The sequence below is a fragment of the Dermacentor silvarum genome, chromosome 1 (genome assembly GCF_013339745.2).
Source record: "Dermacentor silvarum isolate Dsil-2018 chromosome 1, BIME_Dsil_1.4, whole genome shotgun sequence".
NCBI classification, from domain to species: Eukaryota; Metazoa; Arthropoda; class Arachnida; order Ixodida; family Ixodidae; genus Dermacentor; species Dermacentor silvarum.
The window spans coordinates 289,718-429,716 of NC_051154.1; the positions used below are offsets into that span (position 1 = coordinate 289,718).

At 47.2% G+C, this 139,999-nt stretch overlaps 2 protein-coding genes across 2 annotated transcripts; both read right to left on the reverse strand.

Annotated features, from left to right (window-relative positions):
• Positions 1 to 14,512: 14,512 nt before the first annotated feature.
• Positions 14,513 to 103,037, reverse strand: LOC119456076 (RCC1 domain-containing protein 1). Its single transcript, XM_049664563.1, has 7 exons — positions 102,916 to 103,037; positions 101,428 to 101,446; positions 96,932 to 96,986; positions 93,366 to 93,424; positions 41,012 to 41,218; positions 14,746 to 15,168; positions 14,513 to 14,692 (listed from the first exon to the last, which is right to left on the reverse strand). The coding sequence occupies exons 4-7, from the start codon at positions 93,382 to 93,384 to the stop codon at positions 14,529 to 14,531; spliced, it is 813 nt and encodes a 270-aa protein (XP_049520520.1). The 5' UTR covers positions 93,385 to 93,424; positions 96,932 to 96,986; positions 101,428 to 101,446; positions 102,916 to 103,037; the 3' UTR covers positions 14,513 to 14,528.
• On the reverse strand, positions 79,938 to 81,509 carry LOC125944230 (uncharacterized). Its single transcript, XM_049664556.1, has one exon. It carries the CDS (start codon positions 81,499 to 81,501, stop codon positions 80,515 to 80,517), a length of 987 nt encoding a protein of 328 aa, XP_049520513.1. The 5' UTR covers positions 81,502 to 81,509; the 3' UTR covers positions 79,938 to 80,514.
• Positions 103,038 to 139,999: the final 36,962 nt, after the last annotated feature.

Here is a 139,999-nt window from a genome sequence, read left to right on the forward strand (position 1 = left end):
GATGTCAATGACCGTAAAATTCATTGCTTTAGCTAGAGTCCAAATTTCCCTGTTTACTGCAAGAACTGCCCTTTCAATTTTATAACCCTGCCTTTCAACCTCTGGCACCGTGCACACCGCGATTTGTACTTCTTTTGAAACATTCCGCAGGTCGGTGACCCCTTTGGCTATTTGCTTTGTGATTCCTGCTGCTCGTCCGTTCAGTACGTCAATCACTCCGCCCATTATCACCACTAGGTGTCTCTCCTCCATTGTGTCCCACATGCGTTCCTTGGCCTTCGCGATCACCTCTCTAATCGGCTTTCCCGGAAGCGCGCTAACCTGGACTCGTTCGTCTGCCCCTACCCTCTCTGCTATCGCGGTTCTACTTTACGCATGTTGGAATCCCCAACAAAGACAACTCGACGCTTTCCTTCCCCCTAACCGCCGAAAGCTGCCCCCGAAGTCACAATGCCCTCCCCTCCTTTCTTATTCTTGCCCTTGGCTTGTTTTCTTCCCCGGCCGCGTCAGTGGTATCCCCTTCGTGACTATCACTGACGTTTGCGCCACTGCTTACCGGCGTGGCGGGTTCGGCTGTCTCTACACTCGCATCGGAGCCAGCTCCGTTCGCGGTGCTCGCCTCGATGCGTTCATCATTGCTTTGCAGAATGGTGGCGCTCAGCTGGATTTCTGCGTTAGCTAGCTTTTCTTCTGCCTCCTTCCTCTGCTTCTGCTCGATTTGAAGTTCCTTTTCTAGCTTTCCAACCCGCTTAGCTAACTTATCCTTGTCTTGCTCTAGGCGGTCTAGCCGCGACCCTAGCACACACATCCTACAGATAAAATCTGCACCATTCGCTTCGCGTGCTGATTTAAACCGCGTTTCTTCCAGCGCGTAGGAACGCTCGCACTCAGAACAACGCACGCGTGGGTTCCCCCTAGTACCAACCATCATCTCGTACTAACAAGGCGTAGATGTGGAAAAGAAAAAAAGAAAAAAAAATTATTTTACCTACTTTTATCTAAGCGAGAAGACCAAGAAAGTGAGAAAGCATTAAAATAACTTATAAAGATTGTTTGGCTAAGCTAACCCTCCTAAAAAAACCAAAAAGTGAAATATAAAATAACAAAACTTATCTCTTTGGCACGCTGCTCCTGCTGCGCTGAAATGGCACCTCGACTCGACACGTCCGCTCCTGTCGGCTTCACTCGTGAGAGTGAAGCCGACGGGAGCCAGTTCGATCGCAGCGCCGCCACAGTATTTTTCCACGTCGGGCACCTCACTGAAAAGCATGCGCCGCCCCAGCCGCTCGTCCCACTCGACCATATTCTAGTACACTCTAGTTAGGCTTCTGCCTCGCTCTTCTGCCTCGTGTCTTCCCCCTCCACATCCTGCCCCATGGTTCCGCTGCACCCTTCTCCTCCGCTTTCCTCGCGTTTTCTTCACTATATCGCCGTCTTTCATTCCCCGCTGCGCTCCGCGTTCGCTCTTCATCCTTCGGTGTGCTCGTTCGCTGGGTTACGATGGATGCCGACGCTCGTCGCAGGAACGGGCTCCTTTCCTGTGTTGAGCGTCGGAACGAGCACAGCAAAAGATGACAGAGCGAACGCGGAGCGGGAGATTAAAGACGCGAGCCGCGAACGGCGGAGACCAATGAGAGCGGCCCCTTCAGTGACGTGCGCGCGGGAAACTGTCATGCAGACCCGCCATACCGCGCGATGCGTACTTGTATCTGGTCTCAGCCGGACCGCTAGTTTCGTACTATAGTCTGCTCGCGCTAGCTCGGGCTTGTTTGATTTGGTCTCGCTCGCGCTTGTTTCGATTGTCATGGTTTGCGATTGTTTTGTAATCTGATTGTATGCGCGACGCGAATTGTGCAGTACTTTCTGGAAGCCAAGCGGTACCAGCGATTACACTGGAACCTTGATCAGATATACGACGACTGCCGACTCTGCGACACGTCTCTCTCACATTCTTTGCCACAATATATAGCGAAATTAAAACACGTATAGAGCTCTGCTCAAATTTAACATTAGAGAGTATCGTAATCGTCGCTGAATTGTTTGTACACATCTCCTTAATCTTTTATTGCGATAGCAATTATATGGACACTTCAACCGGATTTCTGCCGTCGCCGTGAGGTTCCGTATAAAGTCCAAGGGCGATAAAATCGTCGTCGCGCGCCGTATATCTGAGCGAAAGCGGGCGGGAGATGCGCGCTATCACGGAGAGCGAACGCACGGCGGAAAGCAAACGCGACCTTCGCGCGAAAGGCCATGGGGGTATGGGAGGGTGGCGGGGCGACGCTGTGCTCCGGCACCACAGGCGTATCTTGCAACCGGGCGCAAGGGGAACTTGCCACTCAGTCTCCCACGCGCAAGCAAGAAAGCGGGCAGGCAGTGCGGGAGGGATCGGGGGGGGGGGGGGGGCGCACTTCTACTCTGCCAACAACCGCGCCCGTACTTTGCCCAGCTGTGTCGCTCGCCCGCACCGTCTCTTATCTCCACACGGCTCTGACCTTTGTATGCGCTGTGCATTCGCCGCTCAGTTTCCGTTGAAGCGATAGACCGCACGAACCTTCATCCGCTGCGGCGGGTGCGCTTGCTGCCAGCGTTTTGACAGTCGTTGTCTGCGGTCATTCAGTGTGATCTACTCATGTTTGCTAGTGCGCGCTGACACCACGTATGCTTGTTAATTCAGTTAATAATAGTCGAGCCACATTTTCCAACGCACGCTACACATGCAATGCTGCCCGGATCGGCAGTGCAGCGCTACAGGTGTGTCCCTTCGCACGCGCTGCCCACGGGAAGCACTTCTCATCAACACCACCGTTTCACACGCGCCTTCTCGTGGTCATCGAGTCTCTCTTCATGTCGGTCTACTTACGGCGCAGCACACCTGCTTACTTAATCAGCTCATGCTTACTACAATTCATATTGCTACCAAAGCCGCTCACCTTACTTTGTATGACATTGCTGTGTTGCTATCGCATTCATTGCTTCGTCCTTAGGGCAAAACTGTGGCGAAACTGTGACATTTTTTTTTTTTCTGCCTCAGAACTTCTCTATCTACCTTGTACCGCTACCTATGCCTGTAACGGATCCGGCCATATCAATCTCTACCCTGCATTTTTTCCACCAATACTCTAAACGTCTCTTGCTTACCTCGACTGCTGACCGGTTGACACATCTGTCCACTTTAAACCCAAGCGCTTCTGGAAGGTGTACGTTACCTGCTGTTCACACTGGGTGAATCCCAAGCTTCACATTCCATTAGGCTGCGTTGAGTGGTCTCCGGATCTTTGCTGCAGCATACACATGCCTCATCTAGTTCAGAATATTTGCTCCGGTATGTTTTTGTCCTTAGGCAACCGGCTCGAACCTCAGATAGCAAATGAGGCACTGCCCTTAGTGTTATCGTACAGATTTTCCCTTCTAATTTCTTTCTTCTCATTCTTGTAAATTTACATGGTCCTTTTTGTTGCCATTCTTTGCATCCAATGGGTTTCTCTCACTCTCTTTCTGGTGACTCCTGGTTGTCTATTTACAGTTTCAATTACCCTGTTCTTGGTTGCCAACTTTCTTGACCTCTTCCTCCATTCTGTGTCCATGCTTTTCAATCTGTTTCTCTCACTTTCTTTCTGGCGACTCCTGGTTGTCTATTTACAGTTTCAATTACCCTGTTCTTGGTTGCCAACTTTCTTGACCTCTTCCTCCATTCTGTGTCCATGCTTTTCAAGTGCAGATACTTGTACCCTTTAGCTGCCCATTTCTTTTCATCCATGTTACTAAGTCTTTGTTTTTAACTAATTTTTCTCTGTTTCTCGGACTTCAAAAGAGGCCCAACCCATGTCACCCTGCACAAGCGGCCTTTTTGTGGTTTACCATGGGCTCCCAAAGCCAACCGGCCTACTGATCTTTGGTCAACTTCAAACCCCAACAACTTATCCGATTTGAAGGAAGTAATAGCATTTGCGAATGTTAGCTCTGGCAGCATTACTTCTTTCCATATTCCACACGCCACCTCATACTTATGTGGCCCCACAGTGCTCTGCGTTTCATTATTGCTGCATTCCGCTCCCTCTTTATTTTCAAATTATCTTGGTGGGTGCTTAAGTATTTCCTTCGTTTATGTATATGCAGAGAGATATATATTGCTTGACTATGGGTATGACTTGATGTTGACTTGACTCCAGGTAATTACTTGTCTCTTCATTAATTTATCTGTGCTAAGCTTGAGGCCTAGATTTGTCGCTGCGTTGCCACAGATACTAACAAGTGCCTGTAAATCACTTGCATTGTCCGCTAGTAGCACTATGTCGTCCGCATACATCAGTCCAGGACCTTCTGTTGCACCGATTTGTAAATTACGCATTTAAGATAAATCAAACTCTAATTCGCTGCTTACCAGTCATATTTCTATGTCCTTAACATAAAAAGTGAGGAACAATGGAGACAGAGAACATCCTTGCTTCAGTTCTTGGTGAATTCCCACCACTTCATTACTTTTTTTACCTTCCCATACAACTTGTACTCGGATGTCTCTATATATATCCCTGGAGCAGCTACACGAAATCGTCATCTATGCCTTCATGCTTAAGAATATCCAATAACAATTACCTGTCTACGTTGTCATAGGCTCCTTTATTATGTAGAAATGCTATCGATAAAGAACTATTCTGAGCTACTGAAATCTCTATGCACTGAGTAAGTACAAACATATTATCCTCTAAGCGTCTGTCTGGCCTAAACCCATTCTGTAGTTCTCCCAGTAGTAGAGGTTCGAATGTGCAACATTTTACACGAGAGACACAGACGAGGAACACACACAACAGCGCTCTGTCGTGTGTGTTCCTCATTTGTGTCTCTCGTTTAAAATGTTGCGCATTCCAACCTCTAGTATGCTATACCAACACGCCCAGTCTTCAACCTTGGCAAGTTTCGTCTCCCAGTACATCATTTTTATCCACCCACTTCGACAGTTCTAATTTTATGGCTTGCGTTGCCATTCTATATATATCACCGACATTACTGTAACTAGCCTGTACGAGCTCATCTTATCCTTATCACTTTTTCCTTTGTAGAGGATGTTCATCTTGCTGTTACACCATCCAACCGGAATTTTCTTCGTTCTAATTTATTTATTTATTCATACACATACCTCACAGGCTCCAACTGGAGTATTGTGTGAGGGGGGTAAGAGAAACAACATGTAGCGAAAACAAGAGAACATAGCTAACAACAAAGCAAACAACTGACAGAAGATGCCGTTTAACATCAAGCAAACAAAGAACAACAACAACACTCTGGACGATCATAAACGCGCATGGCTCATCAAACTCCTTGCAAAGAACTGCAAACGCATGTATACCTATAAACTGCAAGAAAGATGCGAAGATAACGACAGTTAATTCACATGGTACAAATGAAACATGTGCGCATGACTACGGAATCATTTTTTAAAATGTTTCGCTAAATGATTCAAGATTATTAATTTCAACAATGTGGCTTGGAAGTTCGTTCCAAGGTGCTATTGCCAGAGGTAATGCAGATTTATTAAATGCATTTGTGTAGCCAAACACACATGTGAAACTGTGTGCATTATATAAGCGGCAAGATGTGCGAAATGGTTGGCAAAGGGGTAATGTAGTTGCGTCTTGACTGTGAGTGATTTTGTGCAGTAAGCAATGCAGAGCCATCGTCCTTCTTGATTAAAGAGATGGGAGTGATAGTGATTTCTTTATAGCAGTAACGCTAGAATGCCTACTGTCATCATTTGTGATGAAATGTGCAGCACTGTTTTGAACAGAATCGTGAAAATTTATTAAATATTCCTGATGTGGCGACCAGATGGCAGATACGAATTCGAGCTGAAGATGAACAAAGGTTCTGTAAGCTATTTCACGAGTGGCTGAAGGGGTTTCACGTAGGTTTCGTTTTTGGTAACCACGTGCGCTAGATGATTTTGCTGCAACGTGTTTAATATGCGCCTTCCATGATAAGTTGGTTGTAATCATAGGTCGGCGCACTCACTCATGTGTGCACTCACTCAAACTCACTCGCACTCATTTCAAAGGCTTGAGTGCGAGTGAGTGTGAGTGCAGGTGAGTGCGAGTGCAAGTGAGTGTGAGTGGAGGTGAGTGTGAGTGGAAGTGAGTGCGAGTGGCAGTGAGTGCGAGTGGCAGTGAGTGCGAGTGAGTGTGAGTGGAAGCGAGTGCGAGTCAGTGTGAGTGGAAGCGAGTGCGAGTCAGTGTGAGTGGAGGCGAGTGAGAGTGAGTGCCAGTAAGTATGAGTGAGTGCCAGTGAGTGTGAGTAGAGGTTAGTGCCAGTGAGTGTGAGTGGAGGTGAGTGCCAGTGAGTGTAAGTGGAGGTGAGAGCCAGTTAGTGTGAGTGGAGGTGAGAGCCAGTATGAATGTGAGTGGAAGTGAGTGTGAACGTGGTGAGTGCCTATGAGTGTGAATGGAGCTGAGTGTGAACGTGACTGAGTGCTGTGAATGTGGTGAGTGCTTCTGGGTGTACAGAGGTGAGTGTGAGTGCAGGTGAGTGTGAACATGAGTGAGTGCTTGTAAGTGGAAGAGAGTGTGAACGTGGTGAGTGCTTGAACGATAATCAGAGGTGATATCAGTTCACCTTGCTTGCAGAAAAATGGAGGCACGTTGTGTGTACAAGCTCACTAGCGATGATGACTTATTGCGCTAGCACATTGTGCACACCAAGATACAAACCACTCACTAAGGTCGTAATATTCCAAGGTTCAGGCATGAGTGAGACAATGTATAGTGAAATGAACGGATATATTATATTGCGATAGCAATATAATATATAACGAACGTGGGTTTTGTTCGGCACAAATTGTCGCGTCGGGGCTCGGGGAGGCGCCGCCGTAGCCGCAGTTACGTAGGCTCTCCTGCTTCGGCTGGCTTGCCGAACCAATGCTTTCAAATTTTATTCTCTCTCTCTCTGTATGGAGGGAGAGGGCGCAAAGTTCATTGTGTACGACTGTGTGCTGCGCTGACCTGCAGACCTTTGTCGACAAAGTTTCAGTCAAAGGTGTCTGTTGTCTAGACAGGGGGGACAGTATTGCAAAAGGGTTGGGTGGGGGGGGGGGGAGGAGTACGAGGTGAGACGGCGCGCAAGCTGGTATGCGAAAGCTTGCAGTGAACACAAGCATCGCGCCAGCGTCAATACACGTCACAACCTAGAGCAGTGCTTTTTCGAATATGCATCCGTGTCGCCGACAGCGACAGAAGCAAACACAAAGAAGTGAAAGGGGGGGGGGGGGGTGAAAGCGCCGCTGAGGTAATAAAAAATCACAAGGCATAAGCGACGTGGGGTGTATGCCGCCGCCGTAGTTCCGCACGACGGATACCAACGGCATAGAGCCGCAGTTATGCGAAGAATCGAGACAAAATTCGCAGCAATTCAGTCTATAAGGGCAGAATTGTGGTAGGCATGTTGCTTCTAAATGTACCGCACTTGTAATCAGCCAAGCCATTTTAAAAATACTGCGTTATTGTTAAATTTGAGGCTCTGATTTACTAATGTTTGAATGTGGGCTGGTTGGTTCTTTGGCATATTTTGACAAAAAGACAGCGCGTTGATGAAACAGCGCTCTATTTTGGGAAAAACACATAATTCTATTCACATTCCATTCCGGGCAAAAGGAGCTTAATTACATTACCTTCCTCCAAGCGTTGACGCCATTCCATTCCCATTGAATTTCGGGGTCGCGAAATTGTGGAATTATTCCGGAGTCATTCAAATTCAGGAGTGGTAACTCCGCAACAGTGCTTTGAACGCTCACCCCTTCTCCCCGTCTGCCGACGCGACAAGTTGGCGCCGGGTGCTTGCAGGAGTGCATATGAGACGGTTGTGCCCATTTATGGTCCGATCTTGCGCCTGCGTTCCTGGGGCGGTATTCTCTAAGAGTCCAATTAGTGGACTGTCCATTTCGGCTATCGGTGATTGGCTGCTGCTTCACGTGCAGGAAGGTGCCAGCCAGTCTCCTTCCTGCACGTGAAGCAGCAGCCAATCAGCGACAGCCGAAATGGACAGTCCACTAATTGGACTATTACAGAATACCACCTCTGGTTGGACCAGACCGTGTCTCATGTTCTAGACCGTCGTGCGAATCTCCACATGGCTCCCATTGGTCGAGTTAGTGCAGCTGCTCTTTTCGACGCTAGCGCCAAGGCGCCCTTAAGTTACGGCCCTTACAGGCGGGCGGTACTGTATAAAAATGGCGGTGCACATGGTTGTTTACGTCGTCATGGCAACAGAAACGGAAGCCGCGTGGCACCTCCTCCTCTCTATAGCAACTCCTTTTAACAGCGAAGCTGTTTAAGCCAGCCGTAATTTGTGGTGTGTAGCAAGAGCCTACCAAGAAAGAAAACAAAATAAACTTTCTTGTCGAGACGGGATTCGAGCCCATATACCCCCGGTCCCAAAGCGAGCGTCGTAACCACTAGGCTATAGACCATTTTTTCATGGGCGCCGCCATTGCGTAGGCAGTGGAGCCATCTATGGGCAGTTGGCATGCTGGCTTGGGCGAACGCCCGTGTTGTATGCTGTGGTATACGCTCGGTGGCAGTTTCTGGTGGATTTTTTTTGCACTCGCGCGGTCTATTTAGGATGAAGTGGCGTCTTCTACGTGGGGAATGGTCCTGTGAGGTGTAGTGAAGGAATTTAAGTCTGAAGTTATTAAGCGGCTCGAGTAACTGCTGGCGTTAGGGCGGACGGAGCACCCAGCGCGAGGTGCGCGCGTTTGTTTGAGCTTACAATCAGCCTCGGATATCAGTTAGGTATTTCTGAAAATTCGTTTCACAAATGTTACTTCACTGCAGCATTCTCAGCACTGTAATTACAAGCTCTGGTTTAGCTGCAACTAGTAGTTACGAAACATTTGACGATCCTAACAGCGTGAGTACCATTCTGCTGGAGAATAAGTCGTGCTGTTTACTTTGAAAAGCGTTCAAGTTGTTATGTGTAGATACACTGGGCGACTGCCTTGTTTACTGGGCAAGGTTTCCGCCTACAAATAAAATAGTTCAGTAAATAATAACCGCATACCGTACAGTGTAAATCACACTTTTCGAGTGGTCGAATGACCAGCTGCAGACTGCGCGAGCGCCCGAGGCAGTACTAAATGCTTTGTTATAGATCTGTTTGTTCTATACAGCGTATGGTCCAAGTGGTCCAAACATGCGGCACGACCATGCAGAGTCTTATTGCATCGTTATCCCGTCTTCTGTTGTGTTTTGCCACAAAAGGAGGACATATGAACTTTTTTTTTTTTCAATCTCCTAAGTTCAGTCATTTACGACGCATTCACCCACGTTACGAAAATTGTGTCCTTACAAATAGCTGTTGGATCTTTTTACGCGATCCCCTTTGTATATTGTGCCTTACAGGGCAAAAAGACAATGCCGATCCAAGCACGAAGCAACTGTGTGTATAATGTTTGCCAACCGCAGTGCTCGCTGTGTTGAGCAAAGCCTTCGGCCTCTTGCAGGAGCCTAGCGTAGACATTGTGATTTGAAGTCTACTAGACCTAAAATGCATGAGAACGATGCCGGTGGCTGATGCAAATGTTTTACAACAACTCTTCGTCGAGTGAAAACCGATACCTCCAACATAGTTCACAACACATGCACACACCGCGGCTGATGATGCGCGTCGCCTTTTTGCACATCCCAGAGAAATTTCCAGATACTGTGGCTACTGCTGCACCTAAAGGCTACACAGTGGTTGTCGGATGACCTCGTAAGAACTGACATCCCGTAAATTGCACTCAGAACTAGCTAAAACACCTCCGAATCGTTCCGCAGCGCGCAACCGGCAACACATTCAAGCCGCGCCGGCTCGCACAAGCCAGAGAGGAGGAAAGGCTCGTCGCGCGCCCTTTCCTCCTTGCCCGATGAAAAGGTCTATACAGCCACTTTTTTTTTCTTTCATGGTATTTATTACTTTATCATGTAATCCAATAAAACATTCACCAATTGTGCATAGTCACAGAATGGCGGGCACAATGATTCACACACAGAAAAACAGAAGAGGCACTGTTCCGCTTTAAAAGGGTGGTAAGGCTAAAAACCTCACCAAAATGGGGTACCGGTTGAACAGTCCGGTAACAGTCCGGTTGAACATCAAGTCCATCATAAATATGTTTTAGATGCACAGTCATCTGGATGAAATGTACCCTTGTAGGTACAACCGGTTCGGCGTTGCGGTCCATCATTCGCGCCTTCCACAAACTGTGCATTCCCATGAGAAAGAACATGTCGAAAGGTACATTGTCATCAGAGGTCGCCAGCAGGTATCGCACTGTATGGGGGTTGATTTCAAAGTCTTTCTTTAGAGTCCGTTGGAGGATATCCCAAAATAGAATGGCATCTTTGCAGCCAATAAAACAGTGTTCAATTGTCTCTGGCACGTCACAAAGACGAAGATCGTATAGTGGTTAGTACCTTGCGTTGAGGCTATACAGCCACGACTGCAGAGCATGCATTTATGCGAATCATATCATTGCGTTCGAGCGTCGTCGTCTTCGTGCACAGTTGACGCATTCATACGCTCGCGCTCTGCGAGGTGAAGAGGTTTTGAGCGCTATGAGAGCGAGAGAGAGATGCATTCACGGAGTGGGTCTCTTGGAACGCGGTGTCGATGTTGCAAGCTGTGCTATGCAAAGTGCAGTGATGGCCGTAAGTCTGAGACACGCGAAAAGAAATTATCATCATCATCAGTAATACAATGAAAAGTTCGCACACACTTCCGGAAAATGCTGGGCTACGAACGCCCGGCTTAGCTGTTTCAAGCGTTGCGTGGCCGAGTGCAAGGTTTTTTCATTCTCATTTTCTTCCAATGTGCTCACGTGACATTTGGGCAACCGCTGCCAATGTCCTACTGTTAGTGCTTAAGGCAATTTTTCTACCAGCATACACTTGAAAAGAGTGCCCACTGCCGCATCTTTTTTTCTGTATGTTTTTATTATACCGACTTGGCCGGCTTGCTACCCGCTCCCCCCAGGTCGCGTGCACAGGTTGTGTGTGTTATTTTTTTTTTGCCTGTGCTCGACGCGTTTTTCTTATGCACGTGCGCTACACCACGCAATAGTTTTTTTCCATTCAAAACACAAAGAATACACGGCGCGCCACACGCGAGCACACATATAATACCAATGCGTCCTCAAAAGCATAAAGACGCATTGACATTGTTTGTTCCAGACTCAGTGCTGTGAAGACAGAACCCCTGGCGGGATATAAAGAGAGAGTGCCCTGCACTGTAGATAAGAACTCAGCTTCTTAACTTTTTTTGCAGTTGCTGTCATGCACCAGTCGCTCTGTTTCTCCATGTTCTCTCGCCCGTAGCGACGTATTAAACCAGTTTTTTTACGTCGTCTTGTCTGCCTACTGTTCCCTCCTCGATGATCAGCGAGGGGCAAGCTCCGAGCGAACACTGTTCTAAGTTGGTGGCCGCTCGAAGTTATGAAGAAGTTATTTAAAGATAAAGCATTAGTAACGGAACGACTAAGTTCATTCCATTCTCTAATTGTTTTAAGGAAATATGAACATTTATAGCAATTTGAGTTAAAGGTGTATTCTTTAGGTGTTGGAGAGTGCTTCTGGAGTGCTGACTTGGAAGGATTTGAAGAACTTAGTACGGATACGTCAATGTTTATGTCACCATGAATAAATCGAAACGAACACTTTTATCAGGCTAGTTTTGCTCTACTTTGCAGTGTTAATAAACCAGTTCTCTTTAATAATTCAGTCAATGAATCCGTTAACTTGTATTTATTAAAACAGAACCTTATTGCCTTCCTCTGCACCCTTTACATTCTTGCAATGAGTTCTTTTGTGTACGGAAACCAAACAATATTGGTGTGCTCCAGCACTGGTCAAACAAGCATTTTGTAGGCCAGCAAATTTGTATCTGGGGGCGCAAGATGAAGGTGTCTTCTCAGAAAGAAGAGTCGCTTTAGTGCTCAGCATGTACATTGATTTCCACTTGAGGTTATTTTGCTAACATGGCTTTCCCATCGGAGAGCGTGTGTTAAAGTGACACCTAAATATTTACGCTGAAATGCACAAGTGAGAGGTGCGTCATTAATAATGTAAGTAAACTCAGATATCTGTTTCTTTCTATTTACTGTTAGCGTTACAGTATTTAGGGCATTTAGAGTCATCTGCCACTCCTGACACCATGAAAAGGCAGAATTTTGTATATGGTGATTATCACTACGATTAATTTCGCAGTACTAAATACAATAGTCAGCGAATAGACGGATGTTACCATGTAATCGGGAAGGCAAATTTTTTATGTATATTAAAAATAAAACTGGGCCCAAAAAACACTGCCTTGGTGCACTCCCGATGCAACATGTGCTAAATTGGAAGCTTCGTTATGAATATACACAAATTGTGAGCGGTATAGATTGGATTCATGAGTGCACTCACTCACACTCGCACTCATTTCAACGGGGGTGAGTGCCAGTGAGTGCGAGTGCAGGTGAGTGCCAGTGAGTGCCAGTGAGTGTGAGTGGAGGTGAGTGCGAGTGTGTGCAGGTGAGTGCCAGTGAGTGAGTGCCAGTGAGTGTGAGTGGAGGTGAGTGCGAGTGGGTACCAGTGAGTGTGAGTGCAGGTGAGTGCGAGTGGGAGTGAGTGCTATGAGTGTGAGTGAAGGTGAGTGTGAACGTGAGTGAGTGCAGGGCCTGGAAAAAATTATGGTGAGCGAGTGTGAATGAGTATTCTCCCACACTGCCGACCTATGGCTGTAATATGGATACCGAGATATTTGTACAAGGGGGTGACAGTGAGAGAACTGTTTTTAAGTGAGTAAGTGTAAAGAGGGTCTGTTTTCTGTCAGTTAATGGTCATTAATTTGCATTTTTCTGTATTTAGCGACATTTGGCATAGCGTGCACCAGTTTGTAATTTCACCTAGACCTTTTTGAAGAGCGAAGTGGTCGTTGGGTGTCTTAATTTTGCGATAAACTCCACAATCGTCGCAAATAATCTGATTGCTGATGTTATGTTGGACGGGAAAAACAATAGCGGACCCAGCACGCTACCTTGAGGTACACCAGATGACACATTGGCCAAGGAAGATAAATGATTGTCAGTAAACGTAAACTGTTTGCAATCACTTGCTCTATGGCATTTGTCAGCAGTGCCTTGCTCTTGGGACTGAGGTTCTTGATTAGCTGTATTGGGATTTCATCGGGTCCTGCTGCCGTATTATTAGGGACATTTTCTTCTGCTTTTTTCCAATAAAAGCCTTTTATGCTAAATTTTGTCAATTACTCACAGCGAACCCTGATCATGAGAAAGAAATTTACAGAAGAATAAATTTGGGTTGGAGTGAATAAGCAAGCATTGCCAAATCCTTACCACTGTCGTTGAAAAGAAAAGTGTAGAATCATTGCATTCTACCGGTGCTAACATATGGGGCAGTAACCTGAAGGTTAACAAAGAAGCTCGAGAACAAGTTAAGGACCGCACAAAAAGCGATGGAACGGAAAATGTTAGGCCTAACATTAAGGGACAGGAAGAGAACGGTGTGGATCAGAGAACAAACTGGGATAGCCGATATTCTAATGGACATTAGGAGAAAAAAAAATGGAGCTGGGCAGGCCATGTAATGCATAGAACAGATAACCAGTGGACCATTAGAGTTACAGAATAGGTACCAAGAGAAGGGAAGTGCGGTCGAGGACGGCAGAAAACTAGGTGGGGTGATGAAGTTAGGAAATTTGCAGGCGCAAGTTGAAATCAGCTAGACAAGACAATTAGAGATCACAGGGAGAGGCCTTCGTCCTGCAGTGGACATAGAGATAGGCTGATGATGATGATGATGCTAAATTTTGATATCTCGGGCTTCTCTGTTGTTGTTGGATCTGTTCGAGTCTGAACTAGTTTCTTTCATGCTGAAGCTTTCTCTGATAACGTCTGTGATGTACCGCACCGCATCATCTCCTTCGTAGATGTTACCATCTTCATCCCTTATATAGCCATTTCCGAATTTTTAGTTGGAGCTTCGAGTGCTCTTATATGGTTCCAACCCCCAATGATCCGCGCCATATACAGAGACAGACTTAAACCATGACCAAAAAAGTCGTCGGCGTGGCAGACTCGTTCAGACACCTGTCTCTGTTCTTACACCGTGATCTAAACTACAATTGTAAGAGGTGCCCAGTGCAGCCCGGTTCTAAAGCAAACCACATTTCTGACAAAATTTCGCAATAAACTCTAGAGGGATATAGGAGAAGCATACTTTGCCAATTAGGCAAGCCACACATGCTTAAGCCCGTAGCCTTTCAGGATAAAGAAATTAACTTTCTGCATGGTAACGCTTTGTTGGCAGTGGAAGTGATGATTATCAAGTGCGCGTGCATAAAGCCGCAGTTGGTGTTTCAATTAAACCCAATTTATAGAAGAGGTGCATCGTCCTGTGTGTTCATGTTATGCATCTTTTTGTTTCATCGTTTTTGCGCTAAATGACATGAGGCTAGGGAACTGAAAGAATGAAATAAACATGCGCACTATTTTAATAACTTTATTGATGGCGCAAGAGCACCAGGGTGGCCCAAGGTGAACAGTCCACAGCGACTGCGTCCTCCGCTGCGACCTCCACAGGCTTGGCGCTTTGCGTCATCCCATCTGCGCTGGGCCCCAACTGTCCATAAATGTTGCTGCCCCAGGCCCAGGCTGAGCCGTTGCCTGCAAAAACAGTCAAGCTATGCGCATGGCCCAAAAGTTGATCAAAGCCCTACCTGCTAGAGCAGCTGTGTGGCGCGAGCCGAGGCTGACAGCGCGCACCTCCAGCAGTGTATCCAGAAGAAATGGCACCGTGGACAGCGGCGTTTCCCGTGGATCGGCGGCCAGCTGGCCGTCATGGTTCCAGCCCCAGAGATAGAGGTCACCAGCCTCGCTGAGTGCGGCGGAGTGCCAGCCACCCGCAGTGGCTCCTACCAGGGCCACGCCTGCCAAGGGCTCGAGCAGTCGCGGCGAATGCTCAGACTCGAGGCTACCGTGGCCCAGCTGGCCGCGGCCGCCGTGTCCCCAGCTCAGCAGCTGGCCATTTACAGTGAGTGCCAGCTGGTGGCCATGACCGCAGCTCACGTGACACACCCGGCCTGCCACCGGCACTTGGCTCAACCTGCAGTCATCCAGTTGCAGCTCCTGCATGGAGCCATCTGCGGGCCGTAAAACTAGAAGGGTATCTCGGTTTGTCTGGGTTTGAACGCGAAGTCAACCCGAAGTCAACGGGAGCAGATCGCTTTTACAAAGGGATTTTTGTTTTTCAAGAAACTTCTTCCACCTTGCGGACCACTTATTTTACAGGTGATACCACAGCGGATTAGACCACGACAGAGAGACGTTCAACCGATTTATTGGCAAAAAGCTAGCACACACATATTGTACAGGAGGGAGTCTTAAAGGGCTCCTCACCAGGTCTAGCCATTTTGAGCTGACAAGCGCAATGCATACAATGCGAAGTATTACATCGCTATGCGCCGCAGAAAGAGCTGAAATTTCAAACTGAACGGCGTTTGCCCTTCTCCTCGCGGACGCCGCGCTCCAAGCCGGAGAGACCTATGTACACGTGTCTGTGCTGTGAAGTCGCTCATAGTGACACTTCGAGAATTATTCAAGGCAACATCTGTTATACGTGTAATCTGTTGCTTCAGTAGACGAATTAAAGTTTAGAGAAATAATAAAACACACAAAGCGAATGTCTGCTTGTTTTAGTTTTACTTCACAGTGCAGCAAGAGAGATGCACTTCTGTTTCGTCTGCTTGTTCCCACATAGTACAGTCGCGCGTGCTGACAACGAAACAATGTCATTTTCTACCGTGTTCCAGCACGCGATCATGCTCTGTGATCCGATTGCGTCTACCTCAGTGTTCGTGCAGAAGACTTATACCGCTAGTCGGGTGTTCTCGTGCACAGCACGCAAAATCATGAGCTGCGCGAAACAAGGCAAATGCAACAGCTTGTGCTCAAGGTGGTCACCGGAAGTGCGCCACACAGCAAAAAAGCGCGCAAGAGAGAGAGAGGACAAAAAAAGGCAGAGCCCGTGACGTATGCGTTATGGGATTCTCCGGCTCCGACATGGGAGAACGCAGGGAAGGAATTTCGCTTGCGGAAACTAGACGGCACAAGTGATGAGAATGTCTCTCTTGGCAGTGGCGCTCGCCTCCTGAAATCATGGGTTCGCGGCACTGAAACACGGATTTAGGCACCCCCCTCCCTTCCAACACCCCCTCAGGAGCATCTCAACACCCCCCAAAAAATTATTCCAGACCAACCCACCCCCCTAATTTTGAGGCCCAATTTTGATGTTCAGCGCGCAGACCACAGCGCGCAGACGACTGTGCTACACTCAGCGACCTGCAGGGAGCAGATAAACCTTGACGACGCGGTAAACGCAAGACACGCCCATGTGTTTTCTTCTATGCAACTGCTGGCGCTCTGAGTTGCGTGCCGTACTATAGTGCCACCTGTAGGTAGTGGGTCGAAGGCAAGAGTGGGTTGAGCCCAAGAGAGGAAAGAAGACCGCGCGCCCCTTCTCTGCTCGAGCCAGCCCCGACGGTCGCGTCTTCCAAGAGCCAGCTGCTCTACGTCTATTAAACCTTCTGGGCTACTCCTCGAGGCTCGTGACAAACTGGTGGAGGTGCTGGGTAAGCGTCTTCACGGATGTTGCAGACCCCTCCAAGGTTACGCGCTACGAATCCAGTGCCTGTCGACACTCCCGTGCATCGGGCCAGCCGCAGGATCAGGGGACTGTCTCCAGAAGTCGTCAACGCTACAGTTCCCACCACATCAACAGGTATGACCAGCGCTTCCCTTCAAACCACCCCAACCGGTACGGGAAGCACGATGTCGAACCGGTACACACTTGAGAGCCCACGGATCCCGAAGACGTTTCACGGCACAGTGTTCGAAGACGTCGAAGACTGGGTGGTCGAATACGAGCGCGTGGCCTCCGTGAACGAATGGAACGAAACGGAAAAACTCCGACACGTCTACTTCTACCTGGAGGATGGCGCGCATACGTGGTTTCAGAACCGCGAGGAGCAACTGACGTCGTGGCGCGAGTTTCGTCGGCAGCTCTTGGAGACCTACACCAGTGCTGATCGCCACGAACGAGCGGAACGAGCGATTCAAGCCCGCGTCCAGTTGCCAAACGAAACTGTGACCACGTACGTTGAAGACATGACGCGCCTCTTCCGACGAGCGGATCCAAGGATGACAGAGGAGAAGAAGTTACGTCATCTGATGCGCGGGGTCAAGGAGCAACTCTTCGCTGGCCTCGTACGGAGCTCTCCTAAGACGGTCGCGGAGTTCTTGTCCGAGGCCGTGACCATGGAAAAAATGCTTCTGCACCGCTCGAACCTATATGAGCGGCAAACGAACAGCATGTCTACTGCTGACATTTTCGCGGCCATAGGCAGCAACGGTGACTCTCTGCGAGAACTCATCCGCTCTGTAGTGCGTGAAGAGTTGCAAAAGGCCGCTGTAACACCGCAACCTACGGTAAGCTCCATAGCAAGCATTATAAAGGACGAACTGCACCAGGCCCTTCGTGACACCTTGCCTCCTGCTAACGCCGCGCCAGTACCTGCTGAATACCCCCGTGCGACCTACGCGGAAGCCCTGAAGCGCCCTGCTTCCTCTCCGCCGCTGTTCGTTCGTGCTGTTCCTACGGTGTCAGTTCAGTCGGCACAGCCGATACCGTACTACGACGCTGGGTACACCACGCCGCCCGTTGTTCATGCCGCTCCATTTGCCCACCATTCGGAGCGAGCGGTTCACCACGTCGACGACAGACGCCCGCCCCCTCGGAAGTCGGATGTTTGGCGCACACCCGATCATCGGCCTCTGTGCTTCCACTGCGGTGAAGCTGACCACCTGTACCGCCAGTGCCCATACCGGCGCCTTGGGATTCGCGGCTTTTCCGCATACTCGCCGCCGCCCCGATACGGCCAGCGACCCCGGGACATTGAGGACTACCTCTCTCAGCAGCGCTTGCCACCGCCTGCCAGGCGGCAGTCGCGATCGCCGTCTCCGAGACGATTTTCACCTCCGTCCCAGCGGTATTCTCCCGAGCAGTCGACCAGTCCCCGCCGGGAAAACTAACTGAGGCGATCTTTGGGGGCGAGGTCGCTGACGGTCGAAGCGCTGAAGACCTCCGACGGACGCAGTTACGGAAACCTACCGATCCGACATCACCTGCAGCTGAACGGGACGACCGGCTTTCGCTCGATATACCAGTGACTATTGACGGTTATGCCGTTAGTGCTTTAGTGGACACCGGCGCAGACTACACGATTCTAAGCGGGAAAATAGCAACGCAGCTGAAGAAAGTTATCACGCCCTGGCATAACTCGCAGATTCGGACGGCTGGCGGCCACGTCGTCACTCCACTGGGCGCCTGCACGACTAGAGTTGAGATTCAAGGATCAACATTCGTAGCGAGCTACCTTGTCTTACGCGAATGCTCCCGCGACGTTATTCTTGGGGTTGACTTCCTGCAGGAGTACGGCGCGATTATCAATCTGCAAGAGCGTCGTATCACTTTCTCTTCCGAACGAGCAGTCGACGTGCAAGACGGCCAACGGCGCGACGACGTACTCCGTGTTTCGGCAGACAGTGTAACGCTTCCTCCACGAGCCAGTGTCCTCGTCGACGTCACATGCTGTGGCTTACGCGATGGCGAAGCGGTGGCCGAAAGCAACTTGGAACACCTACTGAAGCAAGCTGTTTGCGTGGCTCGAAGTGTTATACAGATTCGTGCTGGTCATTCGCAATTGCTTGTCACCAACTTTAGCTACGAGCACCGACACCTGTTCCGCGGCACTTCATTAGCGTTTGCAGACGCAGTAGCAAACGTTAACAACTGTTTCACGTCAGAAGTAGTGGAGACAGCAGACACGTCTCTGGGCCATCTCGACATCAATTCTGAACTGTCCACCGATAGCCAGACAGCACTGCGCAAACTCTTGCTTGAATTCAGGACATGCTTCGCACATGATGAGGTGAGATGCTTCAGGTTTGGCATGAAGGCAGTAACGTCGACGCAGGTCGACATCTTTATTAATGTTGGTAAGGCATACGAAACAATACAAAGGCTAGCGCGCGCAAGCGCGGCTCAAGAGAACAGTGCTACATGGCAGCGGGGCCATAGGTCGGCGCACTCACTCATTTCAAAGGCGTGAGTGCGAGTGAGTGCCAGTGAGTGTGAGTGCAGGTGAGTGCGAGTGCGAGTGAGTGCCAGTGAGTGTGAGTGCAGGTGAGTGCGAGTGCGAGTGAGTGCCAGTGCGAGTGAGTGCCAGTGAGTGTGAGTGCAGGTGAGTGCGAGTGCGAGTGAGTGCCTGTGAGTGGAGGTGAGTGCCAGTGAGTGTGAGTGCAGGTGAGTGCGAGTGCAAGTGAGTGCTAGTGAGTGTGAGTGCAGGTGAGTGCGAGTGAGTGCCTGTGAGTGTAGGTGAGTGCGAGTGCAGGTGAGTGCGAGTGAGTGTCAGTGAGTGTGAGTGGAGGTGAGTGCGAGTGCGAGTGAGTGCCAGTGAGTGCGAGTGCGCGTGAGTGCCAGTGAGTGTGAGTGCGCGTGAGTGCCAGTGACTGTGAGTGCGCGTGAGTGCCAGTGAGTGTGAGTGGGTGTGAGTGAGTGTGAGTGAGTGGAGGTGAGTGCCAGTGAGTGTGAGTGGAGGTGAGAGCCAATGAGTGTGAGTGGAAGTGAGTGTGAACGTGGTGAGTGCCTGAGTGTGAACGTGACTGAGTGCTGTGTGAGTGGAGCTGAGTGTGAATGTGACTGAGTGCTGTGAGTGTGAACGGGGTGAGTGCTTCTGGGTGTGTAGAGGTGAGTGTGAACGTGAGTGTGAGTGCAGGTGAGTGTGAACATGAGTGATTGGTTGTGAGTGGAAGTGAGTGTGAACGTGGTGAATGCTTGAACGATAAGCAGAGGTGATATCGGTTCACCTCGCTTGCGGAAAAATGTAGGCACGTTGTGTCGACAAGCTCACTCGCGGTGATGACTTATCGCACTAGCAGATTGTGCACGCCAAGATAGAAACCACTCACTAAGGTCGTAATAATCCAAGGATCAGGCATGAGTGAGACAATGTATAATGAGATGAGCGGATATATTATATATATATGGACACTCCAAGCGAACTTCTGCCATGGTCGTGGACGTCGTTGTGAGGTTCCGTGTAAAGTCCAAACACGGTAAAATCGTCGCAGCGTGCCGGCGGTCCGCTGCGTGTGCGAGTGCAAGCTTGTGAGGGTCAGCGGACACTTGCCGCTCAATCTCACGCGCGCGAAGGAAAAGGCGGGGCGGAAGCGCGCTGCTACTGCTGTGCGTCAGGCAAGGGGGGGGGGGGGGGGGGGCGTCTTGCTCCGGCGGCGGCCACGTGGGTGTTGTATCTCGAAAATGATCTGCGACATGGATAAGGGCGTGCGCGTGCGCCTCCTCTTCAAAGCGATTTGCGACGTGAACAATGTTCAACTAGAGCTGGTAACTTGGTATGCGCCGTGTTTTCGACGTTTAGTTCGCTTTGAAGCGAGAGGCGGCACGAAGGTCAATTCGCTCGCGGCTATAGCTGCGCCTCCTTACTCCAGCGTTCTGACAGCGAGTTTCCGCGGTCATCGAGTGAGATGCGTTCATGTTTACCTGTTCGCGCGTGACACTGTGCTTGTCTATTTAGTTAGTAGGCAAATGTTTACAAGTTTATACGGCCCATTAAACTACTATCCTTGCTTTGTAAAGCTCTCTACTAATTTGCTATCGCAATCGAAGCTTCACCTTTCGGGCGAAACTGCGACATTTTCTTTAATACACCAGGGAATATGTATGGGCTGGAGCGCTGATGGCAGACATATCCAAATCATGACCGGCAAATTTTGCCATGACTTCCACTGAGTGAGGGTGTTTAATACCGTGTGATTTGCTACAGCTTCGCTGGTCATCCGCCTTCAGAGGGTGGAATGGCTCCTCATTTTCTTCCTGCTTCCCTCTTAAACGTACACGTACAGGCTCCTTATATAAACAGGCACAGCGGATGAGGGACTAGTCAAGTTAGCACAGAGTAACAGACACGCACGCTCGCATACATGGAGAAAAAGCGAAGATGCAATTATAGATACCGCTTTGTTCTCCCTTTTGTGTTTGTTTCAGCGTTAAGTGGTTGACTAAGTAGTATACGGATAGTCAATCTCTCCCTCTATTTCCCGCTCTCTTGGCTCAATCCGACCGAAGGGGAGCTTAGTGAGCATGGGCGGCAAGCATGCACACGTCTAATGTCAATGACAGAGAGATGGACAGAGAGAGTTTGGGGCTGACGTCAATGTTTATGTCACCATGAATAAATTGAAACGAAAACTTTAGTCGTGCTAGTTTTGCTCTACTCTGCAGTGTTAATAAACCACCTCTCTTTATTAATTTAGTCAATGAATCCGTTAATTTGTATTTATTAAAACATAACCTTATTGCCTTCATCTGCACCCCTTCCATTCTTGCAATGAGTTATTTTGTGTACGGAAACCAAACAATATTGACGTGCTCCAGCACTATTCGAACAAGCATTTTGTAGGCCAGCAAATTTTATCTGGGGGCGAAAGACGAAGGTGTCTTCTCAGAAAGAAGAGTCGCTTTGGTGCTCAGCATGTACATTGATTTCCACTTGAGGTTATTTTGCTAACATGGCTTTCCCATCGGAGAGCGTGTGTTAAAGTGACACCTAAATATTTACGCTGAAATGCACAAGTGAGAGGTGTGTCATTAATAATGTAAGTAAACTCAGATATCTGTTTCTTTCTATTTACTGTTAGCGTTACAGTTTTTAGGGCATTTAGAGTCATCTGCCACTCCTGACACCAAGAAAAGGCAGAATTTTGTATATGGTGATTATCACTGTGATTAATTTCGCGGTACGAAATACAATAGTCAGCGAATAGACGGATGTTACCATGTAGTTGGGAAGGCAAATCTTTTATGTATATTAAAAATAAACCTGGGTCCAAAACACTGCCTTGGCGCACTCCCGATGCAACAGGTGCTAAATTGGAAGCTTCGTTATGAATATACACAAATTGTGAGCGGTATAGATCGGCAGTGACTCATGAGTGCACTCACTCACACTCGCACTCATTTCAAAGGGGTGAGTGCGAGTGAGTGCCAGTGAGTGTGAGTGCGAGTGAGTACCAGTGATTTTGAGTGCAGGTGAGTGCGAGTGCGAGTGAGTGCCAGTGAGTGTGAGTGCAGGTGAGTGCGAGTGCGAGTGAGTACCAGTGAGTGTGAGCGCAGGTGAGTGCGAGTGCGAGTGAGTGCCTGTGAGTGTGAGTGGAGATGAGTGCGAGTGAGTGTCTGTTTGTGGAGGTGAGTGCGAGTGCGAGTGAGCGCCAGTGTGTGTGAGTGGAAGTGAGTGCAAGTGCGAGTGAGTGCTGTGAGTGTGAGTGGAGGTGAGTGTGAACGTGAGTGAGTGCGGGGCCTGGAAAAAATTATGGTGAGTGAGTGTGAGTGAGTGTTCTCCCACACTGCCGACCTATGGGCGGGGCAGACACTCGCTCAGCTCTCCTCTCCAAGCCAGTCCAAGCTAAAGGCGGGAAGAACAGGGGAGATGGATGGATGGATGGATGGATGAGGCTGAATCCTTTATATTGGGCGGTGGCATACGCCACCTAGCCATCACTATTAACATATTTTGTACTTTGTGGTGGGTGAAACTTCACCCCTGCCTTGATTTTAGCCACCAATCAGATAACCTCGGTTTGGTTATTTCTACCCGCTTAAATTCTACTTTGCCTTCACTGTCCTAAACCGCAATGCTTTGCACTGTAGGGTTAAGCCCTTTACAGAAAAGTTTGAGGTGTTCAGCCGTTTCCTCTTCTCCACATGCACCACACAACGTGTCTATACCTTGGTACTTGACTCAGTACATCTTAGTCCGCAATACTCCCGTCCTGGCTTCAAACAACAAAGAGCTTCCCCTAGAATTATCATAGATATCTTCTTTCGCAATTTCGTGCTTGAAAGTTCTGTATGTTCCCAGTGCTGATTTCGTCTGCATCCCTGTTTTCCACAGACCCCTCTCTGTTTCTTTAACCTTTTTCTTAACCGCTGTTTCCTGGTTTGCACCCCTCCTGCAGTCCAAATATTTGATTGACAATCTTCTGGTCAGCTTCCTCCATTTTGTGTCAACATTCCTTATGTACAAATAACTGAAAACTCTCCTTGCCCACCGCTTTTCTGCCGTTTCTCTCAATCACTCCTCAAATTCTATCTTGCTGCTGGCTTCCCTGCCCTCAAATGACGTCCATCCCATGTCACCCTGTACCCCCTGATTTGGTGTATTTCCGTGTGCTCCCAGAGCAAGTCTACCTACCCCTCGCTGCTTAACTTCCAACCTTGCTCGAACCTCTGATCTCATGCACAGGACCGTATTACCAAAAGTCAAACTAGGGACCATCACCCCTTTTCAAATCCCTCTCACCACTTCGTACCTATTCTAATTCCACAGTGCCCTATTTTTCATCACAGCCGCATTTCTGCTACCTTTTGCCGTTAGATATTTTTCATGTTCCGTTAGGTACTCAGCCCCATTAATTGTTTATCCACACTCCAAGATATTTGTACTTATCCACCACCTCCAGCGTAACCTCCTGTATCCTATGCTCGCTGCCCTGATTATCATTAAAAATCGTGACTGCCGATTTTTCTTTACTAAACTTCAAACCTAAGCTATCTCCCTCTTTACCACAGATGTCCATTAATCTCTACAAGTCTTCCTTGCTGTCAGCCATAAGTATGATGTCATCCGCGTACATCATTCCTGGTAATGACTGTTTAATCCATTCTCCTTGCTTGAAAAAGGAAAGGTTGAAGCTAAGCCCGCTCCTCTCTAATTATTTCTCTAATCCTTGTAAATATAGCATGAACAACAGAGGTGACAGAGGGCAGCCCTGCCTAAGCCCCTGCTGTATCTCTATAGGCCCAGATACCTTGTTTTCCCATTTTATAAGCACCTTGTTAGTTTTATAGATATCTTTTAAAAGATTACTTACTCCATCTTCCACATCTAGAGTGTCCAGTATGTCCCACAAATCCTTTTGGATTACACTGTCATAGGCTCCCTTGATATCCAGAAAAGTGAGCCATAGGGGCCTGTGTTCCTTTTCTGCTATTTCAATACACTGTGTCAATGAGAACAGATTATCTTCTAACCTTCTTTGTTTCCGGAACCCATTTTGTAGTTCCCCCAGCACCTCCTCGCTCTCCACCCATGCCTGCAGTCTGTCCAGATAGGTGCTGCCATCTGTCGGGCGGCTGGCGAAGTGGTTGTGGAAGTCTCGGAGGTACCTCACAATAGTCACGGTTAATGGACATCTAGAGGCATGGTATACCTATGTTCTGCCATACACACTCTGTCACACTGGAGCTGCCTCTATTCGCTGCTATCAACAAAAGTACGTACCTTGCGTCGATACCGGTGTCACTTTTTGTCACTATATCATTTTTGTTCTTAGTTACATTTTAATTGTGTTGTTTAACTCTTTCAGTACCGCGCCCATTGGGCATCGTTAGCGCTCTATCGATGGTTTGAAACGCCGCTTTAAAGACCTTCCGCACTGCTCACGGACACTGCGCATAGGACGTGAAAGAGGAGGAACTATGTTTTTGTTTTCTAAGCAGTTCACTTTTTTCCCGCCAAGCGACGATTTTTAAACGCGCTCCGAAGTTTCGCGATCGTCAAAGCAGAACGCAAAAATGTCCGGCTCCAGAAACTGCGCGCGCGCTTCGGGAGATCGCAGATATCATGATTCCGCTGCCTCTGTGGCTGATCTTATCGATACATCGAATAGCAGCGACAGAGGACGCTGACTTTTTGTCGGACTTTGAGTCTGAAAGCGACGACGACGCAAACCAGCCCGGAACATCGGCGGCCGCAGCCCGGCACGCCCAACTGTAGTGCTTGCAGTTAAATTTTTGTAGCGGAATACCTGTTCCGCTCCACCTAGCGGGTTTCCGCTGAATTATTACGTAAATACCTGTTCAATTAAAAATCAGCGGCAATACATTTTGTATATCTCATAATTTTTTAAACATTTTTTCTTAGTAGCTACCAAGCGTGTCTTTACAAACTTTGTTCAATTTTATCGCACAATCTTGATTTTAACAATTTATACCTTTTTTATGACATACATCTCATTATTAAAAATTTTATGCATGAAAAGTGCATTCATTTTGCTTTCTGTTTATGTATTACATTAAATATTGAATGCAGTAGTTCCTTCAGAAAAAGACATCTGCCGTAACATACAAAAAACACCTATTTTCCCCATGGTAGAGAAAGAGTTAAGGTATATGGCTGGTCAATTGTGCTTAGTTTTTTTCTTCTTTTTCTATTTTGTGCAAAATTATATTGTACTTAGTTTTGAAAAAGTCTGCACTTTGTTCTATCAATACTTGCAGATTAAGGACTTGCTTGACTTTGTTCTGCATAGAAAAAGGACTAAACTTTGTGCAATCAAATGAAAACTCTAAACGCTGTCCCTTATTATGTTCTTGCAATTTTCAAACGTGACAACAGAATGCCATGGGTGTTTAAATATAGTATTGAAATTATAATCCCGCAAAACGAGGCACACATTTTGTCCTTCTTTACAGCGTTCGTTTGTGCCCGCCTGTCTGTGCTCGCCTGTCTTCACCTTCATTGTAGTATTGTTTGCGCAACAACATCAGCTCGACATTCACCAACAAGGATGAACTCCCTTGTAACATGTGGTTTAATAAGCCTGCTTAAAAGGTGAATTAGTCTACGTCTGATAATTAGCATCTTTTCCGTCACCATTTGTTGAAAAAAGAAAGCGTTCAGACTTAAATAAAACAATGTGGTAACAAGAGCACTAGACCCTTGAACCTCTTCCCCCCCTCTTCACTGAAAAAATATCTAACCAATAACTTCATATCCACACCCCATGCGTTCTGGTAACACCCCCTTAAAATCGAAATTCTGGATAAACCCCTGCACTGAAATATTTCTATCTCAACTATTAATTCTTTTAATAGTTTAAAAGCTTTTAATTCATACTTTCGGTTTATTTCTGCAAATCCTGACCCCCGTATTTATGGCCTCTGCATGCAAGAGGCGATGTTTCCATCCTTAGTGCGTGAAAGTTGTAAATAATTAGAAGAGCTTCTTTTTTTTTTTTTCAGCGGCTACCCCATCCGTGTTCCCTCACTTCAATATTTTTTTAAATTTCCGCTGAGAACACCATGCACAGACACAATATCATCATTTGGCAGCAGTGGTCATGGCTGGAAGCTACGAACTTCAGGGAGAACATTTCTGCTTACTTTTGCAGTTTTCGTCGTCCATACCTACAAGCCGAGCACGGTCACTTCAGCCCACGTGTTGTGTCTACATCCACTGCATTGCATTCGTCATCAATCTTCGTGCATCACCGGACAAGCTGGCTGCATGGTCTACCAGAGTTTAAAGCCTCCACTGCGCACCTGCCTCGTCGTGACATCACGCTTTTGTCGGGATAAGGACGGCAGAATCGACTTGGCATCATTTGGCAGCAGTGGTCATGGCTTGAAGCTACGAACTTCAGGGAGAACTTTCTGCTTACTTTTGCAGTGTTTGTCGTCCATACCTACAAGCCGAGCACGGTCACTTCAGCCCACGTGTTGTGTCTACATCCACTGCATTGCATTCGTCATCAATCTTCGTGCATCACCGGACAAGCTGGTTGTGTGGTCTACCAGAGTTGAAAGCCTCCACTGCGCACCTGCCTCGTCGTGACATCGCGCTTTTGTTGGGATAAGAAGGACGGCGGAATCGACTTGGCATCATTTGGCAGCAGTGGTCACGGCTGGAAGCTCCAAACTTCAGGGAGAACATTTCTGCTTACTTTTACAGGTTAATGCCACTCCAGGTTACGCATTTGTTAAACTTACCATTTCCTCCGTGACTGCTGCTGCTCCAAGTGCTCATTTTATATTTTGTGCTTGCCACTATGCCGACTTGTGCAGAGCTAGCTGATCTAGCCGACTTGTGCAAAGCTAGCTGATAATTGATCAGCTAGAAACCTTGTTCAAGGGTCGATGTGACGAGGTAGTCGCTGATCTTGTGAAAAAGTGTTCAGTGAAGCTATCAACAGAACCAAACATAGTTGAACTGAAAGGGAAGCCCTGATAAAAAGTGTCGACATGCTCAACTCAATTGTTGAAGATGCTCGAGCTCAAAATAGTACTTTGACCTCGGCTAACAAAGAATTAAAGGCCGAGAATGAAGCATTGGCCAAACGCCTGTCAGAACTTGAGCAGCACTCAAGAATAAACAACGTGGAAATTAAGGGAGTCGCATGTACACAGGGCGAGAGCTATCTTGCGATCATGAAAGCTGTAGGTGAAAAAATATGCTGTCCTATTTCTGAAGACGACATCGATGTTGTACATTGCGTCCCAACGAGGTCAGGAGTGGGCAACAAGAACATCATTGCCCGGTTTTGCTCAAGGACAAAGAAGCAGGATTTTATTGCTAAGGGCCGAAAGGCTCGCCTAAATTATAAAGATCTTGGTTACGCAGGGCCGAATCATGTTCCCATTTATATCAATGATCACCTGACCCGAGAAAACAAAGTGCTGTTTGCGAAGGCTCAGTCGCTGAAAAGGGACAAAGGTTGGCAATTCCTATGGACCGAGAATTGCCAAATTAAGGCTAGAAAGATGTGCGACAGTCGCGTCTTTCGTATCTTGTCCGAGGGTGATTTATTGGTCTTCCGGTAAATATTGAAGGGTCAGGGAACTAACCTATTTTGTTGCATTCGAAAATGTCATCTTATTTTTCAACTGAGCAACTCAAATCTTTTTTTATGAATCCATGCCTATCTGCAATTCACTTTAATGCGCGAAGCCTAAAAAAACATTATGACGAAATCTACAATTTTTTAGCATCTTTAGACCATACATTTTCTCTTATCTGCATTTCTGAAACTTGGCTTTCACAAGCAGATGATAACTTATTTGGTTTTCCCTCCTATGCTTCTGAATACTGCTATCGTTCTCACCAGAGTTACGGAGGTGTTGCTGTTTTTGTATCTCCTGATGTACGTTACAAGCGCAGACACGACATATCATTTTCAGTGCCGCATTGTGAAGCTGTGTGGATTGAACTAGAGCATGTGAACCAGACAATTATCGGTTGCGTGTACCGCTCACCTTCATCTTAAATATCTGCTTTTTGCGATGACTTGAATACTGTACTTGGTAACTTGTCGTCAGAAAGGAAAAATATTGTGCTTCTCGGAGACATTAACATTAACCTTTTAGATGACTGCAGCGCTGCAACTACTGCCTACACTAATTGCCTTCATGGATATGGCTTCGAATCCCTGGTTTCCCTCCCAACTAGATATACTTTAGGGGCTTCCGCCACGTTAATAGTTCATATATTCTCCAACCTTATGTGTCCTCCAGCTTGCGGTATACTTGAAAATAACATCACTGATCACTTCCCTGTCTTTTTTAAACTTCCTTATCAATTATATAAACCTTGTCATGAATTCTACAGAGCTGTGATTAACAAAGATGTCTTCATCGCTCGCGTTAGTGAGGTAAATTAGTGTTCTGTGACTTCACAGTCAAGCACAGAATCAGCTCTTAATGAATTTTCGGAGATAATAAAAAAATGTATTACTAATTCTACCAGCTTTTTGAAATGCAGAAGACATGTCCCAGCATTACAGAATCCTTGGTTAACCAATGGTCTACTAACTAGCCTACGTAAAAAAGATAACCTTTACCGAAAAGTTAAACAACGCCCGTTTAACATTCGACTCAAAACTCGCTATAAAATATACTTATTGTAACATCCTAAACAGGCTGCTCAAGGTTGCCAAAAGAAATTATTACGAATTCAGAACAGCAGAAGCCGGCACCGATACCAAAAGACCGTGGAAAATAATAAATTCCTTCTTCAACCGATCTAGTCAGGATAAACCAATAAGTAAGCTTCATTCATCAGACGCCACGTATATGCAACCAGTAGACATCGCCAATGCATTTAATGAGTTTTTCTGTGACCGTACTTTCCACCATACCAATGATACTCAATTAGCATTTCAGCACTGCTTACAATCACTTTACTTATTTCCAACTGGCCCAGATGAAATAATCAATGTCATTCATCATTTGAAGCTAACAGGAGCAGGTCTGGACGAAATCAGTTCAATTAACATTAAATTAGTAGCTCATCTTATCGCCCGCCCGCTGTCTCATGTTACAAATTTAGTATTTAAAAGTGGAGTATTTCCACGTGAACTGAAAAAAGCAAAAATTATTCCAGTATTTAAAAGGGTGACCGCTCCTGCATTTCTAATTATCGCCCTATAGCAATTCTTCCTTTTTATAGCAAAGTTATCGAAATATGTACTGAAAAGCGCCTAACTAAATACTCCTCAAAATTTAACGTTCTTTCACCAAATCAATTTGGCTTCAGGGTAGGTTCCTCGACTGACTATGCTATACTTTCTTTCACAGATAAAATAAAATGAGCCATAGATGCCGGTTTCTACGCAGGATCAGTTTTTATTGATCTATCCGAAGCATTTGACTCGATAAGCCAAGTCATCTTACTTGCTAAACTACGGGCAGTAGGCATCGATGGCCCTGCACTAGAACTTATAAAAAGTTACCTAACAGATTGACAACAGACCGTGTATTTTAATTCTTCACTTTCTTCGCAGGGTCTTCGCAGCGCTAACTGTGCAGTTCCTCATCGTCTTCATGTGTATACACCCATCCTCATAATCATCATCATTTTGTCGGGTTGGTGTTCGTGGGCTGTCTCGTGCTGTGTGTCAATATAAGAGATCTGCCTTCGTCCCGGGCGTCGTCTCACAATATATATATACACATGGGTAGGTATCGGAAAGCTGGTAGGGCCCAGCTCCCCCCCCCCCAGAAAAATGAAAACTTTCCGCCTATGCCCGCGCCGACGTGGACAGCGAGTGTTGCTGAAAAATCAAAGCCCCTTTCTTAAAGAAAGATGGTTGAATGCGAAGCTTTCGCCCATGCAAACAGAATCAAAGTCCAAAGCCAATTAACGACCATGCAACGAACCCAAGAAATGCTGAGCGACCCGATGCGATGCATATGTGATTTGGTTGCTTATTTAGGATTGTACTTTTTGAACGTTGAAGTTGAATGAAGATACATTTCGTCAAGTTGCATAGCCTTTATTTTAGACCATGTAGCCGTTGATTACGCGCACGCACTTTCACGGACTGCATGCCATTGCTGATACATGGGATCGGCCTTACGGGCACGATCGCGCTTACGTTCGCGTACGGCAGCCTCTTCTGCCGTGCGCTGCACTCGTGGCCTACCCATGGTGACGGCCGGGAATGCATTGCGTGACGCGTGTAATGCAATGCAGATATACATATACAGTTCCTCTGGGTAGCGTGGCGTTGCAGTTCCCATTGTTCTTTCTTATCGGTGCAACTGCAAATGTAAACTGTAGTGTTCTACGATTGCGTGCGCAAATTGTTCTATTGTGTGCGCATATGCTCAGATAGTTCCAGTGTGTAAGCTGGCTTTCCTGCAGTGCGTTTTCGGTGCTCACGGACGAATCAGTCAAACATAGAAAGCTTCGCTTTAAAAAACTCTGCCGTCTTTCGGCTATGATAACGTGGTCGACGTCTGGGTCACAATTTTGTAGCGATGCATTCCACTTAATTCTATATGCTGTGCCATTATCAACCACCGTTCACGGCTGGCTGATACCATTGATAATGCAGGCGGAGCGCCGCTCTTACCACTGATGAAGCGCAAAAAAGGCATCGCTACGAATTGTGGGGATGCGCGACTCTCACGCGTCTTCTGTAATCCGGCTTCACCGCGTGGCTAAGCGCCGGCGGCGGTCATGGTGGTTGCGGCGCATTGCGAGAGATGGCGCAAGTGTCGCGATGTTAACACCACCGAACGGCGGGGTGACTTGGGAGAAAAAGGTCGAAGGCGCTTCTGAGCTCTTTGGCTTGGGATCGGCGACGAACACGTGTTGCACGAACACTTCGCGCATGCGCCGGCCCGATTCGCGGGACCGTCTCGCGAGGCTAAGAGCAGGACACCGGTATAGACGAACATGGATCGTTCGAACGCGCCACCGTTCGCGTCACCGTACACGTGAACGACTAGACGATGGTGTCACAGCATGGGGCGAACATATTCGCTCGCTATCGGGTCGCGGTGAGTCGGACTTCCTTGATTTGTGGTGCACCCATGTGAACATTCTATTGGTAGTAATTCGGCTAGTGTGTATTAGTGTATGAAAGGTGCAATAAATGCCCTTGTGATTGTTTACACTACTGTGTTGTTCCTTTGTCCCAAGAACACCTGTGAGACCCCACATCTGGCTGCCCAACATGGACCTCTTGGGACATCGGACGATAATTTTGAGTTTTGCTCGGTTCGAGACAACCTTTGTTTGAACCCAAGCGTATTCCTAGCGTGGATTTTGATTGCTAGCGTCGGCGGCGTGCTTTCTTGAGCAAGGCGACTGTTGCTGTAGTGTGTTTGAACTTTTCAACATGCTAAGTCTTTTTGTGAGTGTTTTGTTGAAGTACACTCGTCGGTACGAGAGCCACATGGTCTGCATCCTGGGAGAGCGAGGCCTAGCGCCTGCAGAGCATTGGCAAGCCTGAAGCGAGTGAGTACGGAAGCCTCGTGGGTGGTCCAAATTTCTTATGTAAATAGCTTCTTCTATCTCTTTGACTTCGGAAGTCGCGGCTCAGGGAGCCGGGTGGCTGCGGGCCACGGGTGCCGCTACGGGCTGACTGGTATTGCGGCCTGGCACCAGGCGCTCCGACACCGTCTGGGACGGTGGGCGCCGTCAACTCGGATGCTGTGTGCACCGAGCAGGGTAGGACCACCTCACAGAGCTAACGTCTCCTCGCAGCTGCATGTTGTGCCCATTTTGGGTGATGTTTTTTTTTTTTTTGATGCTGGTTGTTGTCAAAGTAGCGACGCATTAGGCCTAAGGCTTTACAAAGCCGCCTGTCGCACGTTGAGGGACGCAACCTGGTGGACCGTGGTGTTGAGGTGTCGCACATTGCTTCCCTCATTAGTTCGCCTTGCACGAATTGAAATTACTCGTTCGACTCAAGAAAGTAAGCTTTGTTCACGTGAACTTAGCATCTGAAATGCCGCCTGAAATTTTGCTAGCCGAATTGAACATTGTACCACGTGGGCGATGCGTATGTCGAATTCCTCTCCCTTGCACTACTTTAGTGTTTGTCGAGTGCGTTGAGTGTACGCAGCGTGAGCGGAGTCATCCCTGGTTTGCTGTCACCTGCACATTGTCAGCGCTGCTGCCCCGGACTACAATCGAGCTACCCCAGGCGATGCAGATGCCTGTGGCCAGTTCAGCGCAGCGATTTCGGCGGCCACCTGTGTCCGGCTCGCAACCCTCGGCGGCTGGGAAAAGAGCCGGCAGTCACCAACGGCTACAGCGGCTCTCGCCGGCAGGGCGCGTCGGCGCGGGCAACGCTTGCTCGTGCCGACTTCTGCGTCGCCGTTTACGGAGTCCTGGGCTGGAGTTGTGCCATCGAATCTGCAGATGTGGTGCTGTGACCAACGGACGCCAGCGGTGAACCCCAGAGACAATGTCGGCTCGCACGTTGTGGATAACATGTGGACATTTCCTCGGCGCGGCCACCGTCAACATGTACTAACTTTTGTTCGCGACGCGCGCGTTGATAGACCGTGTGACATGTGTCGCCAGAGTACGTGTAGTGATTTAAGGTTGGGGGGATGTGGGGATGCGCGACTCTCACGCGTCTCCTGTAATCCGGCTTCACCGCGTGGCTAAGCGCCGGCGGCGGTCGTGGTGGTTGCGGCGCATTGCAAGAGATGGCGCGAGTGTCACGATGCTAATGCCACTGAACGGCGGGGCGACTTGGGAGAAAAAGGTCGAAGGCGATTTCGAGCTCTTTGGCTTGGGATCGGCAACTAACACGCACGAACGCGTCGCGCGTGCGCCGGCCCGCTTCGCGGGACCGTCTCGCGAGGCTAAGAGCAGTACATTGGTATGGATGAATACGGATTGTTCGAACGCTCCACCATTCGTGTCACCGTACACGTGAACGACTAGGCGATGGTGTCACAGCATGGGGCGAACATATTCGCTCGCTATCGGGTCGCGGTGAGTCGGACCTCGCTCACCCAGCGGGCTATTCTGCCCTTTCGCAGTGCGAGCTCCAAGAGATACGTTAATGCCTGATTATCAGTGAAAAGCTTGAAGTGTTTGCCTTCCAGGTAGCTTCTGAAGTATCTTAGGGCCATTACAACCGCTAGTGCTTCCTTTTCCGTTGTCGTGTAGTTTTCTTGTGGTTTCGTGAAGGTACAAGAATAGTATCCGATGACCTTGAGTTCCCGGCCAGGCTGTTCGTTTTCATCTCATTGATAAAGAATGTCTCCAGCAGCGTAGTGAGATGCGTCCGTGTAAAACTCAAACGGCAAATCAAAGTCTGTGAGTGTCAGCACAGGATCGGAGGAAATGGCATCTACAAGTTCCAGATAGCTATTCTCACATTCTTCGGACCATACGAACGACATGCCTTTGTATCAGTGCAGCAAGACATTTAGTTTTTCTCGCATAGTCTTTTATAAATGCGCGGAAGTGGCCTGCGAGCCCAAGGAACACTCTTAAAGAATGAATGTCATAGGGTTTGGCCATCTTCTTGATGCGCTGAACGCTCTCCTCTTTAGTGCCCTTGGTTGTTCCATCAAATACTCTTCCAAGGAATACCACTTTCTTGCAGAAGAATTCACTTTTTTTAATGTTGATCTTCAGTCTAGCAGTGCTGAGGGCTTCGAGGACCTTTCCCAGATGCTCTTCATGATCTTCCCTTGTTTTCGAGTATACAATTATGTCGTCCACATACACATTACACAATTTCCCGATGAAGTTTTTTAGCACATCGTTCATCATCTTTTGAAACCATGATCCGGAGTTTTTCCATCCAAACGGCAGCCTATTGTACTCGTATATGTCGAAAGGGGTAACAAATGCTGTAAATTCTTGTTATCCTCTCTTGGTGGTACCTGCCAATATCCCTTACACAGGTCAATGCGGCAAAACCATTGACATCCTCCAGTCTCCGTCAATTATTTCATAAATTCTCGGCATTGGATATGGGAAGAGATCTGTTTGCTTGTTTACTAGTCTATAATCTGTGCAGAAGCGAAATGACCCATCTTCTTTTGGAACAATCGTAATAGGCGAGGCAAAACACGAAGTAGAAGGCCTGATTATTCCCGCCTCCAGCATTCCCTGAAGCTCCTGCTTTAACCATACCTTTTTTTTTTTTTTTCATGGCTGAGGCTACATGGCTTTCTCTTGACTATAGTGCTGTCGCGTAAGAGGAAAGGCACCTCAAGGGCTGTTGTGGCTTCTGGATATGAGCCAATGCACAAAAGCTCTGAAAACTTCAAAGGCACATCCTCTGCGGAAGACAGTTTACGATCAGTATTTTGGGCGATATGAAGTTGATGACAGCCTCTTGCTATGGTGACTAAATCATTCCAGAGGATATTAATCTTCATGCGTTTCATATCAGGTCTTGACAAGATAAAATCAAAATTGACTCTGGGCACCACCAATGCTTGAATCTTAGATTTTTCACCTTCAAACTTCAGATAAGCTGACGTCCATCTATTATATTCTCGACAAGAACCATCGTAGCCGCAGATTTGAATTGTCTTCCCATGCACAATGTTGTCAGCATCAATTAGGCTCTTGAATAAACTTACAGAAGCACCAGTATCAATTAAAACTGACAAAGTGCGGCCATCCACTAGCATCTGGACACTCAAAATGCCTGTCTTCGTGAGAAATACCGTTTCCTCAACAGTGCCTTTCTCTTCATCCAAGTCCTGAGCCTTGGGCATCACGCAGCAGTGTTGGTTATAATCAGTGCTAGTCTTTTCTGCCCCCAATGATGTGGCTGTGTTCTTGTCACGGTAATCGCCTCTGCTGACCGACATTTCCTTATCAGGTGCACGGTATTCAGGATATGTAGCATATGTCAGTGATAGTAGCAATTCGTCCATAGTAGTAAGCGACCTCACTTGAATCTATCTTTGATAATGTCTAGTCATACCATGTACAACAAGAGCGATGACAGAAGAATCTGCCAATGTCGGGTCAGCAGTACGAAGCAGCCGCCACTTTTCAAAAACGTACTCTTTGATATTAGTGCCTCTCTGCCTGTAGACAATCGCACTACTCCAGAACTCTACAGGATTCATCTGAAAATCCCTCGAGAAGCTTTTCCTCCATTCCGTCCAAGAAGTGTTTGCATGCGATGTTATTTGCAAGTCAAACCACTTCCGTGTGTTCCCACAGAGAAAAGGTCTCATATTACGTATGCGGTCTTCATCTGTTGCCCATTGGTTTTTGTTACAGGCATATTCGTAGAAATCTAGCCAAAAAGCTACGCCTGATGAAGTGCCATCAAACAAGTCTGGTTTCACAAAAAGGTCTTCGCGCTTCCCTCTCATATTAGCAGCTGAAATAACATGTGCAAACAGCTGCTGATGCTCTGCCATCTGCATCATCTGCATTTCTTGTAGTGCGCGAATGATGCATTCTGTCTTAGAATCAGTGAAATTAGCTGGCGTCTGCATTTCACGCGCCGGTGGGGCTCTTCCTAAACAAGCATCCAAATCATCAAGATTCATGCTGACAGTCACACTACCTTGAGTGACGAGGTCATCTACAGAGGCTCCGGTTACACGGGAAATCGTCTCCAGAAGACTCGGAGCGGTGGTGTCCTCCAGCAGCCCGACGTATCTCTCACCATCCGGTTGGAAGCCCATGATGACGGGTCGCCCCTCACGGCGCGTGATGTCGAACTTGATCTTCATTTGCAGGTTCCAGACCTCGACTGCACCAATGTAAAGTTTCTACGTAGACATAGTGACTCTGTCTGTTTATTGTGGCATTGTTAAGCAGGCTTCTCTTCTTCGTCGTCCTCTTCTACCTTCCTGCGCAGTGGCCACTGGCGATGTGGATCGCTACATGCTTTATTACAGCGAAGCTGCATATATGGCTACCCCAGCAAATTTTCTGCGTCTGTGCGTGTACACCGTCACGTTGAAAAAAATTTTTTTTTTTTTTCGTCCCCAGAGGTAGTGTAATTTTGAGTTTCTGCATAACAGAATGTTTTCTCGTATGTTCAAATTACAATCCGATGCTATCATGTCTGCAGGTAGTGTGTAAGTCATACTTAACAAATTTTGTAACGCCAAGTTGAGAAATTGAATTCGTTCAATTAACACACTTGTGCCAGGCGGAGGGTCCACTAGCGCACTCCGGCACATCTGAGTGAGTGCGTGATGAACGTGTGCACACGATGTATCTGTCATTTCATTTCATTTATTAGTACCCTAAAGGCCCGGAGGCATTACAAAGCGGAGTGATACATGATAACAGAGTAATACACATGAGAAAAAAAAAAAAAGACGAAAGAAGACCGATACCAAATGTAAGTACCTTATTAAACAATGATAGCTAGTAGGGCATACACAGAAAAGTATAAATACATGTTAAAATAACAGCAAAGGTTATAATCATCTATGGCACAGTGTTAGCTACAAGTGTGCGAAAACTAACAGGGTCTTAAATGCAGGTGATTGATTCGGGAAGAGTATTCCATTCCTTAGAAGTATGCGGTATGAAGGAGTAGAGGTATGTTTTCGTATGGCACAGCACAATACCGACCTTGTTGACATGGTTGATGCGTGAAGACGTGTAGCATGGTGGGGGCATTAGGTGAGAACGTAGCTGTGGAGTATGATAATATATTTTGTGGAATAAGTACAGGCGGGAATGCTTACGGCGAGAAGCAAGTGGAGGGAGTTCGAGTGTGTTTTTCATTTCAGTGATGCTAGCGGTGCGATGATAGTTGGCAGTGATAAATCTAGCGGCGTTATTCTGGACAAGTTCAAGTGCAGTAATGAGAGTGTCAGAAGAAGGATCCCATATGGAAGACTCGTATTCAAGTTTAGTTCTGACCAGTGTTTTGTAGAGAAGTAGTTTGAGGGAGGAAGAAGCAGAGAAGTTTCGACAGAGGTAACCTAGCATGTGGTTAGCATTGTTAATTATGATAGTGGTGTGGAGAGTCCAGTTTAGGGTTGATGTTATGTTCACGCCAAAATAACGGTAGGAAGCAACAGACTGCAAAATAACATTATTGAGGAAATAGCAGGGGAAAGTGGATGAGGCTCGAGTTACATGCATAACTTTGCAGTTGTTATGATTTAGTTGCATAAGCCATGTGTCACACCAATTACATATGGCGTCAAGGTCAGTTTGAAGGGCATTAGTGTCATTATCATTGGTAATTTCACGGAATATGATGCGGAGTTTGTGACAGATTTTATCGAATGCCTTTGAGTAATCCATAAAAATACAGTCAGCCATGCAAGTACGATCCAAAATCAAGTGAAGTTTGTGAGTGAAGGAGAGTAGCTGGGTTTCACAAGAGAGTAACTTGCGAAGGCCATGTTGGGAACAAGAAAAAAATTAGATGGATTCGAGAAATGAGGTAAATTCAGAAGACAGGGTATGTTCAAATATTTTACAGGGAATGCTGGTTAGGGAGATGGGGCGATAACTGATAGGCGAATTCTGATTACCAGACTTGTGGAATGAAATGACCTTCTCGAGCTTCCAGTCAGCGGGAATGTGGTGGGTGCCAAGAGAATGCTGAAAAAATTGCGGAAGTATAATTGATGAATACAGGGAAGTGCTCTTTAGAATTTTTGAATTAATGAGGCCGGCGCCAGGCGAGCCAGACATTTTTAGTTAATCTATAACCTTAGCAACACCGCGTGGTTGGATGATTATTGGGTCCATAGGAAGGCATGCGCTTGGTTTGACAGTAGGGAGTGATGGATTAGGAATAAGAAGGAAGTTGTTGCAGAAAATTTCATTAAGAACGGAGGAACACTCGTCATCTGATATAGTAACACAGGTATCGTTAACAAGGCTAATAGTATTGTGAATGGAAGGGTTAATCACTCGCAAAAATTTGGGGGGATTGTTAGTTAACATGGTAGACAATGTTTCTTGAAGAAATTTACTTCTAGCCAGAGTTAGTGCTGATACGTATGTACTGTTAGCAGTATAGTAGGCTTGCCATCGTATGTTAGAGGAAGAAGACTTCGAGGCACGGTATGCCCGCTTTTTTCTATTGATGAGTCCTTGATGAGTGGGCGCTCTGTCCGTTGCATCGGTCACGCTGACTGTGCTGCAACCGTAATCGACATCACGGCGAAGACTGTTAACAAAATTACAGTGACGTTCACTTCGTTAACACAGGTTACGCGCAAGCATATGCACGCCGCGAATGTACACCGCGGCGTCAAAGCACTTACGGAAAGGGCACGAGCAAGGTGATGGATGCTACATTGATCTCGACCATTGATCTCGACGGTGCGACGCCTTGTGGTGGTTGCGCTTGTGTAATGTTGACAACAGCTTCGCTGTACATCCACTTTCACATGGTGGAATGGAGGCGGAATTTTTTTTTTTTCTTGGACGATACATTATCGGGGATACTCAGGAGTGGGCAATAAGAACATCATTGCCCGGTTTTGCTCAAGGACAAAGAAGCAGGATTTTATTGCTAAGGGCCGAAAGGCTCGCCTAAATTATAAAGATCTTGGTTACGCAGGGCCGAATCATGTTCCCATTTATATCAATGATCACCTGACCCGAGAAAACAAAGTGCTGTTTGCGAAGGCTCAGTCGCTGAAAAGGGACAAAGGTTGGCAATTCCTATGGACCGAGAATTGCCAAATTAAGGCTAGAAAGATGTGCGACAGTCGCGTCTTTCATATCCTGTCCGAGGGTGATTTATTGGTCTTCCGGTAAATATTGAAGGGTCAGGGAACTAACCTATTTTGTTGCATTCGAAAATGTCATCTTATTTTTCAACTGAGCAACTCAAATCTTTTTTTATGAATCCATGCCTATCTGCAATTCACTTTAATGCGCGAAGCCTAAAAAAACAAAAAACGCGCAAGCATATGCACGCCGCGAATGTACACCGCGGCGTCAAAGCACTTACGGAAAGGGCACGAGCAAAGTGATGGATGCTACATTGATCTCGTCCATTGATCTCGACGGTGCGACGCCTTGTGGTGGTTGCGCTTGTGTAATGTTGACAACAGCTTCGCTGTACATCCACTTTCACATGGTGGAATGGAGGCGGAATTTTTTTTTTTTTCTTGGACGATACATTATCGGGAATACTTTCACTTCCGCGTCATTTCGCGCGACTAGCACAGGGCGCGTCGACGGACCATAGCATTCCTGGCACAGTGCCAAGAATGCCGTCGCTCGTGGATGCCAATGCGTCTGACGATAGTGATGCGAAATCCTGCGAAAGTGAACGTGCCCCGAAGGTGGTCGTACAGCGTAAGCTGTTATGAGCTCATTCCAAAAGCCGTTTCGGGTTGCGATGATGCCGCCGCCGGCGTCCGCCGCGTAACCGCTATCGCCGGAAATGCGAAAAAAGTACCCGATTCCCGCCGGGATCGAACACATGCCCGCTGCGTGGGAGCCTGATACTCTACCACTGAGCCACGCAAGCGCTTGCTATCGGGCCGCGAGAAATACCCTATAAGGCAAACGCAGGGGGAGACGACTAGAGCCTCCGCCAGTATGGTGGCGCCATCGAGGTAGGATGCCTGCAAACGCAGCGTCCGCAGGTGCAGATGACGATATGCGATTCAGACGAGGCGCGCAATCAACGCACTCCCGAGCCTCCGCCAGTATGGTGGCGCCATCTAGTTTAAGGTGCCTGCAAGCGCGGCGCGCCCGGCATGTAAGTTGCAGTTAGAGTGTACTTGGCAACCGTATTCTAGTACACTCTAGTTGCAGTTTTGATCGGGTTCAGCAGACTGCTGTGCAGAGAGCATTACAAGCCGCAGCTCGCCGTCGACGCTGGGTGGACAGTTCAGATCGTTCTCCTCAAAATGAGGCGAACAGACTGCCGCGAAGACCCTGTTGTGCAGGGTGACAAAATTGGAGCTACTCTTGAGCCGCTCCACCAGCTTACGCTGTGACTGTGCTGCGTGTGCCGCGCAGGCCTGTGACTTTTTTAGCCACTCGTGGAATAAAGTCACTTGTTTTCTGGTGAATTCGGATATTTCTGACTCCCGATTATTCAGACCTTCAGTCGGTCCCCGTCAAGCCCGAATTATCGGTCGGCGACGTATCCATAACGTGAAGTTCGATTTATGAAGCCGCTTTAGTCATCATGCGCGCTATGCACATTGTTGCAGCTCGAGGTGGCATTCGGGAGAGGAATCCACCAAGCCCATCGATGAATACGTCCGGTAGTAGGAATGAAAGAAAAAGGGTTTAATTTACATTATATACACTGGCCCCTGGTACGGAAGGAAGCCTGTTATTTCATTTTCGTAAGAAACTTAGAGTGCAGTAAAGACGAGGCACAGTTTCTTACGAGAAGTCATCACTGTCTCTCCTTGAAAAATATGTGTAATTTTCGATACGGCATTTACTCACGCACTGCCGAAACATTTGCTATTACATTTTTGAGGGTAAATTTTGTACAAGAACAACATGCATGAAGCCGATTGAAAGAAGCTCTCACTGCAGTGTTTTGAAATAAGCATGGACTGCCCACTCTTTTCTAGAAAGGTTTCTTGGCGTCCAACAAAAGCATAAAAGGCCCATGTAATACTGTTTCACTGTAAACACAAAAGTGCCTTTCAAACCTCATCAACTATCTGGAAGGAAGCCAAACTTGATATGTACCAAGAGTTTGCAGTAGTTGTTACACGAGTGGAATGATTTGAGCAGATTAATGTGCATTAACACTCACGCATTGCTACAGAGTTTCAGTGGGCACCTAAGAGTGGTGATGGAAGTCGGGAGAATGTCGGACGTGTGAGAATGTCTTTACGTCATGTGAAAAAGACCCTGCATCACAACTTACTGTGGTGCAGCAGCAATGCACGAGTGGGACCAAGGGCGGCCGCTTGGAGCGGGCCTAGTGCCAGGAGTGGCCTGTGGCCTCGTCCGAGAAGCGCCTCCTTCTCGCAAAGCACCAACCAGTGTCCGCGTAAGCCCAGGACCGCTTGGGTAGCCCCTCTGCCCACCTGCTTGGGGCCACCAAGGCCACGGAGCTCAGCAACGCCAGCCCCTGCAACAAGCACATAGCTCAGTCTCCGAGACGGGAAGCCCACAAAGAATGCCTTCAATGTGTGCCACCACGTTGCATAGAACCAAGCTGTCTGGGTGGCTACACTTTTAGGCACACCTTAAGCTAGGGTGCCCCTATTCCAAAGACACTGTATTCCTTCGTTGCATTCACATGACGCCACTGCCACAACCAATTTAACCACGACTTTGTCTCCTCACCTGCATAAAATGCTCCGTCTATGCAAATGAAAAACTGTCGACCCAGTGTAACCACAGTATGAAGCACAATCCCGAGTGTACAACAAACTGTATGATCTTTTACAGCATGTCAACTGCCATGTGCTGTTGAAACAGGTTACGAACATCAGAGATGCTGGCCAAGAGGCACCACAAGCCAGTTTAGCGCCATGCCACCAAAAGCTGATTGCACCAGACCAGACTGGAACTCTAGTCCAGCCATGAGCCTCATGTGGCGTGGTAAGGTGTTGGAAAATTAATGGTGAGGAAACACATTTTGCCAATACAATATTCCGTAAAATGTTGTAATGCAAGAACATACCATGGCACCGTCTGCTGCCGGCACCTGAATCGGCACCAGCCAAGCGATTGAGTTCGATCACATGCTGGAGCATTTGCTTCAGAGATATTTTTCCATGATATTGCCGCTAAATATCACACAGTTGTAGAAATTTTACATAAGAGCACTTGTTTTTTGTTATTTTAACATTTTACATGCTGTACGTATATATCCAGTGTTTGTCCTTGCCGATTTGGGCCAAATTTTGCTCTACGCACTATTGCACAAGTGAAAGCACCGTAGCTTCTACGTAAGTGTGCTTGTGCAGAGGGTAGAGATGAGATGTTTTGCTGGGATTTCTCAGTCGTCTCGTCTTATCTTATTTCGCTGTACATTTGTAGCATTTTGTTCTTTCCAGCCCTCGAGGAGCTTTGTCTCACTCAAGTCTAGCAACTTTTGTTCTGATATTGCCCTTCACCAGCTGCTGTTGATCGAAAGATGGCTTACTGAGATAGGGGTGTCACCCAAAACAAGTTTAGAGAATTCTTCATACTGATCTCTTTGAAGAATTTCAAGGAGGTCACTGCTGGCCATACATTTGGCAACAACAAATTGCGAGTATTCTAACCGTCTTTAGGGTTCTTACTACGTGTCACGTAGAAACATGAGAAAGCATCTTTGTGTTGGACAAACAATTTAAGAGATTCATTGGTGTGCCTTCTTTTTGAAAGAGGATGATCTGCCAGCTGAGGGAATGACTTTGAAGACAAAGGTTTTTTTTTTATTTTGGCAACGAGGCCAACTGCCGAGCCCAGCAAAGAGATGCTACAAGACCTAAATGAATCGCAGACGCCGACTGTACATGCTTACTGCACCCAAATATAATATACCGTATTTTCCGGTGTATAAGACAGCTTTTTCCCAAAATTTTCGCCGGTGCGTCTCATATACATACATTTCTTTTTGGCAAATTGTGCATTTATGTTGATTAGGCTTTTTTTTTTTTCAGCCTTCACAATGGTACATTATGAATGATGCGTCCTAAATGCGATACTGAACAGTCATCCTGCCAAAAGTAGTGTGCCATAACAAAAAAAATTTTAAAAATAGGAAAGCGGAAAAAGAAAAACAAACGCCGCATTGCGAGTTTTCAGATCACGGAGGCAGCGAGGGTATTGGATGCTACAAGCAGTAGGTTAAAATGGCAAAATATGACAGCAGCGTTGCTTGCAAGCATATTGTCACCTGTAGTAGTGGGCATAGGGCAAGCGCAGAGGCGCAAGAAGAAAGCAGTGCGCGTGCTAACCGCCCCGCTCGATAGTTGCCTCTCGCCGCCGTTTTCGCCAGAGCCCAGCCGCTCTTAATAAACGTTGTCAGCCCCTTTTGAAGACGCGTGGCAAAGTGGTGGAGGTGCTGGGTATTTCTCACTCATGCCACAGACTCCTCCTGGGAGCAGAAGCACCAGCCCTGTGTTAGTCCATACTCCCGTCCATCGGACCAGCCGCAGGATCCGGGGACTGCCCCCTGAAGACACCGTAGTGCTTCAGACTACCCCAACCGGTATGGAACGTGCAATGACGAACCGGTATACACTTCAGAACCCGCTGGTGCCGAAGTCGTTCCATGGCGACGTCTTCGAAGACGTCGAAGACTGGATGACCGACTTCGAGCGCGTTGCCGAATACAACGAATGGGACGACGCGACTAAACGTAGGAATGTCTACTTTTGCCTAGAGGACGGCGCGCGTACATGGCTTCAAAACCGTGAGGAGCAACTGACATCGTGGCGCGAGTTCCGCCGTCATCTACTGGACACTTACGCCAGTCCTGATCGCCGCGAACGAGCCGAACGAGCAATTCAGGTCCGTGTCCAGCTTCCCAACGAAAGCGTTACCGCGTTCGTCGAAGATATGACGCGCCTCTTCAGACGAGCAGACCCTGATGACCGAGGACAAGAAGTTGACCGAGAATGACCGAGGACAAGAAGTTGCGTCACCTGATGCGAGGGGTGAAGGAGCAGCTCTTCGCTGGTCTGGTGCGCAATCCTCCGAAGACTGTCGCTGAATTTCTATCCGAGGCGGTCAGTATGGAGAAGATGCTTCAGCAGCGCTCTAACTTTTACGAGCGGCAAGTGAACGCGACTACAGACATGTCCACGGCCATCGGAAGCCACAATGACAACCTTCGAGACCTCATTCGCACCATTGTGCGCGAAGAGATACTGAAGGTTTGCGGCACCCCACAAGCCACGGTGAGCTCCACTGCGAGTGTAATAAGAGATGAAGTGAACCAAGCGCTCCGGTCCACCGTTCCTTTTTCTAACACCGCGCCTGCGCCTTCCGTACACCACCGTGCGACCTACGCAGAAGTCTTGCGACAGCCTGCTTCGTCCCCACCGCTGTTTGTTCAGGCCGCTCATCCGGTTGCACTCCCACCAGCCCAACCGGTGCCATACATCTAGGAACGACGCACACCTCCACCGTTTCCCCATGCCGCTTCTCCGGTTGTGCTTCCGCAAGAGCGACCAGTGCATTACGCCGATGATCGACCCATGTCCCCTCGGAAGTCAGACGTTTGGCGCACTCCGGATCGCCGTCCTCTGTGTTTCCACTGTGGTGAGGCAGATCATTTGTACCGCCAGTGCCCATACCGACGCCTCGGGTTGCGGGGCTTTTCCGCCTATTCGCCGCCACCCCGACTGGGCCAACGACCTCGGGACATTGAGGATTATCTGGCTCAGCAACGCACGCCACCGCCTACCGGGCGGCAGTCTCGCTCGCCGTCGCCAAGGCGATTTTCACCATCGCCCCAGCGGTATTCGAGCGGACGGTCGCCAAGTCCCCACCGGGAAAACTAACTACGGCGACCTTTGGGGGCGAGGCCGCTGGCAGTCGACGCGCTGAAGACCTCCGATCGATGCGAGTAAACAAGGGTACCGGTTTGACATCAACTGCAGCTGAACGGAATGACTGGCTTTCGCTCGACATACCGGTGGTGATCGACGGTTACGCGGTTAGCGCTTTAGTGGATACCGGAGCGGACTATTCTATATTAAGCGGGAAGATGGCGACGTTTCTGAAGAAAGTAGTTACCCCTTGGCATGGCTCGCAGATTCGTACGGCTGGTGGTCACGTCGTTGCTCCTCTGGGATCCTGCACGACAAGAGTTCGAATTCGAGGATCGACATTCGTGGCGAGTTGCCTTGTCCTACGCGAATGCTCCCGCGACGTCATTCTCGGAGTTGACTTCCTGCAGGAATACGGCGCTGTTATTGACTTACGGGGCGGTGTAGTCACCTTCTCAGCTGACCAAGCAATCGACACAAACGACGACAAACGACGTGACGACGCGCTACGTGTTTCCGCCGAAAGTGTTACGCTTCCTCCACGAGCCAGTGTTCTAGTCGAAGTGATGTGCGGTGGAATGCGCGAAGGTGGAGTGGTCGCAGAAAGTAACTTAGCGCATTTACTGACACAAGGTGTTTGTGTGGCCAGGAGTGTGCTACAGCTTCGTGATGGCCGATCTAAGTTGCTAGTCACCAACTTTAGTAACGAGCATCGACACCTTTGCCACGCGTCTTCAAAAGGGGCTGACGACGTTTATTGAGAGCGGCTGGGCTCTGGTGAAAACGGCGGCGAGAGGCAACTATCGAGCGGGGCGGTTAGCACTCGCACTTCTTTCTTCTTGCGCCTCTGCGCTTGCCCTATGCCCACTACTACAGGTGACATTATACATACATTCTAAGTTCGCTTTCCTGTTCTTTTCTATTACTTCTCTGTATCAGTTCACCGTGGTCAAGTCACACCAGCTCATTGCAATGGGTATGGTCACAGCATCATCATCAGCCTATTTGTACCTCCATGCATTGTTGTTCCGCCCGATTCGGCAGGTTCCAGCCAGTCGTCATTTACAACGTTGTTAGCTATACGAAGGATAGTAGTTTTGATGGCCGTATAAAGTTGTAAGCATATGCAGGCTAACTCAATTAACAGGCACGGTGTCAAGCGCACACAAGAAAACATGAACACATCTCACTCGATGATCGTGGAAATTCGCTGTCAAAACGGGGTAGTGAAGCAGCAGCGAGCAAATTGACCTTCGTCCGGCCGCTCACATCAAGTCGCGAAAACACAGTGCAGGGGGGAAGGGCTCTGCCCCCGCCGGAGATGGCTTTCAAGATACAGCCGCCCGGGCGGGAGCGCGCGGCGTAGTACACCCCCCCCCCCCCCCCCCCCTTGCGGCGCCTTGTGGCCCGGCGGGCTCGCGCCCTGACACACGGGCACTCTAAAGTCCTTTAGGTAAGGGGACATCTACTGGAAAGGTGTTCAAGCGCAGTGACACACGACAAAGGAGTATCTGCCTCCCGGCAATGTTCCGTTGCGGGAAAGAAGATCGGGCATCTACTTTTCGAGCGGAAAGGTGTACCTATGGGTGTACTCTCGCATACAGCGTGCACAACTCATCAATAGAAGAAAACATGTTACATAACTACGGTGCCCCGTAAGTATTTCTTTTACCTTGGAAAATGTTTTAATATTTAACGGTAATGCGATTTGTCGAACGGTGAAGATTTACTCTAGCTATACTCTCAAACGCTCGCACCACCGTCGCTAGCGCCGCCATGTTCAATTCCAAATATACCATGGAGGAAAGAAACAAAACAGGAGAGGCCCTGACGTCCCGTTTTTGAAGTGCAGCCACAGAACACTACACTCTAGAACACCTATACAAACTGTGCAGCCATGTTGGTGTACCATCTCCCTTTGCACCTCCAATCAGGGGTTCTGCAGCTCGCCGGAGCAGATGAGCGCGAACTTTGCGATGAGCGCGAACGCGGGCAGTAGTAGCTATAGCTACTACTGGCCTCGCTATTTACTCATTTCTTATGCAAGAGTTATTGCAGCAATAGCCATGTTTTATTAATCGGTGAATCCTCTCTGAAATTACCAACATATAACTTCTCATGATATAATAGTTATTGCTTAACGTGTGATTTTTTATATATCTATTCATTTCAATGTAGAAAAATATATATTTGTTCACCTTTTTTATGTTTGTTTACCTATTGGCTGGAATCGCTTTTCTTTCGAATGTCTGAATTTGAAACCAGCTTCGCTCACGGTGAACCTTAAGTACATCGTGCGCGAAGTTTGTATTGAAGAGATAGCGTACAGCAAGAATTGTTCGTGTAGGCTATCTCTGAAACGAAATTGGCCAACAATATTGCGGCGTTAAGACCGTCTCTGCTCCTTCTCTTGTTTCCCTTACACCTTCTCACTGCACTCTGTTCATGATAAAGTATTGTCGAGGCTAAAAAATTCATGAATAAATACATATGCATATGGCTCTAAACTACTACTGACCGTGAGTGAAAAGCGCGTAGTGGTGAGCGAAGCGGTCACTGCACGCAAGTATTTCACTTGACTTCGCGAGTAATTTACTTTTTTCGTTACTCTTATTCTTGCAAGCATGGTGCTATTACCACGTGCCCATCTTTTTTTAGGTTCTTTCCTTGCGCGGACTCATGTAGCGCGTTTCTACACATGCACAGTTACCGTAATACCGTTCCCGAACTTTATAGCACCGAAGCTAGGCCGCGCTGATGAGTTTGATACGTTAGTTTGTGCATTATCTTACTGCCCAAGCACAAAGAAACGCTCAAAGATGGGTAAGCTCCATGCAGTACCACACTGTTGAAGTTAAATAGAGTTTAAGTGCTTTGCGTGGAAAATGAAGGCAAAAAACTACAGCACGTAGCAGACGACCCTCGCTTCTCGCGCGCTTCACGAGCGCGAAAAGCCCACGGGTCCGTAGTAAGTGGTTCGTGAGGAAAGGGATAGGTTGACGCTATCTTCTGCAGCCCTTGAGGGAGCACGGCTCAGCGCAGCAGCGGCGTGGCGCGGCAGTTCACAGAAAAAATGCCGCAGTTTCACCCGAAAGGCGAAGCATCAATTGCGATAGCAAATTAGTAGAGAGCTACACGGAGTAAGGATAGTAGTTTTATCAGCTGTATAAACTTGGACATGCAGCAGCACCAGCAACGCGAAGAACTGTTGTCGACGCCGTCGGCGTTTTGCCCGCGTTCGCACCGAACGCGCGCGGCGTTTTTATATAAATACGTATTTAGTGCCGCAGCTAAACGTCACCTCCCCTCCCTCGCTCCCACCCGTCCGTCCACCCACCCACCCACCCACCCACCTACCTATAATTGCTATCGCAATAAACGGCCCTCACCGGAGCGGGCGCTTTGGGCACTCTCCCATATTCTATAGATCTCCATATTCTCTCCCATATTCTATAGATGGTCTATATTTTATAGATCATCTGTCTTTCTGTGCGCAAAGTTTACTATCTGTGACTGCGCAACATGTTTATTTGTCTTGTTTGACGCATTATATACAGTGACGTTTGCTTAAATACATAGATTTATTGGAGACTTAGACGTATATTTGAATATTTTGTTGCGAGGTTTTGTGTATACAAGCAGTGAACTTTGTTTCCAGCGTCTCTTTTTTTGCCCTTTAGCGAGTTGTATCTTCGCATTTGTATATTCCATTCTATCTTCGCATTTTTAATGTATATTTTGCAGAACTCCTAGTTTTTATTTGTGCTCACTGTTGCGAGTGTAATCTCGGTGTAATTACAATACACGACCGGTAACAGCTGCTCCTGCGCAATCTATTGCAACGAGGGACAGCGTCATTGAGGTTTTTTCCTGGCCGTTGCATATGTGAAAAAAATGTAAACAAGGTTCTTGAATGACAAAGATTCATCAAAATATTTGTCCTCAACTTATTCATTTCATGGCCTTTACGTTTTTCATATCAGCTGCATGCACTGCTTTGCTGGTTTCAAACTGATATAGTTCTAAAGTTCGTGTGATATTTTCTTTACTTATTAAATAGACAAAAAAACGTGGCAGCATTGATATCAGTTATTTCTGCCACAATTTTTAGGACATACGAATATATTCTTTTATTAAAAAATACATATTTTACTTGACAGTGCGTAGCGTTCAATAATTCATTTGCAGCATCTAATACACAATGGCATTGGCAATACAGTTATTATTGATGTATTTCATCCTTCGACAAATTCTATAAGGAGGAGGCCGCACTGCAACCTGAGCTCCCCCCCGAACAAAATTTCTCCACTGTAACTCACACACAAGTGCAAATATAACCTCAGTGTTCTATTCTCCTTCACGCACGCGAGCGAACAAAGCAAATACATAACAATGAAATTGACATGCACAACTTAAGCAATTGACATGCACAACTTATGCAAGAATGTAAATATAAAGAAGTGTACTGTCATCAACAGTATTTCTCAAAAAAATATTCTCTGACAGCAGACCTGAAGTTACGGGCTTCTTTTATATGTATTGGCAGAGAATTCCAAATAAGTGCGCCGTTAAATTCCACGAGCCTTTTCCCGTACAAATTATGACATGGAGGCAGATTAAAACACTGATTAGTTGCAGCTCTTGTATTTCGTAGCGGGATTTTAAACAATGTAATTGAAAGTGGATCATTGGTATCGATAATACTATGAATGACCTCAGCAATTTTCAATTCATATAATGCATGCACTGGCAACACATGCAATCAGCTGTACAAGTACGTACTAGATTATGTACACCTAGAATAAGTGATAATTCTTAATACCCGTTTTTGCAGACGGAATACAGGATCAAGATAAGTTGTAAAGGTGTCTCCCCATGAATCAATACAATAAGATATGTGACTCTGTATGAAGGAAAAGTACAGAATGCGTAGGACAGGATATTCAAAACATTCACGAGCCTTAAGAAGAATATAACATTCATAAGCAAGCTTGGAACAAAGGTGTTTAATGTGAGTTTTCCGATGCATGTCTGAGTCTAAGAAAATGCCTAAGTATTTGTCGGAGAAAACTTGTAGTTTTATACCTCGTAATGATATATCCAGTGTTTCAGTATTGGGTTTTTTTCTTCCTGGAATGAAAAACTGTACACTTAGTCTTACTAAGATTAAGGGTCAGCTCAATGGACGTGAACCACTTAAAAACATAATCTAACTCAGCATTTATTTTATCCTGTATATCAAGCAGACTGTCTCCAGTAAATAGAAGAGCGGTGTCGTCAGCATACATCAAAGCCTGTGAATGCCTAAGCGTTGCAGGGAAATCATTTATATAGAGTGAGAAAAGCATGAGTCCAAGAACAGAACCCTGTGGCACACCAGTTAGTACGGTTTGTGAAGTAGACGTATAATTTTTAAGTATTACTTGCTGCTTGCGGTTACTGAGGTAGCTTCGAAGCAAGTTCAGGATTTTGCCCCTCAACCCTAGATTGTTAATCTTGTTCAGTAATATATGATGGTCAACTGTATCGAAGGCCTTTCTAATGTCGAGATAGACAATGACCACAATTTTATTCTGCTGGAGAGCCATATTCAGTAGGTGCATAAGGGTGAAAACAGCGGAAGAAGTAGATTTCTGAGGTCTGAACACGTGTTGGTGGGGGCTCAGTATATTGTATTTGGATATGAATGTGTTTATGTGTACCGATAGTATCTTTTCAAAAACTGTGTTGATAGCGCTAGTAATTGAAATCGGTCGATAACTTGATGGATTAGAACGATCTCCATCCTTATAAATTGGAATTACTTTTGCTATTTTAAATTCTGAAGGATATATTTCGGAATCAAGGGAGTGATTAAATAGGTGAACGAGGGGACCCGCTAATATGTCAATGTTGTCCTTAATTAGCTTAACAGGTATTTGGTCGAGCCCAGCTGCCTTAGGTCTTAGCCCACTAACAACTGCTATTATTTCATCCACTGTGATATCTTCAATTACCATAGTATTCATCACAGATTGGATAGACTGCGTACATTCGGCGACATGAGGAAGTTGGTTTGCTAGTTGTGTTCCAATATTTACAAAATACTCGTTAAATTCTTCAGCTGTATTCTGGTTAATTACATCAGGCAATATACGCTGCTCTGAATGAAGCCCTACTGCACCTGTTACAATATTCCAAATTTTACCAGTGTTGCCCTGAGCATTAATGATAAGAGAAGAATAGTATTCTTGCTTTCTTTTACGCAGTAGAGATACCGACAGGTTCCTAAAACGCTTAAACTGGTTAGATAATAATTATTAGTTTTAGCACGTTTTCCATTTCTCATGCCATTTTTCTTTCTCCCTCAGTATGCGTAGGATGTCGTGAGTCATCCATGGACATAAGGGGCAACATATCGACCCGAGGACTTGTGTGTGGTGCTCTGCAATACGGCACTCTGGAGTACCATAAAGAAGTTTGTATATTCTTTGTTGATGTCGGTATAATGGGTATCAAAGAAGTTTACTTGCTGCAAGTTCTCACGAACTAATCGATAGTCAATCTTTTTCTGCGGTTCATAACCAGATATGTTCGCGGTTATCTTTTCTTGGATTTCAACCGCAACAACAAATACGAGTATGTGATCGGCTATAGGATCTAGGAAAGTTCCGGCCCATTTGTTACATGTGATGTTCGTAAGAGCATGGTCTATTAAAGTGCTTGGTCTATTAAAGTGCTATTAACATCAAACACTGGATATCAGTGTTTGATGTTCGCACGGCTACAATCTCATTCTTTACGTCAGTTGCGAACTTGTCAAGCTTCACTAGTACGTCGGTTAACACTTTCACAATCTCTTTTATGCTATTCGGTTGTTTTTCGCTAAAAGCTGTGAGAACATCCTCGAGAGTACCAGTTTGAGTGCCTTTTGTTTGAGCTAGCCATAAAAGCACCTCCCTTTAGTTCATCACGGTTAGGTTGTCGAAAATGTGCAAGCCCGATTTTTTCTCCTGAAGACATGAGCGATTTTGCATCGGCAGTTCTTTCAACATGACGGATCGGAAGCAAGCTATCATCATCATCATCAGCCTATATTTTATGTCCACTGCAGGACGAAGGCCTCTCCCTGCGATCTCCAATTACCCCTGTCTTACGCTAGCGTATTCCAACTTACGCCTGCAAATTTCCTAACTTAATCACCCCATCTGGTTTTCTGCCAACCTCGACTGCGCTTCCCTTCTCTTGGTATCCATTCTGTAACCCGGCCTAATGGTCCACCAGTTATCCATCCTATGCATTACATGACATGCCCAGCTCCATTTCTTCCGCTTAATGTCAACTAGAATATCGGCTATCCCCGTTTGTTCTCCGATCCACACCGCTCTCTTCCTGTCGCTTAACGTTAGTCCTAAGATTTTGCGTTCCATCGCTCTTTGTGCGGTACTTGTTCTCGAGCTTCTTTGTTAACCTCCAAGTTTCTGGCCCATATGTTAGCACCGGTAGAATGCAATGATTGTACACTTTTCAACGACAGTGGTAAGCTCTCAGTCAGGATTTGGCAATGCCTGCCGTATGCACTCCAACCCAATTTTATTCTTCTGTAAATTTCTTTCTCATGATCAGGGTCCCCTGTGAGTAATTGACCTAGATAAACGTACTCCTTTACAGACTCTAGGGGCTGACTGGCGATCCTGAATTCTTGTTCCCTTGCCAGGCTATTGAACATTATCTTTGTCTTCTGGATATTCATCTTCAACCCAATTCTTACACTTACAGCAATTCTTACAGCAAGCTATCACCCCAGGCTTTTTACCAGCATGTGGCTGCAGCTGACGACGGGAATCGCGATCAGAATCTGCTAGCTCAAAAAGCTGAAGTGTGCGAGCCGGACAGTTCATCTTATCAGGAAGGTATTCATTCTCTTCCTTTTCCATACCGTGAATTTCAATGTTTTGACGGCATCTATATGCTCTAATTCATTTAACTGATCTCTCACTTCTTGGACATTTAGAGCAGTTTAAGATTCTAAGCATTCAACACGCTTCCTCAAGGCCGCAACTTCAGTACTCTGACTGTCAATCTTACAGTATTTCGTAGTACTTGCCAGAGAGCAATTAGACTGATGCCTCAATGCCACTGATGCCTTTGACAGCCTCAGACAAGGTATCCACTCTGACCACAACCAAAAGTACTAAAATGTGTGCATTTACCTGGTTAAGCTTACATTCTATCTTTAGCTTCAAGACAGTTTGGATGACGCACCCCCGATTTTTTCATTTGTTTGACACATTGCACACTTCATGTGCCTTTCAAGGAACTGCCTTTATTGCGAAAGGTAGACACAGTAATCGCAGGACATTTACCAACGACATGGCATTGTACACAAGGGGTACTTTTTCGGGCCAAATGTTTTCATTGCACACCAAACAGTCATTTATAACAACAATGAACAACAGTTAACCAGAGGCACAGCAGCAAAGGACGCCACAAACTTAAGAATAAGTTTGAAGCAAAATAACATTAACCTGCAACAGTGGCAAAACTAGTGCGTAAGAACTGTGTGCTGTCTAATGCCACTGTTCCCAAAAAGCGAAGAATCCAGGATCCACCTGTCCTTTTAACGTCAGTCAACCTCAGGTGGTCCATCACGTGGTAGCAGCTGAAATCAAAGCGGCAGTCCAAATTATCGCCACGGTGACGTAACAGCAGGATTGACGGCTGCACGTTGTATTTCTGCAACAGTGGCAGAACGAGTTGCAAGAAGCGATGCTGCATGCAGTCTACTGCTGCTGCTGTGCCCGAAAAGCCTTGATGATTACCTTGTATTCCTCAAAATAGACTCCAACACTAGAGAAGGACCTTTTTAAGGAAAGTGGTTCTGGACTTAATTTCACAGTTGAATTGCTAAGGGAACAACGGCCATCCCGTGTTCTCCCCTTGCGAGTGTTTTTTTGGCGCTGTTTTAAAATGAATGATCCGTACCAACTAGCTCGCACCTAAACCCTTCCGAGTTAATTTTTAGACTTCTCATTGGAATTTTGCCCAAATCATGGGTTCTGAAAGTATTCACCTAGAACACGGAAGCCCCTTTTATATTTTACCTTGGCCCGTTAAAAGATTTTCAAATAAGGAATTAGTATTGTATCATGCATGCGAGCTGCTGTTTCTAAGTCTTGTGTGGACGCAATAGTGCTAGTTTCCTGAGCATGTTGAAATATGAAGAAATGCCAGTTACCTAGAGTTTGTAATAAGAAGAAAATGCAAAAAGGTGGCAAAGTGGATTAAGGCAAGAGGTGGATGTGAAGACAAAAAAAATGAAGCTGAAAGATAAAGTCGCAGTAATCGCATATGTTTACAGGTTGGCCCCTAGCTTGAAAACTGTGACATGCCGCTACGGTGTGCGAATGGTGTCTCCGGCACCGAATAAAGTGGGTAACATCAGTGTTAAAGCAAACAAAAAAGCAGCAATCCAGTCAAAAAGAAGTTGCAGTGCGAGATTAAGCACAGAAACCTTTTATGTCATGTGTTAATAATGTGGTATATCAGCAGACCCTGTCACGTGGGAATGGATACAAGTTGGGCAGACAGGAGAGCGCCAGAGAAAGGTAGAAAGCAAGGATAAGTATTCACATTTTGCAGCCCACTATGTGTCATGTGGATGTGTCTAAATGCACGACAAGATTTCTGTGCAAGCAAACCATGAAAACAAAGAGAAAAGAATTATGCTCAAAGCATACCATATTAAGAAATGGGGACACATGTGCATCAGTCAACTTCCTGTGGCCTTCAATCAGGCGCGGATCCAGGGGGGATGTCCGGATGTCCTGACCCCCCCCCTCAGATTTCTGCATCGCCCCCTCGCTGACAGGGGGATGGCCCTGTCGCAAAAAAAAAAAAAAGAACCATATGGCCACCAGCATTCTTCAAAAGTATTTTTCGCGAGTACCAGTGGTATCAGCCATGTAGAAGTAAAGCTAGCTCGCTCACAAGCTTAGTTGTATTCCGTAGGAGTGTGGTGTCGCGAAGTTGCCGTAGTTATTTTTTCTCATGAACACGTTGGACCTCCTGGCGCCTGCCGTGCCTTACTCGTCCCGTCGGTGGCGTCGAATGAACGAGGGGACGTCCATTTTGCCAAACACGCCGAGGTCCGCTCGAGCGCCTTCACGCCTGGTTAACTTAGTTTCCCCTTGGTGTGTCAACGGTTGCCTCATTGGCTGTGATCGGTTCCGCGACCAACCTGCTTAATGAAAGAGATCTCTTGCTGAAATGTTCATATATAAATAATAACAACTAACAGCTAAACTAAGAACTACGCATAGGTAACTTTTTTAACTGTAGCACTCATTGTGATCACAGTTACACGTTGACAATATCCAGTACGAGCACAGTACCGTTCGTACGCTACAAGTTTTTCATTGTAACTTCGCAGTTTTATTGTCGTACATTAAGCATAGGTTCGTACGCTACAAGTTTTTCATTGTAACTTCGCAGTTTTATTGTCGTACATTAAGCATAGGAGGCTCAAGCCCGCCGGATTCGTTTATCTGAGTGGGTGTTCTCGCTGAGCGGGGCGAAGCCTCGAGCCGCGGCTGCGAAGTGGGGGAGCGTGACGTCAGCGGCCAACGCCAGCGCACGGCCCTAGGATGGCGTCGCGTGGTTAGAGAAACTAAAGTCCCTATATAAGAAAAGTACCGCCATCCTTTGATAAACGCCGCTTCTCTCTCTCCTGTATTTCCGATTGGACGATGATAGCGCGCGCTTTTCACTTCTTTATATTTTCTTGTTTTCCGCCTCAGAGCCAAGTTGAAAGTCCTCTGCGCAGCCGCAGTCGCCGGCGGCGGCGGCGGCGCGCGCCCGGCCGTGGCCCGGCCTGAAAGCTTCAACCTGGACTTTCTAGGTGCGCCACCGTCGACTTGGCTTTCGCAAGCAAAAAGTAAAGAAAAAAATCACAGCATATCCACGGGGTGAATGATGATGAGTGGGCGAAGCTCCGGAGGGAATCATCGGATCTCCCGCTTAAGGGGACGCTAGCACAAACGCGTTAGAAACCTGCAGTACTCTCAATAAGGGGGAGCGGCCACAGCGTCTTACGCAGCCATTTACACATGCCGGAACGTGCACCGCGTTTGCCGACGCCATCACATGACTGCTGAGAGAGTATACCCCCCGTATTCATAAACGCTCCTCGACTTGAACTTGACTTGCCACCACCTTGGGCAGCGCGTTCGAAACGCGTTGAAGGTAAGGCGGAGAGGCCACAGCGTCTTACACCAGCTTCTTACACGGGCCGTAACGCGCTAGCACAAACGCGTTAGAAACACGCTAGAAACGCGGCCTTTCGTTAATGTTGGGTATTTATTGCCATCGTGGTGCGTGTGTCTATGTGCGCTTCGTGGCGTAGTGGGCTAACGCCGCGCGCTCGGAAGCGAGGCGTCCCTGGTTCGATTCCGCGCTACGGACACAACTTCGGAATTTTTTTTTCTCATTTTTCTCAGACTGGTTACACACTACTACTACTATGACGGGGACGGAACGGGTGCCGCTATAAGGAGCTTCGCTCCTAAAAAACAAGCGCTTTAGGAGAGGAGGCGGCGGAGGAAAGAGTAGATGGCGGTACTTTTCTTATATAGGACTTTAAGAGAAACGGGAGCAGATGCGCGCCTTGTTTAAAAGGATGACGTCGCGTGGGAAACAAAACATGAAAACGCTGGCTCGCGCTCTCGCCTACTACGCCACATCGTTATTCTTGTAGGTGGCGTCGTGAGTCTTCATACGCGGTGGTTCGCATATCGTAAACAAGCAGCGTAGTGGTTGCTGCGTTGGAGCGGAGCGTTACACCCGTATTGAAGAACGTTCCTCTATTCAACACACCACTACGACTCAAGAGAGAAGATGGCACCGCCATCCCTCCACAGAAGTGGTCACTGAGCTTCATGATCATTCACGGAAATTCATGAGAATTGTCGCATCTTTATTCTCGATTATTCTGCGCAGTACGACAATTGAAATTTGGAGTCTGATATCTCGGAGCATGGACACGCTAGAATAATTCTTCCGACTGATACTGTGTAGAAACTCGACTGTCTCTAAGTTTTCAATACAAACATACCCGCTTACTGCAGTCAACAAAAAATAATTGTTCAATTTTAGTTAATTGGGCTGCTCACAGTGATAATTATCATCTCACTTTGTGCCCCCCTAGCCACATAACTTATTTGCACAGGTGGTCTTCGCGTGCCTCCCAGTGCCTAAGTTTAAGAAAACCATAAAGCTTAGTTTTGAACACCTTGTATTATCAGGCGCAGCCGCCAAGCACATGGCTGTATTGGGTAACGTCCTTTTCCTATAAGCTCGGAGAAACCGATACCTGGCTTCGCTACAGGTCTTCTTCCTCTTTCTGGGGTTCTACATGCCAAAACCAGTTCTGATTATGAGGCACACCGTAGTGGAAGGCTCCGGATTAATTTTAACCACCTGGGGTTCTTCAACCTGCACTACAACGCAAGAACACGGGCGTTTTTGCATTTCGCCTCCATTGAAATGCGGCCGCCGCGGCCGGTATTTGATCCCGCGATCTCGTGCTCAACGCCTGAGCTGACTGAGCCACCACGGAGGGCTACAGGTGTTGCTTTAGCCGTATAAAACGCGGGTTTATCGTGAGGAAAAACGGTAAATTTCGGTAAATAAGAAAGGCTGCTATCATCATCATCATCATCATTGACAGAAGCTGACCCCCCCCTCAGAAAAAACCTGGATCCGCCCCTGCCTTCAATGATAAAGAAACCGAGTTCTTTCCCAGTATGCACCACAGCATACGGGAAGGCCGCAAGTAGTTTAGTCATGCTCGCTGAACAGAACTAAAAAATAAAAAGGGAAAAAAATATAAGCAACAAGAAGATAAAAACAAAAGGAAGTCGCAGTTTCGTTCGAAAGGCAAAGCATTGATACTTATTAGACAGCAATACAAAGTAAGGTTAGTAGTTTTATTGGGTGTATAAACTGCATTAAACATTCACTTACTAACTAAATTGGTGTCATGCATGCACAAGCAAACATGAATACATCTCACTTGATGGCCATGGACACTCGCTGGCGTGATGAAGAGTGGCAGCAGCGATGAGCAAATTCCCCTTCGTGCTGCCTCTCGCTTCAATGCGAACTATGCGCACAACAGCACACACGAAGCCATCAGCCATCTCGGGCAAACTGCCTTGATCTCGGGTTGCCTAAGCTTTGAATCCACCACAGATTACCACCAAGGTAGGACACGCGTGGCCGCACTCAGCCTATTGAGGGACTTTAGCTCAGCGCACTCAGCCATGTCATGCAAAGCCGTGGCCAGAGTAGAAAAGGAGACGTGAGCTAACCTGGCCCCCTTACCCCCCTCCTAGCGCGTGCATGTCCCCCCACTGCCCTCTTCAGGCCCGTAGCCAGGAGGGGGGGCCCCCGAAATTCTGACGGGGGGGGTGTTCTCCAGAAGGGCTCCCGCCACCCCGCTGCGCAAAGAAACTTTTCGATGAAGAGGCGCATCAAAACCTACCTTCGCAACAGCTCTGTTGAGGAATGATTGAATGGGTTGGCTCTGATGTCGCTCTACAGAGAGTCCGTTGATGTGAGCAACGTAATCGCAATGTTTATGAAGAAGGCACGGGGACGTGTTTTAGGCTTCCGAACTTAAGGAGCCAGTGCGGAGAAGGACTTTGAAGCAAACGGACGCACCGCGCTGTGGACTTGTGGGCACCGATGAGATCACTGCCGACCGTTCCATGCCAAATGCCAGGTGAAGCTCTTCCTGAGTTTGCTTCAACACACCAAATATTACCACTCTTCGTCTTTTTATTTTTGGCTCTGAGTAATGCTGTTTTATTTTTATTGAATGAAATCTATTGAGACGAATCGTCCGTATAAAAATATTATACTATTATGAAGATTCATCTCAAAACTAAAAATATAAAACTATAAATAAAATAGTATTTAAAAAGTCACATAATTAACATACTGCAAGTTTTACTGAAAGTAATTACTGAAAAATAGATACTTCCTCAAATAGTTAAGGCCTTCAGCAAGTGGGTCCCCCCTTCCCCCCCCCCCCCCCCCCCGAAAAAAATTCCTGGCCTGCCTCCTTCGCATGCGTGAGGAGATGGCATCATCCGCCCTGCCCCGCCAGAACACCCTCACATACTTCAACAGCATACAGCACGCGGTAGTAATCTTGTCACATTTCATCATCATCATAAAAACTTTATTATAGAGACTGAGAAGTTTAGAGCATGCAGGCTCCACGGCCCCCTCACGACCCCACGGCACTCAAGCGTTTATGTTTGTCCGGTCCATAACGCTGGCAACCCGATCAGTAGCCATGGTCTCCGGAGTCACCGGGTCTCCAGAGCAGAGCAGGGTCTCCCAGTCCTCCCAAGTCTTCAGGTGCTCTAGGCCTCGCGGAGGAGGATCCGCCGGGCAATCAGAAAGGAGATGGAGAGCAGAAACGTGAGGTTCCGGACAGAGAGTACAGGCTGAAGTGAGGAAAAGTGGGTGATAGTGAGAAAGAATGAGAGGAGAGGGGAGAGTGTGTGTCTGTAATTGGCGCCAAAGGGTTGCTTGTCGATTGCTAAGGGATTCGTGTGGTGGAGGGTACAGATGGTGCGCCGCCTTGGAGGTATGTGTCAGCTCGTTAAAAGTGTGCGCGTGCTCCTTCGTGAATCCCGGATCGGAGGCCGCAAGAGCCTGGTTTAAAGAACCTTGGGCTAAGAGGTCTGTGGCCTCGTTTCCAGGATTCCCGCAGTGCGCGGGCACCGAAATCAGCTCCACATGACGGGGCGGGGGCACAGTGGGTGAGTCCAGTATGCAAAAAGCAGGAACGTGGACTCGACGCCGTGCGAAATGTAGGATTGCAGTTTTGGAATCTTATAAAACATACCGTGCTTCTGTGTACAATGGCTAGAGCAATGGCAGCTTCCTCTGCAGCTTCGGGAGAGGTGTCTGGGGGGAGTGTGTGTGTTCCGATGGGGGAGAGAGCATTACCACCACCGCAGCGACCGCTTCATTGCCCGTGCAGTCTGCGTTCACCCATGCAGCGTCCGGTTCCGAGCCGTAATATCGGTGGAGGGCCGCAGCGCGAGCTCTGCGGCGCTTATCGTGGTGGTCGGGGTGCGTGTTACGGGGGAGAGGCTTAATGAGAAGTTCGCGGTGTAAGGGTCTTGATATGGGGAATAATGTCGGATCGTTGGCCGGTATCCGAATTCCAAGGGAATGCAGGATGCACCGGCCAGTGTCGGTTTGTGTGAGACGAATGTATTGTGCTTGGCTGTGTGCATCTACAAGTTCCCCAATTGTGTTGTGAAGGCCTAGTTGTAAGAGTCGGTCGGTAGGTGTATTTATGGGAAGGTGGAGGGCGACTTTGCATGCCCGACGAATGAGAGCATCCATGGCGTCAGTTTCACGGCGAGAGAGCTAGAGGTAGGGGGGGGGGGAGTAGAGCACATGGCTGAGTCCAAAGGCGTGAACAAGGCAGCAGAGGTCACGCTTCCTCATGCCTCTGTGGTGGCCCGAGACCGGTGGATGAGGTGCGAGATCGCCCCTACCAGCTGCTTGAGTCTCCAGAGTGTAGTGGTTTTCTTCCCATCACTCTCAATATGTACTGTATACCCAATATCCAGAGAGTTTTCACCTCTGGTACTGGTCTGCCCTCCAGTTCGATGACGAAGGGGGAGCAGGACGAGTTGCAGTTCTTGGGACGGATGCAGAGCATCTCTGACTTCTCTGGGGAACAAGAAAGTCCTACACTAACTGCATAGTTTTGGGTCAGTTTGGCGGCTGCTTGTATAGTGTCCTGTATGGCGCCATCACTGCCATATGGGTAGTCCATAGCGTGATGTCGTCAGCGTATAGAGTATGTTTCAGGTGAGGGAATGGTTGCCAATTGTCGTGCTAGAGGGATCAGAGTGATATTAAGTAAGAAAGGTGACAGGACGGATCCTTGCGGGGTGCCAACGCTTTTTAGAGAGTATGTGGTGTAGGTGAGCAGGCCGAAGCGAAGCTCAGCCGTGCGTGCTGTGAGAAAGGCCTGAATGTAGGTATACGTACATGCACCCACATTCAGTGGGGAGAGTGCAGTCATGATCGCATGATGTTCAACACAATCAAAGGCTTTGGATAAATCCAAAGCCAAGACTGCCTTGGTGTGGCCTGGAATCAGCGGGTCGAAGATGTCATGGGTGATTTGCAACATGGCGTCTTGTGTGGACAAATGGGGATGGAATCCCACCATGCTGTGAGGGTATAAGTCATGGTCTGCCATGTGCTGCGTGAGCCTCGCTGATACCACATGCTCGAAAAGCTTTCCGAGACACGAGGTTAGCGAGATTAGGCGAAAGTTTTGGAGTGTTGGGCTTCGGAATGAAGATTACCTTCGTGTGGCGCCAGGACTGGGGGAGGATGCCCTCCTTCTAGCACTGGTTGAAATACTCCATGACGCGAGCGATCGATCGATCGATTGTCCAGATTACGGAGCGCTGTGTTGGAGACCTGGTCGGCGCCGGGTGCGGATTTGGTGCGGAGAGTCAGGAGGGCTGCTCTGACCTCCGCCTCTGTTATGGCGGTATCGAGTTCGGGGTTCGGCTGTCCTGTATATGAGAGGAGAGGAGTTGGTATGCCAGGTGAGGTGTATGTGTGACGAAGTGTGTCCAAGAGAGCATCGGGGTTGTCCATGTGTGCATGTATGAGCCGGGTGACGTGGTGCTGGGTAGTGTTTTTTGTTTTCGACGGATCGATGAGGTGTCGGAGGAGGTGCCACGCTTGTTTTGCGGACAGTCTCCCGGCAATGCCGTCGCATACTTGTCCCCAATTGGAGCGGCAGAGCTCCTACAAAAGTAGTTTAATTTGGGATTGTAGAGTGGCTAAGCGTTGTTTGAGTGTTCTGTTATGTTTACCCCGTTTCCACCTCTCTAGGAGGCTGTGGTAGGCCTCCCAGAGGTGGGCGAGTCGGGTGTCTAGGGTGGGGACATCTGTGGTGGTTTCAATCTGCTGCGTATGGTGTTGGATGTCAGTCTGAAGAGAGTCTACCCAGTCGTTGATGTTGGTGATGGAGTTATCAGGACTGGCAGTCCGCGTGTGCGGAAAGCGTCCCAGTTAATGAGTTTGTGTGTCATGTAGGTGTGCCGGGGTGGTTTGAATGGGACCGTGACTTGTATCATGTAATGAACACTGCCCAGTGTCTGTTGTGCTCTCGTCCAAGTCACATCACGGAGGGAGCAGCTGAGCACCAGATCCGGACTAGTGTCCATGCCGACACTGTTGCCGATTCGCATAGGGGTCTGAAAGTTGTTGTGGACGGAAAGTTGGAGGTTCTGCAGGAGCAGCCAGAACCTGCGAACTCTGTGTGAGGTTGTTTTGTATCCCCAGTCAGTGTGTTGACTGTTGAAATCCCCATCGATTAGTAGGGGGTGCTACCCTACCAGGCGGTGCAGCTCTCGGAGGAGGGAGTCCAACGTGGCAATCGGTTTGAATGGGGGGTGGTAGATATTGGCAATAAAGATGGATGGTAGTGTATGTGTGCAATGGATAATTTCGGTGATCACGCAGGGCGTCTTTGACGTGATATAATGTGTCTTATGTGTTTGAGTGCGGTGCACAAGTGTGGATGCCCTGGGTGTGTTTGTGGTGTCAGAGTGTGTGGAGTTGTAACCGGGGAGTGCAGCCTGAGTGGCAGTATCTTGGAGAAGAAATTGGGGCGTTGGGGAAAGTGTAGGAAGTAGAAGCTGCAAGGGCCTGCGCTTGCCCCGGAAGCCGCGGCAGTTCCAGGTTATGACGTGTAGATAATTACTGTTGCCCTGTCCCGCCATATTGGAGCGTAGGGGGATGGATGAGAGGGGCTAATCTAGAGTCTATATTGGGATATGGGGTTCGATGGCGGTAGGTTGTGCTGTGGGGAGAAGGGGGGTAGAGAGTGGGGGGAGCTGTGTGAGGCATGCTTCAAGAAGGCTGACCATCTTCTGGAGTATGGATTCCATGCAGCGTTCCATGTGCGTTTTCAATTTTGTAGTGAGGTCAGAGAGAAGGACGTTGAACTTACTTTTGAGGCGAATCTCAAGATGTTTTTGTTTTTTGTCAAATTGGTCAGAGAGCTCTTTCAGTTTAGAGTCGACATCGGTCGGCCTGGAGGCAGGGGGTGGGGGAGTGAGACGTTTTGTTTTTAGGGTGGCGACTGAGGGGGAGTGGTGTTGGTTTGTGTTAGAGTAGGAGTTGAAGTTGAGAGAGAAAGAGTAGGAGAGGCAAGTGAGCGCTGAGTGAGAGCTGTGAGGCAGCTTACCTCCTCACGCAGGGCCCAGAGCTCCCCTTCATTGTGGTCTGGAATTTTCTGGGTGGAGGCAGGCGGTGATCTCCTTACACGGTCGGCCCACGTGAGGTCCTGGCGGGGCTTGTAGCTGCGGTCACTGGAGGCGGAGCGCGCACTGCTTGCACTGCGCGATGACTTTCGAGGGGCTGGCGTCTGCTCCCGGGTTCTTGACTGGTGTCCTGCAGCTGGCTGGGTAGTGCATGGTGGCGGGCGGGCGTACCGGTACTTACATTGTATGTTCCCAGTATCATGCCCGTCCCTGTAGCGCGCTAAGCGCCATGCGTTCTATATATATGATGTTGCCTAATAAAGGTGTGCATTCGTTCGGTCAACTAGGCTCCGAGTCACTTGGGTAGACGCGGCTAGCATCTGTCAGCACCCTTCACCATACATGGTGTCAGAAGTGGCCGCTGTTCGTAGCATCCGGCGAACAAGCCGGATGCTACGTTTGCTGGAGTACCTGGACTCCAACAGCCATCGAGCTTTGACTTCGCCCACCCAAGTACATGGTCTACCTGGACTGAGCAGTTCGAGCACTACGCCTACGCTACAGAATTGCACCAAGCTACCGACGAGGTTCGGGTACGAATGCTTCTTTATTGCATGGGTGTTCAAACTCGACGCGTGCTGGCGTCTTTCAACTTGTCGGCCGAAGAAGTTCTGTCGTACAGTGTTGTTAAAAGCAAGTTCACCTCGCATTTCGTGCACCCGCTAAACGAAGTTCACGAGAGTTATCGTTTTCACAAGCAGACGCAGCAAGGAGACGAAAGCGTCGATGCTTTTTATTCCGCGTTGCGAAACATGGTTAAAAGATGCAACTATAGCTCAGCGTTCGTTGAGGACAGGCTCGTTCGAGACCGATTTATCGTTGGTTTGTTGGACAGCAGGTTATCGGAACAACTCTGCCACACTTCCGACTTGACGCTTGATAAAGCGCTCCTGCATGGACGGCTGCACGAAGATGCCGATCGAGAAAAACGTGAACGAGAAAGCCAATTATCTGGGCCAGTCGCCGTTGATGCAGCGAAACGCAGGCCAGCGACAGCGAGAAGGCAGTTGCATAATAAAGTGTCGGGATCAAGAGAAATGTTCTTCGCCGGCGCGCACAGATCGTGTCACTTCTGCGGACGAGAAGAGCATGAGCGAAAATTTTGTCCTGCTAACAAAGCTGTTTGCAAGTTTTTCAACAAGAAAGGCCAGTTCGAAGTAGTTTGTTTAGCTAAACAACGCTCGCAAAGCCGGCAGTCACATGCCATCGAGATTAATGCTGTCAAGACCAATGAGGCAAATGCTAAGTTTGTTTGGGTCCACGTGAATGGAGTCCCACTCAAGTTCAAGGCTGACTCAGGAGCAGAAGTTACCGTCGTTCCAAGCACTTTTTCGAAAGTACCGTCACGAGTCGAAAAGCCGGAGGGTCATCTCACCGGTCCAGGAAATTATCCTTTGAAAGTAACAGGTCAATTCACAGCTACGTTGGAGTGGAAGAGCCGCACCTGCGTACAATCAGTGTACGTCATGCCTTCGTAGTCTACACCTCTACTAGGCTACCCTGCTATCCTCGCACTGGGAGTCATGAAGTTCATCGACGCCGCACAGCGACCTGAAAAGCAAGCCAGCTCTGCAAGCGACGCAACCCCTGGCCAGGACATCTTCGGAGGGCTTGGTACCGTAGGGGAGGAGTACACTACTTGTCTCAAGCCAAATTCCAGGCCATTTTCTCTCAGTGTACCTCGCAGACTTCCCATTCCTATGTACAACCAGGTAAAGCAGGAGCTGGACCAGATGGAAAAACAAGGTATCATCAGGCGCATTACGAAGCCGATGCCATGGTGTGCCGGTCTGGTTGCAGTACCGAAGGCATCAGGCGGCATCCAAATATGTGTGGACTTAACAAAGCTCAACAAAGAAGTTCTTCATAAAAGGCACATGCTTCCAACGGTTGAATGGGTGCTCGGGCAACTGGGCGACGCCAAAGTGTTCTCGAAGCTGGACGCGATAGCAGGATTTCACCAAGTGCGATTGTCCCAAGAATGCCAAGAGCATACAACATTCATTATGCCATTTGGACGCTACTGTTACTGTCGTTTACCTTTTGGCCTGACTTCAGCACCGGAGTATTTTCAGAGAGAAATGGCTTGAATTCTGGAGGGGCAACCTAACGTCGTCAACATGATAGACGACATCCTGGTTTTTGGCAAAGACCGACAAGAGCACTGCAAGCAACTTGTGGAGGTTCTTGAATGTCTGAGGAGAGCCGGAGTTAACCTCAAGTTAAAATGCTGCTTCGGTCAAGACAAAGAGTTTCTGGGTGTGGTCATCGACGCCAACGGTATCTCGCCAAGTCCCGGCAAACTCGAAGCACTGCGCAACTTGGAACTACCCAAGTAATGCTGGGGTAAGGCGATTCCTCGGCATGGCTAATCATATCGGTCGCTTCCTGCCCAACCTTTTGCAGGCAACCGCCCCTATTCGCGCCTTGCTAGGCGAGCAAAATGCATGACAATGGTGACCGCTTCAAGAGACTGCTTTTAATCTAGTAAAGGCGATGCTCACCTCAGACCTGTGCATCGCAAAGTATCATCCCAGTCGTAATGCCATTGTCTCATGCGACGCGAGCTCATTTGGATTGGGAACCGTTCTTCTGCAGGAACAACCATCGGGCGAGCGACGCGCGGTAGCGTTTGATCCAGGTCGCTTACTGAAGCGGAATAGCACTACAGCCAAACAGAGAAAGAGGCGCTGGCGGTAGCACGGGCAGTGCCCCGTTTTGACCAATATGTGCGTGGCTTAAATTTCACGGTAGAAACTGATCACCAGCCGCTGGTAACACTACTTGGTAATGCTGACTTGGACACGATGCCCCCACGCATTCAAAGGTTTCGCATCAAACTTATGCGCTACCAATTTAGCGTGGTCTACGATCCTGGCAAACAGCTAGCCACTGCGGATACTCTTTCAAGAGCTCCGGATGAGAATCCGTCGATCAGTCTGGTGGATGTGGTAGAGGAGGCTGTGGAATTTGTGAACGGTCACAGACACAAAGCTGGTTACTGTAGATGATGTTCGCAGGAACCAAGAACTCGACTGGGAATGCAACCAGCTCGTCAAATACTGCACTCAGGGCTGGAGTCATCGATACAGGCTCCCGGAGCACATCAAGAAGTACTGGAGCCATCGAGGTGATCTCTCTTTGTGCAACGGCGTCTTGCTAAAAGGTAATCGCTTTGTCATCCCAGCTTCGCTGCAAAAGGATACGGTCGAATTTATCCATGAAGGTCACCAGGGAATTAACCGATGCCGCCTAAGGGCCCAGGATTTCGTGTGGTGGTACGGACTTTCGCAGCTAATACGGGACAGAGTCACTCGCTGCAGACAGTGTGCAGTCACACGAGCGCAAGGAAGTGAGCCATTGGTGGTAACGAAGACTCCAGCGCAACCGTGGCAAGAAGTAGGAATGGACTTGTTTAGTTACAAGGGACACAACTACCTACTAGTAGAATAGCAGCTTGCTGGGCTAGTTGGTTCATTGCAACTCGTGTAACAGCGCGAAAAATAACAAGGAAGGGACGACAATAGAGAGCGCTCTTTAGACAATAGAGCGCTCTCTATTGTCGTCCCTTCCTTGTTATTTTTCGCGCTGTTACACGAGTTACCTACTAGTAGTTGATTATCATTCTCGCTACGCTGAAGTCATCTACATGTGAAGCACAAACTCTGAGGCGGTCATCAATGCAGTCAAAAGCATTTTTGCTCGTTTTGGCATTCCCGCAGTAGTACGAAGCGATAATGGACCACAGTTTCCTTCACATGCCTTTGCAGCTTTTGCGAAGCGCTATGGCTTCCGACACATCACCTCAAGTCCAAACTACCCGCAGTCAAATGGGGAAATGGAAAGGGTGGTGCGTACGATCAAAGAATTGTTTGCGAAAGCAGACGATCCTTTTCTGGCTCTTCTGTCGTACAGAGACACTGCAGGCGTCACAGCAGCCCAGCGCAGCTTCTGTTGGGTCGCAGCCTGCGAACCAGGCTTCCTAAGACAGTGGACCGCCTGGAACCGAAATGGCCGGCGCCAGACGATGTCAAGTGCCAAGATGAAGAGGTGAGAAGGCAGCAGAAGAAAGACTTCGATCGCCGTCATGACGCGACCGTCCTTCCTCCGCTTCAGCCAGGAGATGTGGTGTGGGTTCGAGACATCAATGATACGGTGTGTGTTCTTAGCCCAACCTCCAAGCCCCGCTCGTATGTCGTGGAAACACCCCAAGTGGTGCTTGTAAGTAATAGGATACATCTAGTGCCCTATTCAGACCCAATGATGAGCCAGCTCAGCAAGCCAGCTAGGAGTGAAAACCGCGAGGAGCATGAAGTGCCGACCACGGTAACAGACGCCACGGTAACAGCGACACCACAAGTCTGCAATGATTGCGACATGAGAGTCACCAGGTTTGGGCGTCGAGTCAACACTCCGAGCAGACTTGACTTGTGAAGTGTTTGGTGTTTCTTGTGTGCATATCTCGGAGGAGAGATGTAGAGGGCACTACGCGCCATGCGTTCTATATATATGGTGTTGCCTAATAAAGGTGTGCATTCGTTCGGTCAACTAGGCTCCGAGTCACTTGGGTAGACGCGGCTGCGTACCTGTCAGCACCCTTCATCGTACAGTCCCCACAGACGATGCACTTGGGGGTGCAGGTTGGGGGTTCGGTCGACGTGTACTTTTCACTGCAATTGTGGCAGCATCCGCTGGCTGGTGCGGGACAGACATCCTGGCAGTGTCCGATGCGGCGGCAGTTGTAGCGTGTCTCCATTTTGGGTCGATGGGGAAAACGTGTGAACACCCGCCCAAAAGCAGATAGCTTTGGGCAGAGGTCCAGTGGCGAAAGCGATAATGATTGACCGCTTTTTTCCAAAGGACCGTGCGTCAATGATTGGGAGCTCAGGCTTGAAGGGGACAATGGACTTGTCCATAAATGGTCCATGGTCATTTATGGACTTGTCCACTTATGATTTCAGCGTGTAACTCGCCACTGTGGGCCATATGAATGACACCCCGCATGGCGTCATCGGGCGGAGCGAGGTAGGCGGTGGCATAAGTTGAGGTAGTGCCGATGGTAATTGATGTGATTTGGGCATAAGCCCGAGCTCGAGCCTCCACTGGAGTGCTGATCGTAAAAGTATTGTTGGCTGGGTACATGCAGCCGCACCTGGTCCTGGGCGAGCGCTTCCTGCAGAGGTATTTTAGTCACTGTGCATATTGCTGTGAAAAGCCTGCGGAGGGTCTCCTTGGATACGTAGAAACCGCCGCGTGGTCGAACTACGACCTCGAGGTCTCCCAGCGGGAGTTGCGGGAGAGGCGCGCGTCGCAAACGCACCTGGCGTTGCGCAGCTGGTGGCGTCGCATGTCGGGATTTCTCAGTTGGGCGGCCGTTGCCGTCGTTGGGTTCCGGCATAGCCTCCTATATGGTTCCGGTAGCAGCCCTGCGGAGTGTTGGGGAGATTAACTGGCAGTCGCCGGGCGGTATCGGTTGCGCGCGGAGACACAGGACGGTTTCCCATTCTCCGTTTTGGACTTCGGCGGGGTCGATTTCGATGCAACTACTTGATAGTCCATGGCTGTGTGGGCTGCGGGGGGTCATGGACGCTAGGCCAAAAGTAGGCCTAGCTCCGGCGGGCGCCGAGGAAACAGAGAAAAGGCCGAAAAATCCTACTCGAGCGGGCTAGCGATAACCGGGTGGGTTCAAAATGTGCGGCTCACCTTCCCGGATGCGATGATGGCAATATCGAGAGCGTCAGGTCAAAATGTCCGGTCACTGAGGAAGGAGCCCATATGCAGCGCGTCCGCTCGCAGCGACCCTGAATAGGGCTTTCGTCTTGTCAGACTTGGACTTTATGCCGAGCCTCACGGCGACGGCGAAAGCAGAAATTCCCGTCGAGTGTCCATACATTACTATCGCAATAAAAAATTTAAACCAAGCATAATCACCAGAACAAATATATGCATTCAGGCGAAGGTACACATACGACAGCTCACGCTAGTTATGTACAGAGGTTAGATTAGAGCAGTGGCGCAACGACGGGGGGGGGGGGGGGGGGGGTTCGTTAGTGTTGTAGCCCCCCACCCCTGAGGCCGAGTTCAATCATTCACTTTTGTTGTGCAGCGAAAAAAGTTGCATTCTGCACAGAGAGAGAGCAGACGAGCACACAGGATACAATGCTAGACTCAACCTTCACTGAAACATGGAATTCATGAGATGCAGAGGACCACCATAAAAAAATTAAAAAAAATATATATATATACATACACAGAAGCTATTGGAACAAGTCACATGGTGCATCCAAACCACATAAAGCCAACAGACAACGAAGCCAAGGAAAGCATCGGGGAAATTAAGTGTAGTTGAAATTGGAATGTAGAAAATAATGAAGAAAAGGGAAATGAAAGTGGACGAAAAGATAACTTGTCGCCGGCGGGAACCGAACCCGCAACCTCCGCATTACGCGTGCGTTGCAACAGCCATCAATTCATCCACTAACTTGGGTATTTATGTTTACTAGATATAGCCCTAGGAGTGTTAGCCAGCGCCACTCAGAACCATGGTGGGCGGATGACATCCTTTTTGGCCCGATGGCGTCACGATAGATGTGATCTTGGGAGAGCAGGCACGTGGCTAATAAACTTTTGCATGCTACCTAATGACATCAAGGCTGCCAGATTCGAGACCCTCGTAATGAAATACGAAAGAAGAATGGGAACCGAGGGGCTCGATTTTGTTAATCATAACCACATAAAGCCAACAGACAACGAAGCCAAGGAAAGCATCGGGGAAATTAAGTGTAGTTGAAATTGGAATGTAGAAAATAATGAAAAAGGGAAATGAAAGTGGACGAAAAGATAACTTGTCACCGGCGAGAACCGAACCCGCAACCTCTGCATTACGCGTGCATTGCACTACCAATTGTGCTACGGCAACGGCCATCAATTCCACTAACTTGGGTATTTATGTTTACTAGATCTAGCCCTAGGAGTGTTAACCAGCGCCACTCCGAACCATGGTGGGCGGATGTTGTGATGTGTGGTGCGCGACGGTGATATTTGTGGTGTGCGACAAGGTGCGGTGCATTCAAACAAGGAGCAGACGACAAGTAGTGCGCTCGCCGAGGCGAATTCCATGCTGATGGAAAACGACAACACCGAAGACCGTCCGGTGCGTGAACACGTGGTGCAAGAAACAAAACAAAGAAAAAGGAATCCAATCGCACGGAGCTTCAAGCAGCCAATGAACAAATGACAAATCGGCCAGAGCGGCAGAAAAGCGAGCCGCGCTGGCAGTAGGAGAGGAGGAGTTCCAGAAGCGGCACCAGGAGAAGGTCGGCCACCGGATCGGGGATTGAAGACGGCCGTCGGATTCCGGACCCGAGCCACCAGGACTTCACCCGGCCGGGGCCTCCTGCCAAACCATTCCTGGGCGTCGCTACTCCATCCGTTTGGGAACTGCTGCCCGAGGCCGGCGAGCGTCTGCGTCCGTGGGCAGAACGAGATCTGTCGGGCTACGGGCCCGAGCTCCACGACCAGCTGCCCGGCCAGAACGCCGCTGCCGTCTGCCCACACTGCCAAGCCACCTGCCTTCCTGGGCATCGCCACTCTGCCCGATAGTCAACTGCTGCTGCCCGAGGCCGGTGAGCGTCCACGCCCGTGGGCAGAACATGAGCGGCCGGGCTACGGGCCCCGAGTTCCACAACCAGCTGCCCGGCCAGAACGCCGCCGCCGTCAACCCGTGCTGCCAAGCCGCCTGCCTTCCTGGGCATCGCCACTCTGCCCGATAGTCAACTGCTGCTGCCCGAGGCCGGTGAGCGTCTGCGCCCGTGGGCAGAACGTGAGCTGTCGGGCTACGAGCCCGAGTGCCAGGACCAGCTGCCCGGCCAGAATGCCACCGCCGTCTGCCCGTGCTGCCAAGCCGCCTGTCTTCTCCCTCCAAGCCAGAGCTGCCATGCTCTGGCAGCCTGTACGACGGTCCGATACAGCAACCTTTTGGTGAGACCAACACCGCTTCTCTCGTCGTCTCGTCTCCGCTGCTCCGCGTCGAGACTCTAGTACGCACACACGCCTGTTTCCTGCCCGAACTTGCTGCCCGAACGTTTTGTGCCGTGATAGTCGTTATAAGTGTTTGTTCTTATGGGTTAATTTTCGTTTCAGTTTTATTAAAAGTTTGTGTGTTTTTCAACAAACGGCTTTGTCCTCGTTTGGGTTCTGGGAGGCTTCGCCTCAGAGAACCGTCAGAAAATATTAGACAAAAGAACCTGTCATCACAATGTGGAACATCCTTTTTGGCCCGATGGCGTCACGATAGACGTGCTCTTGGGAGAGCAGGCACGTGGCTGATAAACCCTCATCATCATCATCAGCTTATATTTAAATCTACTGCAGGACGAAGGCCTCTCCCTGCGATCTCCAATTACCCCTGTCTTGCGCTAGTGTATTCCAACTTGCGCCTGCAAATTTCCTAACTTCATCATCCCACCTGGTTTTCTGCCGTCCTCGACTGCGCTTCCCTTCTCTTGGTATCCATTCTGTAACCCTAATGGTCTATCGGTTATCCATCCTACGCATTACATGGCCTGCCCAGCTCCATTTCTTCCGCTTAATGTCAACTAGAATATCGGCTATCCCCGTTTGTTCTCTGATCCACACCGCTCTCTTCCTGTCTCTTAATGTTACTCCTAAGATTTTTCGTTCCATCGCTCTTTGTGCGGGCCTTAACTTGTTCTCGAGCTTCTTTGTTAACCTCCAAGTTTCTGCCCCATATGTTAGCACCGGTAGAATGCAACGATTGTACACTTTTCTTTTCAATGACAGTGGTAAGCTCCCAGTCAAGCTCCCAGTCAGGAGCCGTATGCACTCCAACCCAATTTTATTCTTCTGCAAATTTCTTTCTCATGATCAGGGTCCCCTGTGAGTAATTGACCTAGATAAACGTACTCCTTTACAGACTCTAGAGGCTGACTGGCGGTCCTGAATTCTTGTTCCCTTGCCAGGCTATTTAACATTATCTTTCTCTTCTGCATATTAATCTTCAACCCCACTCTTACACTTTCTCGGTTAAGGTCCTCAATCATTTGTTGTAATTCGTCTCCATTGTTGCTGAATAGGACAATGTCATCTGCAAACCAAAGGTTGCTTAGATATTCGCCGTTGATCCTCACTCCTAAGCCTTCCCAGTCTAAGAGCTTGAATACTTCTAAGCATGCAGTGAATAGCATTGGAGAGATTGTGTTTCCTTGCCTCACCCCTTTCTTGATAGGTATCTTTCTACTTTTCTTGTGGAGAACCAAGGTAGCTGTGGAATCCTTGTAGATATTTGCTAAGATATTCACGTATGTCTCCTGTACCCCTTGATTACGCAATGCCTTTATTACTGCTGGTATCTCTACTGAATCAAATGCCTTTTCATAATCTATGAAAGCCATGTAGAGAGGTTGATTGTACTCCGCAGATTTCTCGATTACCTGATTTATGACATGGATATGATCCATCGTAGAATATCCCTTCCTGAAGCCAGCCTGATCTCTTGGTTGGCTGAAGTCAAGTGTTGCCCTGATTCTATTGGAAGTTATCTTGGTGAATATTTTATATAATACTGAAAGCAAGCTAATGGGTCTGTAATTCTTCAATTCTTTAACGTCTCCCCTCTTATGGATAAGTATAATGTTGGTGTTCTTCCAGCTGTCTGGTACACTTGAAGTTGTGAACGCCGTAGCACAATTGGTAGCGCAACGCATGTGTAATGCGGAGGTTGCGGGTTCGGCTCCCACCGGCGACAAGTTATATTTTCGTCCACTTTCATTTCCCTTTTCTTCATTATTTTGTACATTCCAATTTCAACTAAACTGAATTTCCCCGATGCTTTCCTTGACTTCGTTGTCTGTTGGCTTTATTTGGTTATGATTAACAAAATCGAGCCCCTCGGTTCCCATTCTTCTTTCGCATGGTGCATCCAAAGTTTTTTACAAAATTTTCAAGCAGTTTTCAAGGATTTCAAGGGCATCGAACAAAAATCGCAAGGAATATTAAAGCTAACTTTATTAACTTACTATGCGGACTTAAGAAGCGAGCTGCTTCTTATTGGAAATATCTTGTTCCACTGCAGCCAACTTTGCTTCCTTTCCTTTTGCTGTTCAGTGGAAACTGTTAGCTTTGACCAAAAGCGTGAGGTCATTTTTCGCTTCCGCATCTTCTGAGAAGCGGTCTGCCGACTCCAGCAAACACTTGAGAATTTTCTGGAGTTTTGAATTTTTCTCATGCACCTTCTTCAGCTCAATTTCAAATACTTTTCTTTTCCTATTTCTTTATTTATTGTTGGCTTCTTTCTTGCGTTCATCTAGGTATGTGGTGTATTTCCGTCTTGCTAGACGCCCAGAGGTTTTCAGCTCCTTCGAAATAGGAATCTAAGGACGCCACCATGGATTTTAATGGCCTCACAGATTAGCTGCTGGGAAACGTAAGCAATATCTGCCATATCTTTAACGGCAATTTGTTTTTTAAGACTTAAGCCTCTCTTCACGGGAGCTTGCCCATGGCCAAGCAGAAGCAGTAGCTTCAGTGCTTCACGCAGTGTAACATATGCATTGTCATGTTTTATCAAGCGCATGAAAAATTTGTCCAGACGCTCTTGCTTCCTTTCATGGCATTGTAGTTCATGCTGAAACTCTAGACAAAAGTTGGCATACTGAGCACAAACCGCATCCCTCTTGTACTCAAAAAGAAGGCTGACATCAATCAGGCAGTTCAAAACGATTGAGCTTTCCCAGGCATTTGTCTGTTTTTGACACCTCCTTAAGACCAAAGCAGGACAATGCTCAGGTTATCGGTTACTTCAGTTTTTTTTTTTTTTTTTTTTTTTCTAGTAGCTCTGACGTCATATGGGCTAAAAATTTGCGACAGTCATGTTGAAACTCAAGAATGCCCCCATCTGGGGCTAGCCTAGCTGCTTTTTATTGCCTTTTAAGCAGCATGTCCGATGTCAGCGAACTTGCAACAGTTGTGGCTTTCGCGTGTACAGAGCACTTAACAAACGTCGATAAGAGGCTCCTAAGAATGCCCTCAAGATCTTTAGCCAGGAAAAACACCATGGGTGTGTCACTTCGAAAAATAGTGAGGACCGGTTGCACAATCATAGCAATATTCAGTGAGAAATGAAGTTTTACAAGTGCAAGCTGGTCCTTCATAAACGCGATGATGGTCTCGTACGATCTGCTTTGAAGCAGAGGTAGTGCAAGATCCTTGTTGCTTCCAGGTGCTTGTTCAAAGGCTCCGAGAATGAAAGGGTCCTTTCAAAAACAGGTATGTTCTCCACCCAGCAGTCTTGCACAAATTGAAGAGGAAATGCAGAATGTTGTGTCTCCAAAACAAAAACTTCTCGGCGGTCAAGTACATGGTGAAATAACACAAACAAGCTAGACAAGTACCTGTCGAGTTGCCAGTTTGTTGCTTGTAACCCTGCTTTGTAGGAGTTGTGCATAGTATGCAGTCCACACAATCCAATGTCCAAATACTGGACCTGGAAGTTGCTCTTCATGTGCTGCTGGAATTCATGGAACAGCTTCCAGCTGAGAAGCTGACATTGGGGCTATCCATTGAAAATTGCACAATCTTGCTAAGTGGAAGAGGTGTAAGGCTGTCCGCCAACTTTTCGAGGATGTCAACCACTCTGCTGCGAACAAAGAATGATGAAGTATTTCGTTGTCACCTCGACATCCGTTTCAGAGCCACACATAGATATTGTGGGTTCTTGGTGTCTCACAGGAGACCAACCACCGCGGGTTCGAGCTTAGCGAGCCACAGGGCCGCGTCAGCCGTCGCCTCCAGCACCGCTCGCGCGCGAGCTCAGAGGCCGCAAGGGGCTACCGAGCGACGCACGCAAAAACACAGTAAAGCCCTGAGTTGACGGAAACCGTTTACTGAAACCGTCGGCACCAGCACTGCACAAACGCCCGCACGGAGGGGAGCCAAAGGGGTCCCGCACCAGGGCGAAAATACAATAACAGGCGCCTATAGCACGTCGCGGCGAGAGCACAGGCTCAAGCTGGGACACGCCGCTAGGAAAAGTCCCGGCGGCTATGCTACTTGCTCTGGCGATAACCAATGGGTCAACTCGCGAGAGCACGGGCAATATCCTTCGGCTTAGGCTTTCGGCAAGTGCGGCTCGGCGAGGTACGACCTCGCGCGAGCACTAATGGCACCGCTCGTCGGCTTAGCGTCGGGAAAGGATCAGCACAAAGTACGCGCTCCCCGCACGGGCAAAGGCCACGTGCGCGAGCTCCAGTCCTAGTCACAAAGGTGTCGGCGGACGAGAGGAAAGCATGAACGTACCGTGCGCTGGTCCCGGAGAGAAGTCCACGCTTCCCCGCTAGCGGCCGACAACCGGCCGCGTAGTGACGTCAGCGCTCCGCCCCCACCGCCAACCGGCGCGTGCGCAGCGCCACCGCGGGAACCGGTTAGGCGGCGCGGGCGGAGAAGGAGGCCAGCGGGGAACGATGGCGAGGGATGGCAGAGCAGGCGAAGCGCGCGCGATCATGCCGGCGCAACCCTCAATCCCCACATCCTCCTCTCCTTAAATGCCCCCCTACCAGCCTGGCGAAACAGCTAGTAGGGGCTTATGCATCAAAGACAATTGAGTCTTTCATGCACAAGCTAAATGCTAACCTCAGCCCAGCAAGTACTCTTAAAACACCGCGTTCCGACATATAAAACAAAACACTTTCATGCACTATAAAAATAATAATTATATACAAGGATCGTGGGAAAATAAAAAAATTAAACTGCTACGCTGTATAATAAAAAAAAAATTGCCGCGAGAGGGGGGAGAAATATTAACAAAATAGTCGGCCGCTGGCGCGGGACAGTGTCCAAGGTGCGAAGGGGAAGCGGCGCGTAAAGTTCTGTGGCTAGGGGCGGTGGCCGAAGACGTAGGAGTCTCGAGGGCAGCCTTGATTGCAGGAACGGGCTCACCGTTGGTAGATCGGAGTTATTGTTTTCGTGGTGGTGGCGGTCCCGAACTCCAGCCGGATGGGGCAGGACACTGCCGGGTCAGCTGGCCACGCCGCCGGAGCCAAGATGGAAGGGGCAGCCACAACCGTGGCTGCAAGGCGTTCGCACGGCGGCGGCGACTGCAGAGAGCTGGTCTCTCGGTCTGACGTCAGAGGGTCAGTGACCCCGTCCACCTTCAGTGTCCACGATGATCCGATGCTGCAGTTGGTGCGACTTCTGGTTGCTTCGAAGAGCAACAGGCACCACGCACGCACGCGCACACACACACGCACGCACACACTCCTTGCGGTTTTCACCATGGCTGCGCAACACTCCCAAACACCGCCATGCTCATCGCCGTACACAACGCGCCGCGCCATAGAAGGCGCAAAGCGTCCTTCGTCCCCCTCACACCGACGAGTCAATGGGACCATTGTCCACCACCGTGCCTGACGACCGCGCAAATCAACAACCCCCTTCTCGGCAAAGTGAAAAAAAAAAAAAAAAAAGGAAAAAGAAAAGAACAAGAAAAACAAAAATCTTCACCATCTACGTACAAGAAAAAAAAAAACACGTAATGAATTAAACTATAAGGCTGTACACGCGAAAACACACTTTCAAAAAGAAAAAACATAAATACACTCAGCGGGCGTACTTAAAAAAAATGGGAAAAAAATGCACACTGTTAAAACACTACATAAACACACTTGCAATACGCTGGGCTGGGGCTAGCTTATTTTCGTGCACTGGCCGTAAAGAAGCTAGCCCACTGAGGCTACGCATTTTACTGAGGGCCTTCGGTTGCGGAAAAGTCCGTCGTCCGGCGCGAAATCACACAGGTGACCGCTTCCTCAGATTGTACCGGTGCGTGGTCCGAATGCGGTCCGTTGCTCCGGGTGTGCCCCGTTGCTTGCGCGCAATGCCACTGGGCACTGGCGCGAGCTCGTCGGACCGTGACGCAAAGGCCTTCAGGTCGGCGATATGGGCACGGCTGAGTTTTCCCGAAGAGGGATCCTTCAGCAAGTACGCGAGTGGAGACCAAACTTTCTCCACTCGGTACGGACCAAGCCACTTAGGAGCGAGCGAGGCTGAGAACCCCTTGGTCGCATCGCTAAGAGCGTGGTTGCGCTTCAGGACGAGATCACCTACCTTAAATGAAAGATGGCGATGCTTCCGGTCGTATTGAGCCTTCTGCTGGGCCCTGGCCGACGCCAAACTCTGCCTTGCTCTACCGAGAGCCCGACAAAGCCTGTCCCGAAGTGCTGAAGCGTAAGCAGAACAGTCTGCCGGCGCTTCCTCGTCCCCGAGCTGGCATTGCATGACACTGGTCACCGGATTAGCCAACTCCCTTCCAAAATTGAGAAAGGCGGGAGAGAAACCAGTTGAGCGATTCTCGGAGGTTCGGACTGCGAACGCGAGCTCACTCAAGTGGTCTGCCCAATCCTTTTGACGTTCGGCAAAGGCCGCTAACATTGGTTTAAGAGTTCTATTGAGTCTCTCCGTCAAATTGGACTGGGGATGGTAGGGCGAAGTGGTGCAGTGATTAATTCCCAGGGAACGGCACGTAGCACCAAACACCCGAGCGGTGAAATAGGACGCGTTGTCCGTAATCAGTCTTTTCGGAAAGCCGAACCGACAAAACACTTCCTGTAGCCTTTCCAGCACCGCTCGCGCTGTCACTTTACGAAGCGGAAACAGTTCCACCCATTTAGAAAAATGATCAACGACTACCATCAGGTGTGTGGACCCCTGCTTACTCCTGGGGAAAGGCCCCATAAGATCGCAGGTGGCCACTTGCCACGGACGCTCACTGTCGATTGGTTTCATCAGCCCGGGCGGCTTGCCACCCCTTGATTTCACCATTTGACAGACATGGCAGGAACGGCAATAGCGAAAAATGTCACGCTTTATGCCAGGCCAGGTCACAGTTTGGCTTAGTTTCGCAAAAACTTTAGAGCCACTCAAATGAACGGCCAAGGGTTCGTCATGAGAACATCGCAACAGTGCGCTTCTCAGACTTTTGGGGATAACCACCTTAAACGGGTCCACAGCGTCATCATCGGTGGCTATGTATTTCAGCAGGAGCCCATCATGATCCAGCAAATATAAATCCGCGGGGGACTCAGCGACACACGCTGTTTCCGGCCCCCCTGCGCCCGCCGCACTACCAGCAGCGTCTCGGCGCTCCGTCTCCCTGAGACCGTCGCTCACTCCGCGACAAAACGGATCAATTTGCTGGGCCTTCAGTAGCTCTTGCCTGCTGAAAGCGATTCCAATTCTCCCAAAGGGGAGGTTGGTCTCGTCCCCACTCAGGACTGCAGCCATCGGCGTCATGGGTTCGCTTTCGAGAAGCTCCCCCGCACGCACGCTTTCCGGCGCGCTGCTTGCCTGGAGCGCGGAGAAACAGGTTTGCCCGCTTGCGGACTCGCCTCTCTCTCCGCTCGTTTCGCCCCCGACGCTAGCTGGCGCTAAGGCACCGGCAGCGGCTGTTGCACCTGGAGAAAAGCTCTGGGTGGACAATGGGGCACGAGATAGCGCGTCAGCTACCACGTTAGTGCTCCCCTTTCGATACTGCACAGAAAAGTCATAATGCTGTATCAGGAGAGCCCAGCGCGCCAGCCGGCCCGCAGGCTCACGGAGCCGCATCAGCCAGCTTAGCGCACTGTGGTCCGTTTGCACTACGAATTTCGTACCATCAAGGTAGACATCGAATTTACGTAGTGCAAACACGATAGCGAGGCACTCCTTCTCCGTCACGGAATAATTCCTCTCAGCCGGTATCAAGGAGCGGCTGGCAAAGGCCAGCGGCTGCAACACGCCATCGTATTCCTGTAGGAGGACTGCTCCTAAACCCAGATCGCTCGCGTCGGTCTGGACAACGAACGGTCTGGTCAGGTCGGGGAGTCTGAGCTGCGCTGTCTCCGCAATGGCGCTAGACAGTTGGCGAAAAGCCTGCTGCTGCTCAGGTCCCCATTGCCACTCGGCCGACTTACCCAAGAGCTTGCTCAAGGGCGCCTGCACTCAGGCACAGGACGGGATGAACGACCGGTAAAAGTTGGCCATTCCCAAAAAGCGGCGAAGGCCACGTACGTCCTTGGGCGCGGGGAATTCGAGGATTGCCCGAAGTTTCTCCCGGTCCGGCTCAATGGAGCCTTCGCCCAGCGTAAACCCCAGTAACTGAACTCGGGTTTGCGCTAGTTGGGCTTTCGCAGGATTCAAAGTCATCCCGGCGGCCCGCACCCTCTCGAGCACATCGGCAACATGGGCCAAGTGTTCTTCGAAGGTTCGTGAATAAATCACGATGTCGTCGAGGTAGCACATGCAGTATGACCACTTTGCTTCCCCGAGGACGCGGTCCATCAGTCTCTGAAAGGTCGCAGGACCGTTGCAAAGACCTAAGGGCATACGAGTAAACTCAAACAACCCTCTGTGGGACGTGAACGCGGTCTTGGACCGGTCACGCGCATCCATCCGGACCTGTAGGTACCCTTTCGAGGCATCCAACGTAGTGAAGTACCTCGCACTGCCCAGGGTTCCTACAATGGAGCTAATCGTAGGAAGCGGATAGGCATCCTTACGAGTCACTCCGTTCAGACGGCGGTAGTCTACGCACAGGCGATGACTGCCATCTTTCTTAGGCACCAACACAATTGGAGACGCCCAGGCGCTGTACGAGCGGCGGATAATGTCGGCCGATAGCATCTCGTCCAGCAAACCATCAATCACCTGCCTCTTGGCAAGACTGACGGGCCTGGGGTTACACTTCAAAGGAAGCGCGTCACCAGTTTCGATCGCGTGGCTCGCCAAATCGGTACAGCCCGGTTGATCGGTGAGAAGGTCTGCGTTGTCGCGTAACAGTGCCGACAAACGAGCCTTCTGTGCATCATCCAAATGAGCCGCACAGGCGGACAGAGGATGTGGTGCCTCTTCGTGCCGTGTCGCTCTATCCCACTGGGGATTGTGAGTCGACAAGCGCAGAGCGCCGTGTCGCGCGCAGAATTCGGGGGCAAGCGCCCCCGAATTCTGCGCGCGACACGGTTCGTGCCGTGCCTCTCGATCCCAAAGGGGACCATGAGCGGGCGAGCGCGAAGCTCGGGGGCTTGCCCCCGAACTCGGCGCGCGACACGATTCCGACGCCCCATCTGCACAGGCAAGATCGGACGCCGGCGGGCTGATGAACGGCTTTAGCGACGTGAACTGACCGTCGCGATAGCCGCCATTCGCAATGTCCACAACGATCCCAGTTTTAAGGAGAAAGTCCCGGCCGAGAATCACAGGAACACTGAGCCCTGGGAGATGAACGAAACGCGTGCGTCTCATTCGCTCTCCCCACCTGACAGTCAGCCTTGCGGCGCCAGCCGAATGGGCCACGCCTTTCGCAAGATTGAATGTCGTTCGGCAGTCCCGCAAGCGCACTGCGTGCTTTTGCAAGTGGGACAAAACCTGTTCGCCGAACAACGAAGCGCTTGCGCCCGTGTCCAGCAGCGCCGAAAATTCGCGGCCGGCAATGGTCACCGGAATAAACGGCGCGTGCGCACCAGCAACACAACCTGCTCGGTACGCCGAGGGAACAAGCAAAGGTTCGGTCACTCGTGCCTTCACGAGCGACCTGCTATCCCGTTTCCCGACCTCACAGGAGACCGGGGCGCGGTGCAATCCCTTGCAATGTGCCCTCGTTGTTGGCAGCGAAAACAGCGTACTCCGCCGCGGTATCTTTCCCGAGGCGGAGCAGCCTCAGCTCCCTGCCGGGGTCGGCTCGCCGCTTGATAACGAGCGTTTCCCTCCGCGATGCGCTGGGTCGAAAAGCGTCCCTGCGCATGCGTTTCGGTCGGTGGCTCAGCACAGGCTGCCCGTCTCCCGTGCGTGTAGGGGTCGAGAGCGCGCGCGCTCAGCTCCCAAACACACCCGCTTGCAGCCGCAAAGGCAGCTTGGCCGGGTTGTTGCCGTTGGGGAAAGGGCTCAGGCTCTCTCCACGCGCAGCTCGGCTCAAGGGCCTCGCTGGCGGGCGGCGGTGGGCGATAGGCGCGCGCGGCGATAATGTCGCCTTGAATGCGCTTTGCCTCGGCGGCTAATTCCTCCAGATTACGGAAGCGGCCGCCGCGCAGGTACGCCGAAAAGGTCGGATGTGCCTGCCTGATCACCCGTTCGACGCGTTCCTCGTTCGAGGCATTGGGCTCGGCGATTAAGAAAAGGTCTTGCATCGCCCGTACGTACTCCTGAAGCGACTCATCAGGAGCCTGGGTACGAAGCCCAAGCTCTCGCCGCATCCTACTCTCGTAGTCAGCGGGTAGGAATTCACGCAGGAATGCCGCGCGGAACTCCTCGAGGGTTGTTGCACGGTGTCCGGAAAGCCTGTACCACCTAGCCGCCGAGTCAGTGAGTGCAACAGGGACGACGCGTCCGAGTACATCCTGATCGTTCAAACCCAGAGCTCTCTGGTAGCGTGCGAGGGAGTAACAGTAGTCCCTGGCACTGAGCAGGTCACCGTATCCGCTGTAGGTCGGGACTGCCAACCGTACAGCGGGGTGAGCGCATTTCGGAACAGCCGACAGCGTTTTAACTGCCCCAGAGAGCGCCTGGATCATTTCGGCGGCGTTATGCCACGTACACACTAGCGGAAAAACGCGCGCGGCGCGCCGCCGGCGGCAAGACGCGCGCCGCGAAAGCAGCCACGAAACGGGTTTTTCTTGCCGCGGCAGGGATCGCTCCTGGACCGATTTCTTGCGGTTTGCCGCGTGCCGCGGATGAAGGAGACCAATGAGAGCGGCCCGCTTCCGTGACGTGCGCGCGGGAAACTGGTGCCATGCGGACCCGCCCGACCGCTTGTTTCTCGTTTCGCACTATCATCTGCACGCGTGAGCTCCCGGATAGTTCGAGAAGGGGAGAGGAGTCTAGTCTGTCACGTGATTGCCGCAGCGGCGCGCCGCCGGTTGGTGTGGCCGCCCTGCCGCTGCTGCGTTTTGCCGCCGGCGGCGCGCCGCGCGCGTTTTGCCTACTAATTTGCGTTTTGGCGTACTAATTAGGCGAGGTCTGAAGTGGCGAAGGGTAAACGAGACATGTAAAGAGCATTTATGGATTAGTGGTACATGGCAAGGTAAAAAGACGTGGCTGGGAGTAGCTTACCTATGGACAGGTAGTGATAGCAGGGAAAAAAATAAGGAATTGGTCGATTGCATTAGAAGCGATATTAATGAGTTCAGTAACTCGGGCCAGGTGATATTAGTGGGAGATATGAACGCGCACATGGACGATTTAGACGGATATACTGATTACAACGGCTCTCTAGTGCTGGATTTGTGTGATGAACAGAACCTTATAGTAGTTAACAGGGAAAATAAGTGTCATGGACAGGTAACGTGGCAATGCGGAAACAGGCAGTCATGTATCGACTACGCCTTAGTCTCAGAAATGGTCTACGAACAACTGGAAGAAATGATAATAGACGAAAATGGAAAAAATAGCCTGGGAAGCGATCATAGACGTTTAGCATTAAAGTTTGGGAGAGATACCAGCGCAGAACATGAACCAATAGCCTCAGAGTTTTTAAAAATGAATGACGAGCAAATAACAGAGATCGCAAACAACATAGAGAAGAAAATTGAGGCTTATCCTACAGCAGTCTGGGAATATAAGGAACTGGTGGAGGTTATGCAGCATGAAATAAGGCGGACACGGCAATACAACTGTTGGATTGGAAAGAGGAAACCACGTAAGTGGTGGAACAAGGAAATTAAACAAGCTATAGAAGAGCGTAAAGAGGCATCTAGGGTTCATCGAGAAGCCAAAAAGTTGGGATTACAAGAAGAAGAGGTGCTCCTTAGATGGAATACATACAGAGAAAAGAAAAGGGTTGCGAGTGAGCTCGTGCAAGAGAAAATTAAATGCGCAAGTGAACGTTGGGTGCATAACATTCACAAAAGAGACAAAGGCGCCCCAAAAAGATTCTGGAACCATATAAAAGCCCTCGGAGCTCCAACTAGAAACTCGCAAACGGCTATAAGGGATGAAGACGGTAACATCTATGAAGGCGATGATGCGCTGCGGTACATCACAGACGTTATCAGGCATAACTTCGGTACGAGAAAAAGTGTAGTTCAGACAACAGATCCAGCAACAACAGAGAGGCTTGAGAGATCAAAATTCAGCATAGAAAGCTTCTATTGGAAAAAGGCAGCAAAAAATGTCCCTAACAACACGGCAGCAGGACCCGATGAAATCCCAATACAGCTAATCAAAACCTCGGTCCAAAAAGCAAGGCACTGCTGACTAATGCCATAGAGCAAGTGATTAGAACAAAGAATATTCCCGTTGGCTGGCGTGAAAGCAAGATGAATCTCATCTACAAAGGCAAAGGAGATAAGGATAAGACGAGCTCGTACAGGCCAGTTACAGTAACGTCGGTGATATATAGAATGGCAATGCAAGCCATAAAAGTAGAACTGTCGAAGTGGGTGGAGGAAAACGGTGTATTGGGGGAACTACAGAATGGGTTCAGGCCAGGCAGACGCTTAGAAGACAATATGTTTGTACTAACTCAGTGCATAGAGATTTCAGTAGCTCAGAAAAGACCTTTATGGGTAGCATTTCTAGATATTAAAGGAGCTTATGACAACGTAGACAGGGAATTGTTGTGGGATATTCTTCAATACAAAGGCATAGATGACGATTTCGTGGAGCTGCTGAGGGAGATATATCGAGACAACCAAGTACAAGTGGCATGGGAAGGTCGAAAAGGAAATGAAATGGTGGGAATTCACCAAGGATTGAAGCAAGGATGCCCTCTGTCACCATTGTTGTTCACGCTTTACGTCAAGGGCATAGAAAGACGACTGGAAAACAGCGAATTAGGTTTTGATTTATCCTACATGCGTAATGGACAAATGGTGCAACAGAAGATCCCTGGATTGATGTACGCAGACGACATTGTGCTACTAGCGGACAATAAAAAAGATTTACAGATACTTGCGAATATCTGTGGGAACGCAGCGACAAATCTAGGCCTTAAGTTTAGCACAGAGAAATCAGGGATTATGATCTTTAATGAACACACGAGTAACTTCGTGGTGTCAATTCAACAGCAAGTAATACCCACAGTGAAGCAATATAAGTACCTCGGCGTACACATAAACGAAGGAAAGAATTACTCAAGCAACCACCAAGATAATCTGAAAATAAAGGGGAAGCGGAATGCAGCATTAATGAAACACAGAGCACTGTGGGGCCACAATAAGTATGAGGTGGTGCGTGGAATCTGGAAAGGAGTAATGGTGCCAGCGCTAACATTCGCAAATGCCATTATATGCTTAAAATCGGATATATTGGCGGGTTTAGAAGTTAACCAAAGATCAGTAGGCCGGTTGGCTTTGGGAGCACACGGTAATACGACAAATGAGGCAGTGCATGGAGACATGGGTTGGGCCTCTTTTGAAGTCAGAGAAGCACAAAGCAAAATTAGTTTTGAAGAAAGGCTCAGGAACATGGATGAAAATAAATGGGCGGCTAAAGTGCACAAGTATCTCTACATGAAAAGCGTGGACACAGAATGGAGGAAGAGGTCAAGGAAGTTGGCAACCAAGTACAGGATAATCGAAACTGTAAATAGACAACCAGGGGTCATCGGAAAGAAAGTGAGAGAAATAGAGACCGTGAATTGGATGCAAAGAATGGAAACGAAAAGGACAATGGAGATTTACAAGAATGAGAAGAAAGAAATTAGAAGGGAAAATCTGTACGATAACACAAAGGGCAGTGCCTTGCTATTTGAGGCTCGAGCCGGTTGCCTAAGGACGAAAACATATCGGAACAAATATTCGGAACTAGATGAGACATGTGTATGCTGCAGTAAAGATCCAGAGACCACTCAGCACATCCTAATGGAATGCGACGGGATCCACCCAGCGAGAACCGTAGGTAACGTGCAACTCCCAGAAGCGCTTGGGTTTAAAGTGGAAGGAAACATAAACAGATCAGCCGTAGAGATCAGCAAGAGACGATTAGAGTACTGGTGGAAAAAAAGCAGGGAAAAGATGGATACGACCTGATCTCTTAAAATCATAGGCAGCGGTACAAGCTAAATTTTTGAAAAAGGTATACAAAAATGCGAGATAAAGAACATGTGTAGTATACCTGATTAAATCAAGCAGGCTAGGTGACTATTCGTCGCCACCCCGTTTCAAAGGGGATGCCAATAAATCATCATCATCATCATCATCATCAGCCTAAAGCCCCTCAATAAAAAAAAGTAGCGACATCTTTTGAAGATTGCCGCTTTCCTCCTCTCCTGCCCGTTCTCTCGGCGCTCGGCCCTCCGATTGGCCGAATGCTGTCACGTGCTCTCGCGCGCTTTTTTTCTTGCTTGTTTTTGCTCCCGCCGCCATCGCGGTGCCAGAGCATTGCGAGCCGTGTATGGGGGCACCACGCATCGCGTCTCCTTTGCGCTTTTAAGGCGTAGTGTTCGCGATGCCGTGTTGCTCGGCATTCGGGTGCAGAACACGCGAAACAGACGGCAAGCGACTCTTCCGGATTCCATCAGCGAAGCGAGACGCGGCGCAGAGGAAGGTCTGGCTTCAAAGAATCAGCCGCGCTGATTTCAACCCAACACAATGGTCCCGGCTGTGTGAGGTAAGCGAGCGATACTTCAATGATCCCTAATCTCACATGCTGCCACTTGCTGTGTGAGGCTTCGTTATTTTTCTCCCTCCTAAGTGCCGCACTGTTCGCGCTGCATGTTCGCGCTGTATTTGCAACTTTCGTGGCGGGATTTCATCTTGTCCTCAAACGCACGTGGTTTTTGTTGACTCGGTTATACAATCCATGGCGTTGTGTTTGTGTGGCCTGAATGTATGCGAACGGCACATTTTGAGTGTATCGCAGTATGTTACGAAGCGGTGACGGTACGTAGGGAAAAATGGGCGCTTACCTGCGGAAAGACGATTAGGGCTATTTAGTTAGGGCGACTTTGCGCCTTCAGCAAAAACTCAACTCGGTGGTCGGCGAAGATCATGTTCTTGTCGCTAAAACTTGTCGCTATCGTCCTAGATCCTCGAGGACCGATAACTATCTCGAAAATGGTAGAAAGTGCTGCACGTGAAAAGTGTGCTCAGTATTCTAGTCGTGTATCGCGTAGCAGAACAAGAGATAAGTACCTGTGCTGGCGGCGAGCTAAAAAAGAAACACCGTATACAAGACTTCCCGGCGATAATAACTTGTGCCGGGAATGTTGTGTTACGCCTTATACTTGAAGGAGCGAGGTTTTACTGTGACCTTGTTTTCTGATTTCACGTTGCGCAGGATCACTTCACGGATGATCAATTTGAGCCGGTGATTCTGCAGAGCTGTGGCACAAAAAAATTGAAGCGTCAAGCCATTCCATCGCTCTTCGTTCATCGAAAGCAGCTGAAGCCGAGGAAGCCGCCTGCCAAACGGAAGAATACACCGTGCACTTCAAAGACATTACCGTCTGCTGGCAGCAATGCTATCCACATTGCAACGCCCTTGATTATAGAGTTAACTCATTCCTGCGTGGCTTTGTCAGTGGCCAGGACAAACCTGGATGTTAACTCATCGTTTCTGCTCTGCATTTCATAAGATAGTAGATACAATACGCACGGTAGAATTTCTCGGACCCGCGCGCAGCACATGCAAGCGGCAATATGATCCGCAAAAGCAGCCTCGCATACACCTGTAAGATGACCGCTGCCGCGCTACTCAAGTCCGCAAAAAGAAGAAGAAAAAATGTGTGGAGTAGTGTAAGGCTTCCTGCAAGCGAGCGAAGCCACTAGCCTCATTATCGACGAACCACTTCCGCCGAATGATCGGTAGCTCACTAGTCAGTGAAACCTGTAAGACAACTGCATATATACAGCTGGTGGATCATTCACTCCCGAAGCGTAGTCATTGTTAGAGGCCCGCTGTGCACGTTAGCCGCTGGCCAACGAAGGACTAGAGCTACTGAAACGCGATGAACCAACGCCGAGGTCGCGCGTAGCATGGCTCAGTTAAAGCCCGACTTAGAGGCTTTAGGCTCACTGTATCACCGCTAATAGTACAGCCATCTAAGCGCAACGGCATTTATGCGTCCTCTCGTTGTTTCGGCAGCCAGTCATAACATAACGCGAAAAATTCCGATCAAAATACGAGTTCAAGAGCGCGAGGGACACGTAGCCACAGCGTTTCATTCGGAGAGCGTCTGTTCGTTCCGCACCGCGTAGAGGGAGCCACGGTCGACAGAAGAGAGAGTGAACGCCGGCGCAGGAGGAGGAGAGAGGAGATGGCGCTACTTTTCTTCATTGAGGGGTTTTAGTTTTGCCGCTAGTGTGTACGTGCCATTATGCAACAGCGTCTGTGCGCCTGCTCCAAAGGGAGCCGTTGGCGCGTTAGCGGCGCGATCGAGCAAGGATGAACTGACGTCCAGCTCGATGAGTGGCGCGGTTTCCACAGGGATACCGGCCAGGGCGCCGCCGTCCCCAGAGCAAAAAGGGCTCCTAGCGGGGTGCGCCTGCTGTCGTTCACAGCTGCCACTTGAGGCAGCTATACGTGAATTGCTTAGGCCGCTTGCAGCCAGCGTTGACAAAACAGGCGCGTGCTCGATCGGTGTGCCACTGGGCGCCACCGAATGTACTCCAAAGGGAGACGTATGAGCGGAATTCATGGTCGCCGTGATTGAAGGTTCCCCACAGGGGGCCGCGGCATACCACTGGTTTTGGCTGTTCAATTGAGAAGCAGCCAGTGTTGATACAACAGGTGTGTGCTCGATCGGTGTGCCACTGGGCGCCACCGAGTGTACTCCAAAGGGAGACGTATGAGCGGAATTCGTGGTCGCCGTGATTGAAGGTTCCCCACAGGGGGCCGCGGCATACCACTGGTTTTGGCTGTTCAATTGAGAAGCAGCCAGTGTTGATACAACAGGTGTGTGCTCGATCGGTGTGCCACTGGGCGCCACCGAGTGTACTCCAAAGGGAGACGTATGAGCGGAATTCGTGGTCGCCGTGATTGAAGGTTCCCCACAGGGGGCCGCGGCATACCACTGGTTTTGGCTGTTCAATTGAGAAGCAGCCAGTGTTGATACAACAGGTGTGTGCTCGATCGGTGTGCCACTGGGCGCCACCGAGTGTACTCCAAAGGGAGACGTATGAGCGGAATTCGTGGTCGCCGTGATTGAAGGTTCCCCACAGGGGGTCGCGGCATACCACTGGTTCTGGCTGTTCAATTGAGAAGCAGCCAACGGGCAAAAGTCGGAGAGGGCTAAGGCCCCGTTTCCGCGCTGCGCTCCGTTTACTCCCGAAGGAGTCAATGATCGGGAGCGCTGCGACATCGCACTGCTTGGCATTCCAAAGGGAGCCGTGGCAGACGAATGTGCCCGTGTGCACTGTTCGGAGAGGGCTCTGGCCCCATTTTCAAACAACGCTACTGCTCCAAAGGGAGCTGGTACGTAGCGCCTCACGTTGCCGTCCCCACAGGGGGTCGTTACAAGCGAGGGTGCAGGAGTGCGCTGCTCAAGGGGGGCCCTGGCCCCGTTCTCGAGCAACGCGGCGTCTGCTAGCACTAACAAAGGACAAAGGTCACTACGCCTAGCAGACATAACGCGGCGAATCCAATTCGCTAAGGCGTATTGACTCGGCTAAGCACAGACAAAGGCTTAATGAGCCTTTGAATCCGCGTTGGGCGCCAGTGTGGGTTCTTGGTGTCTCACAGGAGACCAACCACCGCGGGTTCGAGCTTAGCGAGCCACAGGGCCGCGTCAGCCGTCGCCTCCAGCACCGCTCGCGCGCGAGCTCAGAGGCCGCAAGGGGCTACCGAGCGACGCACGCAAAAACACAGTAAAGCCCTGAGTTGACGGAAACCGTTTACTGAAACCGTCGGCACCAGCACTGCACAAACGCCCGCACGGAGGGGAGCCAAAGGGGTCCCGCACCAGGGCGAAAATACAATAACAGGCGCCTATAGCACGTCGCGGCGAGAGCACAGGCTCAAGCTGGGACACGCCGCTAGGAAAAGTCCCGGCGGCTATGCTACTTGCTCTGGCGATAACCAATGGGTCAACTCGCGAGAGCACGGGCAATATCCTTCGGCTTAGGCTTTCGGCAAGTGCGGCTCGGCGAGGTACGACCTCGCGCGAGCACTAATGGCACCGCTCGTCGGCTTAGCGTCGGGAAAGGATCAGCACAAAGTACGCGCTCCCCGCACGGGCAAAGGCCACGTGCGCGAGCTCCAGTCCTAGTCACAAAGGTGTCGGCGGACGAGAGGAAAGCATGAACGTACCGTGCGCTGGTCCCGGAGAGAAGTCCACGCTTCCCCGCTAGCGGCCGACAACCGGCCGCGTAGTGACGTCAGCGCTCCGCCCCCACCGCCAACCGCCGCGTGCGCAGCGCCACCGCGGGAACCGGTTAGGCGGCGCGGGCGGAGAAGGAGGCCAGCGGGGAACGATGGCGAGGGATGGCAGAGCAGGCGAAGCGCGCGCGATCATGCCGGCGCAACCCTCAATCCCCACAATATCCAATTGTTTCTTCTGGAGTTGCTTGTTCATTGTTTCGTCAAAAGGCACGATAAAATAAACGCTCTCATTTTTCAACCATATCTCGCACTTGTGAAGCAAAAAATGGCCGCAGGTCATGACAGGCAATGTAAGAGCACTTTTTCTCTCCACAAGTGAAGCTCCTAGCTATTTCAGTATCGGGAAACATTTTCCTGAAAACTTGCACAACGTCTCCACACGAGTTGTATGAGTAATGCAACGACACACTTTTCAGGGTCCACAGAACTTCGTCTTCAATCACTGTGTCATGCTTCCTACAGTCCGAGTCGAGCATTGCACTTCGAAAAGGTACTACTTGCCTCCGCGCTTTGGTTTGTGGCCACATCTGATGTAGCCTCTAGTGGCTGAAGGTAACTGATGACAGAAGGGCTGAACGCAGCCGCCATAGCTCCTGATCGATGCTTTGCACTTTTCGCACCAATCTTCAAAGCAGATTCCCCCATTGATGTGACGCCAAACTTACAGCAGATTGGGCATTTCACTCTGTAAGGGTCACTCACGTCCGGTCTCATCCATTGGTGGTAGCCTCCATCTTCCAGCCAAAAAGGTTGGGAATTGCACTTTCCGCCTGGTATACGTAGGCGCCAAAAGAAAGCACCGTGCAAGCCGACAGTGAGTCGGCCAATTCAATTCAATTTTATTACATACCTTAGAAATGATACATAGTTGTGCATATACAGAAGGAAGTCCCAAGGTTTTAATCACCGTTGGTGGGACCTCCTGTGCAAGTAAACCACCAAAATTACAAAGTAAAAAAGCAAGCAAACGAGAGAGCACATATATTACAAAAGAAAAATACACATATAAGTGCATCAATAACGTTCACTGGTAATGAGATTATTTAGAGCTTAAAAACAGAAAGTGTTTTAGGTTTTCTTTTTTCTTAAACAAACATTTGCAAACAAGTAACAGATTTCATGAGTGTGGGTAAACTATTCCAAAATGTTACTGAAGAAAAAAGCAAGGTGGATCTACCATAATTAGTACAGATACTAGGCCAGAGCAAGTTACGATGAGTAGCGAAGCGAGTAGAACTGGGATTAGAGAGCACATGTTGTGGAAAAATGTCTAAAGTGAGGTCATCGTTATAAATTTTCAAGAATATAATGCCTATATTATAAAAATAAAGGCTAGACAAAATCAAAATATAAAGATTAACAAAAATGAGAAAGGAAGGTGAAAACCGTGAAGCGAAATTAATAATGCGAACTGCTTGTTTCTGGAGTTTAATCAATGGGGAGAGGTGAACGGAGTATGTATGACCCCATGATGAGATACAGTAGTTTATATGGCTGTGTATAAAGGCGTAATATAGTATTGTGAGGACATGGAGGCAGAAGTAAAATCTGGTTTTAAGGAGGGCACGTATCATAGGTGGAAAGTTCTCATTTTGCTGGGGGGGGGGGCTGGGGCCCGACTAGCTTTCCGAAACCTACGCATCTCTCTCTCTCTCTCTCTATATATATATATACACATACCCGTTGCTAACAATTTTATATTTCTCGCTTTATGGCGACAGCAGTTACATCGACACTCCAGGCAAATTTTCGCTTTTGTTGTCGCCGCCGTGATGTTCCGTATTAAATCCAAAAGCCATATAAATGAGCGACCTGTACACTGTGGGTGTAGGAAAAAGTATGTAACAGGGAGCCGAAAAGGATCGCGGCTTGATGTAAATTGCGACATGGGCCATAAGCTAATATGTTAAAAACCTAATTGGTGAATTTTTGTTAATTAGTCGATAATGCATTTCAATTTTTTGTGCAAGTAATATCCACCACTCCGAGTAGACCAGTTCATGAGCTATCTGCCACAGGCAACCTTTAAAACTTTTTTGAAAGTATTTGGTGAAACACCCCGTATTTATGGCCTCTGCATGCAAGAGGCGGTGTTTCCATCCCTAATGCGTAAATAATTAGAAGAGCTTTTCTAACAGTGAAGCTGTTCAAGCCAGCCATAATTTGTGGTTCATATCAAGAAACTAAGCAAAAGAAAATATACTTTCTTGCCAAGGCTGGATTCGAACCCGCGTACCCCCGGTCCCAAGGCGAGTGTCGTAACCACTAGGCTATACAGTCAAGCTTGCAGAACATGCATTTGTGCGAACCATATGATTGCGTTCGAGCGTCGTCGTCTTTGTCCACAGCTGGCGTGTTCACAAGCTCGTGCTCTGCGATGTGAAGAGGTTTTGCGCGCTATGAGAGCGAGAGAGAGAGAGAGAGAGAGAGAGAGATGCATTCACAGAGCGGGTCTACTGGAACGCGTTGTCGGCATTGCAACGCGGTGTCGGTGCTGCAAGCTGTGCTATGCAACGCGCAGTGACGGCCGTAAGTCCGAGACGCGTGAAAAGAAATTATTATCATCATGAGTAATAAAATGAAAAGTTCACGCGCACTTCCTAAAAATGCTGGGCTACGATCGCCCAGCTTCGCTGTTTCAAGCATTGCGTGGCTGAGTGCACAGTTATTTTTCTTTTTTTTATTTCGCCAGTCATTAGCACTGCCTACTGAAAAGAGAATCAACATTGAGAAACATTACACTCACATGCTTTTCATACGCCGTTAATAGAAGACTCTGCCGAAGGGTCACCGAAGTCTGCAGGTTTTTTTTAGGGTCAAACAAGCACACAAAGTAATTTGAAGTGAGGTGAACATACATCAACATATTCATTCTCTAGGCATAGGCTATCCATATAGTTGGCTACCTCCTTCTCTTTAAAAAATACAGTAAACTTTGTCCTGTGTATATATTTAAATTTATTGTGTCTGTGCATGGTGTTCTCAGAGGAAATTTGTAAAAAATGTTGAAGTGAGAAAACACGGATGAGGTAGCCGCCGCTGGTGCTACTAATGCAATTGTCTTCCCATTGTCAGGATTTGCCGAAATAAAGCGAAAGCATAAATTAAAAGCCGTGCACGTCCGCGCCCACAATAATGCCGTAAGCTTTTACAACAATAAATGTGAAAAGGTAGAGGCAACGCAAAAGAATCCTCAAATTATGTAGGTAACAGAACTTCGGTAATGACACTTTAGGGACGGGGGGTAGACTGAGTTCCCCCCCCCCGGGAAAACTCGGGAGGGGGCTTGAGCCCCGGAGCCCCCCCCCCGTAGTCAGCGCCTATGGCAAGTATGCCAAAAGATATTCTAATGCAGACTGAAGAAATGTGTTTATGAAACCAAAGATGAGTGTCAACAATGACTCATATCAGATGAAGTAAGAGCCTGGTTGTGGATGAAAAGACAGACATATTTTTCTTGTTTGGTGAATGAAAAAGCATAAAAGAAGATTTTGAAGGGTTAATTGAGAGCCAGTTTGCTGCACAGCACTGCACAAGGAAATTTAAATCTGCTTGTAACTTGGAAATTAAGACAGTAAGGTCAGGGCTGTAAGCAAAGATGGTGGTGTCGTCTGCATATAAAATACACTAAGAGCTGGAAAGGCAATAAGGCAAGTCATTAATGTATGTTAAGAACAAAAGGGGTCCTAAAATAGATCCTTGGGGAACACCTTTAACAATATATGAGGGATTAGAAAAGCAATGATCAACAACAACAAGCTGCCGTCTAGTATTAGATAAAAAGCTTTTTAGCAGGGATAGCGTTGGCGCAACAATACCATAACACTCAAGTTTCAAAAAAGAATGTTATGATCAATAGAATCAAAAGCCCTAGAAAAATCTATAAATACAGAAGCTGAAATGTCACCATGATCAATGTAAGATTTAATATTATCTATGAAACATGTGATGGCAGTGTCAGTAGACAACCCTGAGCAGAAACCAAACTGAGAAGAAGCTAATATGTTAAATTTCATGTAGTACTTGTGTAGTCTTGTTTCAAACAATTTCTCTAGAACCTTGTCAAGGAAAGGAACAACAGAAATCGGAGAATAATTTTCACATAAAGATTTCACACCTTTTTTCCAGACAGGCATGACCTTCGCAACCTTGAACTGGTCATGGAAAGCACCAGAACTGAAAATAAGGTTAAATATGTGGCTTAAAATGGGTGAGATTGTAGAACAAATTAATTTAACGTGTTTTGCGGAGATGTTGTCCGAACCAGGGCCAGTTGATTTTAAACCTATAATGACGGATTCAATTTCTTCAGGGTTGGTGGGTTGAAGAAAAAAAGATTGTGGTTGACGGGCGAAGGAAGGCGAAAAATCAGGACTGTCACGGAGGGTAGTATGTGCCGAAGAGTAATCACTGAAGGCATTAGCTATCTCATGCGGTGATCTTATGATCGCACCATTTATAGATAGTGATGTAATCGGGTCATGTGAATCAGAATTACTTAAGAATTCAGTTACCAACTGCCATTTTCTTTTAGTATTATTACCGCATTGTTAAATTTGGTGTTCATAAAAGCTGCGTTTTGCATTTTTAAGAAGTGTGGATAAAGCGTTTGAATAATGCTTATATCGTGCTTTAAGGCAGATGTTGAACGGCTGGCACTTCGTTTTTTTGTAGAGGTTGGCTTTTTTTTTTTTTTTCAAACAACGTAACAGAGAATTGGATAGCCAGGGGCAAAGGGGAGCATGATAACGTTGCTGAAAGGACAGGACGGTAGTGCATGATTTCACAGCAGTATTAATAATGTGGGTAAGTTTGGTTAACGCAACTTCAGGATCTAGAGCTTCAAGAACCGGCAACCAGTCTGCATCTTCAATAATTCTAGTGTATTTAATGTTATCAAAATATGTTCCGAAGTGCAATTTATTTCCATGGGAAATGGATTTGACAGTAGACAGAAATATGGGGTAATGGTCCGTAATATTAGTTTCAATAACACCAACTTGAGCGGGTTTCTGTGAAATTAGAGATAATGTGATCAATTAAAGAGTGTGAACCACTGTTTGTATAGCGTGTAGGGTCAGTTATAAGGCAGTGGTAGCCATAACTATAGATGCAGGTGAGGTAGTCTCTTGTTAGAAGATTCTCACACTGTGACAAGTTTATGCTGATATCACCAAGAATTAAAACATTTTTATTTTCGCAAGGCAGCTGATGTAGTATGACAGAAAGTTCAGTGAGAAAGCTGGAACAATCAGATGAAGGAGAACGATAAATGGAACCACAGACAACATTGTGATGGTTGTTAGTTATGGCCCAAGTATATCAAATTCTACCCAAACGGTCTCACACTTGGGGAAGTTTAAATTCAGGTTGTGACGTCGTGTATATTATAAACCATTTAACACGTCGATGGCAGAGCCTCCATATGGATCACCATCATGATGGCAATACTCGCGTGAATAACCTGATAGACCGTAACGGTCTTTATCTTCAGCCGAAAGCCACGTTTCAGATAGACCAATAATTGAGAACGGACAGTCAAAAGAGCCAAGGAAGGCCGAAATCTCGGTATAAATTTTTCGAAAACTGTGGGCGTTCGCATGAATTGCAGAAAAACCTGCAGCATTAGATGTGATCATGTTAGCATCATGCTGTGATATGTACATCATGATGAATTTGGTGAAGTGCGGGCAGACGTGCAATCCTCGCTTACTGTGTGCTGTGTGCACGGCAGTCCCCTTGGTTTTGTGTGCGTCCTACTGTGTGGCACCAGATGCAACCGAAGAGAGAAGGAAAGGAGCCTAAATTGACACAGGACGGTGCCAATCGTTGCCTGCTTCTGTTCAAACAATGACTCAATGTTCTTGAATGTATCGTTTCGAAAGCATTTTGCATGTTAATTATCAGCATACCAAGAAAGTGCGGTTACGTTCAATATGCGACACGCGCTGGCAGGGTGAGTCGACGATATCGCACAAGCAACGGCTTCGCGCTGGTTCGGTGTAGGAATATGCTTGTTTTGGAGCCCTTGCTCATGCTACAGGTTAAAGAGTGGCCACAACTTAACGTAAGAAACGCGATTTTCAAGGAATACATGGAACACTGCTACTTTGAAGGAGTCCCAAGGGCCCTTGAATTGCAATTTAGAAAATCCCTGGTGTTCAACGTTGTCAAGGGGCTGTACGAACCCTGAAGTCGATACGCAGGCTATATTTCAGATAGAAACATTCTTTTGTGGTGAGAGCCAGTGATGAAGTGCATACACACCTCTCACCCACTTTTTAAAGCGAAGTTTTCGTTGCCTTTTCTCACGACTTTTTGGGTGCTGCTGCTGCTGTTGTGTACTTGCTCGCGTGCACCACTGGGTTTCTTGCAACACCACCAGACGGCGCTTGCCTCCGTGGATACCTAGGGTGTCTCGATAACACCTTTTCCGTACAGGGTGGTGACACGTCCGCTTGCTCCGGCATATTGTGTCGGTACATGTAAAGGTGAGCTATGACAGGCAGTCGGAATTTATTTATTTATTTATTTTATTTTATTTATTTATTCAATACTGCAGGCCCAAATGGGGGCCCAAGCAGGAGGGGCAAAATACATAAATATTTACAGATACACGTATGTATATATATACACACACACACACATGAAAAAGAAATACAAAAGCAATGCAACAAATGCAATGATCAGAAAAAGAAATGAAAGCGATGACATAATAAGATAATGGAAGGTACACTGAAGGAATACAACTTAACAAACATTAGATTAGTATCACACGGAGTTCAAGGCATCAGGAACCAAAGTAATACGCATATATGAGCACTTGCAACCATTCTCGCGAGAGGGGAAAAAAAACAAAATCGACAAATACCAGAAGTTGATGAACGAGCGACCACTGCAAAATGCGGAAAATAGAATAAGGAAGATGTGGAATATATCATGCAAAATTCACATGTAAAAGAAAAAGAAAACAGCAACAAGGCTTGCTAACTTAGCAATATTGTTAACATTAAAGACGCATGCGTTCAATAGAATCGGTGCTTATCAATTGTGATAATGGTAGGCTGTTCCAATCTGTTACAGTGCGCGGGAAGAAGGAAAACTTAAAGAGGTTAGTTCGGGTGTTATAAGGTGTTAAAGAATCCGCGTGACGATGCCGTGTTCGACGCGCTGTAAGTGGTTGAACATAAGCCTGTGGGTGGAGGGACAAACAGTTAGGAATTTAGTTTAGTTTAGTTTAGGAAACAGTTAGGAATTTAGGTTCTTCGCTTGCTGACAGAGCAAAAATTTGTAATTTTCATAGTTTGAATGCTTAAATGCATTGCAATTTACATCTCACCTGAAAAACAGACGTGGAACACTTAGAGTAAAGCAATGCTAGAATAAGTTCCGAGCCCAGCAGATAACTATCGTCATTTTTGCCACGCTTTCACTTAGGCTCATAAATTTGTTTTGAAAACAATGTTGATGGATATTGTGTATGCTTAAAGGTTGTCCTTCAAAAAGGCTGACGCTACTTTGACTAAAACAATAGGTGAGTAATGTCATGAAAAGGTATAGAACAAAACGAAGTGAATAAGTACGGCAGCGTTGCCAATAACTGAAGGTATTAGCTATAGAGATACAAATCGTGCATGTAAAAACTAAGAATGATAAAAAGCATGTGGTCGAAAACAGTCTTACATTAGCAAAGTGTCCAAAACCAAGCTCGAGGCTGCAGTTTCGATCACGGCCGTGGCTGCCGAAATTCAATGATGGCAAACTGCAAAAACACTCGTGTACATAGATTTATGTGCACGTTAAAGAACCCCAGCTAATTTAAGTTAGTCCGAAGTTCCCCACTACGCTCAATAATCAGGTCGTGGTTTTGGCACGTAAAACCACAGAATTTATTATGTTTCTAAGTTTTCACAAGGCATGCGATCTCAGTCGTATGGCCTTTAAACACTAATAAATGAACACCGTTGTTGCAGACATCTAGCCTAAAGTACAAGTCCGCGTGTTCAGCTTGTGATTATTTAATGCCTGTGGTATAGTATAATATTTCCTGCCTTTATAATCATAAAGCCTAAATGTTTTGCTGAAAAACACATTTGCCTTACGTTCTGTTATGCAACAACCCATAGATGAGCACAGCGTTGTGAGAAAGAGCAGTATATAGTGACACATCTCAAAAAACAAAAGGGAAAGTTCATTGCCAAAATATAGAGCTGTCACTTGATTAAAACCAGAGGAAGACAGCTTCGAAATAACTGAGATCTGGTTCAAGGCAGCTCACCAACACGTTCACCTGCCTGAAGCCACAGAAGGGCCATGCACATAAACATGACAGCATTGACAAAACAAAGTTGTTATATGCTTCTTACGAACATGAAAACCGATGAGTCAAAAATGACACCAGCAGCGGTTTTACTTGCCTATTCCATCCCCCTCAGTATATCTGACTGGTACAATCAGTGCTAGTATAAATGCTAAGCCGCAACACAACAAAACTCCCCAGTGCATGCAATTGTTGGAAATTACACATAGGGTTTGAGCAGGCTTCTCATCGTCTTGATTAAATGAATACAACGGCAAACACCTAGTGCTTGTGAAAATTTCCTGAAGACTGTTTTTCACATGAAGACACAAATTTAAGCGTAACGTTCTTGCAAACTTTTTCCTGCATTTTCGGTCGTGTGTAAATTAAGTTATAGGTGCCGTTTTTCAGTTCAGCTAGTGCACAAAGGTGTGCAGCAAACGGGCATGACAGAGTGTTTCTAACTATAAAACTGTCACGCACTTTTTGTGATACGGCAGAGGCCCGAAAAGTAAACTTAGCGAAAAGGTCCGCACCACTGTGGAAATTAAAAACACCAGGCAACACGACAGCGCCGCACCGACTAATGCACGCACATGTACGGCTGCTTCAACAGCTCCAACAGAATATGGCGATGGTGCGGCACGGGCCTGGTCAAAGGGTGTCACCACCCTGCATGGCGGGAGGCGGCAGTGACATCAAGGCACCCTACACATACTGGCCGGCGCCTGCGTCGGCAGCGTTTCACAGTTTGTGCGTATGGCACGTGCTGTGCTTGCTTTACTGTGCAACAAAAATGCAGGTGCTGGGCTGTGGAGGTCGCGTGCTGGGCTGTGATAGTGTAAACATTACAATTGTCCATAGCCGGAAGAGAGTGCTTGGAGCTGGTGTCTCAACAGCGAACTGGCCACGTATGCAAAAGGAGCACGTAAACACGTGGCAGCAAAATGGCTCCAAAACGTGCACTCAGCGTCGAGGACACCCAGGCCAGAAGCATCGCTCAGAACAGGAGCGCCTTCGCTACGTAGCGAAACATGGTGCAGACCGCGAATGTATGCTGGCTCGAAAACGTGAGGATAGGCATCAATGCATGGCAGCCATGAAAGACAACGAGCGTCGTGGGCACTATGACCTGAAGCGACAAGCGGAACAACAATGCGTGGCGGCCATGGGAGCCGAACAGCATGGTGACCACTACAATCAGAAGCGACAAGCGGAACAACCACGCATGGCAGCCATGGAAGATGACGAGCGTGGTGAGCACTGCTACCAGAAGCGAGAAGTGGAACAATGTGTGGTGGCCATGGAAGACGAGGAGCGTGGTGAGCACCCTGACCAGAAACAAGCAGAACAATAATCGTAAATCAAAGCAAAGAGCATAGAAAGCTTCGCTTACATCGATTCCCACAGTGCGTGGGATCCGCATTTTTTTTTATATAATAAAAGCTTTGGATGCCTTCCTACCAGCGTGCCTCTGGAACTGTCTGAGCACACGAGTGGTGTGAAACTGTGGGGTGCATGAGCATCTATGGCAATGGTCCGCCAGATGGCCACCCACTGTTAAAGCACAGATTGCTGCACGGTACCCTCATGGTACCCTTCACCTTACCCTGCTGATAGTACCCTCAAGCCATCATAATGACCCTTTTGACCAATGTGGCACTTGGACAGGGGAATCATGTAAACCACAGCCACATGACGGCAAAGCACATAACATGCTTTTTCACATAAGCTTCCAGGCTTCATTCACCATGTGGCACATCCTTGATAGTTTTTGTGGTGCTGAGAATTTTCAAGAGACATTGCTGTAGTTCCTGCACAATTAAAAATTTGATAATTCACAATGATTAAGCACATGAGCAGACAAATATTGCTTTGCTGCATTTGGAAAACTATCAGTGATTAATAATTTAGAAAGATTAAGTGTAATAACTTCACAAGAACATGTGAAGCAATGATATTTGACAAATCCATCACTCCATCACTCAAATCCAAACCATCATTCCCATGGTACTACAGTGCTAGAGTTCCCTCTAGTAATTTTTGTAAGAAAAAGTATGCCTTAGTGTCTGCACCTTATCCTGGCGAACACGTGCCACTATCATTTGCCAATATATCTGTTGGTTGTTAACCTACGGTGATGCAAGGCACTTGCAATCAAGCTTCCCGATCAAAGGTGCGCTGTGTGATACCGGTATTGTGCACCTCCTAATCCGCTAGCTTAAGAGTCAATTATTAGGCCTAAACTAAAACATGCATCCACCATACAAAATCTACATCAAGCATAACACACCCGAAGCAGTACAGAACCATGGCACAAAGTTCATCCATTTCTAGTATCCATTAGATGCGAGCAAGCCATCCCTGAAAAAAAAAAAAAAAATTGCCCTTCCATTCTGTATGCATTAGAAATGTAACCCCATGCCATTTCTGAAAGTTTTATCACACCTCGCTCCGTCACCATACATAATAATAATAATAATAATAATAATAATAATAATAATAATAATAATAATAATAATAATAATAATAATTTTTCATCATCACACTGATGAAGGAAGCTGTAGGTAAAAGCTGCTCTTCGTAGAGGCAGCAATGTATGATATGCTCCCCATGTCATACATTGAACACTTTTCAAGTGGGCCGTCAACACCAAATGCACTTTTCTCGTCTTGTTCTTCTCCTATGTTGCTACAGAGTAGAACAATGTGCCCTTGCAATGAAACTGCTCATTTTTCACAATAAAACTTTTTTTAAGGTATTTATCTGCTCACATAATTCTAGTTGATATATATCAATTTGGGCCTGTGTATGTGTTATCCATATATTTATACATTTACCTTATATCTTTATGCATCCATGTACTTAATACTATGCAAATTATGTACCGATTATTCGACCCCTTAAGTAAAACCCCATCAAGGTATCTCCGAGGTATCAAAGTGAACCTATAGCAGTTCTCACAGACTATTACTAACTTTTTACTAGCTACAAAAGGATTGACGTTGGTACACGTGCATCATGACAGCAGTGCAACACAAGAAAGCCAGCCCCTGTTCTCTGCACTTTCCACTAAATGGGACTTTTTATGCACAACATATTGATGAATTTCTTTCATTGTTTTTTGCTACCTCGTGGCATACATATGTGCTGAGAGTAGGTTATAAAAATTTACGTACATAGCTTTCTGCATTTATCCAAACACCTATGTACGTACAGCACTCCCAAACATATGGCTATAATACCAGTGTAATGTAATGCCACTTTATGATGCTGTGGTGTGGATAAAGCACAGAGTTTACTGAAAAAATCTGCAACCATTTAGCTACCATGAGACCAATCATTAGTAAATGGATTCGTCTAATCTTCGTGCTTGTGGTTTCAAATGTTCTTGGGATATTATTTATTAAGCTTTATAAATAATATCCCAAGAACATTTGCTTTATTCATTCATTAAGCTTTAGCTTTCTAAATTTCCAAGCACTCATTTTTCTGAACACACCAGGGCAATGAGTCTCTGGGCAAATGTGTAATCATTGTGAATTGTTGCGTTTATAATGAAGTATTTAGCTGAAAAATGATGAATTTGTAAAGTAACAAAGCTGCTCGAAGCCAGAAGGTCAAAGTTTAGGAAAATCCATGTATTACCGGCTGCTACGCCATGCAGCTCCTGTAGACACTAGCGCCAGAGTTTCCTTTAGTAATTCTTGTAGAAAACTGTATGGGATAAAGAGATTAAAGAAACCATGGCTGCACTTACATGCATAAGGCATAGTAGCCTGCTCGTTCATTGCGTAATGCATTTTTTGTTTCAGTTTGTTCTACTCTGTGTAATGTCTTCACACATAGTTCAAGTTTGCTGGCATGCATAACGTATTACTGTTAATGGTTTGATGAATCTGGGGAAAACATAAAAAATGTTGCTCTCTTAAATTCAATTACTTAGCCACAGAAAACGTGGCTATGCTTCCAGAATAAAAGTGGCACATTTATGATTATAGAAGTGGCACTTATTAACAAATAATACTTTTAGCAAACAATACCAATTGCAGCTGCTAACACTTGGGTAACATATGCAGCAAGCTGCTCCTAACTTACTACAGTTTCTCTGGCAATGGCGCAGTATTAGAGAAGTTGGCCAACTTGGTGGGCCTTATTTTGGTGACCAATCATCGGCCAACGTTAGCCCAGTGTCAATTCCTTGTAACGATTTTGGAAAGGTTGGCCAGGAATAAAGCTCCAAGTCGGGCTAGTTGGTTGACATGCATGGTATATTTTTTAACTGCGCTAACCCACACGGGCATCTAACCCTAGCCCTTTTGTCTGCAAGATTGAGCATAAGCAAGGGTCAACCTTTGTAACCTGCGCCTGCACAGTAGTGTACGAATTTCCTTTTTCTTGTGGGTGTGTATACATCGGTCAGATGGCTAGGTGTATTAATGTTCGGCTGAAAGAACATAAAAAAAAATAGCACTTCAGATGGTTATTCCCACGTGGCTAAGCATTGTAATGACTGTAAAAAACTAAACAAGGAAACTTGCCTCTCACTTAAACAAACTAGAATTTTGTGCCGTCATAGGGACCGTAGTACTAGGGAGCTTTTTGAGGCATTTAAGATAAAAACTACACGTGGGTGTGTAAGCGAACCTTCGGTGTCACTAGCTGATTGCGAGATGGCGTTTTTAGATGCTACTGTGTGACGTCAACATATCCATGGTTGGATCGCCAATCAGATATGTATCCATTTTTCTCTGTATATATGTCATTTTCACCCATTAAACATTCAGTTGCGAGTCTGCGCACGCCTTGTCTGCCTCCGTCCTTGTGGGTTAGCGCAGTTAAAAAATATACCATGCATGGCTAGGAATGACCGCTGTCGCGCCAAGTATGTTTGTGCCATTGGGCAACGTTTTCATGTCAATGAAAGCGCACAAAGCACCATGGATTGCATGCAATTTCATTCAGAGGCTGTTTAGCATGGACACATCTCCTGGCTCGATGGCCGTGTGACGAGACGTACCAATGAATTGTATTAGACAAGAACGGTTTCGGGCGTCGTTGACTTCCGTTCGAAGGGTGGAGCGACAATGATTAGCTTTCGCGCCGGCATGTCAGATTACGGTTTTCGCTTGTGTGCCGTGAAAGACTGCTTGCGGATAACCCCCCGTCAACTGTTCAAAAGGAGGGAGCTTATTTGCTGCCTTTACACACTCGTGGATGCAGAGGTTTTAAGACGCAGTAGCTCGACGAGATGTGTACAAGCTGCAAACGCCTGTCCATTCGTGTACCTACGGATACGTGAGCACACTTTTGAGGCCGAACCTACGCACGTGCTTACCGTACAGCTGGTGGATTATGTAGTGCTCACCTGTAATGAATACTGCGTTCGCCCAGCCAATGTGAACAGACAGCACCGCGCCAATATCCTCAGGACACAACCGAAACGGTTTCGCAGTAAAGCACTCGAATTTGTCAAAACCGAAGTAGCGGTACAACATACTTCTGTCAGTTGCTACCACCGTGGTTGCTACACTTCACAGCAAACCTTTAAATTTTCAATATATATATATATATATATATATATATATATATATATATATATATATATATATATGCATGTAATAAGGTAAAGCTCCGGTGCGCACCGACCATGGATGGATGGATGAGGCTGAACCCTTTAAACCGGGCGGTGGCATACGCCACCTAGCCATGACTATTAACATATTTTGTACTTTGTGGTGGGTGAAATTTCACCCCTGCCTTGATTTTATCCACCAATCAGATAACCTCTGTTTGGTTATTTCTACCCGCTTAAAGTCTATTTTGCCTTCACTGTCCCTAATCCCCAATGCTTTGAAAAAATCAGCCCCGTTGCCTTGCACTATAGGGTTAAGCCCTTTACAGAAAAGTATGAGGTGTTCAGCCGTTTCCTCTTCTTCTCCACACGCACAGCACAACATGTCTATACCTTGGTACTTGACTCGGTACATCTTAGTCCGCAATACTCCCGTCCTGGCTTCAAACAACAAAGAGCTTCCCCTAGAATTATAGTAGATATTTTCTTTGGCAATTTCTTGCTTGAAAGTTCGGTATGTTCCCAGTGCTGATTTCGTCTGCATCCCCGTTTTCCACAGACCCCTCTCTGTTTCCTTAACCTTTTTCTTAACCGCTGTTTCCTGGTTTGCACCCCTCCTGCAGTCCAAATATTTGATTGACAGTTTTCTGGTCAGCTTCCTCCATTTTGTATCAACATTCCTCATGTACAAATAACTGAAAACTCTCCTTGCCCACCGCTTTTCTGCCATTTCTCTCAATCGCTCCTCAAATTCTATCTTGCTGCTGGCTTCCCTGCCCTCGAATGTCGACGTCCATCCCATGTCACCCTGTACCCGCTGATTTGGTGTATTTCCGTGTGCTCCCAGAGCCAGTCTACCTACCCCTCGCTGCTTAACTTCCAACCTTGCTCGAACCTCTGATCTCATGCACAGGACCGCATTGCCGAAAGTCAAACTAGGGACCATCACCCCTTTCCAAATCCCTCTCACCACTTCGTACCTATTGTAATTCCACAGTGCCCTATTTTTCATCACAGCTGCATTTCTGCTACCTTTAGCCGTCACATATTTTTCATGTTCCGTTAGGTACTCAGCCCCATTAATTGTTTATCCACACTCCAAGATATTTGTACTTATCCACCACCTCCAGCGTAACCTCCTGTATCCTATGCTCGCTGCCTTGATCATCATTAAAAGTCGTGACTGTCGATTTTTCTTTACTAAACTTCAAACCTAAACTATCTCCCTCTTTACCACAGATGTCCATTAATCTCTGCAAGTCTTCCTTGCTGTCAGCCATAAGTACAATATCATCCGCATACATCAGTCCTGGTAATGACTGTTTAATCCATTCTCCTTGCTTGAAATAGGAAAGGTTGAAGCCAAGTCCGCTTCTCTCTAATTTTTTCTCTAATCCTTGTAAATACAGCATGAACAAGAGAGGTGCCAGAGGGCACCCCTGCCTAAGCCCCTGCTGTATCTCTATAGGCCAGCCCAGATACCTTGTTTTCCTATTTTATAAGCACCTTGTTACTTTTATAGATATCTTTTAAAAGATTTCTTACTCCATCTTCCACATCTAGAGTGCCCAGTATGTCCCACAAATCCTTTTGGATTACACTGTCATAGGCTCGAGCTCCCTTGATATCCAGAAATGCAAGCCATAGGGGCCTGTGTTCCTTTTCTGCTATTTCAATACACTGCGTCAATGAGAACAGATTATCTTCTAACCTTCTTTGTTTTCGGAACCCATTTTGTAGTTCCCCCAGCACCTCCTCGCTCTCCACCCATGCCTGCAGTCTGTCCTTTATAATCTGCATCACCACCCTGTAAACCACTGACGTCACTGTTATGGGACGGTAGTTGTTTATGTCGGCTTTGTCCACCTTTCCCTTATATATCATGCTCATCCTGCTCAGTCTCCACCCGTCGGGGGCTTTACCGTCCATTATCATTTTGCTCACTGCCTCTCTTAATGCTTTCTTAGATTTTGGGCCCAATTTCTTTATCAACATAATTGGGATGCCATCAGGACCTGTCGACGTGCTACTAGGAACCCTCTTCTCTGCCCTTTCCCACTCGCTTTGTGCCTGCAGTGGAGCCACTGCACTGACTAGTTCATCCTCACCTGATTGAGCACATGCTATGTTTCGTTCTTTAAATTTTTCTGTCATCACATGTTCTTATATGTTCCATTGCCTCATCTCCCTCTAGTCGAACACCTTGAGCTGTAACTATAAACCTCTGCTCTAGGCTAGTCTTATTACTCAAGGAGTTGAGATGTTTCCAAAATTTCTTCGCTGCGCTTTTCTATCCTTTTTGTTTACTTCTGACAACCATTGGCTCCCCTTTCTTCTGATCTTCTCATTGATCAAATGGGATCGATGCTTCCCTTCTACAGTTTAAAAAGTTATTCCATTTTCTGCCTACATCAGCTTTCGGTTCACCCCTCTGCTTTGAATATCTGTGTTCCCTGGATGCTTCCTAACGTTTCTCTATGGCCTTCTTAACCTCCTCATCCCACCAGCTCGTGGGTTTACGTCTTCTGTTCCCTTTGTCCTGACTCGTACCTTAGTAAGCTCTAGCTCAAATAGTCCTGTTAAATTTGCATATGTCCATTCTGTTTTTGTATCCTCTGAAATTACTTCCTCAATTTGCTGGGTTGCTATTTCAAGCTGCTTTTCCGAGTAAAATATCCCACCTGGTTGTTCATCTTGCCTCCTACCTACTTTCATTTCCCTTCTAAAACTCACCTTAATACGTTTGTGATCACTACCTAGACTTCTGGAGCCATATTCATCTATGCTCATTACATTTAGCCTATCGTGCATCCTATGTGACATTAGTGCATAATCTATCGTCGACTGCAGGCTCCCTACCTCCCATGTTATGTGCCCTTCACAGTTCTCAGTACTGTTGCATACAACTAAGTCATGCATTTCACACATATCCAGCATCATGTTGCCTGTTGAGTCTGTGTTACAGTGTACTAGAATACCTTGGGTAGTGGAAAGAGCGCGCGGCGCGGCCTATGGGAGAGCTGTTGCTACTTCTGTAACCGCCGCGCGTGGCGCGGGTTCTTCGAAAGAAAGCCTCGCAGTTGAAGAAAAATTCGTCCTGGTCCGGGACTCGAACCCGGGACCACCGCCTTTCCGGGGCAGCCGCTCTACCATCTGAGCTAAGCAGCTAGGCGGCTAGCAGATGGCAGGGCGAAGTCGAATTTGTCGACAACTCGAAGCAAAGGTACAGTACACTGTAGCAAAGGCAAGTGTTTGATGTTATAGTTCAGCGGAAATCCGCTAGGTGGAACCCGGTTAGGTTTCCATTGTAGCAAATTGCTACATTTGGGTGGATGTCTCAGCTTCCCTTTAATTACTTATCTCCACCTAGCGGATTTCCGCTGAACTATAACATCAAACACTTGCCTTTGCTTCGAGTTGTCGACAAATTCGACTTCGCCCTGCCATCTGCTAGCCGCCTGCTTAGCTCAGATGGTAGAGCGGCTGCCCCGGAAAGGCGGTGGTCCCGGGTTCGAGTCCCGGACCCGGACGAATTTTTCTTCAACTGCGAGGCTTTCTTTCGAGGAACCCGGTTGGGTTTCCATTGTAGCAAATTGCTACATTTGGGTGGATGTCTCAGCTTCCCTATAATTACTTATCTTTACCTAGCGGATTTCCGCTGAACTATAACATCAAACACTGTATCACAACTTTTTTGTTCATTAACTGTTCATAACTGTACCAGCATATACACGCAAAGTGCCTCGAGCGGCCAGTCACGCGGCCATTTCGCGTGTGTTCGCGGGCTTCTATCACGCTCGAAAAAACACTTTTATGTAGCATGTATTGAGCAACATAAACCTGTCTCGGGAGTTTTTCATGTTGCTTTTCAATTTTCTCATTGACACTTTCATCTCATTGTAATATTTGAGAAGTTGATTATTTAGACTAATTATGTAATTAGGCGGAATGCAAAAAATAATCAGGGTATCTCCAGGCGACGGCAAAAAACATTACATTGGTTCTGTCCCACTACGTGGCATCTGCATATTTTTAAACCTTGTTGCATGATAGTTCAGACACCCTGCATATTGTAGTCGGCTATCCAGCTCAGCCGCTCTCGAAAATCGCGGTAAGCGTTCGCAAATACTCACTTTTTACGCTTTGCACGTTCGTATAAAGAACAGTGTCGATAATAAGCCAGGCGAACTGCAACGAATACCACTGCGAAATTTGAAGTGTTGCGGCTATGTCTCTATATACCAGACAATTCCACAACTACAACACGCGCAAGCGGCAGTATTTGAATTTTTCCATATGCAAAACTAAGCTGCAAAGAATAAAAACCAGAAGCAAGAACATTTGTCCCTTGCTAGTCGTCCATTACTTCGTGGCGGTAAACTTCACCCGCCGAAATCGCCGGACGAAGTGGTTGTCCTAACAGCGCGACGGCCCGAAAGCAGACGCGCTTTCAAGTGCCGCCGACTACAGCGCCGCCGCATCTTTCTTCCCCTCGAGGCCCTCTCCAGCGGAGGCGGTCGCGCCACTAGAAGACATTCTAGTTCACTATAACCGCGGTGCACAGCGCACCATTCTGCTTTCGGGGCAACCCCGGGGCAAGGTGATCGAGGACGCTATTAGAAAACAACAACAAGCCATGACTAGAGTGACCTAGAATATGGGAGAGTGTCCAAAGCGCCGGCTCAGGCCAACACCTCCTAGAAAGCTGTCTAGGAGGTGCTGCTCAGGCGAGGGCCTTTTTCTGTGAACTGCCGCGCCGCACCCGTGGGCTTTTCGCGCTCGCGAAGCGCGCGGGAAGCGAGGGTCGTCTGCTACGCGCTGTAGTTTTTTGCGTTCAATTTCCACGCAAAGCACTTAAACTCTATTTAACTTGAACAGTGTGGTGCTGCATAGAGCTTACCCATCTTTGAGCGTTTCTTTGTGCTTGGGCAGCAAGATAATGCAAAAACTAACGTATCAAACTCATCAGCGCGGCCTAGCTCCGGTGCTAGAGTACAGGAACGGTATTACGGTAACTGTGCGTGCGTAGAAAAGCGCTAAATGAGCCCGTGCAAGGAAAGAACGTAAAAAAAGAAACGTTATTCGCATAGGTACGCGGGCAATAGCACCATGCTTGCAAGAATAAGAGTAACGAAAAAAGTAAATTACTCGCGCAGTCAAGTGAAATACTTACGTGCGTGCAGTGACCGCTTCGCTCACCACTACGCGCATTTCGCTCACGGTCAGTAGGGGTTAAAAGCCATATGCATATGTATTTATTCATAATTTTTTTAGCCTCGACAATACTTTATTATGAACAGAGCGCCATGAGAAGGTGTAAGGGAAACAAGAGAAGGAGCGGAGACGGCCCTAACGCTGCAATTGTTGGCCTATTTCGCTTCAGAGATAGCGTACACGAACAATTCTTGCTGTACGCTAACTCGTCAATACAAACTTCGCGCACGATGTACCTTAAGGTTCACCGTGAGCGAAGCTGCTTTCAAATTCAGACATTCGAAAGAAAAACCATTCCAGCCAATAGGTTAATAAACATAAAAAAGATGAACAAATATATATTTTTCTACATTGAAATGAATAGATAGCTACTACTGGCCTAGTTATTCACTCATTTCTTATGCAAACGTTATTGCAGCAATATCCTTGTTTTATTAATCCGTGAATCCTCTCTGAAATTACCAACATAATTTCTCATTATATATAATAGTTATTGCTTAACGTGTGATTTTTTACATAAACTAACAAGCATTCATGGCGCGTGATGATGTTTGTGCTTGCATTATATTGAGTGGAAAATCGTCTTGAATATTGTAACCTTTGATGCACTACAAATATCGCTATGGATTCTACATATCCCTAAAATAGTTACCTTCAATCAGTAAAACATGAGAAGTTTATGTTCTGGTGATTAGTTGCCTCTTTCATTACGTAACTACAAGTATGTAAATATTTATCAGTAAGTATGTACGAACCATATGTATTTATCAGTAAGCTGTGTGCGAACCAGCGAGCATACGCAATAAATATTGCTAAAGTTACTTTCATGTTAAAATTCGCTTAGTCTGCGCTCTTGCAACACAGGAAGACGAAAGCCGAGTTGCACATCCGTAAAGCGTCATGTTCGTTTTCTGACGTTCGCTCGTAATTATGAAATGAGGTGTACGTACACAATTTTGCCCTGTTAGCGTTTCATTTATTTTGTCTTGTTTTTTGCCGAGTAAATTACTCACGTACGCTTTACCTACACGCCGTGGTAGCGTAGTGGTTTTGGTAGGTTGGACTGCTAAACTCAAGGACGCGGGTTCGATTCGCGGCCACGGCGGCTTACATTTTGATAGAGGTGAAATGCATAAAACACCCGTGTACATAGATATAGGTGCACGTTAAAGAACCCCAGGCGGTCGAAATTATACCGGAGCCCTCCAATACTGCGTTTCTCATAGCCATATTTTGATTTATGGATGTAAAACCCCAGAAATTATCATTACTATTATTACCCTTTACATGTGCTCTTAGTTCTTCATGATATATGAGCAAGTTCGACACGCTGGGATCGAGATTGGCATTCAACACGTTATTATCGTCACACCCACACCATCAGAGGGATTTCTGGCCGAAAAATGCGGGTTTGCACCACACGTGATATTGTTGTCGTTAATCGCGACGTGAATGCAAATATGTCAAGTTACTAATGCCATGACCCATCAGTCATCTTAGTCACACATTTGTGCCTTTCCACGCTATACTTTGGAATATATACCAAGTGAACGAGACGCGAGAGTCAGGGGCGTAGCCAGGGGGGGGGGGGGTTCAACCCCCCCCCCCGAAATTTTTTGCGCAACCCCCCCCCCCCCCCCCCCACTTACCCACCCTTTGTTCTCGTCGCTTCGCGCTGACATAATTCATGAAACCGGTGCTACTATCACAATTGCATTCCTGGGCGCTTCCGTTTGGGTTGGTAATTTACAGCGAATCATGTCTGCATATGGAAAAAAAATGTGGTTGATCCCTCTTATATAGGAATCGGTATAGAACACGAAAGTGAAACGTGTCTTCACAGAAGTAGTGTATTGTTTATTGCACATTGATATATAATGTCTATTGGTGTTTTGTGGCTAAAGCGCCCTTAGGCGTTGATGCACCCACGCTGACGCCTGGTGGCACGTCTCCTCCATCACGACTACCAACGTCGATGACCATGAGCAACCGTCGTGCATATGGAAGCTGCACTACGCTGCACACGCTAGCACAACGCGAAAGACGAAGCACGTAACTGACACACTAATACAACGCGCAAGACAAAGCACGTAACTGAATCGTCACCGAGACAAATCAGCGCGTACAGCGCGTCGTAATTGCAGCCTCCGCGATCAACTTCAGAAACATTTTCAGAGCTAATTGCGGAGGCCACGCTCCGCTGTGCTGAGTACGGTGAACGCCACCTAGGTGGCGTTGGTAGTGCTTCTTGATGCCAGCGTCCCTTCGAATGCTGGCATCGAGGCGTCGTAGTGCTGAGACCACCGAAGCGTTCACTGTCGGTGCGCGTTAGTGTCATAATACAGTACTTCTCTTTTCTGCTCGTAGGCGGCGGCACCGCCCCGAGCAAGAGCGCGGGTACACGGAGGAGTGTTAGATATATAAGGCGCGTCTGTGTAGCTCTCTGCAAATGTGTTTGTGGCGCAATGGGTTAAACGCTTGGCGATCTATCGTCGCGGACCGAGAGGTGGTGGGTTCGATTTCCAAATTTTGCATGTTTGTGGAACTTTTTCTTCTGGTTTCTTTCTTTGTATTATGTTCGTGTACATTGTAAGCTGACGTATTTCCGTGACGGAAATACGTCAGTGAAGTCTTGGTGGACCCCGGCATAAAACACTTTCGTGTTAAAACTGTCACGGTGTTTGTCAAGGCTTTGACACTCTGTGAAGTTTTGGGCGAGAATGTGGCGGCCGCATTCTGAAGCAACAAATGCGCAACAAATGAAGCAACAAATGCGGCAGCCGCATTTTAGATGATGGCGAAAACGCTCGAGGCCCGTTTACTTAGATTTAGGTGCACGTTAAAAACCCCAGGTGGTCGAAATATCCGGTATACATTTCCGCCGCTTCCCTTCAGGTGCCGGTTAGGCCGCGCTCGCGCAAGATAGTCTGCGCCAGAAACGTCTCTTGTTTGCGATTGCGCCCCTACGAAAGGCTGGTAATTACTGTTGTGTTGTTGAATCCCAACCCAGCAATTACGGAAGGCTGGTAGTTGCTGTTTTGTTGTGGAATCCCAAACCAGCAATGTACACACGAAGGGGTTCATGACAGCAGTGAAATTCCACCGACTCGCAACAGAATGCACGAAACAGACAGCCGACAAGCATGAATTACTGCTGTGCGCAGTACAGCGTAAGCAAACTCTTGTTGCAGGCGCTGACAGTTCTCGTCGGAGTTCACGCGTCCTGAGAAATTGATTATGTGCACTATGCACTGAACAAGACCGGAGTTCATTCCTGCATCACTAGTACAACAATCAGTCGAGATTATGTGAGGTACAAGGCCGCTTCCTAGCTGTTTGCACCGGCGTAAGTGAAGCAGAAATTAGTTGCACGCACTACTTAAAATGCGTACACATGCCATATCTATGCTGTGCGGTGAAATATTCTGTACAATTCTGAATCTGTTGACGTAAAGGCAAATGACGGCTGCACGCTCGCACACAGCGGAAGACACAGCGGCCCATGGACTTGCCGCAGGAAATGCAACCCTCTCGTATGAGGGAGCAGGGCGACGAAAGCTTCGAAAAAAAAAAAAAAAAGCCTTACGCGTTTTTGCGCGTATTTAAGTTTTCTAGGGCAAAGACGCAGCGAACAAGCTATTGCTATGGGAGTAGGTATAGCCTGGTCACACGTGCATTTTCACGCGTATAGCCGTCCTTGACTTGTGAAACGCACTTCGCCCCGACGAGGACGACGCCATCTACGCTTAACGGAAATTAACAATTAATGATGTCTTCTCCGATCGCACGGGTCGTCTCAATGATGCGTTTTCGAAGACTGGTCCATTCAGTGGCGCGACGAGAGACCGTTGCTCCAAACGCCCACTATATCTGTCGTACTTACTGTATTTACTGAGCTTACTTTACTTTTTACTTAATTTCTTCACAAGCACACGCACACGCGAGGGGGGGGGGGGGGGGGGGTCCCATGTCTTTGATATAATTGTATAGAGTCTGCTTAAACTACCGATATTTATTATCGATCGCGTGACGTAGAGGACAGCAGAAGCTTGCCCCCCCCCCCCCCCCCCCCCGGAAAAAAATTCTGGCTAAGCCCCTGGCGAGAGTTACGCGGTTTGTATTTATTTTTGGTACCGCGGCCCCACCGACGGACACATTACGCTTCCCAAGAGCCTGTTAAGGATTTCGCCTTAATAAAGAAACAGCAGAGCGCGGGAGGCAGTCTTATAAAACTAACCGAATGCACGAAATAAAAGAAAGGGAACGATAGGGTGTAAAAGCGTTAGCATGAGCTAACCATATCTTCCATGTTCTCCTGGTTGTCATCGCGATTTCCAGCTTATTTTCTTCTGCAGCACGTTCACGTTGCTCATTCACGCATAACTAAATGAAGTAAGCGCGCGGAATGCGTTACTCAAACAGCCGCGTAAGCGCGGACCAAGCGAGCTAGAAGGAAATATACAAAATACCCGTATTCACAGCCAGCAAACGCGTTCTCTGTGCGGTGAGTCACTGCGGTATTACGTTTCGGTGACGTGGTACTTAATATATCCCAAATTATTGCGATGTTGGCTAATAGCAACCAAAATATCAGGCTCGTAGCAGACGCCCGCCGCCTTGGCGCGGCTTCCGCAGCGGAGAAAGCCCACGGATGGATGGATGAGGCTGAACCCTTTAAACCGGGCGGTGGCATACGCCACCTAGCCATAGTACAGCCACTGTAGTACAGCAGTACAGCACGGTACAGCACGGTACAGCAGTACAGCACAGTACAGCACAGTACAGCACGATGGATGAATAGATGGATGGATGAGGCTGAACCCTTTAAACCGGGCGGTGGCATACGCCACCTAGCCATGACTGGTCACCGCTGCTGTTGCGTAAGGCTAGAGTGTACTAGAAGCTTTTGAGTGGCGCGACCGGAGCGCTGTTCCCTTGCTTGCCCCTTGCCCAACTTGTGGCGAAAGTAGCGGCGGCGCTGCCATCGCCCAATCTACCCAGGTTTGCTCGGCGGCATGGTAGCCTCTGTAGTCGGCATCTCTGTTTTGGTCGCGTAATGGCAAAAAAGACAGCGTTTAAACCATTGTTACGCGCCAGGTTGCACAACTGGATATCCGCGTGTGCAACAAAGTCGAAAGTTATCCCTTTTTAAGGCCCCGAAAGACGAAGAACGACGACTTCTTTGGGAGCGGAACCTCCATCGGCTTGACAAACCGCTTGACGCCGATTGTGCCGTGTGCGAGTTACACTTCGAACCGCATTTCATTGTGAGAGACTACGTGCATGTGATCGATGGTGTTGAAGTCCGTATTCTTAGGGGAACGCCGATGCTTGCCCCTGATGCAGTCCCGACGATCTTGCCCAACCTGCCTGCATATCTGACGCTGAAAACTCCGGCTCCACGGACCCAAACAAAGCGGCGGCATCAGGGTGTGCCGGCTGAGAACGACAACAGGAAGCGGCGCCGCATTAGCACTCCTGCGCAGGTGCTTGTGGACACTAACTGTGCAACTTCTGCAGGTAGCGACGAAGCTGACAAGGCAAGCTCAAGTCCCTCGTCTGAAGCGGTTGTCACTCTCGACGACCTTCGTGGGCTTGACCTACCGTCAAAATCATGGGCGTTGCACGAGTTTCCCGGGTTTGACAGCGTGTCATACGTAGCGTGCTCACTGAATTCTAGCACGCGTGAACTTTCCATTGAACGAGCCGTATTCTTCAGCAGTGCAAACAACGGAAGCGTGGAGTGTGAAGCGTTCGTGCAAGACAAACTAATCAGCAAGTCTAGTTTAGTAATGGTTCAAGAGGCCTCAGATGCCCTGCAGCTTGTTGCAAGCGTCCCACTCTGTTGTGGAGCAGCAGAAACTTCAATTTTGCCACCATCGGACCTTACCCACGGTCTACATGCATTTCTATATAAAGGGTCTGAACAAGTCGCGGGATGAAAAACGAAGAAGCGCACAGCAGCACCTGAAATTGAGTAGGCTATAATTTGCTGCATTGGCATAAAAAGGATGTCAGTTTTTGAGCATATTTTATTACTCTTAATTTTTTTAAGGGTCACCAAGTAGAGAGATGATTTTTCTGAGAAGAGGTTTGTAAGCAAGAGAACGTGCAAACTCTGACGCAAAATCTGAAAATAAAATTTCATCTTTAATCTTTTTGTATTATTAAACCTGTGATGGTTAATTTAGCAGCTTTAGGGTTCTCGGAGCACAATTACTCGGAACTAAGCTGATTCATTGTTCCACTTTAGAGTCGGTTTAAACAATTTTGCAACCATAATAACATTTTTATTTATTTAATGCATTTTACAAAGACAACCTAAGCTCTGCTATTCTGTTTTGTTTTATGTTATATTGTGTATCCTGGCTCTATAATTTTATTCTTTTTGTCATTTTTAATTGCAAATGTATTGTTTGTATAAGTATGCGATTGTTAATAGGACTTTGCAGTGGTGTTGCCTTTAAACTCTCGAAATCTTGCACTGCTATGTTTCACTGAAGGCGTTTTTCTGCAGCATTACGTATGTGCATTTTTGTGGGTCCTACAACAATAAACGCATTCCCATATTTTAAAATGATAGGGTGCTCTGGAAAAACTCTGCTGTTCTTCAGACAGTGACATTGTCAATAAAGCTTGCTTTTGTTGTGAGTGAACGCAACCACAAGCAACGCGCCCTTTATTTGATTCCAACATTGGTGTTTTACGTGGAACTGGCGGAGTTCTTCGTCTTATATGCAACACATTGCTTTTTTCTTTTTTTCGAGGGGAGGGGGGGGGATGAGGGAGGCTTCCGATGTGTGCCGGCTAGCTGGTATCTCGTGTAACTGTACACTGTAAAAAAAAAAGGGGGGGGGGGAGCGCTCGTTATGCGGTACGATGTGCTACGCTACTTCAAGCTGCAACACAGTCGGCGGCAACTTCAGTAACAATAATGTCAAATAATATTTATTTGCATTAACATTTTTGGAAAAGGGGGTATAACAAAGAATGAAAAAGATCATCCTAGGCTCGACGGAGAGGTACGAACACGTACGCGGAACGCCTGCCAGCCATCCGCGCTGGTAGATTGGTCGACGCCAGCGCCACCGCATCATTCCACGCTGAAACGGCCGCGCTCAGGCAGGCGCTCGCGCCACTCAAAAGCTTCTAGTACACTCTAGTAAGGCTATGGTACCGGACCAGCACGGGTCCGGTACAGCAGCGCCGCGGCGCGGGAGTTCACACAAAAAGGTCCTCGCTCCTCCCATGTATTCGCGCCGCGCTTTGGACACTCTCCCATATTCTAGGTCACTCTAGCCATGACAAACTGCATGGTCAATGACACCAGTTATGACGATGATTTATTGGCATCCCTATAGTGCCTAGAATATATTCTAGGCACTATAGCATCCCTCTTTGAAACAGGGTGATAGTATACAGAAAGAAAGTTAATTTCTTTCTCAACCAACTTTAGAGCGTGCTTTAGAGAACGGAAACCCTAGTGCACCGCTAGTGAACCTCTTTCTTTTACAACGTTGCCCCCTTTTTTCCCCTTTTTTCTTTTTTTTAAAATTTTTTTAGTGCGAAATTTTTTAGTGGAAATCAGTCGCGTACAGTTTTTTTCCTTCCGGCCGTGACTGCTGCGACCTGGTCGCAGCAGACAAAAGGTGCCCAAAGTAGAGTGTACTAGAATATGGTCGAGTGGGACGAGCGGCTGGGGCGGCGCATGCTTTGCAGTGAGGCGCCCGACGTGGAAAAATACTGTGGCGGCGCTGCGATCGAACTGGATTGGGCCACATCAAGGTCGCGCAGTTGGAAACTGCTGGCGATACTGCTCGGCAGGGTCATTCGCACTACTTCGCGCGCTGGTATTTGCGTTAAGACCTCTCAAATGGTGTTCATAATCGAATATGACATGTATATATGTCTTAAGAATAAATGCCTTTCTTTCTCTTCCTTTTATTTTTTAATGCCGCTCGGTGCTGCGCGTGCATTGCGGCCGCAGTGTCGGCTTACATTCTACTACGTTATTGTACGGTTCCATTTGGAGAACAAATATTTTTCTCGTTCTTCAAGCAGCATGTATCTCTCGTGTGTATTGTTCCGCATATAGTTTTCCATCAGTAGGTCTTGCGAAACACAAACGGAGAAACATATGTAACCTTCCTGCTTGCCGCTTCAAACAAGTAAAGCATATCTGCCCCATCCGGTACCTTAATTGTACTCAGATTTCTTTCTTCTTTTGGGTTTTTTTACGTGCCAAAACCAGTTCTGATTATAAGGTACGCCGTAGTGGAGGGCTCCGAATTAATTTTGACCACCTGGGGTTCATTAACGTCCACTACAACGCAAGCACACGGGCTTCTTGCATTTCGCCTCCACCGAAATGCGGCCGCCGCGGCCGGGATTCGATTCCGCGACCTCGTCCTCAGCAGCGCAACGCCTTAGCTAACTGAGCCCCCGCGGCTGGTACTCAAATTTACGGGAAGCATTGTTATTGAAAAAAAAAAAAAAAGCTGCAGCGCAACATTCTATTCAAGTTTCCGCCCGCGTAACAGAATGCGGAGTAATTGGTACGGGGTCCTTTATCGCGGTCGGTGTCATTCTGGAAATTCATTTCAAGTGGATGCGTTTTGCAACTTCACCTGCTACAATTCGTAAATTGCAATATGTGTCGTAAAGTAATTAACTAAGAAGCTCATTAATCAATTTTGTTAATAAGTTGAATATGTGTTTCGATTTATCGTGCTACTAATGTCCGCCTCTTCGAATAACCCAGCTCATCAATGAGAATTGTGCTAACTGCCACAGGAGATTTTTAAAAATTCCCTAAACCTTAATTTCGAACACCCGGTATTGTGGATACGGCGTTGCGCTGCTAAACTGGAGCTCGCGGGTTCAATCCGTCGCGGAATTCGATGGGAACAAATGGAAAACACTCGTGTACTTCTATTTAGGTGCACGTTAAAAAGCCCCAGGTGGGGAAATCTAAACCGGGTGCCTCATACTCATATCGTGGTTTTGCCACATAAAACCCACAAATTTGTTTGAACTAAAAAATAAAAAGACAGGTGGCTGCGTTCTTCGTCTTTTTTCTAGGAGTGTAAACAAAATAAATTATTCTCGAGTCTGATTTCCGAGAAAAACATGTTACGCTTATCCTATATTTCATACATAAATGTAATGCCATTCCCAAATGTCTGTCCACTCAACTAAGCAGCTTGTATATTATAAACGGCTGCTTTCAGTTATTCAACGCACTATCATAACGACAATAAGGAAGCAATTAGAGAAACGGCATACCTCACATACACGTACAGATATGTGTAGATCTGCTGCGTTCGTTCAAGAAGATAAGTGTGGTACCACATGGGGCACCCAGTTTTAATGGGTTGCAAAGATGGTGAGACTGTCAAAAAAAAAAAAAGTTTTCCTTGCCTGAATCAAGTTAGCAGATTTATAGGCTGCCACAAAACGGGGCATTTATATTGAATGACAGCTTATTACACTTATTAGCAGGGCTTATTAGCAGCTTATTAGCCGGACTTATTAACACCCCTGCGTTAATTCTCTCAGGAACTGCCCCTCTGCGCAACAGCCACAACTCTCCGGCAGCACAATCATTCGGAATAACAGTCCGCACTTGCATCGGTAACTCACCTTTGAGACTGCAATAGTGCTGTTATGCGTTACATTCGTACGGAAACGACTGTTCGGCGTCGTACAGCATATCAATAACACTTGCATATATATATATATATATATATATATATATATATATATATATATATATATATATTTAATTGCCTGCTATGAATATTATTTCTGCGAATGAGAGTTTTATGTGCAGTATTCACTAATACGTGTGTTTCGTATGCAAACGTGCACGGTCGGGAGTTCTCACTGTACCATTTGTACCATTCTCAATGTACCCTTTGATTTGACTTTAATATTGTTTTCTTCGATCATTGTTCCTGATCAATATCCACCGACAAGAAGCGCGCGTAAAATGACACGCTATCAGTAATAAAATTTTCCTACGTAGCTTCATGTTGCAGGGATGCCAGTTGCTTTTAGAAGACAGTGTTAAAAACAATGGTTCACTTGGCTAAAACTACCTTTGGTACCCGCCGTCAAGAGTCATGGGCGCACCAAAGCAACTAAAACAACAACAAAAAATGTGGTTGATCCCTCTTATATAGGAATCGGTATAGAACACGAAAGTGAAACGTGTCTTCACAGAAGTAGTGTATTGTTTATTGCACATTGATATATAATCTCTATTGGTGTTTTGTGGCTAAAGCGCCCTTAGGCGTTGATGCACCCACGCTGACGCCTGGTGGCACGTCTCCTCCATCACGACTACCAACGTCGATGACCATGAGCAACCGTCGTGCATATGGAAGCTGCACTACGCTGCACACGCTAGCACAACGCGAAAGACGAAGCACGTAACTGACACACTAATACAACGCGCAAGACAAAGCACGTAACTGAATCGTCACCGAGTCAAATCAGCGCGTACAGCGCGTCGTAATTGCAGCCTCCGCGATCAACTTCAGAAACATTTTCAGAGCTAATTGCGGAGGCCACGCTCCGCTGTGCTGAGTACGGTGAACGCCACCTAGGTGGCGTTGGTAGTGCTTCTTGATGCCAGCGTCCCTTCGAATGCTGGCATCGAGGCGTCGTAGTGCTGAGACCACCGAAGCGTTCACTGTCGGTGCGCGTTAGTGTCATAATGCAGTACTTCTCTTTTCTGCTCGTAGGCGGCGGCACCGCCCCGAGCAAGAGCGCGGGTACACGGAGGAGTGTTAGATATATAAACCGCGTCTGTGTAGCTCTCTGCAAATGCGTTTGTGGCGCAATGGGTTAAACGCTCGGCGATCTATCGTCGCGGACCGAGAGGTCGTGGGTTCGATTTCCAAATTTTGCATGTTTGTGGAACTTTTTCTTCTGGTTTCTTTCTTTGTATTATGTTCGTGTACATTGTAAGCTGACGTATTTCCGTGACGGAAATACGTCAGTGATGTCTTGGTGGACCCCGGCATAAAACACTTTCGTGTTAAAAAAAAAATGCACTACACAGACGTTCTGCGAGAAAAACTGGGCGCCGCCAGCATCCGCGTAGCGAACGTGCGCTCGCTAGCAGACGACGCGCTTGACAACGACAGCAAAACTGAAAACGACGCGTTGTATAATCCATGCCTCAAATATATATGTTTAGCAAGATGGTGTAAACATAAATTTGCAGTTGAAATTAAGCACTATTTTAAGAGCGTACTATGCGCAATCGGCCTCGGCGCCCGCAGCGAAAGTACGTTGAATATGCCGCGGAGCGCGTCTCCGCCCCAATCCAGTTCGCTCGCAGCGCCCTCGCATAATTTTTCCACACGCGGTGCCTCAGCGGGAGAGCACCGTTCGGCCCACTCGACCATTATCTAGTACACTCTACCCAAAGCGTCTGCGTTCACCTATGACGTCACTTCTGCTATAACCGAAGATGTCACATCCCAATGCCTCCTTTACTAGATGCCTGCCGCGTGGTCCGGTAAACCCGGTTCCGTGCCCTCTCCCTTTTCTCTTCTCTGCGAAAAGGCAACAAGCGCCGCTTGTGGCGCACGTCTGCAATTTAGATCACGTGCTGCGGCCTTTGAGATTACTGTAGCATCTGTTACCGCCGGAAGTCGTCGATCGCCGCTGCCGCAGCCGCCGGAAGTGATGGATGGATGGATGGATGGATGAGGCTGAACCCTTTAAATCGGGCGGTGGCATACGCCACCTAGCCATGGCTATCAACATAATTTGTACTAATTGTGGTGGGTGAAATTTCACCCCTGCCTTAATTTTATCCACCAATCAGATAACCTCTGTTTGGTTATCTCTACCCGCTTAAAATCTATTTTGCCTTCACTGTCCCTAAACCCCAATGCTTTGAAAAAGTCAGCCCCGTTGCCTTGCACTGTAGGGTTAAGCCCCTTACAGAAAAGTATGAGGTGTTCAGCCGTTTCCTCTTCTTCTCCACACGCACAGCACAACGTGTCTATACCTTGGTACTTGACTCGGTACATCTTAGTCCGCAATACTCCCGTCCTGGCTTCAAACAACAAAGAGCTTCCCCTAGAATTATCGTAGATATTTTCTTTGGCAATTTCTTGCTTGAAAGTTCGGTATGTGCCCAGTGCTGATTTCGTCTGCATCCCTGCTTTCCACAGACCCCTCTCTGTTTCCTTAACCTTTTTCTTAACCGCTGTTTCCTGGTTTGCACCCCTCCTGCAGTCCAAATATTTGATTGACAGTTTTCTGGTCAGCTTCCTCCATTTTGTATCAACATTCCTCATATACAAATAACTGAAAACTCTCCTTGCCCACCGCTTTTCTGCCATTTCTCTCAATCGCTCCTCAAATTCTATCTTGCTGCTGGCTTCCCTGCCCTCGAATGACGTCCATCCCATGTCACCCTGTACCCCCTGATTTGGTGTATTTCCGTGTGCTCCCAGAGCCAGTCTACCTACCCCTCGCTGCTTAACTTCCAACCTTGCTCGAACCTCTGATCTCATGCACAGGACCGCATTGCCGAAAGTCAAACTAGGGACCATCACCCCTTTCCAAATCCCTCTCACCACTTCGTACCTATTGTAATTCCACAGTGCCCTATTTTTCATCACAGCTGCATTTCTGCTACCTTTAGCCGTCACATATTTTTCATGTTCCGTTAGGTACTCAGCCCCATTGTTTATCCACACTCCAAGATATTTGTACTTATCCAGCACCTCCAGCGTAACCTCCTGTATCCTATGCTCGCTGCCCTGATTATCATTAAAAGTCATGACTGCCGATTTTTCTTTACTAAACTTCAAACCTAAGCTATCTCCCTCTTTACCACAGATGTCCATTAATCTCTGCAAGTCTTCCTTGCTGTCAGCCATAAGTACAATGTCATCTGCATACATCAGTCCTGGTAATGACTGTTTAATCCATTCTCCCTGCTTGAAATAGGAAAGGTTGAAGCCAAGTCCGCTCCTCTCCAATTTTTTCTCTAATCCTTGTAAATACAGCATGAACAACAGAGGTGACAGAGGGCACCCCTGCCTAAGCCCCTGCTGTATCTCTATAGGCCCAGATACCTTGTTTTCCCATTTTATAAGCACCCTGTTACTTTTATAGATATCTTTTAAAAGATTTCTTACTCCATCTTCCACCTCTAGAGTGCCCAGTATGTCCCACAAATCCTTTTGGATTACGCTGTCATAGGCTCCCTTGATATCCAGAAAGGCAAGCCATAGGGGCATGTGTTCCTTTTCTGCTATTTCAATACACTGTGTCAATGAGAACAGATTATCTTCTAACCTTCTTTGTTTTCGGAACCCATTTTGTAGTTCCCCCAGCACCTCCTCGCTCTCCACCCATGCCTGCAGTCTGTCCTTTATAATCTGCATCACCACCCTGTAAACCACTGACGTCACTGTTATGGGACGGTAGTTGTTTATGTCGGCTTTGTCCCCCTTTCCCTTATATATCATGCTCATCCTGCTCAGTCTCCACCCGTCAGGGGCTTTACCGTCCATTATCATTTTGCTCACGGCCTCTCTTAATGCTTTCTTAGATATTGGGCCCAATGTCTTTATTAACATAATTGGGATGCCATCAGGACCTGTCGACGTGCTACTAGGAACCCTCTTCTCTGCCCTTTCCCACTCGCTTTGTGCCAGTGGAGCCACTGCACTGACTAGTCCATCCTCACCTGATTGAGCACATGCTATGTTTCGTTCTTTAAATTTTTCTGTCATCATTGTTCTTATATGTTCCATTGCCTCATCTCCCTCTAGTCGAACACCTTGAGCTGTAACTATAAACCTCTGCTCTAGGCTAGTCTTATTACTCAAGGAGTTGAGATGTTTCCAAAATTTCTTCGCTGCTTTTCTATCCTTTTTGTTTACTTCTGACAACCATTGGCTCCCCTTTCTTCTGATCTTCTCATTGATCAAATTGGATGCTTCCCTTCTACAGTTTAAGAAGTTGTTCCATTTTCTGCCTACATCAGCTTCTGGTTCACCCCTCTGCTTTGAATATCTGTGTTCCCTGGATGCTTCCTGGCGTTTCTCTATGGCCTTCTTAACCTCCTCATCCCACCAGCTCTTGGGTTTACGTCTTCTGTTCCCTTTTGTCCTGACTCGTACCTTAGTAAGCTCTAGCTCAAATAGTCCTGTTAAATTTGCATATGTCCATTCTGTTTTTGTATCCTCTGAAATTACTTCCTCAATTTGCTGGGTTGCTATTTCAAGCTGCTTTTCCGAGTAAAATATCCCACCTGGTTGTTCATCTTGCCTCCTACCTACTTTCATTTCCCTTCTAAAACTCACCTTAATACGTTTGTGATCACTACCTAGACTTCTGGAGCCATATTCATCTATGCTCATTACATTTAGCCTATCGTGCATCCTATGTGACATTAGTGCATAATCTATCGTCGACTGCAGGCTCCCTACCTCCCATGTTATGTGCCCTTCACACTTCTCAGTACTGTTGCATACAACTAAGTCATGCATTTCACACATATCCAGCATCATGTTGCCTGTTGAGTCTGTGTACCCGTCCATGTCTTCTATGTGTGCGTTCATATCTCCTAGTATAATAATCTCGCACCCTTCTCCTAGCTCATTAATGTCACTTGATATGCATTCCAGCATTTTTTTGTTTTCCTCTTTGGCATTTGCTCCTGTCCACAGGTATACAAAGCCAAGGAGTGTCTGCTCTCCTGCAACTTTCCCTTTTAGCCATAAATGCTCCTTGCATTCCTGTTTGACCCTTTGCCAGTTCATACTTTTATGAATGAATGCACCAATTCCACCCCCTTTTCTGCTGCCCTCTGTTCTATTGCAATATTCCCATGCATAGTCAGGATTACAGGGAGGTTGCTCCATGTGCCTAAGATGTGTCTCCACAAACCCGTAGAAAGTTGAAAAGGCAACGAGCGCCGCCTCACGGAATTTATGCTGAACTAAGGGAACCGCCGCCCCAATGGGAAAGCGAGCAACGCGACGGGCATCTAGTAAAGGAGGCATTGCACATCCGTTTATTTTCATGGCGGCTGTTTTTCGGGGTCGGTCGCGTTGAGAAGCTGCCGTATTACGTGCCTTCTTACAGCGTAAGTAATCCATTTTCCCACTCTATATGCATGTAATAAAAGGTTGGGGCTGTCAGCTGCTTGATGTGTTGCCGTTAGTTATCTTGCGCGCATATTTTGCCTCATGGCCGCGTCAAATTGCAGCCGGCCCGTGGAATGGGCCGTGGCATCCCATATAAAGCTATAAAGCTGATCCTCCGTCAGGATCGTTAGTACGTGTGCATAACCACCCACTAGTGTGGTTCAGTGAATTATGCGTGAAAAAACGAGGACGCAAGAAAATCCTGGCATGGTGAGCTGTTCCGCCAGATCGTGTTAAATCGCGTTTTTGAGCGAGATGGTCGAACAGCTTTGCTACTGCTTTTCTACTGCTTTTCTACTGCTTTTCTACAGCTTTGCTGCATTTCATTTAGTCATCACCTGCATTCTTTTTAATAAGACAAATGGCATTACTGCGCGAAAGAGCGTCTTGAAGTTTCCCAACAGCCAGTGCCGCCGTGCCTGTTGCATACACGCTTACCAGCTACACGGTGTCCTGATGCAGTTTGAACGATTATGACGCAGTATCAGCCTGCTACTGCGGGATGCAGGATCACTATGACAATACAATTAAAATAACTAAAGAAATGAATGCAGTAAGTGTGGTGTTTAAACGTTGCCAAGCGTGATAAGCGGACCTGCCTCGTAAGATGCGTTGAATGAATCGGCTTCCTAGTCAGCTTCGCCGCAGTAGATTTGTGTTACGCGGTGAAGCTTACCCAAAAATTATTGCAGTGAAGCATACCAAAAGTGAAAAGGGGCCGCTATCACGGGACATGTAGTATGTGTTCCTTAAATATGCGCGCGCGCACTCGCCGGCTCCCATCACATTACGCGCGCCGAGGAGCGTAATAAGTGTATTGGCTAGGTGTACTCACATATATGAAAACTGCCAAGAAAAGCTGGTTAAGGCAAGCTCTCTTGTCGAAACGTTTGCACCAGCCTGTTCGACCACTGTTTATCACCGCAGTTTGTGTATTGCGGTGAAGCATACCGATAGTGGGAAGGGTTCACGCAATTCAGGAGTGTAGGATTTCAGCCAGCGACGAACCCTTCCAGTCTCAACGTTATAGTCCCAACAAAGCATATTTTTGCGGCAGGATGATGTTTCGACAACTTTTGTTGGCTAAATCTTTACATGCCAAGTTAGCTCTTTTCACTATCAATATGCTTTACCGCAATACAGAAGAATCCTCACTGCAGGATTCTGCACCGTAGATTCTCCACCGTAGTTTGCCTATACCCTACGTGATAGGTTCACCCATGCCGCTATTAGTATGCTTCACTGCAAAACACTGTGTATTACGGTGAAACATACTAAAGCACATTTGTCAGTTCACAATGCAAGGACCCTTGCCCTTTCGCTTTAGTGATATTATGACATTCATTATAATGACATATTCACTGCTAAATACATCCACATTGAAATGGAGACATGAACATTGATGGCAGCGTGTGTGATGTTTTATCCTTTGCTTTGTTGTGTACCTATCATACTGCTATTAAATTTTCCTTTCCTTTTAAAGTGCTTACGTACATCACATCGCAAGGAGTCACTGTGTAATTAGTGGCATTGTCATGTTAAAAAACCAGGCTCTTCTCAAGAGAGCGTGGGGTTAAGTACCTGTGAATTTTTTTTAGAGGGGTAGTTTTCTGAGAAGAAATCAGATGCCAGAAACAGACCTGTGGTATCCTGGGTTTGAGTATTTAACAGTGGAAAGGATACAAAATACATTACATTTCTTGCCTGAAACCAAGAAGTAAGTGAAATATGTAAAATATATTAAATAGCACCCATGAGGAACTGCAAGCTGTGCACACCTTGACCCAAAGCGCACTTCTCTTGCTCCAGTCCATGCAGGCTATCAGCTGCATTCTCAATGGTGCAGTAATTTTTGTCTACATTTTGCTCAAGTGTGCCCTAGACATAATTGAGTGATTTGCAGTTGCAACTGGACTGCAGCCTCAGCTTGTGTATCTTCAAGATACACAGTGGTCTTCAAGATACACAGTGGAGACCAGTGGTAGGGCATATTTTGTAAAACTAATCTACACATAGCATTACCAGTTTGAGCAGAGACCTGTTTATATATGTTCACCTTTAGCACCTAGATTTTTTACCATGAGTTCAGAAAAATCTCCAGCACATCGAGTCCCTAGATTTGAAATACTGTATAAGTTGTCTTCTTGTTCATTGCGGTTGCACTTAACTTCTGTCCAAATGGGAGAGCACTTCTGCATAGCGCATCAAGGACCATTCTTATTAACGTGCCTTCCTTTTATTCATCTTACCTACACTCAAGAGCAAACGTATATAGCACATGAATGTGCTGTGCGTGCACTTAACTTACATTGCCATGTTTAGTAGCACAGTGCACGTAGCTGGTGTTGATTCATTCAAGCTAAGCATTACTACAACCTTTGACTGTAGGTATTATGGTGTGAGAGCAGCGAGATGGATATGCAAAGACAGTTGGGCACGTTAAGACGACATGTTTTTGTGCGTGACAAGGTGAAAGATACACAAAATTGGATATAACACGTGCACTTTTATCTTTTCTCAAAAAAAAAAAAAAAAGAACGTCGGAGGAATAAGGTTTCTTCACTGTGTCATAGAAACTATATGTTTGCTCTCAAATGTAATTCTGATTCGTTGGATTTGTTCTTGTGCTGTGTTTGTTTTCTTGAGTGTGCTATACTTTTTACACGTCAACGTTTCAAACTTGTTTTTATTTTCACAGACTGAACATCCCACGTCTTGGTTTGACTTCCTGGTACAGGATACTTGCAGTTGGCATGGAGTGATGAAGCAGCATGGTTTACTTTTATTAAAAGCACAGATTTCACCAGTATAGAATCAGTTCATCAAAAATACATGTGTGCTGAAAATAAAGTGTTCCTATCCACATTCCACATTGTCTAATTATGCTTGTATCCCTGTATTCTCTTCAGCAAAACCACTTATTTGGGAAATTGATTGTGATAAGTGCTTGTGAGAGTTTTCAGGAAGAGCTTTGAACCCTTTTTACTGGTGCACAGGTAAAATGTGCACATTGTATAAAATTGAAACACCAGGCGGAGTAGCAAACACCAATGCTTGATGTGGCATTTGTCGGGCTTGTGTGTCGGCAAATTTTCCATACAACAATATACTCTAGGACAGAGCATGCTAGCACTACAAAGCACCCATCTTTTATGTTAGGTATACATTACTACAAGCTCTTTAAAGATGGTCACAAGAGAAATGCTGGCTTTAATTAAAAACTAAAGGTGAAGGAAGCTGTGAAAATGTATTGAGAAATTATGCAATCTGTGGTGTTTACTCAGTTCAGATAATGTCCGAATGTGCCATAAGGCCTTGATAGCTGAAACCTGAGTAACAACTGGTAATGCAATTAAAGAATCCTGCTACACCTCTAAAAATGAGGCAGTGAAATGAAATTAGTGTCACAATTCCTTTTTGTTATTATTTCGTTTGGGTTGAACATACTGATTGTAACAACACAAAGTGGAGGGGGTGATGCACACTAGAGAAATGCTAGTCTATTTTTATATTCCACCTTCTCTACATTAAAAGTGCAGTAAAGTTGCCATGGAAAGCTACAGTGAAGCCATTGGTTGAGTCTGTATGGTGGCAATCGCTAACCTGTTTGTTTATACTGCCTTACTTGTACATACCTATTGAAGCGTTGAGCTATTCGAACATTGATTAAGGTAACCAACATATGAACAAGTAGTTTACTGAGTAAATTACATGGGGAAGGGCAGAAAGATAGGACAGAGCACAGGGGGTGTATTCTGCAAGTGTCAACTGAATGTACATATCCATTTCAACTGCTGCTTAAATTCTGATTGGCTGGGCTGGGGCATGCATGAGAAGGAAACAGGTGCCCCAGTCAACACTTCAGCAACAGATGAAATGGATGTGTCCACTAGGTGAATACTTTCAGAACCCCCACCCCGCAGTTCTGTCTGTGACCAACATGCCTGGTATGGCACCCTTGCTTTCAATGTCCGTCTTTATCAGCAAAAGTGTGAAAGAACCACGTTTGTACATGAAAAGTTTTCCTGAGGTTGTCTGCCTTGAAGCCCATGGTGGTAATCACTGGAATTAGGGGCGGATCAAGAGTAGCACCAAAGGAGAAGTCTTCATCGAAACAAATATGGAAGGGGGTTACTGCGTGCTCAAATTCGTGAGTTCACAAGTTTGCCAAGGCTGAGTCGTGTCAGTAGTTGATGAAGCCTACATGGTTAATGAATAACCACATAGGCTAAAATTATTTAGGTACTGTTTATGAGGACTACATATTTGCTGGAAATCTCTGAAAATAATTGTGCAAGCGCAGAATAACACCCTCCACTAGTGGCGATGTCCTTGAAAGAATGAATATGTATGAGTTGTACCTGTGTGGTGAATAAAGTTAAATAAAAAAAAAACTCGGCAATGGAAACAAAATTCAAAGAGTAGTACTCCAAATACATTGCCTCTTCTTTAGGACTAGATGAATGCAATTAATTATAATAATCAATTGAAAATCGAATGCCAACCACAAAAATAAAAATATTAAATGTTTCAGCTCCTACCTGAGAGCCATGATTGTGAACAAAGCTCCAGTTGAACCATCTCTAATTTTTCAATTTTTGTGGTTTTTGTTTAAACTACTTACATGCCTCTTTCGACCAGACCAGACGAGCTTCCGTCAAACTCTTCACTACTTCAATGCAAATAATTAGAGGTTGGCAAATGTAAATTTTTTCTAATGGAAATAGTAAGTATCAAATAGTCGAATACAGATGCATACATTTACAGCAGGCATATTCATCTTGGTATATTAAGCACCGTGCTTGTACTGACTACAAAAAAAATACTGCTAACTATCAGGGAAGATTAGGATTATTTTTAAACACAAGTTCACTATAATTGTCGTTTAAAAAACTGCACAAACACCTCTCAAAATCTTTAGAGCCTGGTGGCAAACAAGATTTACAAGAATAGATAGCTGCAGTATGACTAGCTGTAAAAAAGTACTAAATAAATGGTTGCCGCAAAAAAAAAAAAAAAAAAAAAACTGGAAGACTAAAGCTGCAGAAGGACTATTTTGCTGTAAAGACATGTAAAGGACAGATTGCGAGAAAAAAATCACTGGTTATAAAAAATTTACATGACTAGACTGTCAATAAAATTAAATGATAGACTATAAGCAAAAATCAGGAGTTGCCATGTAGCCTTCCATCATGAAACCAAAAACAAAGTTTGCATTACCAATTTTGTTTCTGCATTCCTTGGAAAAGTATTGTTGTTTCACTTGTGATAATTTGTGATACTTTGTTAGCAGATGGTGAACAGTAACAACTTTAACACTCGGTTCTGCGAAGTATTTGGCTAGTTTTACTTAATCAAAAATGCTGAATAGTTAATTATTTTAGAATACGAATAGTTAGCATGTAATGTTCGATTCATATTCAAAACTTCAAATATTCTTCCACCCCTACAAATAATACTTCCTTTACCAATTTTCATGCAAAAGGCACCCCCCCCCCCCCCCCTCCTTAATATGTACTCGGCATCTCACCTCTACAATCCTGAGGCATACTGACATTATGCAGTGTGGCAACCCAAGCAAATAAAAAAAAAATCCTGAGGCATGATTAGATTTGCATTGTGTGGTAAGTACCAGTCTGCAATAGCTTGGATCTGACTGCTGTGCTGAGTATTTGTACATCACATACTTGTAACAGTCAAGTAGTGCTTCTCAAGAATCGTGTTCGAACTGCACACACTAAAACATAAGCTGGGATATTCAAAAGACAAGTACATGTTTTGCTTGCCAATTGACTTTTAGTGAGCTCATTTATGTAAGGTGTGCTATTAAATGAATATTGTAATTTGCTAATGCAAAGAAAAAACAAGCCAGTATCTCGTGCTTTATATATATATATGCACTGAACCAAGAAAGTAATTAACAAAGAACATCAGAAATAAACATTAATATGTGTGCACTTACCGGCATAAAATAATTCTCAATGCAAGATTTCAATGAGGCATGCAACTTGAATTAAAGCCACGTAACAGGCTTTCCAAAGCATTCCCTAACTTACCTGTGTTGCTCAGCATCATTCACAAAGTTTTCACCAGGTTGATTTTTCATTTGAATAACTTAGACAATTCTGTCTCGTAATATGTCATGCAGTTGACTTCATATTTTGAAGGCACATGTCAAGAAATCAGTGCTAGAAGAGAGTATAGCATTATGCACAGCTGCATAATTAAGGCACTTTCTAAAAACACACCGATTCATGATCATTCACTGTGTTAGTAACTATACTCCCACTGAAGCAGACTGAGAACACATCTGGGCTCAGTAGCGCACGCAGAATCTCTGCCAGGGGGGGGGGGGGGTTGAATTTTTAGGGTGGGGGGGGGGAGCAAGCACTTTGCATAATATGCAATTGCCTTGCTTTAGCCAAAGGAATCCAACAGCAAATAAAATGCCTAATAATTATAATTATAATTACACTAAGGATGATGACGATCTTTATTCCATCAGCATTTTACTCAATGTAAATTAAGTGTGAATGAATAAAGACAAGACAATGATAGAGTGTTTTTGTTAATCAGAAAAATTCGGCGTCAAGCTGCCTCCTAAATTGTAATGACAATGTGAACAGAGCACTAAAGGTACATGTTGGACTGGTGGGGCTGGACGCGTCGGGAGGGGGGGGGGTTAACTCGACCTCAGGGGGGGGTTACAACTGCCGGACCCCCCCGTCGGTGCGCCACTGTGGGCATTGAATTCAATAGCTGATGTAAAATGCAAAAATTACTGCTTGTAGGTACGAATGAACCAAATGAATAAAAAATATAGGTTCTCAAACTTCTAGTATTGAGTGTGGCAACACTTAAGAAAAACACATTGCAACTGAAAGTTGCAAAACATGTGCTGAAATAACTGAAATAGCTAGATTTAATAGACCAATAAACAGAAACTGCAAATTCCCAACATTTCTAAATACTTTTCCTCACACTACCCTCATAGAGGTGGCTTCCCTTAATTGCTCACACCTCTGCCTTAATTCTATAATTCCCTGCTCTCGCTGCTTTGCCCATGCCGACTGGCACCTTGCACAAAGGTTAGGGCTAAAGCAGCTTGTGTTGTGAGGCAAGCTGTCCACGTCTGGTAGCCACATGTCAGTTTATCAGAGTAAATGAAAGGGAAGCCATGAGGGTAAGTCATAGAGAATATGGATACGTAGGTTTAATGATAAAAGAAAACGCCAAAATGGAACTATTGGACAGTCCAGAGAATCAGCAAAACTGGCATAGATTGGAAAAACTAGAAAGATGCATCATGGTGTATATTTATGTTATACAGGTCCCAGTCGAAAGATTTTTACTTTCTAATAAACTTATAAGACAATACATGACCAGCAATACTGTATATGGAACTGAAACAATTTTAGTAAAGTCATCTAGAAGTCAGGATAGAGAAGTGACTGAAGTGAAGATGCTAAGGTGGATGAAGTGGAAGCAGAATGTGAAGATATGTCTTAAAAAATGACATCCAACACACGCATAAAGATGGCAAAGATTGGACTCAATGTTCAAGAAGAAATTGAATATGATAATTTATTAGAATACATACATGAGAGGGCAGCAGCAATACAGCCGAGATAACTGTCATGCAAGAGGAAAGGATGTTAGTCTAAACATTAACAGTTGATCAGAAAATGATTAAGCATGGGCGCAGGCTTATATAGAATTCCGTATGGTATGCACGATGTAAGAGTTGAATCTCATATAGAACCGTGGCCTTACACGCCTCAAATATAAAATGATGTGGGCTAATATGAGTGTATCAAGGATAGCATCAAGAGGGGGCCTCCTCCAAAAAAGAGAACAAGAGGGAGAGAAATTTTCGACGTAACAGATGCAAGTCATACGTATCACAATTAATTCCAACATGTCTCGGGGAAGACACAAACTGAATCTGTCAATGGTGTAGGCAAAATGGTGTGTATACACACACACACACACACATTTCATTTCATTTTTTTTTTCCTTTTCATTTATTGCACCCTCAAGACCTGTCAAGGCTTTACGGAGGGGAGTGGGTTACAGGTAATTTCAACAGTACTACATGAGAAAAAAATACAACATAATAATACAATTTGACAGATAATTCGGTAAGAAAACAATGAGCAGAGAAAAAAAATGAGGCAATTCCAACAAAATGCAAGATATACAAGTACATGAAACCGCATTCTACTAAGTTGTCTAAGGCATCACGAAACAAGGAATTAGCGCTGATGGATACAATGTTTGCAGGAAGGTGGTTCCACTCTAGTGACGTGCGAGTTACGAATGACTGGGAAAATATACTTGTGCTGCGAAAATGAACGTGAACCTTGTAAAAATGGTCGATGCGACAGGATACATTGTGTGGAGCGTGAATGAATACATCATACCATGGGCAGTCGGCAGGGGGGGGGCAAAAGGGCACTTGCCAAACCAGCACTCCCCCCCCCCCCCTTCCCAAGACAAAATCCTGCCGACGCCCATGCATCATGCTGTGTTTCAAGAAAAAAAGTTGCAGTTAAGCCCGAAAGATGAAGCATCAATCGCGATAGCAAATTAGTAGAGAGCTATACGGACTAAGGCTAGTAGCTTTATCGGCTGTATAGACTTGGACACATTCGCTTACCAACTGAATTAACAAAACCACGGTGTCAGCGCGCACACGCAAACATGAATACATCACACTCGATGACCGCAGACAACCACTGTCAAAACGCTGGTGTGAGCAAGCGCAGCAGCAGCAGCGAGCGAATGTTCATGCGGTCTATCGCTTCAACAGAAACTGAGCGGCGAAAGCACAGGGCATTCAAAGCAAGGTATATGTAAACTGGTAGCGTAGCTTACATAGAAGCCCACATGTCAAGAAAATGGCGGCTCGTTGCAACCATCGCAATCTACGTCATCATCATCAGTCTATATTTATGTCCACTGCAGGACGAAGGCCCCTCCCTATGATCTCCAATTACCCCTGTCTTGCGCTAGCTGATTCCAGCTTGCACCTGCAAATTTCCTAACTTCGTCACCCCACCTAGTTTTCTACCGTCTTCGACTGCGCTTTCCTTCTCTTGGTATCCATTCAGTAACTCTAGTGGTCCACCGGTTATCCATCCTACGCATTACATGGCCTGCCCAGCTCCCTTTTTTTTGTTTAATGTCAACTAGAGTATCGGTTATCCCCGTTTGTTCTCTGATCCAGACCGCTCTCTTCCTGTCTCTTAACTTTAGGCCTAACACTTTTCGTTCCATCGCTCTTTGTGCGGTCCTTCACTTGTTCTCGAGCTTCTTTGTTAACCTCCAAGTTTCTGCCCTATACGTTAGTACCGGTAGAATGCAATCATTGTGCACTTTTCTTTTCAACGACACTGGTAAGCTCCCAGTCAGGATTTGGCAATGCCTGCCGTATGCACTCCAACCCAATTTTCTTCTTCAGTAAATTTCTTTCTCATGATCAGGGTTCCCCTGTGAGTAATTGACCTAGATAAACGTACTCCTTTACAGACTCTAGAGGCTGACTGGCGATCCTGAATCCTTGTTCTCTTGCCAGGCTATTTAACATTATCTTTGTATTCTGCATGTTAATCTTCAATCCCACTCTTACACTTTCTAGGTTAAGGTCCTCAATCATTAGCTGTAATGTGTCCCCATTGTTGCTGAATAGGACAATGTCATCTGCAAACCGAAGGTTGTTGAGATATTCACCGCTGATCCTCACTCCTGAGCCTTCCCAGTCTAAGGACTTGAATACTTCTAAGCATGCAGTGAATAGCATTGGAGAGATTGTGTCTCCTTGCATAGGTATCTTTCTACTTTTCTTGTGGAGAACCAAGGTTGCTGTGCAATCCTTGTAGATATTTGCCAAGATATTCATGTATGCCTCCTGTACTCGTTGATTTCGCAGTGCCTCTATGACTACTGGTATCTCTACTGAATCAAATGCTTTTTCATAATCTATGAAAGCCATATAGAGAGGTTGATTGTACTCCGCAGATTTCTCAATTACCTGATTGATGACATGGATATGGTCCGTCGTAGAATACCCCTTCCTGAAGTCAGCCTGTTCTCTTGGTTGGCTGAAGTCAAGTGTTGCCCTGGTTCTATTCGAAATTATCTTGGTGAATATTTTATACAATACTGAAAGCAAGCTAATGGGTCTATAATTCTTCAATTCTTTAACGTCTCTGTTCTTATGGATAAGTATAATGTTGGCGTTCTTCCAGCTTTCTGGTACACTTGAACTCGTGAGGCATTGCGTATAAAGGGCCGCAAGCTTTTCAAGCATGATATCTCCTCCATCTTTGATTAAATCGACTGTTACTGCATCTTCTCCGGCAGCTTTTCCCCTGGTTATGTCTTTCAAGGCACTTCTAACTTCATCTCTAGTTATAGAAGGAGCCTCTGTATCCTGTTCATCACTACTTCGAATGAAAGTAGCTTGGCTTCTCTGGGTACTGTACAGTTCAGTATAGAATTCTTCCGCTGCTTTTACTATGTCATCAAAATTGCTGATGATATTACCCTGCTTATCCTTCAGTGCATACATTTTGCCTTGTCCTATGCCAAGTTTTCTTCTCACTGATTTCATGCTGTGTCCATATTTTACTGCTTCCTCAATCTTTTGCACGATATAATTTCGGATATCCCTTACTTTCTTCTTGTTGATCAGTTTCGACAGTTCAGCGAAGAGCTTACCTACTGGTTGCCTTGGTGCCTTACCTCCCACTTAAATTGCTGCTTCTGAGATCAGCCTAGTTACGGTTTCATTCTTTCCCTCTATGTTGTCTTCGTCTTCCTGTTCTAAAGCTGCATATTTGTTTGCGAGCACCAGCCTGAATTGGTCTGCTTTTACCCTTACTGCGTCTAGGTTGGCCTGTTTCTTCTTGACTAATTTTATTCTTTGTCTCTTCAAATTGACAGAAAGCCTAGACCTCACTAACCTATGGTCACTGCACTTTATCCTACCAAACACTTCGACATCCTGCACTATGCTGGGATTGGCAGGGAGTATGAAATCTACTATTTGATTCCCTGTCTCTCCATTATGGCTTTTCCAGGTCCACTTCCCGTTGCTGCGCTTCCTGTAGAAGGTATTCATTATTCGGAGCCTATACCTTTTCGCGAATTCTACCAACATCTCTCCTCTACTGTTCCTAGAATTAATACCGTAGTTGTCAACTGCTTGCTCACCAGCCTGCTTTCCCCCCAGTTTTGCATTGAAGACGCCCATGACTACAGTATACTGAATTTGCAGCTTTCTCATTGCTAATTCAACATCTTCATAAAACTGTTCTATTTCTTCATCATCGTGACTGGAGGTCACCTCCTATTCAGCTTTATTACGAAGACTGTTACCCTCTCATTAATGCTGTAGAATTCATCAATGTTGCCCGCTATGTCCTTATGGACTAGAAATCCTATACTCCGATTTCTCTCTTATCTGGAAGACCTCTGTAACAGAGGACATGGCCGTTAGTCAGCACTGTATAAGCCTCACCAGTTCTTCTAACCTCACTAAGGCCAATAATATCCAAGGCAATACATGATAATTCTTCAAATAGCCTTGCTAAGCTAGCGTCACTCGATAGGGTGCGCGTGTTGAACGTTGCCAGGTTCAGTTTCCAGTGGCGGCCTGTCCGGACCCAAAGATTCTTAGCGCTCTCTGTAGTGTAGCAGGTATGACCGCCGCCTTGGTCAGGTGCTCCGCAGCCGCTGGGGACTGAGGGCCATGGGTTAATTGTAGGAGTCATGAGGGAGGTAGTGGCCTGTCACAGTCCCCGTGAACGAGGTGCAGACGCCGGACCAAATTCCAAAGCCTTATCAGCTTCTGAAAATAATCCCACGAAAGCAAGGACAATTAGTAATGGGCCCTCTGGTGCGCCAGCGAACGCCGGTTGCTGTCCAAAGACCGAGTCAGAGCCCAGAGTTGTCAAAACACAACAATATATATATATATATACGGTATATATATATATATATATTCTTCACACAAGGCAGTTACACACACACGTGCACATTTAGGCTAGACACAACACAATACAATTCAGATGGGTATTCACAAAACACAGGAAATAATTAACGACAAGCACTAAGAGTCCAACACGTAAAGTATAAAATGAATAGAAACACGAAGTGTCCAATCGTATTCACCCGTGCTGGTCTTGGAGTCAGACGATCGCGGCGTAGCTCGAGGCACATCTCGAAAAGGAACTTCGGGAAATGCATACGCTCGATGAACTCGTCGACTAGCTTGCCGGGGAATCCCCTTCTTCCGCAGTCTTCACGTTACATCTCTTTACCGGAGCGGACTCTTCCCCCTGATTCTCGCACGGCGTTTATATAGCCTTTACGGGCGTTCTCGAACCTTCCTATCGGAGTCGTGATCCCGTAGCATGGCCAAAGCCTGGGAATCTTAATTCTAGTCAATTCTCGCACCTTCGACCGCCGCCGTTGGAGCGTTGTCGAGGGGGTGGTGAGTCATCCTGTTGGCGCACGCTCACGCTGTAGTAATCTCTTTCTCTCTCTCGACTCGCCGGGTGAGAAGGTGTCTCAGTGCCCGCGCTCTCTCTTCTAGACGTCTAGATGCCGTTGGTCGCGTCGCCCGTTTGAAGCGTATGTGCTCTCCCCCTCTGTTGAAACTGTCGCGGTGCGGGCGTGCTTCTTTCGCTGGCTTGGGTGACACGCGGCGCGCGCTTTGATTACGCGTTCTTTTGTGACATGGCTGAATACTGCACCAGGGAGGCCAATAGACCGATCCCACCGACCGGTCTGCGCTTGCGCCGGCTTTCCGGAAATAGCACTGCCATCATCTTGGTTGTAGTCAACTGGTCAATCACACCACCGCAGTCCGCGCTTGTTAAGTACTGCGCACGAGCTTCCTAGACATCTCTGCGACTCCACCACCGAGAAACATTCGTCATGTATTTTAAGAAATTACATCGGCTGTTCATTGCAGCATGCGAGGCGAACGTTGAAAAGTGCCTGCTGCTCTTTCATTTCGGTTGTTACCCCCTGCTTACACGTTGAGTATCGTATTTGTTCGAGCTTTGTATGTAGTACATGCTGATGTACACAGTCGTTTTGCGTTACTATTTTTGCACACGTGCATCTCGGTGACTGCAACGTTATGTTTGCTTAGTGACGGACATAATAGGATTTGTATAACTTTTGTAGACAGGTTTGAAATGTGGCGCCGAAACTTTCGTGCCTTAATGATGCTTACCTACATTACATGGGTTTCGCGCACGACTTGCAGACTTCGGTAACAGCGATATCTAGAAGTTCTTAGGTAAACTAGGTGGCGTTTTTTACATAAAAACGCCGATAGCCAATCATCGCGAAGTCATCGATAGCCAATCAATAGCTAATCTATCAATAATCAAATTCTGGAAAATTCTGGGGATGACTTGGTAGGGCTTAGCCTAGCCCAAATACGTAGCCAATACCTTGCGATAGCCAATCAATAGCTAATCGATAATCGATCAATAAATTCCAGAAAATGCTGGGGAGGACTTGGTAGTCCCTAGCCTAGCCCAAATACGTGGATAATACCTTGCGATAGCCAATCAATAGATAACTAATAATCGATCAATAATAAATAAATTTCGGGAAATGATGGGCATGGCTTGGTTCTTCTTTCTGCATGGGGTTTTACGTGCCAAAGCCAGTTCTGAGCCACGCCGTAGTGGAGGGCTCCGGATTAATTTTGACCACCTGGGGTTTTTTAACATGCTCTACAATGCAAGCACACGGGCGTTCTTGCATTTCGCCTCCATTGAAATGCGGCCGCCGCGGCCGGGATTCGATCCCGCGACCTCTGGCTCAGCAGCGCAACGCCTTAGCTAACTCAGCTACCGCGGCGGGTGGATGACTTGGTAGGGCTTAGCCTAGCCCAAATACGTGGCCAATACCTTGCGATAGCCAATAAGTCGCTAATCGATGAATAATCATTAAATTCCGGAAAATGCTTGGGATGACTTGGTAGTTATTAGCCTAGCCCAAATACGTGGCCAATACCTTGCGATAGCCAATCAATAGCTAATCGATAATCAACAAATAATCTATAAATTCCGGGAAATGTAAGCACACGGCTGTTTTCGCATTTTGTCCCCATCGAAATGCGGCCGCTATTCGTCCCCGTGTTTCTTCTCGCGCTGTGTATTACTAGTACCACCTATTATTCCGCTGGATCCACGTCTCTCGAAGCTTTCGCTCTTTAGAAAACACATGGAATCCGAAGTCTTTGTCCCTTCTGTGGTTGTTGTAGCACCCATGAACGCAGCAGGTCAATCCTCCCATCGCACGATGGCTCTACACGAACCATAACAATTGCCAAAAATCGTTCGGAAACAGGACGTACAGGCACTCCGGGTGGCGGGAGCGGACGGATGACTACAAGCACCAGCATGCACCGCGGCAGCGGTGGCGTCGTGAAACTGGCCGATGGGATCGGTCTATTCCTGTTCTGGTGAGGAAGTGACTTTGTTGAAGCTTAGTGGGCCTTCCTAATTTGGTTGCATGTGGACTAGTATAGCCCCACTAGCTCTCGGCGATATTTTTTTTTCGGTGTCAGGCGCCACTCCATGCCTGAAAATGTAGCGGACTGGAGGAGGATTCGAGCTTACAACCTGCAGATTAGAAGCCGGATGTTCTACCTCTGCTACACGCCACCACCTGCCTATCAGTACCTATCAACACACGTAAGCAAATACATATAACGACGGCATGGTGGAAAAGGTCTAACGATGTCCAAATGAATGGTGTCGAAACGTTTATCGGGGAGAGGAAATTTTCCCAATAGAGATTTGGTGTGTCGTTGCACCTTGATACGTTGACACGCTGTGCGGACCTAGTCGCCTATATCACGGCCAGACGTAACGTTCGGTGATAAGCTGCTGCGTGGCACGTGCGAGTGCAGTGTATCAAAAACAGCACAACGATGAAGAGGAGGAACATAAATGCGGGTACAGTTAGGTGAAACGTCGCAGCAGAGCGCGACGTCGAGGTCGGGAAAGGTGACTTGCTCCAAGCGGAGGGATGTAGAAGATCGGAGTCGTAGAAGTTCATCGTCGGATGCTTGTGCCGCCGCGAGTAAAGACAAGGAAAAGAGGATAGGACTTGTCGTGGCGTTGATGCTAATACGACTGAGAGTGTCCGCTGCCCTGTTAAGGCTGCCTTTGACGTAGCGTATGTCCGCCGTGAATTCGGCAATGAAAGCAGCATGCCGGAGCTCTCTAGGAGTATGGGTGGCACTGCAGGAACGTAAAGCCGAAACAAGTGGTTTGTGGTCGGTAAGAATGATAAACTGTCACCCTTCAAGGAAGCACCTGAAATGCTTCACTGCAAGGTAGGCCGCGAGGAGCTCCCGTTCGAAAGTACTGTATCGAGCGTGCTCAGTGTTGTGTAACTCGTTGGAAAAGAAGGAGATGGGGGCCCATGCACAATTAATCCACTGATGCTGAAGAGCTGCTCCCACGGCTTTCGAAGAAGCGTTCACCATAAGGCTAGTGGGAGCCGTCTGTGAAGGGTGGTGCAGGAGGGCGAGCTTGGGCAAGTTCGGTCTTAACGGCGGCGAAAGCTTGATCAACGACCGTGTCCAAAGGAAGTGAGGTAGACTCAGCTTTAGAAGTGGAAAGGAGCGCTTCAAGAGGCTGCACAAACTTAGAGCATGCAGGGATGAAGCGGTGATAAAAATTGACGAGTCCAAGAAAACGTCGCAAGCTACGTGTGGACTTTGGTGGCGGGTAGACGATGATGGCCTTTACCTTGTCAGACAGTGGAGTGATGCCATGATTGGTGATGTGATGTCCGAGAAAATAGATCTGCGGAATTCCAAACTGACATTTATCAACATTGATGCGAGATCGTAATCATGAAGTGAGTGAAAAGTTGACGTAGATGTGCTTTTTCGGTTTCGGCGTCCTTGCTGGCGACGAGAAGATCATCTGTGTAGGCAAAACAAAATTTCATTTCATTTAATTTTATTACCTTAAGGAACCCTCTGAGGGGTGTTACATAAGGGGAAAGGATATACAAAGGAAAAAAAAATTGACAAAGGTAACCACATGTTAATTCCGCGACAGGTAGTCCGTAACATTTTGAAGAAATAGTGTCGGGCAGGTGATAGCGGCAGTGCTGTGAGAAAGGTCATTCCAATCGGATGTTGCGCGTGGGAAAGAGGAGGCGGAGAATGTAGCAGTGCGGCTGCGTGGCCGGGCGACTTGAAGGACATGGCCGGTACGATGAGATATGCGGGCTGGTGGGATGATAAAGCTTGGACGGTCACGGGTGCTGTAATAAAACTTATGGCACAGGGTTAGATATGCGATGCGGTGGCGGAACGCGAGAGGCAATAGAGATGATTCTGCTTTTAAGGATGATACACTGGTGTGATACGAATAGGATGAATGGATAAATTGGGCTGCTCGATTTTGCACTGCTTCAAGTAC

Bases quoted from the DNA above. Each gene is read 5' to 3' on its own strand.
- LOC125944230 (XM_049664556.1), bottom strand. From the start codon at position 81,501: ATGATCCAGGCGCTCTCTGGGGCAGTTAAAACGCTGTCGGCTGTTCCG.
- LOC119456076 (XM_049664563.1), bottom strand. The intron at 15,169-41,011 runs GTAAGTTGTGAT...TACGGCCCGCAG, and splicing joins TGCATTGCTGCTGCACCACA to ATGGCTCCATGCAGGAGCTG. The intron at 14,693-14,745 runs GTAGGGCTTTGA...CTGTTTTTGCAG, and splicing joins CCACACAGCTGCTCTAGCAG to GCAACGGCTCAGCCTGGGCC.